The 144,179-nt window shown below is 39.8% G+C and overlaps 1 protein-coding gene across 4 annotated transcripts; it reads right to left on the reverse strand.

Moving 5' to 3' along the window:
* Positions 1-14,790: 14,790 nt before the first annotated feature.
* MKI67 (marker of proliferation Ki-67) lies at positions 14,791-113,543 on the reverse strand. Of its 4 annotated transcripts, XM_053692507.1 has the most exons (24): positions 113,420-113,543; positions 109,296-109,406; positions 108,965-109,046; positions 107,123-107,238; positions 106,886-106,946; positions 93,959-93,989; positions 93,394-93,879; positions 82,964-83,202; positions 80,125-82,843; positions 79,061-79,366; positions 78,078-78,215; positions 75,377-76,176; positions 73,873-73,936; positions 72,212-72,448; positions 57,702-57,926; positions 52,993-53,238; positions 51,736-51,960; positions 51,345-51,473; positions 50,808-51,065; positions 49,039-50,205; positions 30,113-30,406; positions 29,564-29,809; positions 16,432-18,006; positions 14,791-15,976 (listed from the first exon to the last, which is right to left on the reverse strand). In XM_053692507.1, exons 2-24 carry the CDS (start codon positions 109,385-109,387, stop codon positions 15,858-15,860), a joined length of 9,855 nt encoding a protein of 3,284 aa, XP_053548482.1. In that variant the 5' UTR covers positions 109,388-109,406; positions 113,420-113,543; the 3' UTR covers positions 14,791-15,857. The 4 variants fall into 4 exon arrangements, with proteins under 4 accessions (XP_053548482.1, XP_053548484.1, XP_053548483.1 ...); XM_053692509.1 differs by lacking the exon at positions 57,702-57,926; XM_053692508.1 differs by lacking the exon at positions 51,345-51,473.
* Positions 113,544-144,179: the final 30,636 nt, after the last annotated feature.

Here is a 144,179-nt window from a genome sequence, read left to right on the forward strand (position 1 = left end):
GTTCCCTCTTTCTTGGGAACCACAAACAGATTTGAGTAAAACCCCTGTCCGTGTTCCGACCGCGGAACCGGATGGATCACTCCCATTAGTAAAAGATCTTGTACACAGCGTAGAAACGCCTCTTTCTTTATTTGGTTTGTTGACAACCTTGACAGATGAAATCTCCCTTTTGGGGGAGAGGATTTGAAGTCCAGAAGATATCCCTGAGATATGATCTCTAATGCCCAGGGATCCTGGACATCTCTTGCCCAAGCCTGGGCGAAGAGAGAAAGTCTGCCCCCCACTAGATCCGTTCCCGATTAGTACATAAATTTCTATTGGGCTCCACTTTGGCTTTAGCACATATAGCACAGAGATATTCCTCTGAGTCAGACATGTTTAACACACTAGCAATTAAACTAGCAAACTTGGAAATACTTTTCAACTCAATTTACAAATATGAAAAACGTACTGTGCCTTTAAGAAGCACAGAAAAAAAGTTATGACAGTTGAGTAACAATAAACCGGAGAAACTATAAAATCAAATTCTTTCCGGTAAAAACACAATTTTAGCAAAGGATTGCCCCCATTAGCAATGGATAACTAACCCTTAAATAGCAGAAAAAATGTACAGAATATAAACGTTTTTTATCACAGTCAAAGCACAATCTCACAGGTCTGCTGTGAGCGATTACCTCCCTCAAAATAATTTTTGAAGACCCTTGAGCTCTGTAGAGACGATCCGGATCATGCAGGGAAGAAAACAGACTTGTGACTGAATTTCTGATGCGTAGCAAAAGCGCAAAAATAGGCCCCTCCCCCTCACACACAACAGTGAGGGAGATCAGTAAACTGTCTTAAATTAAATAAAACGACCGCCAAGTGGAAAAAAACAGTGCCCAAAACAATTTTTCACCCAGTACCTCAGATAATTAAACGATTTAACATGCCAGCAAAACGTTTAACATCAAATAAATGAAATGTCATTAAAAAGCCTGCTGCTAGTCGTTCTCACTGCAAGTTAGGCTAAAGTTTTATGCATACAGTATTATCCCAGTGAAGTGCCATTCCCCAGAATACTGAAGTGTAAATATACATACATGACAGCCTGATACCAGTTGCTACTACTGCATTTAAGGCTGAACTTACATTATATAGGTATTGGCAGTATTTTCTCAGTCAATTCCATTCCTCAGAAAATAATATGCTGCTACATACCTCTTTGCAGGTGAACCTGCCCGCTGTCCCCTGATCTGAAGTTTACCTCACTCCTCAGATGGCCGAGAACAGCAAAATGATCTTAACTACGCCGGCTAAAATCATACAAAAACTCAGGTAGATTCTTCTTCAAATTCTACCTGAGAAGGAACAACACACTCCGGTGCTGTTTTAAAATAACAAACTTTTGATTGAAGATATAAAACTAAGTATAATCATCACAGTCCTCTCACACATCCTATCTATTAGTTGGGTGCAAGAGAATGACTGGGTGTGACGTAGAGGGGAGGAGCTATATAGCAGCTCTGCTGGGTGATCCTCTTGCACTTCCTGTTGGGGAGGAGTTAATATCCCAGAAGTAATGATGACCCGTGGACTGACCACACTTAACAGGAGAAATGTATTTCTTTTTTGACACGATGAGTCCACGGATCATCTCAATTACTAATGGGATGTTCACCTCCTAGTCAGCAGGAGGAGGCAAAGAGCACCACAGCAGAGCTGTTAAATAGCACCTCCCTTCCCTCCCACTCCAGTCATTCGACCGAAGTTAGGAAGAGAAAGGAAAATCCAAGGTGCAGAGGTGTCTGAAGTTTAAAACAACCAATAACCTGTCTAAAAGAGCAGGGCGGGCCGTGGACTCATGTCAAAAAAGAAATACATTTATCAGGTAAGCATAAATTTTCTTTTCTTTTTTAAGACACGAGTCCACAGATCATCTCAATTACTAATGGGATTCAATACCCAAGCTAGAGTACACAGATGATACGGGAGGGACAAGACAGGGTTCCTAAATGGAAGGCACCACTACTCAAAGAACCTTTCTCCCAAAAACAGCCTCAACCGAGGCAAAAGTGTCAAATTTGTAAAACTTTGAAAAAGTGTGAAGAGAGGACCAAGTTGCAGCCTTCCAAATCTGTTCCACAGAAGCTTCATTTTTGAATGCCCATGAGGAAGCAACAGCCCTTGTGGAATGAGCCATAACCCTTTTAGGAGGCTGCTGTCCAGCAGTCTCATATGCAAAACGTATGATGCTCTTCAGCCAAAAAGAAAGAGAAGTAGCCGTAGCTTTCTCTCCCTTACGTTTTCCCGAGAAAACCACACATAAAGAAGAAGACTGACAAAAGTCCTCAGTCGCCTGCAGATAAAACTTTAAGGCACGGAAAACGTCTAAATTGTGCAAAAGTCTTTCCTGCTTAGAAGAAGGATTAGGACACAAAGAAGGCACAACAATCTCCTGATTAATGTTCCGATCAGAAACAACCTTAGGAAGAAATCCTAATTTTGTACGCAAAACTACCTTATCTGCATGAAAAATAAGATAAGGAGACTCATACTGTAATGCTGAGAGTTCTGACACTCTGCGAGCAGAAGCAATAGACACCAGAAATAAAACCTTCCAAGATAGCAACGTAATATCTAAGGAATGCATAGGTTTAAAAAGGAGCCCCTTGAAGAACATTGAGAACTAAAGTAAGACTCCATGGAGGAGTAACTGGTCTGAACAAAGGCCTGATTCTAACCAAGGCCTGACAAAAAGGCTGAACATCTGGGACATCTGCCAGACGTTTGTGTAACAGGATAGACAAAGCTGAGATTTGACCCTTTAAGGAACTCGTTGAAAAACCCTTCTCCAACCCTTCCTGGAGAAAAGACAAAATTCTAGGAATCCTAACTACTCCATGAGTAGCCCTTGGAATCACACCAATAAAGATATTTACACCAAATCGTATGGTAAATTCTTCTAGTTACAGGTTTACGAGCCTGAATCATGGTCTCTATGACCGAATCAGAAAAACCTTGTTTGGATAAAATCAAGCGTTCAATCTCCAAGCAGTCAGCTTCAGAGAAACTAGATTTGGGTGAAGGAAGGGCCCCTGAATCAGAAGGACCTTTCGTAACGGAAGTCTCCAAGGAGGTAGAGACGTCATCTCCACCAGATCTGCATACCAAATCTTGCAAGGCCAGGCCGGTGCTATAATAATCACTAAGGCCTTTTCCCGTTTAATTCAAACAATTACTTGAGGAAGAAGAGCAAATGGAGGAAACAGGTATGCTAGATTGAAGGTCCAAGGGGCCAATAGGGCTTCTATCAGCTCCACCTGGGGATCCCTGGATCTCGAACCGTATGTCGGAAGCTTGGCATTCTGACTGGATGCCATGAGATCTAACTCCGGCTGACCCCACTTGAGGAATAGACTGGAGAACACTTCCGGATGAAGTTACCACTCCCACGGATGTGGAAGTTGTCCACCCCTGGGATGTGGATCGTCGACAGGCAGCAAGAATGGGCCTCCACCCCCACTGAATTATTTTGGTTACTTCTGTCATCGCTAAGGAACTCCTCGTTCCTCCCTGATGATTGATGTAAGCCACTGAAGATACGTTGCCCGACTGGAACCTGATAAACTGAGCCGAAGCTAACTGGGGCCGGGCTGGGCCAGGCCAGGAGAGCACTGTAGATCGCTCTCAGTTCCAGGATGTTTTTAGGCAAAAGGGACTCCGCCTGAGAGCATATTCCCTGAGCCTTGAGGGAGCCCCAGACTGCTCCCCACCCTAGAAGGCTGGCATATGTTGTCACAATCACCCGAGATGGTCTGTGAATGCAGGTTCCCTGGGAAAGATGATCCAGAGACAACCACCAATGAAGATAATCCCTTGTCTCCTGCTCCAATAGAAGCCAAGGGGACAAGTCTGAATAATCTCTGTTACATTGTCTCAGAATGTTCAACTGCAGAGACCTTAGATGAAAGCGAGCAAACGGGATGATGTCCATTGCCGCCACCATCAGTCAGATTAACTCCATGCACTAAGCCACTGAAGGACGAGGAGAAGACTGAAAGGCTAGACAAGTATCGATAATCTTTGATTTCCTGACTTCTGTCAAAAAAATCTTCATAGACAGTCTATTATGGTTCCAAGGAAGGTCACTCTTGTGTGTGGGACTAAGGAACTCTTCTAAATTCACCTTCCAGCCGTGGGATCTTAGGAAGGACAACACCAAGTTTGTGTGAGATTTTGCTAGCTGAAAGAATGTCGTCCAGATAAGGCGCCACTGCAATGCCTTTTGAACGAAGCACCACCAGCAACGATCCCAGAACCTTTGTGAAGATTCTGGGGGCTCTGGAAAGACTGAAAGGAAGAGCCACAAACTGGTAATGTTTGTCTAGAAAAGCAAACCTTAAGAACTTGTGGTGATCCCTGTGAATGGGAACATGTAGATACACGTCCTTTAAGTCCACTGTTGTCATAAATTGACCCTCTTTGGATCAATGGAAAAATGGAACGAAGTTTCCATCTTGAAGGAAGGTACCCTGAGAAACTTGTTTAGCCTCTTGAGGTCTAGAATAGGTCTGAAAGATCCCTCTTTTTTGGGAACCAGAAACATATTGGAATACAATCCCAGTCCCTGATCTTGAATTGGGACGGGAACAATCACTCCCAGAGCGGAGAGGTCTTCTACACAATGTAAGAACGCCTCTCTCTTTGGTCTGCAGATAATCTTGAAATGAGAAACCTGCCTCTGGGAGGACAAACTTTGAACTCCAGTTTTATCCCTGAGACACTATTTCTAAAGCCCAGGGATCCTGGACGTCCCAAACCCAAGCTTGAATGAAGAAGGAAAGTCTGCCCCCCACCATATCGGGTCCCGGATCGGGGGCATGACCTTCATGCTGACTTGGAATCACTGACCGGCTTCTTGTACTGCTTTCCCTTATTCCAAGACTGGCTGGGTTTCCATGTAGGTTTAGCCTATTCCTGCTTAGAGGAAGAGATTCCTTTGAAATTTCGAAAGGAACCAAAATTGCTCTATCCTCCTTTTTGCTTATTTTTTTTATCTTGAGGGAGATGACCCTTACCTCCCGTGATATCAGAAATAATCTCCTTTAGCTCTGGACCAAACAAGGTCATCCCCTTCTAAGGAATAGCTAGGAGCTTTGACTTAGAAGAAACATCTGCAGACCAAGGCTTTAACCATAAGGCCCTGCGGGCTAGGATAGAGAAACTGGAAATTCTAGCTCCCAATTTAATAAATTGAAGGGAAGCATCCAAAATAAAGGCATTAGCTAGCTTAAGAGCTTTTATCCTGTCTTGGATCTCACCCAAAGAAGTTTCTGTCCTGAGGGCCTCCAACAGTGCGTCAAACCAATATGCCGCCGCACTAGTGACGGTGGCTATGCACACAGCCGGTTTCCACTGCAGACCCTGGTGCACATAAATCTTCTTGAGTAACCCCTCTAACGTCTTATTCATCAGATCCTTAAAGGCACAACTATCCTCTATGCGAATAGTAGTTCTCTTAGCCAAGGTGGAAACCACTCCTACCTTAGGAACAGTTTGCCAAGGCTCTCTAACTGAATCGGCTATTGGAAACATCTTCTTGGAAATAGGCAAAGGAGAGAAAGGAATGCCCGGTCTCTCCCACTCCTTAGCAATGGATTTCAGAGGCTCTCTTGGGGACTGGAAAGACATCTGTGAAGGAAGGAACCTCAAAATATCGGTCTAGTTTACTAGACTTCGGAGGGACAACCACCACCGTGGAGTCACTATCATCTAGGGTAATTAAAACCTCCCTAAGTAAAAGACAAAGGTTGTCTAGTTTAAATCTAAACAATACCACCTCCGAGTCCGTCAAAGGCAAGATATCTTCTGAATCTGAGACTTCTCCTTCAGACGCTAATGCGTTAACCTCCTCTTCAGGTCGTTGAGAAGATACCTCCGAAATAGCCACAACTGCATCAGAGACCTTGCTGACTGCAGGAATGACCTTCCTCTTGGGTTTGCCCTGCAACATTGGAAAAGCAGACAAAGCATCAGAAATAGTAGAAGACATGAGAGAGGCTATGTCCTGTAATGAAATCCCAGAAGGGACTACAGCTGAAGCGCAGGTGGTAATTTTTGGGACGCTTGGGGAGAAAGCTGCGGCATATATTGACCCTCATCAGAAGACTCTTGGACAACATCTGCCTTAGAGGAGATTGGCTCTGAAAAATATTTTCCCTATAACGCACAGTCCTTTCAATACATGTAGGACAGAAAGGGATTGGTGGTTCCACATTGGCATCAAGACACAAAGAGCATGTAACATATTGCACACCCTCTTGGTCCATATTTGTTCACAATTTTTCAAATAATCAAAATAAAAATTCAGACTAATTGGCAAATAAGAATTATTAAAAACCGTTACTGTCCCTTTAAATACAAACTGTTTTCCTTTCTACTGCAAAGCGTCAGATTTCCTTTTTAAGCAAAAAAGATAGTTAATTTTACTCCCCAAAGAACCTCTGCACTCATCAGGCTGCTGAGGTGCTCCTACCGTGCTAACCAGTAACCGGATCTCACAGATGAGCCGTTCTGTCACTCCTCTATGTTTTCAAGCTTCTCAAAACCGGGTATACCGTGTCTGTACTAGCAGATGAAAACTGTGCAGCTCTAAAACAGATCGATAATTCCCCCAGAATAATGTCGCACTGATCATCTCACAACAGCGCTGTGTAAGTGGCGCGCAAAATTCAGGAAGTACCGCCCATCGTGGGCGTAGACAATGCCTTTCAATCTCCTCACCGAGAAAACATAGTGAAACCACCGGAGCCTTCCTTAACTTGTAATTTAAACAGTGTAACTCCAGCACCAGTGCCTGCTATATACAACTGCCAAAAAACTTTTTCCACATGATAGCACAAAATGTCCCAATATAAGTCATCAGTGAGAGGTCCTCTCCCTTACATCGGCCTGAGGATGATGAAATGCTGAGTCAGTAAGTACCTCAGACTGAAGGATATAGGGCAGCACAAACATGGGAGGTGCAGTGAGAATTATGTCCCACTAGTTCACATTGCTTTAAAGCCACCAAAGCTCTACTGTACAGATTGATATGGACTAAGGCTACACCCTAGGAAAAAGCAGCACACAAAGGGACCTAGTTATCAAGCCATCAACCTCAAATACGCTGGAATTCCGCAGCGTATTTGTGGCGAGGCTGATTCGCCTTAGTTATCAAAGGCTAGAGACCAGCAAAAGTAGAATTTTGTGACGTAAACTTCGATCCGCCGGACTCAGTCCGACACAGATCGATTCTTATGTCACTACAGATGTTCCGCACACAAGTGCGGCACAATCTGACTACTTTTGATAATTATCAAAAAACTAGCAGTTACGCTCGGCACTTTTCCGGCCCAGCGTACCTGGTTTTCAAACCGCCACCCTGGAGGCGACGGATCCCATAGGAATCAATGGGAGTCTGACCATAGCGAAAGTACAAGTTCGCTGCTGCCAGATATCCCATTGATTCCAATGGGAGCTGTCTACACCTAACACGTACCCAGAGTCTAAACACCACTAATCTGCCCCCCTACACCGCCGCATCTAAATAAAGTTATTACCCCCTAAACCGCTGCTCCCGGAGCCCACCGCAAGCTACTCTATACATATTAACCCCTAAACCGCCGTTCCCTGACCCCGCCGCAACTATAATAAATGTATTAACCCCTAAACCGCCGCTCCCGGAGCCCACCGCCACCTACATTATACCTAGTAACCCCTATCCTGCGCCCCTATAATAAAGTTATTAACCCCTATCCTGCCGATCCCGCACCTCAATAGTTTAACCCCTAAACCGCTGCTCCCGGACCCTGCCGCAACCTATATTAAATTTATTAACCCCTAATCTGCCCCCCCCTACACCATCGCCACCTATAATACATTTATTAACCCCTATCCTGCCCCCCACTACACCGCCGCCACTGTAATAAATTTATTAACCCCTAAACCTAAGTCTAACACTAACCCTAACTTAAATATTAATTAAATCTAAATAATATTTCTATTATGAACGAAATTAATCCTATTTAAAACTAAATACCTTTAAAATAAACCCTAATATAGCTACAATATAAATAATAATTATATTGTAGCTATCTTAGGATTTATTTTTATTTTACAGGCATCTTTCAATTTATTTTAACTAGGTACAATAGCTATTAAATAGTTATTAACTATTTAATAGCTTACCTAGCTAAAATAAAGAGAAATTTACCTGTAAAATAAAAACTAACCTAAGTTACAATTACACCTAACACTACACTATACTTTAATAAATTATTTCTATTTAAAACTAAGTACTTACCTGTAAAATAAACCCTAAGATAGCTACAATGTAATTAATAATTACATTGTAGCTATTTTAGGAATTATATTTATTTTACAGGTAACTTTGTATTTATTTTAGCTAGTTAGAATAGTTATTAAATAGTTATTAACTATTTAATAACTACCTAGCTAAAAGAAATACAAAATTACCTGTAAAATAAATCCTAACCTAAGTTACAATTAAACCTAACACTACACTATCATTAAATAAATTAACTACAAATAACTACAATAAATTAACTACAAATAACTACAATTAAATACAATTACATAAACTAACTAAAGTACAAAAAAAAAAGCTAAGTTACAAAAAATAAAAAAATAGGTTACAAACATTTAAAAAAATATTACAACAATTTTAAGCTAATTACACCTAATCTAAGCCCCCTAATAAAATAACAAACCCCCCCAAAATAAAAAAAATGCCCTACCCTATTCTAAATTAAAAAAGTTCAAAGCTCTTTTACCTTACCAGCCCTTAAAAGGGCCTTTTGTGGGGCATGCCCCAAAGAATTCAGCTCTTTTGCCTGTAAAAGAAAAATACAACCCCCCCCAACATTAAAACCCACCACCCACATACCCCTAATCTAACCCAAACCCCCCTTAAAATAACCTAACACTAATCCCCTGAAGATCATCCTACCTTGAGTCGTCTTCACTCAGCCGAGCAGCGATGGAACCGAAGAGGAGATCCGGAGCGGCAGAAGTTATCCTCCAAGGGGCGCAGAAGAAATCTTCCATCCGATGAAGTGATCCTCCAGTCGGTGCTGAAGAAGTCTTCCATCTGGGCGATGTCATCTTCCAAGAGGCGCTGAAGAAGTCTTCTATCCGGGCGATGTCATCTTCCAAGCGGGGTCTTCAATCTTCATCCCACCGACGCGGAACATCCTTCTTTACCGACGAATAAAGGCTCCTTTAAGGTACGTCATCCAAGATGGCGTCCCTTCAATTCCAATTGGCTGATAGGATTCTATCAGCCAATCGGAATTAAGGTAGGAAAAATCTGATTGGCTGATTGAATCGATACTGTGCCATTAAAGTTTAAACAGAAAATGGACCAATCTAGAGGCAGAGATAAGAGACACACCTTATTCGGATATTTTTATGGAATAAACATATATTGAAAGATCTCTCAGACAAACTGTTCCGATCAGCCAATAGAATGCGAGCTCAATCTGATTGGCTGATTGGATCAGCCAATAGGATTGAACTTGAATCTGATTGGCTGATTCAATCAGACAAACCAGGATTGCAGGTCACACAACACACTATTGAAATATGGTCTTTCTTGACCAAAAGACAGAATCTTTTATCTAGCCAAACATTAGTATGTCCAATTAGATATCTACTTTCCAAAGAGTTACAACATATAGTAGACAAATGGGCCAATAAGGGCCCCTATAGAGTTGCAGATTGGTTAATTGGTAGTAAACCTAAGACTTTCAATCAGATCCAGACCCAATTAGACTCAGTAAAACTACAATGGTTCCAATATCTCCAAGTCAATTCTGCAATCCATGAATATATTAGAGACCTTCAACCCAACATAACCACGGCCCTGGAGAGTTTACTTAAATCCACACATAGATCAAAGGGGGCCATTTCCAAATTGTACTTGCAGATCCAAGCAATTAACAATTCACCTAAACCTAACCTAATCCTGAACTGGGAGAGAGATTTAAAGGGACAGTCAACCATAGAATTGTTATTGTTTTAAAAGATAGATAATCCCTATATTACTCATTCCCCAGTTTTGCATAACCAACAGTTATATTAATGTACTTTTTACCTTTGTGATTACCTTGTATCAAGGAACCTTCTTCCAGCCCCCTGATCACATGACTGTGACTGTTTATTATATATTGTCTTAAATTTAGCATTGTATTGTGCTAGATCTTAAATAACTTTCTGTGCCTGAACAGTGTTATCTATATAGCCCACGTGTACTTTCTGTCTCTGTGTTGAAAAGATATTTAAAAAGCATGTGATAAGAGGCAGCCCTCAAAGGCTTAGAAATTAGCATATGAGCCTACCTATGTTTAGTTTAAACTAAGAATAACAAGAGAAAAGCAAATTTGATGATAAAAGTAAATTGGAAAGTCAATTAAAATTAAAAGTCCTATCTGAATAATGAAAGTTTACTTTATACTTGACTGTCCCTTTAAATATGTGCAAAGATAAAAAAAAATGGTGGGACACGTTTAATTCAGCCTGTAAAGGACTATTAAGTGCCGACTTGAGGGAGAACACAACCAAGACAATGTTTAGATGGTACTTGACCCCAGTGAAAACTGCCCACATGTCATCTAGTCGTAATAGGTCCTGCTATAGAGGATGTGGGGAATTAGGCTCATATTGTCATAAGTGGTGGGAGTGCGGGACGGTGAGAGACATCTGGACTAAAACATCCGGTCTACTCAGCTCTGTTCTGGATGATCACATTCAGTTGACCCAGATGCAAGCTCTCCTACATATTCCATTACCTCAGTTCAACAAGCAGATAAATAAATACATTTATTAGAATCATTTGTACGGTCACTAGAACCTGTATTGCAAAATACTGGAAAACCTCGGCGCCCCCTTGGGAGGACGTTTATAATAAAATTTCCCTAACATACCAAATGTATGAATCCGCTTCACAGATACTAGACACACAAGCACAATTTGAAAAGGTCTGGTTTTACTGGACACTTAACAGACCATCAACCACAGACTGAGATAGTTTCCTGTAGTTTAGAGGAAAGGCGATTTGACGGCTGACCTGGGGAGAGAGGAAAAGAGGAGACTCCCGGCAATCCATTTCACCTTTTTTGTTTTTTATTTTTTGTTTTTCTATACCTAAGCTGGTGTCAAGAAATCTAGAGAGACCTTAAAGAGTATAGTTTAGGTCCTGTTAAATTTATTTTATTAATGATATAGAATTTTAGGTAATCTTCCGTTATAGTTTTAAGAATATTGATAAACATGTGTTAACACATCTTGGAATCACCTGGAAACGTAGGGAAGGTATGATTCAATATACACTTAGAGACTTATTGTTATGAAGATGCTGGATAAAACTAGAACTCAGGTCGACTAGTGAAATTGAAACTCCTACATAAAGATAGATATTTAACTCATATACTATAACACTTTCTACTTAATCATCCTTCCTTAAATGTTGTTATATGTACAATGGTTGTTCCACAGATGTGAAGTTTTATTACTGTATTGCGGTTACCCATAATAAAGATTTAAACAAAGTTTAAACAGAAAAATATATCTCTTTTTCTTTTGGAAGAAAGCAACATGTATCCTCAACTAAGAATCACTAAACTGATAAGATCAAACACCTCTACGCCTTAGCAGCTCTGCTGAGGAGCCTACCTGCCAACCGGTCCCACTGCAGAAGCCCAGCGGTGAATAATATAAACACTAAAAACTGCTTGCTTTTAATTTTACAACAAAACCACGTGGTTCTAGTGCAACACTGATCCTCCTGTTACCTGGATTGGTAAGAGACGTTCTCACAGCCAAACTAAAGACTGTGCAGCGTAATATCCAGCACGCAAAAACATAGCCCCGCCCATCGTGGGCGTTGCTACACACAACCCGACCGGCTTCCATTTGTATAGTCAAATAAACCGATCGGGAAATAAAAGCTTCACTCCCAGCCCCTGTACTTTAAACTGTCAGCCAAATACCCTCCAAACAGAGAGCCTAAGTCCCATCATAAGGAGCCCCATATGAAATAGTACAAAAAACAACAAATAATCCGAGAGCGCCAACTAGAGGCAAAGGAAGATTCTAACAAATCAATGATTATCAAACATTTATTAAAAATATACTTAATAGCATGGATCCATGTAGCATATATAATAGCATGGATCCATGTAGCATATATACTAAAATGAACTAAAAATACAATAATAAATAGTAATAACAAGCAAATGAAAATTAACAATAAAAAATATATTAAAACTAATAATGCCACCAATTACGGGGATATGCGAGATAAGAGTCACATACAATGATCTCTGGAGGAAATAACGTCCAATAAATAAGTTATATGATTTCCTTGGTGTGTGTATATATATATATATATATATATATTTGTGAAGAAGTCCAGTGAAGAAGTCCAGTGAAGATTCGATGAAAAAAAATTTGGTGGAAAGAATGTGATAAAATCCTTCGAAAAAATTGTGTATGTGTGAAAAAATTGTATATATGTGAAAAATATATAAAAATGTAAAAAAAATAAAACGGGGGATCCCCTAAATTGTAATTAGTGTCAAAAATGAATGTGTGTGTGTGAAGAAAAGGTGCTTTAAAAATAAAAAAAAGATATATAAATTGAAAAATGGGGTATATATATATATATATATATATATATATATATATATATATATATATATAATCCAGGTGAAAGTCTCAGTGATTAAATGTTAATGAATAATCCTCCTTATGAATGTATCCATATGAGTGATGGTAATAAACTCTTTGGGCTACATGACTTTGCTTTTCCTTTCAATATTAACTTTAGTAATCCCTGTAAATTAAAAAAATAACAGTGCAATAACGTTTCAAAGTGTAGCAAATAATGCTCACCAAATTGTCAACATGTTTCGGCCTCTTTAACAGGCCTTTCTCAAGACTATATAAGGGTGAGTGTTGGTGGCTGTATTTGTATTGGTTTATGATACAAATAGAGCCACCAACACTCACCCTTAGTCTTGAGAAAGGCCTGTTAAAGAGGCCGAAACACGTTGACAATTTGGTGAGCATTATTTCATACACTTTGAAACGTTATTGCACTGTTATTTTTTTAATTTACAGGGATTACCAAAGTTAATATTGAAAGGAAAAGCAAAGTCATCTAGCCCAAAGAGTTTATTACCATCACTCATATGGATACATTCATAAGGAGTATTATTCATTAACATTTAATCACTGAGACTTTCACCTGGATTATATATATATATATATATATATATATATATATATATATATATATATATATATATACCCCATTTTTCAATTTATATATAATTTATTTTTATTTTTAAAGCACCTTTTCTTCACACACATTCATTTTTGACACTAATTACAATTTAGGGGATCCCCCGTTTTTATTTTTTTAACATTTTTTATATATTTTTCACATATATACAATTTTTTCAAAGGATTTTATCACATTCTTTCCAAAAAATTTTTCATCGAATCAGTTTATTTATTTTTTCATCCGATTTCTTCACTGGACTTCTTCACTTGATTTTTAATATATATATAATTTTATACCAAGGAAATCATAACTTATTTATTGGACTTTTTTTTCCTCCAGAGATCATTTTATGTGACTCTTATCTCGCATATCCCCGTAATTGGTGACATTATTAGTTTTATTTTTTATTGTTAATAATTTTCATTTGCTTGTTATTACTATTAATTATTGTATTTTTAGTTCAATTTAGTATATATGTTACATGGATCCATGCTATTAAGTATATGTTTAATTTGCCTCTCGTTGGCGCTCTCGGATTATTTGTTTTTTGTGTTCTTATTAGGGTAAGCTAGATACCCCTTATCGAGGAGCCATAAGGAAGTAGGATGAGCGCTGTTAGATATTTTGCACATATACTATATGAAATAGTAGCCAAAGCAAAGTGCCCACTTTCCTCTGAGTGTTAACCTTCCCAGAACAACAAAGTCAGCACTTACCTCAATGCTGTCCGACAGCAGGACAGCCCAACAGGTTTAAGAGGTCCTCTCCCTCCTATGGCCCTGTGGGCAATGATAAGGCCTGAGTTAGACTTACTTAGGCCATCAGGATAAGGGCAGCATAAATGTATGGGAGGCACAGTGAGAAATATGTCTCACCAGTTCCCATTGCTTTAAAGCCACCAAAAGCTCTCCTGTAGAGACTGATATGGACTATGGCTACACCCTAGAACAAAGCAGCACAATCTTGCACTACTTTAAAAATAATAAACTCTTGACTGAAGAATCTATACTAACACCTCACTTTACCTCTTCCTATCACTAATGTAGGCAAAGAGAATGACTGGAGTGGGAGGGAAGGGAGGAGCTATTTAACAGCTCTGCTGTGGTACTCTTTGCATCCTCCTGCTGACCAGGAGGTGTATATCCCACAAGTAAGGATGATGATCTGTGGACTCATTGTGTCTTTAAAAAGAAAGCTCATTTTTAGGAGAGTTGGCTGCAAAACGAGTAACTAAGATCAATTGCAAATCTTATCTACATTTAATGCTTTATTTCAATAGCCTATATTAAGTCTGGTGCATTAAGTCCCTTTAAGGGAAGAGAAGGGCAAGCTTCCACAGTCTCTCTCAACTGCACATGTGCAAACAGTTGCTATATATGAATATTAACTTGTGATTGCTTAGCAAGGATTCTTTTTTCCTGGGGACAGGGAAATCAGTGAAATGAACAAAAAAAAGATACTCATTTGACAAAATAAAGCTGCAGTTTTCATTGCAAAATTCTCAGAAGGTTCAAAATCATGTAGTTTACAATTTGGCATAGTGAATGGACATTAAAGGACCACTAAACACAGACTGACAATTTGGGTTGCTCTCAAAATATAAAAAGTCAAAACTTTGAGACAAGTGTATTTTTATAAACCATTTGGTCCGTTTTCCAGCCTCTAAGTAAAATCTAAACTAAAAATGAAGTGTTCAAATCTGTACAGGCTTTTCTAAACGCTACAAGGCTGTTTGTTACATTCTTATTTGTTACAAATGTCTAATAGGCATGGCAAAATAAAGTTCCAACCATTAAAAAGTATACATTATGTACAATTCCCTTTTTGAAATTTAATAGGGGTATGTTAAAAAAAACTTTAAATATCAGACAAAAAAAAGTTCAAAGCGCCGCATTTTTAAGTACTGAAAATGTTAGAAATTTTTATAGTGATAAAAATGCATGCTTTTAGCACCCATCAAAATAAAAATGGCATACAAATCAAGAAACATTACATCAACAAATCTTTTTAACACAGAAAGCCATATTTTTTTTTTTTAAAAAAAAATAAGTAACTAAGCAAGAATTAATGAATGATAATTTAAAAAAAAAAAGTCCTATTTTACAGGACAGAGGAATGATTTCATTACATGCTCCACAGTACCAGCAAGTCGACTACTGTGACAAGTTTAAAATCATTCCATTACTTTATTATAAACAAAATAAAACTATATATAAGACTGTTAAATGTTAGGGTTTTTATGTTGAACTAAATTTGACAGATCAAAAATAACCATAATGAAAGTTCTCAAAAGTTTCTAACATTTTATAAGTTATCTTTGCTTAAAAATGGTAAGGTCAGGACGGTTTAACAAAATATGATTTCAGAATAAAAATATAAAATGTACAATTTTCATGAAAAAAATTAAGCCGCAGTGCTAAGAAATTAGAAACATCTAAAATTACATTAAAAATCCTTGAAACATTTAAAGAGCTGTGTTGAGTCCAAAGTATAAGAGTCTAATATATTATGCACGCAATGTGAACAAAATTTATTTTCTTGCACGCGTGCTTGCTCTGGTTTTCTTCACAGCTTCAGTTGCTGTCTCTTTTACACTTTTAGCTTCTGATGATTTGGACTTCCCTTTCTCAGATGCATTAGTAGCTGCCTCTGGAGAGAAAAAAGAAAAAAAAAAAAAAAAGATTTAAATAGGTAAGCAAATTGAAAACAAACTTCAGAAAAGTAATTAGACTATAAATATTTAAAGGGACAAAAATTCTCTTTAATGATTGAGATAAAGCATACAATTTAAAAAACAACTTTTCTTATTTACTTCTAATAGCTAATCTGCTTCATTCTCATGTAATCCTTTGTTTAAGGGGCATGAATGCACTACTGGGAGCTAATTGAAAACTATTGACAGGAGGCATATATGTAAAGCCAGCAGCTTATGAGCCTACCTAGGAATACTTTTCATTAAGACTAAAAAAAACAATTTAGACAAAAAGAAATACTTTGTAAAGTTATTTAAAATAGCATGCTCTATCAGTCACTAAAGAAAAGTGTTATGTCCATTTAATAATTTTATGACGCCAACAAATAGAGTAAATTATAGCTACAATTACCAGTCTTGCTTTTCTTTATTGGCGACTTCTCAGCTTTCTCCTCTTGCAGTGTATTGTTCCTAGTATTTCGCCCTTTACGAACAGTTTCAGATTCTAAAGCATCTTCAGCAGCAAATTTTCTTTTTGCACCCCTTCTTGATTTATTAGTTTCATCTGTCTGATCATTTTTTAAGACTGAAATTTGTTTACTGTTCTTGGAAAGTTCAACTGTTAATTTATCAGTTGTTTCAACCAGAATTTGGGATCGACTTGTTCTAGTGTTCTTATTAGACAGAGACTCTTCTGTATGCACAGCAACCTGGCTTTCATTTTTGTTCGTTGCTCTTCTCCATCGTCTTGAATTAGGCAAGTTTACATTTATGGATTCAGTAGGTACATCAACTGAAAGCTTAACACTGGTAGAATTTAGATTCCGTTTTCCAGTATTTCTCTTGCTTGGAGTTTCGTCAACATTTGATTTAACAGTTTCTGTTTCTCTCTCATTACCATCATCATTTCTGACAGTTGTACTGTGGCCTAAATGTTTTTGGGTTTCTGCTCCTTTTTTATTCCCTCTCTTACGATCAGAAACAGTTTGTTTTTCAACAGAAAGTTCTATTATAGAATCATTTTGCACTGAAATTGTATTCTCATTCTTTCCTCGACGAGCTCTTTTGACTACAACAGTGCTCTCTTGAACTGTCAATAGAGGGTGCCATTGTACAGATTTTACCATAGATGACTTTTTAAAAAGATCTAGTTCTTGGTCAACTGGTACAATACTACTTAACGAAAAGTCTGTGGGTTGTAATTTGCTTCTACCTCTGGCAGGTTTTTCTGCATTGATATTCTCTACTTGTAACACACGTTTTTTGCCACGTGTTGAAGATTCCACTTTTTCAGTAACAGTTCTGTTTTCAGCCTGATCAGCTTCTGTAAGCATATTCTTTACCTGATGTAAAGCCCTCCCACGTGTGGACCTTTTAGACACCACTTCTGTAACTTCTAGGTTTTTATCCAGACTAATTTCTGAGGAGAGATTCTGTCCTTGTGTTGTGACTTTACCACGGGTGGACCTTTTCTCTTGTACCGCCACTACAGGAACATCTGCAGTTTCAGCATTTTCAACAGGGTCTTCTGTTCCTTCTTTCTGATTTTTTCTTTTTCCTCTCTGTGGTTTTATCACTGGAATACTAGTCTCTAGAGCAACTATATCTTGAGCTGCTTTCTCAGATGGTTTTTCAGTCTTGCTTTTGTCATTTATAACTTCAGCAGTGGAGACATTTCGGGCAAGACGACCTCTTCTAACTGGTTGTAAAACTTCAGATACAATTTCTTGTGAAACTGGATTCTCTCTTTCAGGAGTAAGAGCTTGTTTTTGGACAGGCTCATTTCCAGTATTTTTACTTTGCCTTCCACGGAGTTTCTTTAATGGTGCTTCCATCACAGTTACTGGTGCTCTCTCTCTCTGCCTCCTAGTAGACCTTGGACCTTTTACAGATACTTCAACAATTGCAGGCACATTTTCATTTTGCTTTACATTTTCCACTGCATCGCTAAAAGGTTCTTCAGCTTCTGAAATGCTTGCATTCAGTCCTATTAAATATATATTTAAATAAATTAAAAAAAGTAAACATTGCAAAAGAAATAAAGGTTCACACACTATGGAACATAAACACATTACATAAATGTGTTTAAAATGTTAAAAAAAAAAAAAAAAAAAAAAAAAACCCAACCAATTTACATTAGTTTAAAACTAAAAGGCCCTTTACTCCGAGTAGTAAGAAACTAGAGTATAAAAGTAACTAGACTTTTTACTATCCCTTTTCATTAATCGTATATATAAATGTATTTATAAATGTATGTTTCTGTGTATTATAGCTACAGCAGTTTAAGTGATGGTAAATCCAAGAGTAACAAACGCTAGGATTTACCATCACTGAAGTCAAGTGGAGTTTGTGATCAAATATAAAAAAAGGGTGCTAAACAATCCTTTCTGTAAAAAAAGGGGGCTTAATTCACCCTTTCTGTGCCGTTGCAGAGTGCTAAACTTAGAGGCTCCGGCCACCCACGGCACATCGATCTTCTACCAATGAGGTGCCGCTTGCACCTCTAAACCAATAGTCGCGCATGCATACAGAAACCTGTCAGTTGATACACAACAATTGGTTCAGAGGTGCAAAAGTCACCTCATTGAAGGAGATCGATGTGCCATGGGCGACCAGAGCCGGTGAGTTTAGCACCCTTGTTTACATGTTTGATCACTTAGACTCCACTTGGATTTTTAGTAATGTAAATCCTAGAGTTTGTTATATGCTTGGATTTACAATCACTTAAAACTTAGCTGGACTTTTACGTAAAAATAGGTTTTCAGATGCTTGTAACCTTGGCTTGAATAACCAAATTTCTTAGAAACTCAGCAATTTTGTAGGTCCCCTAAGTGATTAGAAAGACAATTTGAGGTCAGTTGGTTCAGTATTTTATGGCGTTTTATAATGGGACATTTCAGTCAAAATTTAACTGCACATAGATGAATTACGTCTTTGAATAGAAGGATTAGCAATATACATGTAATGGCAAAAATGCTTCTAGTAAAAGTTATCACTGTTTTAGTGTTATTTTTTTTTGTCTGCACGCACATGTGAAGCATAGCTAGATATTCTCAGTGCACCAGCATTTAAAATGCTGCAGCTGCTAAGAGCACCAGTGTGGTATCATGTGAGCAATTACATTGTCATTACCAGATACTACAAACACCTTAGGCTCTGAGCACGTGCTGTTTGAAATGCTGGAATGTTCCTTTAAAACATAAATCAGGCTTACCTGATAATTTAATTTCCATCGAGGGGAGGAGAGTCCACTGCTTGCTTCATTACTTGTGGGAACTAAGAACCTGGCCACCGGGAGGCGGCAAAGACACCCCAGCCAAAGGCTTAAATACCTCCCCCCACTTCCCTTCGGGGTAGCTTGCAATTGAGTCTGGATGCCATGAGATCTGAGACAAATCTCTGCAAACACCTCTGGGTGAAGAGACCATTCCCCGGATGGAAGGATTGTCTGCTGAGAAAGTCCGCTTTCCAGTTGTCCACACCTGGAATGTGAATCGCTGAGAGTGAGAAGTCATGGGACTCCGCCCACTTCAGAATCCGAGACACCTCCCTCATCGCGAGGAAGCTCCTCGTACCCCCGATGGTTGATGTAAGCCACTGAGGAATCTGATAGTTTCAAACATGTAGACATCTCCCCAGATTAAACAGAACCCCAGAGAGCAGGTCGCCCTCTTCTAGAGAATAAAAAACACCTGTTCCAACAACCTGCACACAGGACAACCAACCTCCAGAGAGGAAAACCTCACCCCCATATGGAGGACCACTACCCCACCGAAGGGGAGAAAACGGAAAACAGAATTTATGCTTACCTGATAAATTACTTTCTCCAACGGTGTGTCCGGTCCACGGCGTCATCCTTACTTGTGGGATATTCTCTTCCCCAACAGGAAATGGCAAAGAGTCCCAGCAAAGCTGGTCACATGATCCCTCCTAGGCTCCGCCCACCCCAGTCATTCGACCGACGGACAGGAGGAAATATATATAGGAGAAACCATATGGTACCGTGGTGACTGTAGTTAGAGAAAAGAATTCATCAGACCTGATTAAAAACCAGGGCGGGCCGTGGACCGGACACACTGTTGGAGAAAGTAATTTATCAGGTAAGCATAAATTCTGTTTTCTCCAACATTGGTGTGTCCGGTCCACGGCGTCATCCTTACTTGTGGGAACCAATACCAAAGCTTTAGGACACGGATGAAGGGAGGGAGCAAATCAGGTCACCTAAACGGAAGGCACCACAGCTTGCAAAACCTCTCTCCCAAAAATAGCCTCCGAAGAAGCAAAAGTATCAAATTTGTAAAATTTGGCAAAAGTGTGCAGTGAAGAACAAGTCGCTGGTCAACAGAAGCCTCGTTCTTGAAGGCCCAAGCCAATCGGATAATGCTTTTAAGCCAAAAGGAAAGAGGTAGAAGTCGCTTTTAGACCTCTCCTTTTACCAGAATAAACAACAAACAAGGAAGATGTTTGTCTGAAATCTTTAGTAGTCTCTAAATAGAACTTTAGAGCACAGACAACGTCCAAATTGTGTAACAAACGTTCCTTCTTTGAAACTGGATTCGGACACAAAGGTACAACTATCTCCTGGTTAATATTTTTGTTAGAAACAACTTTAGGAAGAAAACCAGGCTTAGTACGCAAAACCACCTTATCTGCATGGAACACCAGATAAGGAGGAGAACACTGCAGAGCAGATAACTCTGAAACTCTTCTAGCAGAAGAAATTGCAACCAAAAACAAAACTTTCCAAGATAGTAACTTAATATCTATGGAATGTAAGGGTTCAAACGGAACCCCTTGAAGAACTGAAAGAACTAGATTTAGACTCCAGGGAGGAGTCAAAGGTCTGTAAACAGGCTTGATCCTAACCAGAGCCTGAACAAAAGCTTGAACATCTGGCACAGCTGCCAGTCTTGTGTAGTAAGACCGATAAAGCAGAGATCTGTCCCTTTAGAGAACTTGCAGATAATCCTTTCTCCAAACCTTCTTGAAGAAAGGAGAGAATCTTAGGAATTTTTATCTTATTCCATGGGAATCCTTTGGATTCACACCAACAGATATATTTTTTCCATATTTTATGGTAAATTTTTCTAGTTACAGGTTTTCTGGCCTGAACCAGAGTATCTATCACCGAATCTGAAAACCCACGCTTTGATAGAATCAAGCGTTCAATCTCCAAGCCGTCAGTTGGAGGGAGACCAGATTTGGGTGTTCGAATGGACCTTGAACAAGAAAGTCCTGTCTCAAAGGTAGCTTCCATGGTGGAGCCGATGACATATTCACCAGGTCTGCATACCAAGTCCTGCGTGGCCACGCAGGAGCTATCAAGATCACCGAGGCCCTCTCCTGATTGATCCTGGCTATCAGCCTGGGAATGAGAGGAAACGGTGGGAATACGTAAGCTAGGTTGAAAGTCCAAGGTGCTACTAGTGCATCTACTAGAGTTGCCTTGGGATCCCTGGATCTGGACCCGTAGCAAGGAACCTTGAAGTTCTGACGAGACGCCATCAGATCCATGTCTGGAATGCCCCATAATTGAGTTATTTGGGCAAAGATTTCCGGATGGAGTTCCCACTCCCCCGGATGAAATGTCTGACGACTCAGAAAATCCGCTTCCCAATTTTCCACTCCTGGGATGTGGATCGCAGACAAGTGGCAGGAGTGATCCTCCGCCCATTGAATTATTTTGGTCACTTCTTTCATCGCCAGGGAACTCTTTGTTCCCCCTTGATGATTGATATAAGCAACAGTCGTCATGTTGTCTGATTGGAACCTTATGAATTTGGCCTTTGCTAGTTGAGGCCAAGCTCTGAGAGCATTGAATATCGCTCTCAGTTCCAGAATGTTTATCGGGAGAAGAGACAACTCCCGAGACCATAGACCCTGAGCTTTCAGGGATTCCCAGACCGCACCCCAGCCCACTAAACTGGCGTCGGTCGTGACAATGACCCACTCTGGCCTGCGGAAGCTCATTCCCTGAGACAGATGGTCCAGGGTCAGCCACCAACGGAGTGAATCTCTGGTCTTTTGGTCTACTTGAATCATTGGAGACAAGTCTGTATAATCCCCATTCCACTGTTTGAGCATGCACAGTTGTAATGGTCTTAGATGAATTCGTGCAAAAGGAACTATGTCCGTTGTTGCAACCATCAATCCTATTACTTCCATGCACTGCGCTATGGAAGGACGAGGAACAGAATGAAGCACTTGACAAGAGCTTAGAAGTTTTGATTTTCTGACCTCTGTCAGAAAAATCCTCATTTCTAAGGAATCTATTATTGTTCCCAAGAAGGGAACTCTTGTTGACGGGGACAGAGAACTCTTTTCTTTGTTCACCTTCCATCCGTGAGATGTGAGAAAGGCTAGAAAGATGTCCGTATGAGCCTTTGCCTTTGACAGGGACGACGCTTGTATTAGAATGTCGTCCAAGTAAGGTACTACTGCAATGCCCCTTGGTCTTAGAACCGCTAGAAGGGACCCTTAGCACCTTTGTGAAAATCCTTGGAGCAGTGGCTAATCCGAATGGAAGAGCCACAAACTGGTAATGTTTGTCCAGAAAAGCGAACCTTCGGAACTGATGATGTTCCTTGTGGATAGGGATATGTAGGTACGCATCCTTTAGATCCACGGTAGTCATAAATTGACTTTCCTGGATGGTGGGTAGAATCGTTCGAATGGTTTCCATTTTGAACGATGGTACCCTGAGAAATTATTTTAGGATCTTCAAATCCAAAATTGGTCTGAACGTTCCCTCTTTTTTGGGAACTACGAACAGATTGGAATAAAATCCCATTCCTTGTTCCTTTATTGGAACTGGGTGTATCACTCCCATCTTTAACAGGTCTTCTACACAATGCAAGAATGCCTGTCTCTTTATTTGGTTTGAGGATAAGTGAGACTTGTGGAACCTTCCCCTTGGGGGCAGTTCCTTGAATTCCAGGAGATAACCTTGAGAAACTATTTCTAGCGCCCAAGGATCCTGAACATCCTTTGCCCAAGCCTGAGCAAAGAGAGAAAGTCTGCCCCCCACCAGATCCGGTCCCGGATCGGGGGCTACTCCTTCATGCTGTTTTGTTAGCAGTGGCAGGCTTCTTGGCCTGCTTACCCTTGTTCCAGCCTTGCATTGGTTTCCAGGCTGGTTTGGGTTGTGAGGCATTACCCTCTTGCTTAGAGGATGCAGAATTAGAGGCTGGTCCATTTCTGCGAAAGGGACGAAAATTAGGTTTATTTTTAGCCTTAAAAGACCTATCCTGTGGAAGGGCGTGGCCCTTTCCCCCAGTGATGTCTGAAATAATCTCTTTCAAATCAGGTCCAAATAAAGTTTTACCTTTGAAAGGAATGTTAAGCAATTTTGTCTTGGATGACACATCCGCTGACCAAGACTTTAGCCAAAGCGCTCTGCGCGCCACGATAGCAAACCCTGAATTTTTCGCAGCTAATTTTGCTAATTGCAAAGCGGCATCTAAAATAAAAGAGTTAGCCAATTTAAGTGCGTGAACTCTGTCCATAACCTCCTCATATGCAGTTTCTCTACTGAGCGACTTTTCTAGTTCCTCGAACCAGAACCACGCTGCCGTAGTGACAGGAACAATGCATGAAATTGGTTGTAGAAGGTAGCCTTGCTGTACAAAAATCTTTTTAAGCAAACCTTCCAATTTTTTATCCATAGGATCTTTGAAAGCACAACTATCTTCGATAGGAATAGTAGTGCGTTTGTTTAGAGTAGAAACTGCCCCCTCGACCTTGGGGACTGTCTGCCATAAGTCCTTTCTGGGGTCGACCATAGGAAATAATTTCTTAAATATAGGGGGAGGAACAAAAGGTATGCCGGGCTTTTCCCACTCTTTATTTACTATGTCCGCCACCCGCTTGGGTATAGGAAAAGCGTCGGGGGGCACCGGAACCTCTAGGAACCTGTCCATCTTGCATAATTTCTCTGGAATGACCAAATTGTCACAATCATCCAGAGTAGATAACACCTCCTTAAGCAGTACGCGGAGATGTTCTAATTTAAATTTAAATGTCACAACATCAGGTTCAGCTTGATGAGAAATTTTTCCTGAATCTGAAATTTCTCCCTCAGACAAAACCTCCCTCATGGCCCCTTCAGATTGGTGTGAGGGTATGACAGAACAATTATCATCAGCGTCCTCTTGCTCTTCAGTGTTTAAAACAGAGCAATCGCGCTTTCTCTGATAAGTAGGCATTTTGGATAAAAGATTTGCTATGGAGTTATCCATTACAGCCGTTAATTGTTGCATGGTAATAAGTATTGGCGCACTAGATGTACTAGGGGCCTCCTGCATGGGCAAAACTGGTGTAGACACAGTAGGAGATGATGTACTATTATGTTTACTCCCCTCATTTGAGGAATCATCTTGGGCAATATCATTTGTGGCAGTACTGTCCTTACTTTGGACGCTATGGCACAATTATCACAAACTTAAATGGGGAGACACATTGGCTTTCATACATATAGAACATAGCTTATCTGAAGGTACAGACATGTTAAACAGGCTTAAACTTAACAAAGCACAAAAAACGTTTTAAAATAAAACCGTTACTGTCACTTTAAATTTCAAACAGAAAACTCTTTATTACTGAATATGTGAAAAAGTATGAAGGAATTGTTCAAAATTTCACCACAGTGTCTTAAAGCCTTAAAAGTATTGCACACCAAATTTCAGAGCTTTAACCCTTAAAATAACAGAACCAGAGCCGTTTTTCAATTTAACCCCTATACAGTCCCAGATATAGTCTTTGCTAAGACCCAACCAAGCCCTGAGGGGAATACGATACCAAATGATGCCTTCTAAAAGCTTTTTCAGAGATTCTTAGATCCTCACACATGCATCTGCATGCCCTGCTCTCAAAAAACAACTGCGCATTAATGGCGCGAAAATGAGGCTCAGTCTATGACTAGAAAGGCCCCCTGACTGAAGAAGGTGTCCAATACAGTGCCTGCCATTTTATAAACGTTCCCCAAGATTATAAATGCCAATTAGCCTAAATCTGAATAATATGCACAAATAAAGCAATCGATTTAGCCCATAAGAATGTCTACCAGTTTTTTAGCCCATAATAAGCCCTTTATTCTGTTTGTTTTTGAGTAAGAAAATGGCTTACCGGTCCCCATGAGGGGAAATGACAGCCTTCCAGCATTACACAGTCTTGGCTAGTCATACCTTAAGCAGAAAAAGTCTGCTAACTGTTTCCCCCAACTGAAGTTACTTCATCTCAACAGTCCTATGTGGAAACAGCAACCGATTTTAGTTACTGTCTGCTAAAATCATCTTCCTCTTACAAACAGAAATCTTCATCCTTTTCTGTTTCAGAGTAAATAGTACATACCAGCACTATTTTAAAATAACAAACACTTGATAGAAGAATAAAAATTACATTTAAACACCAAAAAAACTCTTAACCATCTCCGTGGAGAGAATGACTGGGGTGGGCGGAGCCTAGGAGGGATCATGTGACCAGCTTTGCTGGGACTCTTTGCCATTTCCTGTTGGGGAAGAGAATATCCCACAAGTAAGGATGACGCCGTGGACCGGACACACCAATGTTGGAGAAAGAACAGCGCACATGCTCAGACATGAAGCCATAGGCTGAGGAACAAATCCAACTGAAAATGATCCAGACAGATGAAAATCGAGGAACTCCACAAAAAGGGAAGCACACCTTAGTCAAAAGGCAAAAGGAAAACCTGGCAAAACTCCTAACAGCCCAACGGTCATAGCCCAAATTTCCTGGAAAAACTGGATCGCACCCAACCAGCCACAGGATTGCAAGTCTTCCGGACAACCAGAAGATCCACAACAAGAAAAACAAATGCTAGTCTCCATGATCCCCTCAGAAGTACCAGAGAACCGTACCCAAGGAAAAAGAATGCAAAGCATCCCAAACCCTGGTAGAAAACCCCTTAAGCGAAGTTTGTAGAAGGAGACAACATGCCCTATCGTCCGATAGGGAATCGACAAAATTCCTTAAGTAGGAAAAAGGCCATAAGGCCCCCCCTCATAAGGCGACCAAGACCGCAAAAGTAGCAACGGACAAAGTTCCAAAATCTCATCCGAAGAAGCTCAAAAGAAAAAATCCAAAAAGGACAATTCCAAGAGCCGCAGAAGGCAAGCCCGCCAGAATTCACGGCAAGGAGGTCCTAAATCTTCCCAACCTCCAACCCACGCGGGGAAGGAAACACTCCACATCCCAACGTAAAGTCGGAATCAAGGAGTCGCAGCAGAACTCCGAGCCCAGTCGACCAGCTTGAGAGGCCAATAAGGACTGAACCAATCCCCCATGCCTCACGGACACTCAGTCCACTCCGATGCTTAGCTGGAACCTTTAAAAGAAAATGTGAGACAACCAACCGGACCAGCCAGGCAGAACAGGTGCCACATGTCTGAATTAGGCCTAGAGACAGAAGTATCTAAAACCAATCAGGACCAGCTTGAAACCAAGGGTCATCATTGTCAAGGCTGCACAGAATCCCCCCTAGAAAGGGAAAAACAGCAGACACACATAGGACTAAACACGTCCATAACACACTTCCTTAGAGACAAGTGCGAACAAACAATCATGATTATCTATTCCATTCAAACTTCCGGAAGGAAATATAAAACCAACATGAGCTTGAAATCCAAATAAAATAAAGGTAAGGCAACCCGCAGGTCTATCGCCTAAAAAGATAGGACGCACCCACAAGAACAGCCCAACAGGGACCCTGTTCTTCCAAGCTCAAAATAGGAGTACTCGATAACAAGACTATAAGAAGATTACTTCATCCCCTTGTCTAATTCTGCAAGCTATTCGAAGAAGCCGTCTGAGAAGTCTCAGATCCATTAAGGATGGGATCTTCCTACATTGCCAAAGCGTGCCTCAAAAGAACACGTAGGCGCGTCAGTCTATACCGAAAAGCACAGCATACCCCCGCCGGAGCAAAAGACTCCAGCCCCGAAGGCTGACCCGCTTGAAGCCTCAGGGACAGTCATTCCCCCAGAGAGCTGAACAGGCCACCTCAAGCCTGAAGAGCCCTGGATAACAGAACATAAACAGTATCTAAAACCAACTTCTGGAAGTTGCATACGCGCCAGTGCCAAAATTATGGACATGCAACATTGTGCCAAAACCCCTGGCAGGGAAGAAGCTACCTTTCCGGAGAATGATAAACAAAGTCTGGGTTACCTGCATGCGTAGTAAGCGATGGTGGAAGGGAACTCGACACTGAGGATAGAGGCCCCAGAGGCGGATGGCTCAGCGGCCCCTTGATTCCCCAATCCCGAGGAATTGAGTACTCTAGTACGGCATTCAGAACATAACTGATAGGCTAGTATCGTCCAGAGTAATACAAATTCTGAGCAAGGAGTAGAAATTGAAACAGACGTCCGTCTCCACAATATCAGACTCCTTCATAGCTAGGATACTGAAACAAAAATTGGACCAAAAACTTAAGCATCTGACACCCACAATGGCTGTGGCACTCACCACCTAAGAGCCTGAAATCAGCAGATCAGAATTTCTTTGTCACCACACGGTCAGGAATGCGGAAATGGAGTCAAAAACGTGACTATACCCAGTCACAAGGTGAACCGTACAGTCAAGAAAAAGAATGCCCGACCGTAAAGGCCACGTCACTTCCAAAGGTCGTTATGTTCCACATCCACGAGCCTAAGTAACACTACATTCCACATCCACGAGCCTAAGTAACACTACACATAAGCAGGTTGAATCACATAACATGATTAAAAAAAACCCTTTTTAATAACCCCCCTCAGGAGATATTAACCCTTGGTTCCAAGATACAAAAAGGAGCCTCACTGAGACCCTGACAACAGTTACTCCCGCAAGGTGGTAGCCTCTCAGGAAAACATTTATAAATACCATACAATCATGACGAAAGTAAAATGAAACAATCTTACCGGAATCTACAACGTGGAACAGGAACACGGCCCTTCAAGTGTGACAGATAGTAGCATCGCTTCCGCCATGGACTTAGAAGAAAGCAGGCATCGAAACTCGTCAACGTTGATTGCTTGAAGAGCTGTTAAAATGAGTCCGGATGGTTTCGCAGAAAGACTCTCCCTGCATCTCCGGACTCTAACTTTCATCCATGCTTTCACTGAAAGGCTGACAGGACTACTTAAAACTCCAGTCCCATGCCGAAGAGTACTAAACTCAAACTGACACTTCTGCCAAACTCCTGGGACGAAAGGCAAAGAATGACTGGGGGATGAGGGAAGTGGGAGAGGTATTTAATGCTTGGGCTGGGGTGTCTTTGCCTCCTCCTGGTGGCAAAGTTCTGTTTTCCAAAAGTAATGAATGCAGCTGTGGACTCTTTCCATTTATGAAGAATAGGGGTAAAGGAGCTACTTGTAAACAATTATACACTCCAGCAAGTAAAATGGATCATTGGGAACAATTTAAATGAAACATTTTTGGGTGAACTGTAGATTTAATATGATTCTTCGTCTTCTTCACTCTACACGTGAGCTATCTTCTTGGGCTTTTAAGAAAGTAGCATCTATGTAACAAATCTCTAAGGCGGCTACCTGGTCCTCTGCATACTTACTAAATTTTACAAGTTTGAGGTTTTTGCCTCAGCAGAGACTTCCTTTGGGAGAAAAGTGCTTCAAGTGGTGGTGCCTTCAGTTTAGGTCTGCCTACCTTTTTGTTTTTCCCTCCCTGTCCATTCTGTATCCTCTCTACTTGGGTATAGAATTCCCAACAGTAATGAATGGAATCGTGGACTCTCCATGCCAGGAAAGAAAACCAGATAAGCATAAATGGTTGGGTTTTTTTCCCAGCCACTCATGAGCAGGTAAAGGGAATCTTTAAATCTGGGAATTATGAGTAGTAAGTCTGGAAATTTAAACACATAAAGCACCACCTATTTTAGTATTAATGTTCATATAACTTATTACTAACAGAATAGGACTACAGGGAGTGAGTGTTGGTACTATAATGGACAGGGGTATTTGGTTAGAATGCTCGCTATTAATTGCCATGTACAACCATCACCTGCAAAAAAACTATTACCTCTGTGCTGATATTATAGCAGCATTCACACATTTATGATTAACACTTTGTAGGAATGGCTAAAACACAGCTAAGCAGCTGGGAATCTTCTAGTAGGACAAATTTAAATTTTTTAGACCTAGACAAACTTTTCTGGGTAGTATTTAGGGATTTAGGGCCCTGGGTAAATTTCTAGCAGCAAGTTGCTGCCAATATGTAATCCATGAAGGTGCCTTTATAATAAAGCAGATGGCAATATTTGAGACGTGGAACTGAAAACCTTCCAGATTATTTTTTATTTGAGCCATTGCAGTCCTGATCTACACTGCCACTACAGTTCAGTTAAAATCAATTTGTACAGTTCTGTAGTTTAACATATTTATGTTTGTCTCATTTAAAGGGACACTCAAGTCAAAATTAAACCTTCGAATACTGTGTGCAGAAAATATTGTGAGAAGGAAACCACTCAAGAGTTAAAGTGTGTTGAATAGAAGTGATAACCTCCCCCCCCCCCCCTTTTTATAATGTACCTTTTGGCTTTGAAGGAGATTTTTGTCCTTTTTTCATAGTTCTTTTCTTCGCTATTTCTGCTCCAGCAGACTTCTCAGATTTGGTACCAGATGATGAATCTTCAATTTCTGATCCAGCTTGCTCTACTGAACGTTTTGACTGATGTGAAACATCCTTAGGTAATTCCACATTAGCATGTCTTGCTGCACGCCTCTTTGTTGGCATTTCATTAACTAGGCCATCAGGAATAGTCTCTGGTAAATCTTCTGCAAGATAATTAAACACAAATTAAACTTACAAAATATGGTGGGATCTGCCTAATCTGCCACAACACAACAAAGTTTAGAAGCTATTAAAAAAAACAAAAAAACAGAATCTTGTAAAGCATTTAACACAGGAAACTAATAAATACTTTAATTTAATCCTGATTTTTATGAACTATCCATATTTGAAACAGATCTACATACTAATTTTTGTTGTTCTAAAATGTTTTCTTGCACCCCAATATAAATGTATTTTATAGTAACCCATAAATGATGAGATTTTTTTTTAAACAAAGTAAAGAGTACCTTTAGCAGGTAAAACAGGTGGAAGATTCTTCTGGGGTCTTCCTCTTCTTGAAGGAGCTGATTTTTCCGTTTCCTTTTGTACCACAGCTTGGGTTCTTGAGGGAAGTGCTTCTAGGTTTAACTCAAACAGGTCGATCTTGTTCTCTTGACCTGTTCTATTAGATTTAGAATTTTTGGTATTTCTTTGTATCTGGGCAGCTTTTCTACTATTTGTTCTACCAGGTGATGTTTTAACCTCATCCAGCTTTGCTTGGGATAGGTCATCTGACACATACAAATCTTGTTCCAATGAGCCTATTGATTTAAAGAATATAATTTTTAGGAGAAGTACAACTTTAACCCCTTAATGACCACAGCACTTTTCCATTTTCTGTCCGTTTGGGACCAAGGCTATTTTTACATTTCTGCGGTGTTTGTGTTTAGCTGTAATTTTCCCCTTGCTCATTTAATGTACCCACACATATTATATACCGTTTTTCTCGCCATTAAATGGACTTTCAAAATATACCATTATTTTCCTCATATCTTATAATTTACTATAAATTTTTTTATAAAATATGAGGAAAAAATAGAAAAAAACACACTTTTTCTAACTTTGACCCCCAAAATCTGTTATACATCTACAACCACCAAACAAAAACCATGCTAAATAGTTTCTAAATTTTGTCCTGAGTTTAGAAATACCCAATGTTTACATGTTCTTTGCTTTTTTTGCAAGTTATAGGGCCATAAATACAAGTAGCACTTTGCTATTTCCAAACCACTTTTTTTCAAAATTAGCGCTAGTTACATTGGAACACTGATATCTTTCAGGAATCCCTGAATATCCCTTGACATGTATATATTTTTTTTTAGAAGACATCCCAAAGTATTGATCTAGGCCCATTTTGGTATATTTCATGCCACCATTTCACCGCCAAATGCGATCAAATAAAAAAAAATGTTCACTTTTTCACAATTTTTTTCACAAACTTTAGGTTTCTCACTGAAATTATTTACAAAAAACTTATGCAATTATAGCATACATGGTTGTAAATGCTTCTCTGGGATCCCCTTTGTTCATAAATAGCAGACATATATGGCTTTGGTTTTGCTTTTTAATAATTAGAAGGCTGCTAAATGCGACTGCGCACCACACGTGTATTATGCCCAGCAGTGAAGGGGTTAATTAGGGAGCATGTAGGGAGCTTCTAGGGTTAATTTTAGCTTCAGTGTAGTGTAGTAGACAACCCCAAGTATTGATCTAGGCCCATTTTGGTATATTTCATGCCACCATTTCACCGCCAAATGCAATCAAATTAAAAAAAACGCTAAATTTTTCACAATTTTAGGTTTCTCACTGAAATTATTTACAAACAGCATGTGCAATTATGGCACAAATAGTTGTAAATGCTTCTCTGGGATCCCCTTTGTTCAGAAATAGCAGACATATATGACTTTGGGGTTGCTTTTTGGTAATTAGAAGGCCGCAAAGTGCTGCTGCGCATCACACATGTATTATGGCTAGCAGTCAAGGGGTTAATTAGGTAGTTTGTAGGGAGCTTGCGGGGTTAATTTTAGCTTTAGTGTAGAGATCAGCCTCCCACCTGACACATCAGACCCCCTGATATCTCCCAAACAGCTCCCTTCCCTCCCCCACCCCACAATTGTCCCCGCCATCTTAAGTACTGGCAGAAAGTCTGCCAGTACTAAAATAAAAGTTTTTTTTTTTAAAAAAAAAATACATCTTTAGCATATTTACATATGCTACTTTGTAGGATCCCCCCTTAGCCCCCAACCTCCCTGATCCCCCCCAAAAACAGCTCTCTAACCCCCCCCCCTGCCTTATTGGGGGCCATCTTGGGTACTGGCAGCTGTCTGTCAGTACCCAGTTAACAATATTTTTTCCTCTTTTTGTATTTATTTTTTTTACATTTTGCTGTAGTGTAGCTTCCCCACGACCAACCCCTACCCCCACCCCCTCCCAGATCCCTTAGATTAGTTTTTGGGGGCATTTACTCCCCCTCTTCCTCCCACTTACTACATAATTATTTCTGTAGTGTAAGTGGTTCCCACCCGCTCCCTCCCGTGCACGCGCCCGCCCGCCGATCCCCCGTGCACGCGCGCGTGTCTGTGCGCGCCCCTGACTCTCCCCCCCCCGCCCGCCCCCCCTCTGTGAATCTGAAGCCATCGATGGCCGCCCACCCGCCTCCCACTGCAGCTCCCACCCACCAACGATTGCGGCCATCGATGGCCGGTGTAGAGAGGGCCACAGAGTGGCTCTCTCTGCACCGGAGGGGTACAAATTGTTATTGCAGGATGCCTCGATATTGAGGCATCCTGCAATAACCGGAAAGCAGCTGGAAGCGATGAGGATCGCTTCCAGCTGCTTTCCAAACCGAGGACGTACGCCACACGTCCTCAGGCGTTAACTGCCTTTTTTCTGAGGACGTGTGGCGTACGTCCTCGGTCATTAAGGGGTTAACAGCATTTACATTTTTTTTTTAACATTTCCAACAGAGGGTCATACGGATATCTCAACTATAACGTATTTAAACATTTGGGATTGGAAAAGGCTTATATTTCGGAATAGTTTGGATATTGGAATATTTACATCTGTACAATGGTAAAGGTACAGTTTGGAGCAGGGATGGAACCAAGTAAAAAAAATAAATAAAAAAAATAATAATAATTATGCTTACCTGATAATTTTTCTTTTCTTCTGACAGGAAGAGTACACAGCTGCATTCATTACTTTTGGGAATTCAGAACCTGGTCACCAGGAGGAGGCAATTACACCCCAGCCAAAGGCTTAAATACCTCCCCACTTCCCCCAGTCATTCTGCAGAGGGAACAGTAGGAGAAAGATCAGGGTGAAAAAGGTGCCAGAACAAAAAATACGGCCGCCCCTTATGAACAACGCGAGCGGAGGGATGTGGACTCTTCGCGTCAGAAGAAAAGAAAATCAGGTAAGCATAATTTAAGTTTTTCTTAAAGGGGTAGAGGCCACAGCTGCATATATTACTTTTGGGAAAATACCCAAGATAGAGGACACTGAATGCAAAACGGGCGGGTACAAAAGTCGCCCCTTCTGAGGGCACCACAGCCTATAACTCCAGTAGACTAAAACTGTTTCACTAGAAGCCAAAAGGACAAAGGAAAAAGGCAGAGATAACTGCCCAACAGTTAAAACCAGCAAGGCACTTGCTAGAGAGACAACTCAGGTTAATAGACCCAACCGAGCCAAAAGCCTCTGAGGAGACTAAGTCCCGCAGGCACGCAAAGTTAAACTCACCCCCGATCAAAAGAAAGGGGAAAGAAAGGAGACTCCGCTAAATGAGTCCAAAAGGACCCTCACCAAGAAAAGGAACTCCAAAAGAGTGAACCAGGACGAACAGGGCACCTATGAAAAGACCCTGCCGACCCAGCAAGCAAAGTGAGGACTCTTAAAAACAGCATCAGATATCTGAATATGCTCCTCCAAGCCATAGACATCCTGCTACAAATAAGGATATAACGACCACAGGTCGCCACCCTAGCTATGAAACCGCACAGGACCGTCTTCAGAAGAACTCCGAAACAGTGCAGGACAGGACCTTCCCAAAAAGAAAGAAAGAAAGAAAGAGTAAAGAAAGCAACCGAACCCAGTAGAGAAAACTACCTGTCGAGGAGGGATCCACCGCGAAGCCTCTCATTTAAAGAAGTTGCACAATAACTGATACGCGGGTAAGATCAACAGATCAGACAGATCCTAACTCTCGCTCCGGTAACAGACCCAGCACCAAAGTGACTGATAATGTCCGAAAGACTTAGGGATTAAAAGTACCCAGAATCTAGATCTGCAGGAAGGAAAAAAGGGAGGGATTCAGACCACCCAAGAGCTCTGGTTCCATAACCAAGACACAGCCCCCTTCCTGAAGACACAAGGCACTCCCAAAAGGAGACACTACTGGAACTACCAGAAAGGCATGGCACAAGAAATCCATCCCTTCACACTAACATCCCGCATGCAAGGCAAAGGTAACAACCCCACTAAACCAAATAAAAAGGAATAAAATACCCCCAAGCACCAGGCAGATACTAAGGAATGTCAAATTCACCCCCCAAAGGGAGGGAAAGCGAGCCAGAACTTAACAGCTTGCAATCACAAAATCAAGGTGCAAATGACTGCAGTTGATTTCAAACTACAAACCTTCTGCTCGATAGACAGTTAAAGCTAACCACCAGGCTACCACAGCAGGGCTGAAGCGTAAAGCTTTAGACCAGCTCAAAAGGACATTACCGAAAGAAAAAAACCATCCGGCCACTAAGGCTGGCCCAGTAAGAGGTCTAAATCTCCCTGCAAGAGAGAAAAATATGCCCGTAGGAACAGAAGACGTCCCGAAACCGGGAAACTGGGACGTCCCAATCAGTCCTAAGGGATCTGGATACAGACCCCCAAAATTCCAGTCAAAGAAAACAGAATTTATGTTTACCTGATAAATTTCTTTCTCCAACGGTGTGTCCGGTCCACGGCGTCATCCTTACTTGTGGGATATTCTCTTCCCCAACAGGAAATGGCAAAGAGCCCAGCAAAGCTGGTCACATGATCCCTCCTAGGCTCCGCCTACCCCAGTCATTCGACCGACGTTAAGGAGGAATATTAGCATAGGAGAAACCATATGGTACCGTGGTGACTGTAGTTAAAGAAAATAAATTATCAGACCTGATTAAAAAAAAAAAAAAACCAGGGCGGGCCGTGGACCGGACACACCGTTGGAGAAAGAAATTTATCAGTTAAACATAAATTCTGTTTTCTCCAACATAGGTGTGTCCGGTCCACGGCGTCATCCTTACTTGTGGGAACCAATACCAAAGCTTTAGGACACGGATGATGGGAGGGAGCAAATCAGGTCACCTAAATGGAAGGCACCACGGCTTGCAAAACCTTTCTCCCAAAAATAGCCTCAGAAGAAGCAAAAGTATCAAACTTGTAAAATTTGGTAAAAGTGTGCAGTGAAGACCAAGTCGCTGCCCTACATATCTGATCAACAGAAGCCTCGTTCTTGAAGGCCCATGTGGAAGCCACAGCCCTAGTGGAATGAGCTGTGATTCTTTCGGGAGGCTGCCGTCCGGCAGTCTCGTAAGCCAATCTGATGATGCTTTTAATCCAAAAAGAGAGAGAGGTAGAAGTTGCTTTTTGACCTCTCCTTTTACCTGAATAAACAACAAACAAGGAAGATGTTTGTCTAAAATCCTTTGTAGCATCTAAATAGAATTTTAGAGCGCGAACAACATCCAAATTGTGCAACAAACGTTCCTTCTTTGAAACTGGTTTCGGGCACAGAGAAGGTACGATAATCTCCTGGTTAATGTTTTTGTTAGAAACAACTTTTGGAAGAAAACCAGGTTTAGTACGTAAAACCACCTTATCTGCATGGAACACCAGATAAGGAGGAGAGCACTGCAGAGCAGATAATTCTGAAACTCTTCTAGCAGAAGAAATTGCAACTAAAAACAAAACTTTCCAAGATAATAACTTAATATCAACGGAATGTAAGGGTTCAAACGGAACCCCCTGAAGAACTGAAAGAACTAAATTGAGACTCCAAGGAGGAGTCAAAGGTTTGTAAACAGGCTTGATTCTAACCAGAGCCTGAACAAAGGCTTGAACATCTGGCACAGCTGCCAGCTTTTTGTGAAGTAACACCGACAAGGCAGAAATTTGTCCCTTCAGGGAACTTGCCGATAATCCTTTTTCCAATCCTTCTTGAAGGAATGATAGAATCCTAGGAATCTTAACCTTGTCCCAAGGGAATCCTTTAGATTCACACCAACAGATATATTTTTTCCAAATTTTGTGGTAAATCTTTCTAGTTACAGGCTTTCTGGCCTGAACAAGAGTATCGATAACAGAATCTGAGAAACCTCGCTTCGATAAAATCAAGCGTTCAATCTCCAGGCAGTCAGCTGGAGTGAAACCAGATTCGGATGTTCGAACGGACCCTGAACAAGAAGGTCTCGTCTCAAAGGTAGCTTCCAAGGTGGAGCCGATGACATATTCACCAGATCTGCATACCAAGTCCTGCGTGGCCACGCAGGAGCTATCAAGATCACCGACGCCCTCTCCTGATTGATCCTGGCTACCAGCCTGGGAATGAGAGGAAACGGCGGAAACACATAAGCTAGTTTGAAGGTCCAAGGTGCTACTAGTGCATCCACTAGAGCCGCCTTGGGATCCCTGGACCTGGACCCGTAACAGGGAACTTTGAAGTTCTGACGAGAGGCCATTAGATCCATGTCTGGAATGCCCCACAGCTGAGTGACTAGGGCAAAGATTTCCGGATGGAGTTCCCACTCCCCCGGATGCAATGTCTGACGACTCAGAAAATCCGCTTCCCAATTCTCCACTCCCGGGATGTGGATAGCAGACAGGTGGCAGGAGTGAGACTCCGCCCATAGAATAATCTTGGTCACTTCCTCCATCGCTAGGGAACTCCTTGTTCCCCCCTGATGGTTGATGTACGCAACAGTCGTCATGTTGTCTGATTGAAACCGTATGAACTTGGTCCTCGCTAGCTGAGGCCAAGCCTTGAGAGCATTGAATATCGCTCTCAGTTCCAGAATATTTATCGGTAGAAGAGATTCTTCCCGAGACCAAAGACCCTGAGCTTTCAGGGATCCCCAGACCGCGCCCCAGCCCGTCAGACTGGCGTCGGTCGTGACAATGACCCACTCTGGTCTGCAGAATGTCATCCCTTGTGACAGGTTGTCCAGGGACAGCCACCAACGGAGTGAGTCTCTGGTCCTCTGATTTACTTGTATCTTTGGAGACAAGTCTGTATAGTCCCCATTCCACTGACTGAGCATGCACAGTTGTAATGGTCTTAGATGAATGCGCGCAAAAGGAACTATGTCCATTGCCGCTACCATCAACCCGATCACTTCCATGCACTGAGCTACGGAAGGAAGAGGAACGGAATGGAGTATCCGACAAGAGTCCAGAAGCTTTGTTATTCTGGCCTCTGTTAGAAAAATCCTCATTTCTGAGGAGTCTATAATTGTTCCCAAGAAGGGAACCCTTGTTGACGGGGATAGAGAACTCTTTTCCACGTTCACTTTCCAGCCGTGAGATCTGAGAAAGGCCAGGACGATGTCCGTGTGAGCCTTTGCTCGAGGGAGGGACGACGCTTGAATCAGAATGTCGTCCAGGTAGGGTACTACTGCAATGCCCCTTGGTCTTAGCACCGCTAGAAGGGACCCTAGTACCTTTGTGAAAATCCTTGGAGCAGTGGCTAATCCGAAAGGAAGCGCCACGAACTGGTAATGTTTGTCCAGGAATGCAAACCTTAGGAACCGATGATGTTCCTTGTGGATAGGAATATGTAGATACGCATCCTTTAAATCCACCGTGGTCATGAATTGACCTTCCTGGATGGAAGGAAGGATAGTTCGAATGGTTTCCATCTTGAACGATGGGACCTTGAGAAATTTGTTTAAGATCTTGAGATCTAGGATTGGTCTGAACGTTCCCTCTTTTTTGGGAACTATGAACAGATTGGAGTAGAACCCCATCCCTTGTTCTCTTAATGGAACAGGATGAATCACTCCCATTTTTAACAGGTCTTCTACACAATGTAAGAACGCCTGTCTTTTTATGTGGTCTGAAGACAACTGAGACCTGTGGAACCTCCCCCTTGGGGGAAGTCCCTTGAATTCCAGAAGATAACCCTGGGAGACTATTTCTAGCGCCCAAGGATCCAGAACATCTCTTGCCCAAGCCTGAGCGAAGAGAGAGAGTCTGCCCCCCACCAGATCCGGTCCCGGATCGGGGGCCAATATTTCATGCTGTCTTGGTAGCAGTGGCAGGTTTCTTGGCCTGCTTTCCCTTGTTCCAGCCTTGCATTGGTCTCCAAGCTGGCTTGGCCTGAGAAGTATTACCCTCTTGCTTAGAGGACGTAGCACCTTGGGCTGGTCCGTTTTTACGAAAGGGACGAAAATTAGGTCTATTTTTAGCCTTGAAAGGCCGATCCTGAGGAAGGGCGTGGCCCTTACCCCCAGTGATATCAGAGATAATCTCTTTCAAGTCAGGACCAAACAGCGTTTTCCCCTTGAAAGGAATGTTTAGTAGCTTGTTCTTGGAAGACGCGTCAGCCGACCAAGATTTCAACCAAAGCGCTCTGCGCGCCACAATAGCAAACCCAGAATTCTTAGCCGCTAACTTAGCCAATTGCAAAGAGGCGTCTAGAGTGAAAGAATTAGCCAATTTGAGAGCATTGACTCTGTCCATAATCTCCTCATAAGGAGGAGAGTCACTATCGAGCACCTTAATCAGTTCATCAAACCAGAAATATGCGGCTGTAGTGACAGGGACAATGCATGAAATGGGTTGTAGAAGGTAACCCTGCTGAACAAACATCTTTTTAAGCAAACCTTCTAATTTTTTATCCATAGGATCTTTGAAAGCACAACTATCCTCTATGGGAATAGTGGTGCGTTTGTTTAAAGTAGAAACCGCTCCCTCGACCTTGGGGACTGACTGCCATAAGTCCTTTCTGGGGTCGACCATAGGAAACAATTTTTTAAATATGGGGGGAGGGACGAAAGGAATACCGGGCCTTTCCCATTCTTTATTAACAATGTCCGCCACCCGCTTGGGTATAGGAAAAGCTTCTGGGAGCCCCGGCACCTCTAGGAACTTGTCCATTTTACATAGTTTCTCTGGGATGACCAAATTTTCACAATCATCCAGAGTGGATAATACCTCCTTAAGCAAAATGCGGAGATGTTCCAATTTAAATTTAAATGTAATCACATCAGATTCAGCCTGCTGAGAAATGTTCCCTAAATCAGTAATTTCTCCCTCAGACAAAACCTCCCTGGCCCCCTCAGATTGGGTTAGGGGCCCTTCAGAGATATTAATATCAGCGTCGTCATGCTCTTCAGTAACTAAAACAGAGCATCCACGCTTACGCTGACAAGGGTTCATTTTGGCTAAAATGTTTTTGACAGAATTATCCATTACAGCCGTTAATTGTTGCATAGTAAGGAGTATTGGCGCGCTAGATGTACTAGGGGCCTCCTGAGTGGGCAAGACTCGTGTAGACGAAGGAGGGAATGATGCAGTACCATGCTTACTCCCCTCACTTGAGGAATCATCTTGGGCATCATTGTCATTATCACATAAATCACATTTATTTAAATGAATAGGAATTCTGGCTTCCCCACATTCAGAACACAGTCTATCTGGTAGTTCAGACATGTTAAACAGGCATAAACTTGATAAGAAAGTACAAAAAACGTTTTAAAATAAAACCGTTACTGTCACTTTAAATTTTAAACTGAACACACTTTATTACTGCAATTGCGAAAAAACATGAAGGAATTGTTCAAAATTCACCAAATTTTCACCACAGTGTCTTAAAGCCTTGAAAATATTGCACACCAATTTAGGAAGCTTTAACCCTTAAAATAACGGAACCGGAGCCGTTTTAAGCTTTAACCCCTTTACAGTCCCTGGTATCTGCTTTGCTGAGACCCAACCAAACCCAAAGGGGAATACGATACCAAATGACGCCCTCAGAAGTCTTTTATAAGTATCAGAGCTCCTCTCACATGCGACTGCATGCCATGCCTCTCAAAAACAAGTGCGCAACACCGGCGCGAAAATGAGACTCTGCCTATGCTTTGGGAAAGCCCCTAAAGAATAAGGTGTCTAAAACAGTGCCTGCCGATATTATTATATCAAAATACCCAGAATAAATGATTCCTCAAGGCTAAATAAGTGTTAATATCAATCGATTTAGCCCAAAAAAAGTCTACAGTCTAAATAAGCCCTTGTGAAGCCCTTATTTACAATCGTAATAAACATGGCTTACCGGATCCCATAGGGAAAATGACAGCTTCCAGCATTACATCGTCTTGTTAGAATGTGTCATACCTCAAGCAGCAAGGGACTGCAAACTGTTCCCCCAACTGAAGTTAATTGCTCTCAACAGTCCTGTGTGGAACAGCCATGGATTTTAGTTACGGTTGCTAAAATCATTTTCCTCATACAAACAGAATTCTTCATCTCTTTTCTGTTTCTGAGTAAATAGTACGTACCAGCACTATTTGAAAATAACAAACTCTTGATTGAATAATGAAAAACTACAGTTAAACACTAAAAAACTCTAAGCCATCTCCGTGGAGATGTTGCCTGTACAACGGCAAAGAGAATGACTGGGGTAGGCGGAGCCTAGGAGGGATCATGTGACCAGCTTTGCTGGGCTCTTTGCCATTTCCTGTTGGGGAAGAGAATATCCCACAAGTAAGGATGACGCCGTGGACCGGACACACCTATGTTGGAGAAAGGAAAAACTAAGCCGGGCAGTCGAAAACTCGGAGCCGGCTTAAAAAAGTAACCCCTGAGGAACCACTAGGTTAGGTTACCCCATCCGGAGTGGACTCTGATTGCATCGCCTGTGGTGCAGTCATATCAAAGACACCTTGGACAATGAACTTTCACTAAGTTTACCATACACAGAGCTTATCACACACAGCGGGATATAACTCCAAACATAAAGGTGATAGGCATCGGTGAAGCCATGCAGCCACGCTAGAAGGCTTTACGGCCCTAGGGACAATACCCACTAAGTCAAAAGACTAAGTAACGATGAGAAAACTGAAAGAATGCTAGCTGTTCCCAGAATCACAAGACTGATGAGATAACAGGAGCTTTACCTGGGTTCAAGCCCACTACCCTCCTGCTTCAGGTGCGGTGGAGCTAACCACTACACCACATATCCCTTAGAAAATGAGTAGAGTAGCTAACAGAAGTCTCCAAGATCCTCAGGATCCACTTCTTTGACACCCCTAAACTCGAGGACTGAAGGAGCCTGTATGCCAGCACCTGGCAGGAGAAACCCACAAAAATGCCTAAACAGGGGCGACAGGAAAAAGGGGAGACTATCTTTAAATCTCCCAAAAATATGGGAGAAGACAAGATCCCGGAAGTAGATTAAATAAAAAGCTTTAACTTCCAGAAACAGATGACCTGTAGCCAACCACAAGAAATGGGGACAAAAAGGCCCATCAACCTCAACCCGAAGGAAGAGAGACCGTCATCCAGGAAAACAGATTCCAAGAGGAGAACCTCAAAACAGCAGACAAAGAAAATCGCCCAGATTGATCCCTAGTAGGATCCGCTCTGGACCCCTGCCCACAAGGAACAGGACAGTAAGGCCTGAGTACAATCCCCTGATGCCCCACCCCAAAGGCAGAACGAGAACCAGCCTGAGGTTTGTGAACTAAGGCTTCCCTACCATGTTTTAGCCCTGCATGGACAGAGCTTTAAAAAAAAAAATGTATGGAAGGTTCACTTCACGAAAACTCTTAGCAAAAGCAAAGCAAGAAAAGACCAAGAAAAATACTCATCCGAGAGCGCAATTTTCCACCCAGTCAGGTCAGCTGGTTACACCGTCATCACATGGATGATATAGACCGTAAGGAAAAGAGACAGCGCTCTATCAGGACCCGCCTGCTACGTAGGGCTCTCAAAACTGATCTAGGACACAGAAAATTGGAGACCCCAAGAGGAATCGATAAAAGGATCTAGAAACATAATGTACCAACACCTTAACATGTGACTTCCGCGGAAGTGCCCAAGCGACCACAAAATCGCTAGTATCCAATTCCAGAGAAGAAATATTTCCCAACGGAAAAAGACATGAGCTTCGAAAAAAAATAAAAAATAAAATACATCCTAACAGAGAGCCCATTCTTTTAAAGCTCAGAACTGGAATAAGATACTCAAACAGAAAGAAAGTTGGAGACGACCAGATTGTTAACTTTATCCCCACACGTCTAACCAAGCTTGCCGCCTGGAACCTAAGACAGAGAAACCCTCAACCTATTAGTAATGGGATTCTCCAGCACTGCCAAAACATGCCGTAGCAGGACACGAAGGCGCGCCAGTCTAAAACGAAAAGCAAGACTGACCTCCGCCGGGGCAACTGACGACACTGACCCAGACGGTTGGACATAGGATCCTTAGGGGCGGATGGCTCGGCGGACTCTAAGTTCCCTGTATCGGTAGAGGGAGGACCCTAAAGCGGCATTCAGAACATAACTGATGGGCATGGATTACCCGGGCCATTTCATACTCTTCACAAGAAGTTGAATCTGAATCAGAGACATCCGTCTCCAAAAAATCATAATCCTCCATAACTTGGTATACATAAGTTATGGATAGAAAAATAAAAACCGGCACCTGACACCCAATAGCAGGGGCACTAACCACCTCCTGAGACCCAGACAGCTAGCGAAACACTCTCTCCGTCGCCACATGGTCAGGAATACAGAAATGGAGCACAGAAGCAAGGTGCACCGTGCAGGCCACAGAAAAGCACGCCAAGGCCTACAAGGGCTGCACAGCCTGAAAAGAAAAGGCAGTTATTTTCTGAACTAACCACGAGCCCAAGTAACACTACACATTAGCAGACAATCACATAACATGATTAAAGTCCCCCCTGTTCAATAACCCCCCTGAGGAGATATTTATCTTTATAAGGAATCAAGTAACGAGTCCCACTGAGACCCAGACTTCTTAGTTTACATTACTTATTCACATCATCGAAGTAAAATAAAACAATCTTACCAGAATCAACGGTGTGGAACAGGAACACGGCCCTTCAAGTGTGATATATAGTAGCCTCGCTTCTGACAAGGACTTAAAAGAAAGCAGGCAGCAAAACTTTTCAAAGCTGATTGCCAAGGAGCTGTTAACATGAGTCGGGATGGTTTCGCAGAAAGACTCTCCCTGCATCTCCTGACTCTAGTCTTCATCCATGCTCTCACAGAGGCTGACAGGATTACTTAAACTCCAGTCCAATTTCGAAGAGTACTATCCTCCATAAGAGACTATATAAAAATCTTCCGACACTTCTCGGCCAACCTCCTGTGACGAAAGGCAAAGAATGACTGGGGGATGAGGGAAGTGGGGGAGGTATTTAAAGTGAAGGTCAATTCTTGCTATTAACAATACACCATGTTAAACTTTAAGTTAAAAATATTGCACTCGCTGATTTTATATGTATAAAAAACGAATCCATTTCAAATAAAATCTATTTATAATATACCTCTGTTATCGAGATTAGCTCCGCCCCTACCACACTTCCTTATTGTGCTGTTATGACGTTGCTTTGTTTCTTACAAGCGCTCGTGCACCCGTGTTTTTTTTCAACTGCGCATGCGTATCGTCAACTCAATAGCGCATGCGTTTCATCCACGTAACTTTGTATGCAATGTATAAACCCAATTCTATCATTCATTGCTACAGAAGTCTGTCAGTCAGTCACTCGCAAGATCGCTCTGCACCCTCTAATAGAGCGAGAGAGCGTTGCTGTTAATTCAATGTTTCAACAATTGCGAGAGCGGACAACGCATGCTCGAAACATGAACGAGCATTCCGATTATGACGCGCTGTTTTTTAAACGCATGCGCAGACGGTTTGAATGACGAAACAGAAAAGGGGCTGGACGCCACGGGGGTAAACAATAGATAGGATAGAAAAACTGTCAATCAATAACGGCAGTATGGCGGGCAGATTATACAGGCGAAACGGAGCCGATTCAACAAGTAAAAAATATAACTTTTCATTGTATCTAGATATAATTTGATGAATGAACATCATACTGAATTTAGCAAACATATTGAAAAATGCTAACCAAAACGCCAGACTTGACCTTCACTTTAAGCCTTTGGCTGGGGTGTCTTTGCCTTTTCCTGGTGGCCAGGTTCCAAATTCCCAAAAGTAATGAATGCAGCTGTGGACTCTTCCCGTTTAAGAAAACATTTTATATAATGTAGGCGATATTTACATGTCATACAGCTTATACATGCATTCTAAAAGTAGTTCTATATTGGCAAGAGTACAGTGCTGTAATCGGAAAGGTAAAATTTATTTTATGTATAGATTGGTTTGATTTTTGTGTTCTAAAATCCAAATAAAGACACAGGCAGAGAATATTGTGACTTACAGGCAAGGAACTGTATTTTTTTTTTTTAATTATTAATTAAAAGGGTCATGATACCCAAATGTTTTAACACTTGAAAGTGATGCAGCATAGCTGTAAAAAGCCGACTAGAAAATATCACCTGAACATCTATGTTAAAAAATTTATAAAAAAAAAAAAAATGATATTTTACCTCAAAATGCCCTAAATATTCACACTCCATTATGAAGGACTTTAAGCAGCAAATCAGTATGCCTGTCCAGGGACCTGCCTCATGCACACATGTTATTTCCTTATTCAGTTTATGGAAGTTTACTATGAAATCTGATGAGGTCACAGTAAAAAACAATTTATGCTTACCTGATAAATTTGACACGGTGAGTCCACAGATCATCAATTACTGTTGGGAATATCACTCCTGGCCAGGAGAAGGCAAAGAGCACCACAGCAGAGCTGTTAAGTATCACCTCCCTTCCCACGCGCCCCAGTCATGCGACCGAATAAAAAGGAGAGAAAGGAACTAACACAAGGTGCCTGAGGTTTATACCAATAACACTGAGAAAAAAAAAAGGGAGGGCCGTGGTAAGCATCATTTTTTCTTCTTCTTTCTAATGATATGGTGAGTGCACGAATCAATTACTGTTGGGAATACCCAAGCTAGAGGACACATTATACAGGAGGGACAAGACAGGTTATCTAAACAGAAGGCACTACTGCTTGAAAAACCTCTCTCCCAAAAGAAGCCTCAGCCGAGGCAATAGCAAATTAACAAAAGTCAGAAAAAACGTTTCCACAGATGTCTCATTTTTGAAGGCCCGAAAAATACACCGCCCCAGCAGAGATGCTTAAATAACCTCAGGAGACTGCTGTCCAGCAGGCTTATAAGCCCTACGAATAACACTTTGCAACCAGAGAAGAAAGTGGAAGGAATTTTCCAGTAATTATTTTTAGAAAAACAAAAACAATGTAGAAGACTGACAAAAGTCCTAATATTGTAGATAAAATTATTCAGCCCACACAACATCTAGGATTTGTAACAGCCGATCTACATGAACATAATAGGACAGAGAAAGGGAACCCAATCTCCTTTTTGTCCAAAAGGACCCTAGAAGAAAACCAAACCTGGTACAGAGAACGACCTTATCCAAGAGAAAATACAAGATAAGGAGAACTACACTGCGAATCCAGAACTCTTAGCAGAAGAAAGCAGAAACAAACAAAAACTTTAAGCATAATCCTGTGTAGAAAAAAAACCTTAACGATAAGGATTCAAGGAGGAGCAACCGACTTAACTCAGGCCTGATACTGACCAGGACCTGATAAGGATTGCACATCCAGCCCATTCCCCAGATGCTAGGGTAAGAAGACTACATAGCCACAGCTGGATTCGAACTCGACTTTCAGCTTATAAAGCAGCAAAGTTCACCATCCACCTAATGGAATTAGCTGGAATCTGACCTTGAGGCTACTAAGATAACTCCTTAAAATGTGCTTCAGAGATTACTTCGCACAAAAGAATGAATGTATAGGTACTTTCAAGTACGGCCAATCACCCGCAAGGGTCTCAAAGTGCCACTCATTTTATCGACCTCAGGATGAAAGTGGAGTAGACCTCGTCGGGGATGAACCTGCAACCCCTTGGGTTGCTACAGAGCTCAGCAACAGAGCCTTAGCAAGCTGAACTGTCCGGCTATATTAAGATACAAACATTCAATCTCCAAGTCGTCAGCCTCAGAACAAAAATACGTAATTAAGAACTTAATCGGAGCACCGCCAGTAGGGATCCCAGAACCTTTGAGAAAATTCTGGGAGCTGTGGCAAGACCGAAAGGAAGAGCCACGAATTGGAAGTGTTTGTTTAGAAAAGCAAACCTTAGAAACTTGTGATGATCCCTGTGAATGGGAACATGCAGGTATGCGTCCTTTAAATCCACTGTTATAAATTGACCCTTTAGGACCAAAAGGGAGAATGGAACGAATAGTTTCCCATCTTAAAGGAGCTTTTATCCTAACCTGAATTTCATCAAGGGGAGTGTCTGTCCTGATAGCAGCAGACAACGCATCAAACAAATATGCCGCCGCGCTAGTGACCGTAGCAATGCACACTGCATGTTGCCATTGTAACCCCTGGTGTACATACATCTTTTTGAGTAACCCCTCTAATTTTTTATCCATAGGATCCTTAAAGGCACAACTATCCTCTATGGGTATAGTAATTCTCTTGGCCAGAGTAGAAACTGCCCCTTACACCTTGGGTACTGTTTGCCAAGACTCCTTGATAGAGTCCGCTATGGGAAACATCTTTTTAAATATGGAGAAAAAGGGATACCCAGTCTCTCCCATTCCTTAGCATTGATCTCAGTAGCTTGATCTGATACAGGAAAAACCTCCACCATGGAAGGTACATCAAAATATTTGTTTAGCTTACTGGATTTCTTAGGATTAACTACGACCGTGGTGTCGCAGTCGTCCAAAGTAGCTAAAACCTCCTTGAACAGACGGAGGTGTTCTAGCTTAAACCTGAAAGATACAACTTCAGTATCCGCAAAAAGAATTACTGTCAAAATCTGAAATTTCACCTTCAGATACTACTAAGGTATCCTCCTCAGACTTCTGAGAGGGGGCATTCGAAATAGCAACAACTGCATCAGAAACCTTGCTTACTGAAAGTGCAGGGCATTGCATGTGAGGGCGGTAAAATTTGGGACACTTGAGAAAGCTGCGGCATATATTGAACATTGTCATATGATTCCTGAGAGTTCCCTCACCAACAGACTCAGAACTCAGCAGCAGCTGCAGAAAGTCGGTCTACGATCCTAAACACGCATATTAAATTAGAGAATGCGTAATGGAAGGTGAAGTTGTACAGCTTATTTTTCTAATTATTAGGAAGTGAAGGAGAAAAGGCACGCAATGCAATTGCCTCCTCCTCTAGTACTGCCCATCATGGGCGTCGCCAATAAAGTCATCTCCCGGTCGGCATATTGTTATGAAACCGCCGGGAGATGTGAAATCACCACAAAGTATTTTCCTTGCCCCAGTGCCTGCGTCTAGGCTGTCCATAGTGTGTGTACATAGAATTTATGCCTTTTAAAGATAAAGTGCCCAATTCCAATGAGGCTTCCTTATATGTCCCATCCTATGAAATAAAGTACCCAACTTTTTCTGAGTTCTCTATTAACCCCAGAAATTAAAGTCAGCACTTGCCTCATTCTGCCCGACAGCAAGGCAGCTCCCAGGTTTGAGAGGTCCTCTCCCTCACATGGACCTGTGAAACAAGAGAAAGGACCGAGTAATATCCCTAAGGTTTTCAGAGTTAGGGCAGCATCAGTATATGGGAGGCACAGTGAGAATTATGTCCCACAAGTTCCCATTGCGCTAAAGCAACCACTGCTCTACTGAAGAGACTGATATGGACTACGGCTACGCCATAGAAGAAAGCAGCACAATCTTGCACCAACTAAAAAATAAATTCTTGCTTGAAAATTCTTCTTTTCCAACACCTAACTTTACCACTTCCTTGCTCTAACGCAGAGAAAGAGAATGACTGGGGTTGGAGGGAAGGGAGGTGATATTTAACAACTTTGCTGTGGTGATCTTTGCCGCCTCTTGCTGGGCAGGAGTGATATTCCCAATAGTAATTACATGATCCGTGGACTCATTGAGTCATTAAAAAGAAAACAAAGTATACAAAATTAAGAACAGTATTAAAGTGAATGTAAACTTTTATGCTAAAGTGTCCGGTTTTTAAAAATTCGATTAAAAACAGGGGCACTTTAATGCATCAAAATTTACATTTCACACATTGTGAAAAAACTTTTTTTTTTTAAACTTGACAGCAGCTACAGCTTCCAACGGTCGTCGCAAGCCATTTCTGACGTCAGAAATGATGGATGGGTTATCCTCTAATCACGGTTCTCTCCCCCCCCCCCCCCCCGGGGGAATCAGTGTCTTATTAAACGCCGTGATTGGAGGAAGCCGGATTCCTCATTTTAGACCTAGGATTAGAAGATGCTTTGCGACGGGTGGAGGAAGCTGGATCGGCTGTCAAGTTTAAAAAGGTAAGTATTTTTTCACAACAGGAGTGAAATGAAAATTTTGATGAATTAAAGTGCCCCTGTTTGTAATCAATTTTTTTTTTAAAACCGGGCACTTTAGCATCAAAATTTACATTCACTCTTAACACAATAGCACAAAAATGCAATGTGTTTCTCGGTGTCTACCGCGCCGTTTCCTCAGCATAAAGTGCTAGGCAGCAAGTGGAGTCCTATTTAAACAATAAGGAACCGATTGGTTCAAAGTTCTTAGCTTTTGCACACAATCTAATTTCATGCTTGCAAGCACTAGGTCACCCAAGGACCTCTCAATGTAAAAGGCCAAACAAAATAAAAGTTATTGTGGGAGAAGATCAGAGTGTAAGTGGAGAATTTCCATTAAGAAAGCACTTTAAACTATGAATTTCCCTCTAGCATCTAAAACAAATCACATTCTCTTTCATTTTTCTAAATTTGAAATATGATACCCAGCTCTCGTCACTGACAAATTTAAATATCAATTTGACTTTCTGTTGGCAATGAAGCTATACATTATTTAAACAAATTTAAACAAACTATGCAACATTTATATGAGTGGCATGACCTCTAAGCGGAGTGGATGTAAACATTGTTCCTTACAATAAAATTTTGCACATTCGGTGCTTATAGAGAAAGTATTTTACATTCTGTGTCTTATCCTTGTAGAGGGCTTCACAAATTACATTGGCATATGTTTACCAGTTTACTCCTCAAGGTTTTATTCCCTGAAAAATAAGGGGGCTGACAGTTAAATATTTTTACTGGCTACAAAGTTCATTAAATGTCAACCTTGATCTCAGATGAACCCAACATTTTGCAATATCTATTAACTGAAGACTGGCAATAGGTGAAACATTTTGGTAGGTGTACTATTGCCTGAAATACAATAAAGAAAAACTCACCTTTTAATGCAGATGCAGTTACATTAGACACAATCTTCTTGGAGGGTCTGCCTCTTCTTGTAGGAGTGGATTCATCAGTGTCTGGAATTACAGAGAGCGTCAAATTCTGTAATTCTGCATTTTGTACTGTTGTGCCACTTTCCTTTAACTTTTGTGGTGACTTTGATGTACTTTTAGATTGAGAAGTGGAACGAGATCTTGAGGTTTTTATAGTCTCTTGCTGAACAGACTTGGCTACGTTTTGGTTCTCAGTGGCTACAATCTTCTTGGATGGTCTGCCTCTTCTTGTAGGAGTGGATTCATCAGTGTCTGGAATTACAGAGAGCGTCAAATTCTGTAATTCTGCATTTTGTACTGTTGTGCCACTTTCCTTTAACTTTTGTGGTGACTTTGATGTACTTTTAGATTGAGAAGTGGAACGAGATCTTGAGGTTTTTATAGTCTCTTGCTGAACAGACTTGGCTACGTTTTGGTTCTCAGTGGCTACAATCTTCTTGGATGGTCTGCCTCTTCTTGTAGGAGTGGATTCATCAGTGTCTGGAATTACAGAGAGCGTCAAATTCTGTAATTCTGCATTTTGTACTGTTGTGCCACTTTCCTTTAACTTTTGTGGTGACTTTGATGTACTTTTAGATTGAGAAGTGGAACGAGATCTTGAGGTTTTTATCGTTTCTTGCTGAACAGACTTGGCTACGTTTTGGTTCTCAGTGGCTACAATCTTCTTGGATGGTCTGCCTCTTCTTGTAGGAATGGATTCATCAGTGTCTGGAATTACAGAGAGCGTCAAATTCTGTAATTCTGCATTTTGTACTGTTGTGCCACTTTCCTTTAACTTTTGTGGTGACTTTGATGTACTTTTAGATTGAGAAGTGGAACGAGATCTTGAGGTTTTTATCGTCTCTTGCTGAACAGACTTGGCTAAGTTTTGGTTCTCAGTGGCTACAATCTTCTTGGATGGTCTGCCTCTTCTTGTAGGAGTGGATTTATCAGTGTCTGGAATTACAGAGAGCGTCAAATTCTGTAATTCTGCATTTTGTACTGTTGTGCCACTTTCCTTTAACTTTTGTGGTGACTTTGATGTACTTTTAGATTGAGAAGTGGAACGAGATCTTGAGGTTATCATCGTCTCTTGCTGAACAGACTTGGCTACGTTTTGGTTCTCAGTGGCTAAAATATTAAAGAAACAACCTTAGAAGAGCAGAATCAGTAATATGAATATTTCACAGAAATAAGTAACATTTTAGTTTTGATGGTTGTAAAGTTGCCCAGCTTTTGTAATCGTCTCCTACAAGAGAGATGTAAAACAAAGAAAAATCAGTGTAAATAACACTATTTGCCTAAAAGGGAGGATAGCAGAAAAACCAGAAGAGGCATAAGAATTACATGTCTTTCAACAACTCCCCTGTCCTCTCTTGCAGGAAACAATCCATTGACAATAACTTCAGATTCTTTACAAGAGCACCTCTTTGCCTACCTCCATGAAACGAGGCAAAGAGCTACTGAACGGGTAAGGGAAGTGGGAGATGTTAAATTCTCTGTATGGGGAGTCTTTGCCTCCACCTGGTGGCCAGGAGAAGTATTTCCAATAGGTTATGAATAAATGGACACGCTGTCATTACAAAGAAATTCGTTATTTTGGTGAACAAAGGAAAATGTGCTTAAAAAAAAAAAACTGCTGAAAACACTTGTCACTTTAGCAAAGTCAAAGCATGCAATATTTAGTATTTTTTAATCCGGTTTTCCAACAAATACAATAAGGAAAAACTCACCTTTTAAAGCAGACTCCATTACATTAGACAAAATGTTCTTGGACGGTCTGCCTCTTCTTATTGGAGTGGGTCCATCAGTGCCTGGGATTATAGAGATCAGCAAATTCTGTAATTCTGCATTTTGTACTGTTGTGCCACTTTCCTCCAAGTTTTGCTTTTGTGGTGACTTTGATGTACTTTTAGATTGAGAAGTGGAACGAGATCTTGAGGTTTTCTTCTCTTGCTGAACAGACTTAGCTACGTTTTGGTTCTCAGTGGCTAAAATATTAAAGAAACAACCTTAGAAGAGCAGAATCAGTAACATGAATATTTCAGTGTGTGAGAAGTAAAATGTTTTCTCTGATAATGACCCTTTCAGGATTTTCTTTTTTATAATATCTTGCTATTATACCCTCCCTCGTCACGATCTTGTGCAATCCCCATAGAAAGACCCTGTACGTCGCTCGTCTCCAAAGAGTTCAATTATTTTTGGTTCACAGACAAATGACTAGGTGTTGGACATTATTTTGTCAACCTCTGACAATCAATGCATCTTACCATCAATAGATGGGCCAGACACACCAGCAGGGCTCTTAGGTCTTCCTCTGTGTTTCTTTGCAGTAATTTCACTACTGGTGATTGTGGTTTCTGATAACTGTTCAGAAAACATTACTGCTTTTTCAAGAACTATAGTAAAAAAAAAAAAAAAAAAAAAAAAAAAATAATATATATATATATATATATATATATATATATATATATATATATATATATATATATATACACACACATATATACACACACATATACATATATACATACATACATACATACACACACATATATACATATACACCACTTTAAATTAAATTTTCCTCAAATAAAGAAAAAAGAAAAAAAAAGAAAAAACACTTCAGTGACACAAAAGACCACATATAAAAGCTCTCACCTTGCACCTCAGCTGTAGCTTTCTCAGATTGATTTTTTGTAGGTCGACCGCTCCTCTTAAGTGGAGTGGATTTAACTTTTTCAACATTGCCTTCCATAGTTTTTGGTACTTCTACTGGTGGGTCAATGTGGCCACTTTGTGCGTTTTTTATGGGTGTTGCGTTAGTGGATGTATTTATTTTCTTAGGAGAAACTGGAGAGCTGGTTGTTTTCATGATCTCGCCAGCTTGAGTAACAAAAGAAAAAAAACTAATAGTTTAGAACCTTACATAAAAACGAGTACAAAATCAAAATTATACGCATCAATGCACAGATGGTCCTTTGATTTTTCTGCCTCCCCATGTCTGAGTGCGTTTGACATCTGAGAATACAGAGGTCTACAGAGCCTACAGGTTGTTCACCAAAAATGGGACAGCATCTAAACTTATATTCTTGCATTTCAAATAAAGATACCAAGAGAAAGAAAATTTGATAATAGGAGTTAATTATAAAGTTGCTTAAAAGTTCATGCTCCAACTGAATCACAAAAGAAAAAACGTGGGTTCAGTGTCCCTTTAAGCTTTCTATTTACACTTTCACACACTTACCTCAATTGACCCTTTAATGGCACTTTAAGGGTCATAGGTTTTACATTTATGGCAAGCACATTTACAACAGTGCAAATGAGAACATTTACAGCATACTATGTAAAAATAAACAATTTTTATAATGAAGGGGAAATTAAAGAAAGTTTTGATATTCATTTTGGGTACTTTCTGCAGAAGTACGATCCACATGGGTTGCACTCTCTCAACATGTGCCTTCTAGATTGAGTAGATATTTCCTTACATTTACTTTAAGAGGGATACATTTCTAAAGCCTTTTCAAAGAATATATGTATTAAGAAGAAAGTTATGTAGCCTTAAGAAGTAACCTCTTAACGACTGAAGTACCCTGTACGTTGCTAGCGGCAAGACCACGCTATAACACCCTCACTCCTGCAAGACAGCGCAATAAAAAAGGCAACCCCCATAGAAAGACCAGTGACACTAATAAACCGGGTTAACGTGATGAATGTCTGTTTACATTCTTATTGCTCTATTCGACAAAGGCTTATGTATGAGCCGAAATGCTATGACCGATTTTAATATTTGTAATAAAGGCTTGATATTTTAAAACCTTTGAGTGCCTGTTTGATAGATCCTTATGAGGGAATAACTTCAACCAAAAAAAAAAAAGACATACAAGAAGTTTAAGAAAAAAAATAATGTAATCTCACCTTTCAAAATATTTGCATAGTCAGATAGACTTCCTTTAGAAGGTCTGCCTCGTTTCCTGGTTGGCGTTCTATCATTTCCACTATTTACAGAAGTTAGTACTAGACTTTGTTCTTGACTGCCTTCATGGTTTTCTTTTTGTGAAAGATTAGTTGGTGTAGTCTTAGATCTACGTGAAGGCTGGGCTATAATATCTTGCATTGCTTTATCTTCATGCCCCTCTTTATGTACATTCATCTCCTTAGGTGCTACAAATTAATTAAAAAGGTTATAAAGGTTCAGTAAATATAAAATACCTATATATGTGAATTAAACAACTCCAGTTCAGTCTGTGGCAAGGGACATGCCATCACACCTATGACCGTATTTTTGGTAAACAAAGGAATCTACTTTAAGCTTTTTTTTTTACAACTCCTGAAACGCTTACTTATGTTCCCTTAAACACAAAGACATAGAACAATGCATGCATTTCTTTATAATCAGGTTTTCCAGCTAGTCTAAAGGCTGCAAATAGGCCCCTGTAGAGGACATGTCAAGCTTGACATTTTTTCTTCAAGCCATGAAACTTTAAATCATGTTCGGATTGCAGACAAAATTACTAGTGTTGGAAATTACTGATAACTGTTCAGAAAAAAAAAAAGTTAATGCCTTTTCCAGAACTATATTAAAGTTAATGTCAAGTTAAGACGACATTCTGTATGGCATTGTAGAAATTTAGCTAGTTTTAGCGAGATTGCGGCAGAAAGAGGCCCAGGGTCGTAAAGGGTACCAAGGGTTGTGCTTAACATCCAGCGTCATACAGGGTACGGCGCTGGTCGTTAAGGGGTTAAAATGAATGTCAAGTTAACACGACATCAAGTGGGGCAGTGCAGAAATAGACAGGCAGAGTTACTGATGCAGAGAGTGGCCCTCTGCAATGGCAGCTGTGGTGACGATCGTTGGTGGGTGGCTGGAAAGTTATGGAAGGAGGCGGGTGGCCCATTGCTGGAGGGTGGTGGACCACTACGGCAAAAACACTGACAACTGCCAGTACCTAAGATGGCAGCAAATAGGTAGTGGGGATAGATATATATATCCTTTTATTTTAGTAACTGCAGACTTTCTGCCAGTACTTAAGATGGGGGTGACCATTGTGCAGTGGGGGAGGGACTCCATTTCTGATTAAATATATAGTGAAGGCAAAAAATGCTCTGGTCTTTTGGGGAAGTTTTTGGTTAAAATGCCCAGGGGTTAAAAATATAAACATTTTTTTTAAACAAAACCTCAACATGAATTACATTTTCTCCAAAAAAAAAACAAAACAGAATTTATGCTTACCTGATAAATTACTTTCTCCAATGGTGTGTCCGGTCCACGGCGTCATCCTTACTTGTGGGAATATCTCTTCCAACAGGAAATGGCAAAGAGTCCCAGCAAAGCTGGCCATATAGTCCCTCCTAGGCTCCGCCCACCCCAGTCATTCGACCGACGGACAGGAGGAAAAAACAGGAGAAACTATAGGGTGCCGTGGTGACTAGTTAGAGAAAATAATTCATCAAACCTGATTAAAAAACCAGGGCGGGCCGTGGACCGGACACACCGTTGGAGAAAGTAATTTATCAGCTAAGCATAAATTCTGTTTTCTCCAACATTGGTGTGTCCGGTCCACAGCGTCATCCTTACTTGTGGGAACCAATACCAAAGCTTTAGGACACGGATGAAGGGAGGGAGCAAATCAGGTTACCTAAACGGAAGGCACCACGGCTTGCAAAACCTCTCTCCCAAAAATAGCCTCCGAAGAAGCAAAAGTATCAAATTTGTAAAATTTGGCAAAAGTGTGCAGTGAAGACCAAGTCGCTGCCTTACAAAAGCCTCGTTCTTGAAGGCCCATGTGGAAGCCACAGCCCTAGTAGAGTGAGCTGTGATTCTTTCAGGGGGCTGCAGTCCGGCAGTCTCGTAAGCCAATCGGATGATGCTTTTAAGCCAAAAGGAAAGAGGTAGAAGTCGCTTTTTGACCTCTCCTCAACAGAATAGACGACAAACAGAGAAGATGTTTGTCTGAAATCCTTTGTAGCTTCTAAATAGAATTTTAGAGCACGGACTACGTCCAAATTGTGCAACAACGCTCCTTCTTGGAAACTGGATTCGGACACAAAGGTACAACTATCTCCTGGTTAATATTTTTTGTTAGAAACAACCTTTGGAAGAAAACCAGGCTTAGTACGCAAAACCACCTTATCTGCATGGAACACCAGATAGGGTGGAGAACACTGCAAAGCAGATAACTCAGAAACTCTTCTAGCAGAAGAAATAGCAACCAAAATCAAAACTTTCCAAGATAACATCTTGATATCTATGGAATGTAGAGGTTCAAACGGAACCCCTTGAAGAACTGAAATAACTAGATTTAAACTCCAGGGAGGAGTCAAAGGTCTGTAAACAGGCTTGATCCTAACCAGAGCCTGAACAAATGCTTGAACATCTGGCACAGCTGCCAGTCGTTTGTGTAATAAGACAGATAAAGCAGAAATCTGTCCCTTTAGAGAACTTACTGATAATCCTTTATCCAAACCTTGTAGAAAGGAAAGGATCTTAGGATTTTTTTATCTTATTCCATAAGAATCCCTTGGATTCACACCAGCAGATATATCTTTTCCATATTTTATGGTAAATTTTTCTAGTTACCGGTTTTCTGGCTTGAACCAGAGTATCTATCACAGAATCTGAAAACCCACACTTTGATAGAATCAAGCATTCAATTTCCAAGCCGTCAGCTGGAGGGAGACCAGATTTGGATGTTCGAATGGACCCTGTACAAGAAGATCCTGTCTCAGAGGTAGCTTCCATGGTGGAACCGATGACATTCACCAGGTCTGCATACCAAGTCCTGCGTGGCCACGCAGGGGCTATCAAAATCACCGGAGCCCTCTCCTGCTTGATCCTGGCTACCAGCCTGGGAATGAGAGGAAACGGTGGAAACACATAGGCTAGGTTGAAGGTCCAAGGCGCTACTAATGCATCCACTAGCGTCGCCTTGGGATCCCTGGATCTGGACCCGTAGCAAGGAACCTTGAAGTTCTGACGAGACGCCATCAGATCCATGTCTGGAATGCCCCATAATTGAGTCAACTGGGCAAAGATCTCCGGGTGGAGTTCCCACTCCCCCGGATGGAAAGTCTGACGACTCAGGTAATCCGCTTCCCAGTTTTCCACACCTGGGATGTGGATCGCAGATGGGTGGCAGGAGTGATCCTCCGCCCATTGTATTATTTTGGTCACTTCTTTCAATCGCCAGGGAACTCCTTGTTCCCCCTGATGATTGATATAAGCAACAGTCATGTTGTCTGATTGGAATCTTATGAATCTGGCCTTTGCTAGCTGAGGCCAAGCCCTGAGAGCATTGAATATCGCTCTCAGTTCCAGAATGTTTATCGGGAGAAGAGACTCTTCCAGAGACCATAGCCCCTGAGCTTTCAGGGATTCCCAGACCGCGCCCCAGCCCACTAGACTGGCGTCGGTCGTGACGATGACCCACTCTAGTCTGCGGAAGCTCATTCCCTGGGATAGGTGGTCCAGGGTTAGCCACCAACGGAGTGAATCTCTGGTCTTCTGATCTACTTGAATCACTGGAGACAAGTCTGTATAGTCCCCATTCCACTGTTTCAGCATGCACAGTTGTAATGGTCTTAGGATGAATCCGCGCAAAAGGAACTATGTCCATTGCTGCAACCATCAACCCTACTACTAATTTTCACCACAGTGTCTTAAAGCATTCAAGGTATTGCACACCAATTTTCAAAGCTTTAACCCTTAAATTAAAGAAACCGGAGCCGGTTAAAGTTTTAACCCCTCTACAGTCCCAGCTACAGCCTTTGCTGCGACTTTACCAAACCCAGAGGGGAATACGATACCAAATGAAGCCTTCTAGGAAGTTTTCCAACTACTTTGGGATCCGCACACATGCATCTGCATGTCTGCTCTCAAAAAGTAACTGCGCAGTAATGGCGCGAAAATGAGGTTCAGCCTTAAACTGGGAAGGCCCTTCCTCTGGAAAGGTGTCTAACAGTGCCTGACGTTAAAAAACGTTCCCCAAGCTTATAAGTGAATTACAAGCATAAACATGTATAAAATGCCCAAATAAAGCAATCGATTTTGCCCATAAAAGTGTCTACCAGTTTTATAGCCCATATTAAGCCCTTTATTCTGTTTGAGACTAAGAAAATGGCTTACCGGTCCCCATGAGGGGAAATGACAGCCTTCCAGCATTACAGTCTTGTTAGAAATATGTCTAGTCATACCTTAAGCAGAAAAAGTCTGCTAACTGTTACCCCCAACTGAAGTTACTTCATCTCAACAGTCCTATGTGGAAACAGCACCCGATTTTAGTTACTATCTGCTAAAATCATCTTCCTCTCACAGATTCTTCATCTTTTTCTGTTTCAGAGTAAATAGTACATACCAGCACTATTTTAAAATAACAAACTCTTGATAGTAGAATAAAAAACTACAACTAAAACACCATACTCTTAACCATCTCCGTGGAGATGTTGCCTGTGCAACGGCAGAGAGAATGACTGGGGTGGGCGGAGCCTAGGAGGGACTATATGGCCAGCTTTTGCTGGGACTCTTTGCCATTTCCTGTTGGGGAAGAGATATTCCCACAAGTAAGGATGACGCTGTGGACCGGACACACCAATGTTGGAGAAATTGGCACATGAAAGCTCCTTCTCACCTTGCACCTCAGATGCATCTTTCTCAGATTGATATTTTGTAGGTCGACCTCTCCTTTTAAGTGGAGTGGATTTAACCATTTCACCATTGCCTTCCATAGATTTTGGGACTTCTACTGGGAGGTCAATTTGGCCACTTTGTGTGTCTTTTATGGGTGCTATATTAGTTGATATATTTGTTTTCTTAGGAGAAACCGGAGATCTGGTGATTTTCATGATCTCGCCAGCTTGTGTAACAAAAAAAAAAAAAAAAAAAGTTTTCAGAACCTTACATAAAAATTTGTACAAAATATGCATAAATGCACAAATAGTCCTTTGTTATTATGCCTCCTTATTGGAGTGCATCTGGGAATACAGAGGTCTACAGAGCAAGCACTACACAGTAAAGTAAAATTTTCATCCAAGCTTAATTTCGGTTTTGAATTTGCTATAATTTTCAATTTACAAGAAAGATCTTTTTAAAGTAATGAAATGGGGAGAAAAATAAAATAAAATTAAAGGGACAGTCTACAATAGAATTTTTATAGTTTTAAAAGATACATAATCCTTTATTACCCATTCCCCAGTTTTGCATAACCAGTTATATTAATATACGTTTTACCTCTGATTACCTTGTATCTAAGAACCTTCTGACAGCCCCCTGATCACATGACTGACTTAACTATTGACTTTCATTTAGCATTGTGTTATGCTAAATCTTAACTAACTTTCTGTGCCTGAACAGTGTTTTCTATATGGCCCACATGATCTATCAAGTCTTGTTGTGAAAAGCATTTTAAAAAGCATGTGATTAGAGGCAGCTCTCAAGGGCTTAGAAATTAGCATATGAGCCTACCTAGGTTTAGATTAAACTAGGAATACCAAGAGAAAAAAGTAAATTTGTTTACAAGTAAATTTGAAAGTTGATTAAAATTTAATGTCCTATCTGAATAATGAAAGTTTAAATTTCGACTAGACTGTCCTTTAAATTTAAAATTCAAAATGTATGCAAAATCCCAGTTCATGGAAACTGACATTTTGAAACAAAATTACTGGGGAAAAAACTATGTACATATATTATATTCTAAGTATACGCACGATAGAATGTTTTACAGTTATGTCAAGCGCATTTAAAGCAGTGCAAAGGAGTACATTTAAAGCAGACTTTAAAAATCAACAATTTTCTAATGAAGGGGAAAGTACATTAAATTTATGAAAGACATTTAAAAGGGTTTTATGAACTTTCTGCAGAAGTACTACTATACACATGGGTTGTGTGCTTTCAACATGTGCCTCTTGTAGACTGAGTAGATATTTCTTCATATTAACTTATATTTACTGCAGACTGACTTCTGAGGGCTACATTTCTTAAGGCTTTTTTTAAAGAATATGTTTTTCCCCCAAGATATGGAGAGTCCAAAACGTCATCAATTACTAGAGGGAATATCACTCTGTCCAGCAGGAGGAGGCAAAGAGCACCACAGCCAAAGCTGTTAAGTGTCACTCCCCTACCCACAATCCTAAGTCATTCTCTTTGCCTCTGTTAATGGAGGAGGTAAAGTTTGGTGTCCGAAGAAAATTTAAAAATGTTCACTACAAGCAAGATTTGGGTATAGCTGTAGTCCACGTCAATCTCTTCAGTAGAATAGTGGTGGCTTTAGAGCAGTTAGGAAAACGCAGCAAGGCCCACCTTACAAGTTCCTAACATGTGCTGCCCTAGTACAGAAAGCCAGAGTAGGTTTACCGTTTTCTTTTTTAAGACACGATGAGTCCACGGATCATATTACTAATGATATTCACCTCCTGGTCAGCAGGAGGCAGCAAAGAGCACCACAGCAAAGCTGTTAAATAGCTCCTCCCTTCCCTCCTACTCAAGTCTTTCTCTTTGCGGTTTCCACCTTAGACAAGAGAACTACTATTCCCATAGAGGATAATTGGGCTTTCAAGGACCCTATGAATAAGAAGTTAGAGGGTCTACTTAAAAAGATTTATGTTCACCAGGGTCTGCTACCGCCACTAGCGCAGTGGCCTATTGGCTTGATGCACTGTCTGAGTCTCTCAAGACTGATACTTCCTTGGAAGAGATCCAGGACAGGATAAAGACTCTGAAGCTTGCCAATGCCTTTATTACGGATGCTTCCCTTCAAATTATTTAACTGGGAGCTAAGATTTCAGGTTTCTCTATTCTAGCCCGCAGAGCTTTATGGTTGAAACCTTGGTCTGCGGATGTGTCTTCCAAGTCTAAGCTTCTGGCTATTCCTTACAAGGGGAAGACCTTGTTTGGACCTAGCCTAACGGAAATTCTGATATCACGGGAGGTAAGGGTCATCTTCCTCAAGATAATAGAAACAAACAGAAAAGACAAAGTAATTTTCGTTCCTTTCGAAACTTGAAAGGAAATTCTTCCTCTAAGCAAGAACAATCTAAACCTGCATGGAGAACTAACCAGTCTTGGACTAAGGGAAAGCAGTCCAAGAAGCCTGCTATTGAATCCAAGACCGCATGAAGGGCATGCCCCGATCCGGGACCGGATCTTTTAGGGAGCAGACTATTTCTTCGCTTGGGTTTGGGTTCAGGATCCCTGGGCAATACAAATTGTGTCCCAGGGATATAAACTAGAGTTCAAAAGTTTTCCTCCCAGAGGCAGGTTTCTTCTTTCAAGATAATTTGCAAACCAGACAAAAAGAGGCCCTCTTACATTGCGTAAAAGACCTCTCCACCCTGGGAGTGATTGTTCATGTTCCAGTACTGGAACAGGGTCAGGGTTTTTATTCCAATTTGTGGTTCCCAAAAAGGAGGGAACCTTCAGACCAATTTTAGACCTCTAGAGTCTAAACAAATTTCTAAGGGTTCTGTCCTTCAAGATGGAAACTATTCGTTCCATTCTTTCCTTAATCCAGGAGGGTCAATTCATGACAACTGTGGATTTAAAGGACACGTACCTACATGTTCCTATTCACAGGGATCATCACAAGTTCCTAAGGTTTGCCTTCAAGGACAAATACTTCCAGTTTGTGGCTCTTTTTCGGGCTGGCCACTGCTCCCAGAATTTTAACAAAGGTTCTGGGGTCACTGTTGGCAGGGCTTCAGTCACAAGGCATTGGGGTAGCGCGTTATCTGGACAACATCCTAGTCCAGGCGCCATCCTTTCAACAAGCAAGATCTCACACCGACATGGTGATATATTTTCGGAGAACTCACTGGTGGAAGTTAAATTTGGAAGAGTTCCATACACAAGGGTAACCTTCTTGGGAACCATAATAGACTCCCTGTCTATGAAAATTTTTCTGACAGAAATTTTATCAATACTTGCCTAGCCCTTCAGTCTACTCCTCGGCCGTCAGTGTATGGAGGTAATCGGGCTGACGGTGGCAGCAATGGACATCATCCCGTTTGCTCGGTTCCATCTCAAACCTCTACAGTTAAGCATGCTCAGACAACGGAACGGAGACTATGCAGACTTGTCTCCTCTAATAATTCTGGACCAGGAGACGAGAGACTCTTCAATGGTGGTTGTCTCTGGATCATCTCTCCCATGGAATCTACTTTCGCAGACCATCTTGGGTGATTGTGACGCCAGCTTTTTGGGGTGGCGAGCAGTCTAGGGCTCCCTAAATGCTCAGGCAATTTGGACTCCGAGTCTATTCTTCCGATAAACATTCTGGAACTGAGAGCGATCTACAATGCTCTCCTGGCCTGGCTTCAGTTAGCCACGGTCCAGTTTATCAGGTTCCAGTCGGACAACATAACTTCAGTGGCTTACATCAGGGAGGAACGAGGAGTTCCTTAGCGATGACAGAGGTAACTAAAATAATCCAGTGGGCAGAGGTCCACTCTTGTTACCTGTCGGCAATCCACATCCCAGGGGTGGACAACTGGCTGGCTGATTTTTTGAGCAGGCAGACCTTTCATCTGGGGGAGTGAGAACTCCATCCGGAAGGGTTTTCCAACCTGATTCTCAAGTGGCGTCAGCCGGAATGGATTTCACGGTATCTCGACAGAATGTCAAGCTTCCAAGATACGGGTCGATGTCCAGGGACCACCAGGCGGTACTGATAGAAGCTCTGGCGGTTCCATGGAACTTCATTTTATCATACCTATTTCCTCTGTTTGCTCTTCCTCGGGTAATTGGTCGAATCAAGCAGGAGAGGGCCTCTGATTCTCATAGCACCGGCCTGGCCTTGCAGGATTTGGTATGCAGATCTGGTGGAGATAACATTTCTGCCGCCTTGGAGACTTCCGTTGATGGAATCTTCCAATTCAAGGGCCCTTCCTTCACCCAAATCTAGTTTCTCTGAAGCTGACTGCTTGGAGATTGAACGCTTAATTTTATCCAAGTGGGGGTTTTCTGACTCGGTCGTAGAGACCAAGGGCTACTCATGGAGTAGCGTTAGGATTCCTAGAATTTTGGCTTTTCTCCAAGAAGGTTTGGAGAAGGGTTTATTGACAAGTCCACTAAAGGGTAAAATCTTGGCCTTATCCATTTTGTTACACAAACGTCTGACAGATGTCCCAGATGTACAATCATTTTGTAAGGCCTTGGTCAGGATCAGGCCCTGTGTTCAAACCAGTTGCTCCTCCATGGAGACTTAATTTATTTCTCAAAGTTCTTCAAGGGGCTCCGTTCGAACCAATGCATTACTTAGATTTTTAAGTTATCTTGGAAAGATTTATTTCTTGTTACTATTTCTTCTGCTCGAAGAGTATCAGCTCTCAGCATTGCAGTATGAGTCTCCTTACCTTATTTTCCATTCAGAAAAAGTGGTTTTACATACAAAATTAGGATTTCTTCCTAAGGTTGTTTCTGATCTGAACATTAATCAGGAGATTGTTCCTTCTTTGTGTCCAAATCCTCCTCAGAAGGAACGACTTCTGCACAATTTGGATATGGTCCGTACTTTAAAGTTTTACCTGCAGGCAACTAAGGACTTTCGCCAGTCCTCTGATTTTCTCAGGAAACGTAAGGGACAAAAAGCTACAGCTACTTTCTTTTTGGCTGAAGAGTATCATACGTTTTGCATGAGACTGCTAGACAGCAGCTTCCCAAGAAGGTTACGGCTCATTCCACGAGGGCTGTTGCTTCCTCATGGGCATTCAAAAATGAAGCTTCTGTGGAACAGATTTGCAAGGCTGCAACTTGGTCCTCTGCACACTTTTTCAAAATTTTACAAATTTGACACTTGCCTCGGCTGAGGTCGCTTTTGGGAGAAAGGTTCTTCAAGCAGTGGTGCCTTCCGTTTAGGTGCCCTGTCTTGTCCCTCTCATATCATCTGTGTACTCTAGCTTGGGTATTGGGTCCCATTAATAATTAAGATGATCTGTGGACTCATCGTGTCTTAAAAAAAGAAAAGAATATTTATGCTTACGTGATAACTATTTCATTTTTAACACGATGAGTCCACGGCCCGCCCTGTTCTTGTAAGACAGGTTGTTTGTTTTTATAAACTTCAGACATCTCTGCACCTTGGCTTTTCCTTTCTATCCTTAACTTCGGTCGAATGACTGGAGTGGGAGGGAAGGGAGTAGCTATTTAACAGCTTTGCTGTGGTGCTCTTTGCTGCCTCCTGCTGACCAGGAGGTGAATATCCCATTAGTAATTAAGATGATCCGTGGACTCGTGTCAAAAAAGAAATGAATTTATCAGGTAAGCATAAATTTTCTTTTTTACACAGGCGGAGTGAGTTGGCGTCCTTTCACACTTTGTGAGCGGTCGTACTGCAGGACGGCTAGAAATGCAGGTAAGTGCCATTTGTCTTCTATGGCTGGGAGGCTGGCACTGAAAGGGTTAAGAATCAACTCTTCACAGAATTGGGACGAGAATCCTGGGTACAGGGCTAATTTTAGGCAGGGTGCAGGCACCTGTTGTATGTGAGAAAGAGGTGAATCTCATGAGTAAGGGATTAATTTATTGCAGCGGTTCTAGTTACGTTTCACACTAGTGTCGGTGTGTAAGTTTTTTGGGGGCCCTTTATTTGCTTTGATCGCTTATAGCTGCGATATGTAACGGCTACAGCAGAAGTTGAACAGTTTAGTTACTTTTAGCCCAGCCTGAAGGGCGCGCTTTACATGTGTGGCGCAGCTTCAATTGCCGATCACGTGACCTTCCGACGCCGCTCTTAGATTATCTGAGAGGTTTCTCAACGCTATCTAATGCAGTCGGGTCTCCCTACGCTACATCAAGGGGCAAGTAGGCACCTCAGTCAGACGTGTAAAGGTGTCCTGATAATTTTATTAAACTTGTTTTGAGTCAAGTTTTATTGCACTGGGGATATAAGTAGTGAGGCGCAGTATTTTTATTTTTGATCTCTTATTGCCCTGTCTTTTAAAGGGACAGTTCACCCAAAAATGGTCTCCCCTTTAAATTATTCCCAATGATACTTTTTACCTGCTAGAGCATTAAATTGGTTACAAGTAACTCCTTTACTCCTATTTCAGCATTTTAAATAGCTGATTTAGCCTGTGGTGTAGCCATCTATACTGAAAGTTTTGATACTTTAGTATATGCTATTGACAAGCCTAAGTAAACACAGCCAGCAGAAGAAGTTACTCAGTGGGATGCAGGATAGTTAAATGATAAAATGATCATTGTCTATTGTTCTCTCTATGTATCGAGCTTTGTTGTTCCAGCCAAATAAAAAAAAAGGAAGCAAGTCTGTGTACACAGTTATAACATATTGAGATCTGAGATCTGATATCACCTTTAAGTTCAACCCATTGTCATGGGCTGTGGTTTCAAAGCACAAACATTTATTTATAAATTATTTTACCAGGAAGGATACATTGAGATCTCTAGTTTTCAAGTATGTCCTGGGTCCACAAAATCAGCTACTTCATCTACACATGAAAAAGAAAATGTATGCTTACCTGATAAATTTATTTCTTTTTTGACACGATGAGTCCACGGATCTTAATTACTATTGGGAATACCACTTCTGCCCTGCAGGAGGCGGCAAAGAGCACCACAGCAAAGCTGTTAAATAGCTCTTCCCTTCCCTCCTACTCCAGTCATTCGACCGAAGTTAAAGGGACATTAACCCAAAACTCTTCTCTCATGATTCAGATAGAGAATACAAATTTTAAACATTCACTTCTATTATCTAATTTGCTTAATTCTTTAGATATTGTTTGTTGAGTAAATAGATGCCTCGTGTGATTGGCTCACCAATGTATGTGCAGCGACCAATCAGCAGCTACTGAGACTATCTAGATATGCTTTTCAGCAAAGATCATCACGAGAATGAAGCAAATTAGATCATAGAAGTAAATTAGGAAGTTGTTTATAATTGCATGCTCTAACTGAATCATGAAATTAAACCCAAACATTTTCTGTCCCTTTAAGAGAAAGGAAGAAACAAGGTGCAGTGTCTGAAGTTTATAACATACAAATTACCATTAAAAAAAGAAAAATGTATGAGGTAAGCATAAATTTTCTTTTTAAATGACCCGATGAGTCCACGGATCATCTTAATTACTATTGGGAATCAATACCCAAGCTAGAGTACACAGATGATACGGGAGGTACAAGACAGGGAACCTAAACGGAAAGTACCACTGCTTGAAGAACCTTTCGCCCAAAAGCGGCCTCAGTCGAGGTAAAGGTCTTTTCTCACTATCAAAATTTTAGAAATTTGATTAAGTTGCAGCCTTGCAAATCTGTTCCACAGAAGCTTTATTTTTGATGCCCATGAGGAAGCAACAGCCCTGCTGGAATGAGCCGTAACACTCTCTGTAGGCTGCTGTCCAGCAGTCTTATATGCAAAACGTATGATACTCTTCAGCCAAAAAGAAAGTAGCTGTAACTTTCCATCACTTGCGTTTTCCTGAGAAAACCACAAACAAAGAAGAAGACTGACGAAAGTCCTTAGTCGCCTGCAGGTAAAACTTTAATACACGGACCACGTCCAAATTGTGCAGAAGTCTTTCCTTTTAATTAATGTTCTGATCAGAAACAACCTTAGAAAGAAATCCTAATTTAGTACCTAAAACTACCTTATCTGAATAAAAAAATAAGATAAGGAGACTCATACTGCAATTCTGAGAGCTCTGACACTCAGCAGAAGAAATAGCAACCAGAAATAAAACTTTCCAAGATAATCACTTAATATCTAAGGAATGCATAGGCTCAAACAGAGCCCCTTGAGGAACTTTGAGAACCAAATTAAGACTCCATGGAGGAGTAACTAGTTTGAACACAGGCCTGATCCTGACCAAGGCCTGACAGAACGATTGTACATCTGGAACATCCGCCAGATGTTTGTAACAAAATAGATCAGGCCGGGATTTGCCCCTTTAGTGAACTCGTCGATAAACCTCTCTCCAAACCCTCTTGGAGAAAAGACAAAATTCTAGGAATCCTAACTACTCCATGAGTAGCCCTTGGATTCACATCAATAGGGATTTACGCCAAATCTTATGATAAATCCTAGTTAGAGGCTTACAAGCCTGAATCATGGTCTCTACGACCGAGTCAGAAAACCCCCGCTTGGATAAAAATTAAACGTTCCTTCACCCAAATCTAGTTTCTCTGAAGCAGACCGCTTGGAGATTGAAGGGCCCCTGAATCAGAAGGTCCTTACTCAACGGAAGTCTCCAAGGTGGTAGAGACGTCATCTCCACCAGATCTGCATACCAAATCCTGCGAGGCCAGACCGGTGCTATGAGAATAACCGAGGCCCTTTCCTGTTTGATTTGAGCAATCACTCGAGTAAGAAGAGCAAACGGAGGAAACGAGTATGCTAGATTGAAGGTCCAAGGGGCCTGCCAGAGCATCAGTTCCGCCTGGGGGTCCCTGTATCTCAACCCGTATCTTGGGTGCTTGGCATTCTGCCGCGATGCCATGAGATCTAATTCTGGCTGACCCCACTTGAGAATCCGGCTGGAGAACACTCCCGGGTTACCACTCCCCCGGATGAAATGTCTGCCTGCTCAGAAAGTCCGCCTCCCAGTTGTCCACCCATGGGATGGACAGCAAGAATAGGCCTCCACCCACTGAATTATTTTGGATACCTCTCATCGCCAAGGAACTCCTCGTTCCTCCCTGATGATTGATGTAGGCCACTGACATTGTGTTGGCCAACTGGAACCTGATAAACTGTACCATGGCTAACTGGGGCCAGGCTAGAAGAGCATTGTAGATTGCTCAGTTCCAGAATGCTTATGGGTAAAACAGACTGAGTCCATATTCCCTGGGCCTTTAGAGAGCCCCAGACTGTTCCCCACCCTAGAAGGCTGGCATCTGTTGTCACAATCACCCAAGATGGTCTGTGAAAGCATGTTCCCTGGGAGAGATGATCCAGAGACAACCAACATTGTAGATAGTCCGTTGTCTCCTGCTCCAGAAGAAGTAGAGGGGACAAGTCCGAATAATCTCCGTTCCATTGTCTCAGCATGTTCAACTGCAGAGCTCTGAGATGGAAGCGAGCAAAAGGGATGATGTCCATTGTCGCCACCATCAGCCCGATTAACCCCATGCACTGAGCCACTGATGTATCGATAATCTTTAATTTCCTGACTTCTGACTATTACGGTTCCTAAGAAAGTTACCCTTGTGTTTAGAACTAAGGAACTCTTTTCTGAATTTACCTTCCATCCATGGGATTTTAGGAAGGACACCAAGTCCATATGGGATCTTGCTATCTGAAAGAATGGTGCCTGAACTAGAATGTCGTTCAGATAAGGCGTCACTGCAATGCCTTTTGATCGAAGCACCCTAATAGAGATCCCAGAAGCTTTGTGAAGATTCTGGGAGCTGTGGCAAGACCGAAAGGAAGAGCCACAAACTGGAAGTATTTGTCCAGAAAGGCAAACCTTAAGAACTTGTGATGATCCCTGTGAATGGGAACATGTAGATACGCGTCCTTTAAATCCACTGATAAATTGACCCACCTGGATCAATGGAACTAATTGTTTCCATCTTGAAGGACAAAACTGAGAAACTTGTTTAGACTTTTGAGGTCTAAAATTGGTCGGAAGGTTCCCTGCTTTTTGGGAACCACAGATTAGAATAAAACCCCTGACCCTGTTCTAGTAGTGGAACGGGAACAATTATTCCCAGAGCGGAGAGGTCTCCTTCACAATGTAAGAACCCCTCTCTTTTTGTCTGGTCTGCAGATAATCTTGAAAGAAGAAACCTGCCTCTGGGAGGCAAACTTTAGAACTCCAATTTTTATCCCAGAGACACTTTCTATTGCCCAGGGATCCTGGACATCCTGAACAGAGGCTTGAACGAAGGAAAGTCTGCCCCCTACCAGATCTTGTCCCGGATCGGGGGAATGCCCTTCATGCTGTCTTGGAATCACTAACTGGCTTCTTGGACTGTTTTCCTTTGTTCAAAGACTGGCTGAGTCTCCATGTAGGCTTAGACTGTTCCTGCTTAGAGGCGGAAGAGGAAGAGTTGTCTGAAGTTTCGAAAGGAACGAAAATTGCTCTGTCCTTTTTGTTTATTTCTCTTATCTTGAGGGAGAAGATGACCTTTACCTCCCGTGATATCAGAAATCATCTCCTTCAGATCAGGACCAAACAAGATCTTCCCCTTGTAAGGAATAGCTAGAAGTTTTGACTAGGATGACATCCTTAGACCAAGGTTTTAACCATAAGGCTCTGCGGGCTAGAATAGATACACTCAAAATCTTAGCTCCCAATTAGCTAATTTGAAGGGAAGCGTCCGAAATAAAAGCATTAGCTAGTTTCAGAGCTTTTATCCTATCTTTGATCTCATCCAAAGAAATCTGTCCTGAGCGCCTCAAATAGTGCATCAAACCAATATGCCGCCACACTAGTTATGGTGGCAATGCACACAGCCGGTTGCCATTGCAGACCCTGGTGTACATAAATCTTCTTGAGTAACCCCTCTAACTTCTTATCCATAGGATCTTTGAAAGCACAACTATCCTCTATGGGAATAGTAGATCTCATAGCTAAGGTGGAAACGGCTCCTACCTTAGGAACAGTTTGCCAAGCCTCTAACAGAACCGGCTATTGAAAACATCTTAAATATAGGAGAGGGAGAAAAAGGAATGCCCAGTCTCTCCCAGTCCTTAGCAATGATTTCAGTGGCTCTCTTAGAAACTGGAAATACATCCGTGTAGGAAGGAACCTCAAAATATCTGTCCAGTTTACTAGCCTTCTGAGGGACAACCCACCACTGTGGAGTCGCTATCATCCAAGGTAACTAAAACCTCCCTGAGTAACAGACGAAGGTGATCAAGTTTAAATCTGAAAGATACCAACCTCCGAGTCCGTCAGAGGTAATACTCTCTGAATCTGAGATTTCTCCTTCAGAAACTACTGCGGTAACCTCCTCTTCAGGTTGTTGGGAGTATACCAAGGTAGCGTTTGCTGATTGGATGGCTACATTTAGATACCAATCAGCAAACACAACCCAGGCGCTGCACCAAAAATGGGCTGGCTTCTAAGCTTACATTCCAGATTTGTAAAATAAAGATACCAAGAGAAAGAATAGGAGTAAATTAGAAAATTGCTTAAAAATTCCATGCTCTAAATCATGATTAATTTTGACTATACTATCCCTTTAAAGATTCATGGCCTACGGTGCCTAAAGTAGAAGACTACTATTCCTATTGGATAGTTTTGTTTGTTTTAAGGATCCAATGGAAAAAAGCTGAAGGCTTTTTTGAAGTTGTATGTTCAAAGGTCTCCAATGGCAACCAGCAGTTTGTATTGCCACTGTCTAGTGTGGCATCTTATTGTAACAATGATTTATCTGATTCTCTTCAAGTAGAGACTCCTTTGGAGGAGATCCAAGATAGGATTAAGGCCCTCAAACTGGCCAACTCTTATTTCTGATGCTTCCGGAGACCTTCCTGGGTGATTGTGACCACAGACACCAGCCTGCTGGGTTGGGGAGTTACCTGCGACTTAAAGGCGCAGGGACTATGGACTTGAGAGTAGTCGGCTCTTCCCATAAACAGAGTTGAGAGCAATTAACAATGCTCTGATGGCTTGGCCTCAGCCCAGTTTATCAGGTTCCAGTCAGACAATCTCAGTGGCTTACATCAACCACCATTAGCTATGAAGGAGGAGGCTCGGATTGTTCAGTGATCAAAAGCTCAGAATTGCTGTCTGCCATCCACATTGCAGGTTTGGACAACAGGGAAGCGGATTTCCTGAGCAGACATTTCATCCAGGGGAATGGGAAATCCACCCGGAGGTGTTCTCCAGGTTAACCGTCAGATGGGGGATGCCAGAATTGGATCTGATGGCGTCTCGGCAGAACGCCAAGCTTCCAATGTATGGGTCAAGCTATCCTCAGGCCGTCCTGATAAATACTCTGGCGGTTCATGGGGATTTCAGTCTGGCATATCCGTTTCCTCTACTTTCATGAGTCATTGCTCATATCAAACAGGAGAGAGCATCAGAAATTCTAATAGCTACTGCGTGGCCTCGCAGGATCTGGTATGCAGAGCTAGTGAAGATGTCTTCTCTTCCACCTTGGAGGCTACCTCTGAGGAAGGTCCATTCTTTCATCCGAAACTCGCTTCTCTGAAGCTGACTGCTTGGAGATTGAACACTTAGTTCTGGCTAAGCATGGGTTTTTGGAGTCTGTTATTGAGACCATGCTACAGGCTCGCAAGCCTATTACTCGTTAAATTTACAATAAGGTATGGCATAAATACCTTTATTGGTGTGAATCCAAGGGCTACTTCTGGAGTAGGTTCAGTATTCCTAGGATTTTGTCTTTTTCCAGGAAAGTCTGGAGAAGGGATTGTCAGTTCTCTGAAAGGTCAGATTTCTGCTTTATTTTGTTACGCAAGTGTCTGGCGGATGTGCCAGATGTCCAATCTTTTTGTCAGGCCCAGGTCAGAATCAGGCCTGTGTTTAAACCTGTTCCCCCTTGGAGGCTAAACCTTGTTCTTAAAGTTTTGCAGCAGGCTCTGTTTGAGCCTATGCATTCCATGGATATTAAGTTATCTTGGAAGGTTTTGTTTCTTATTGCCATCTCTTCTACTCTGAGAGTTCCGGAACTCTTGGCTTTGCAGTGTTATTCGCCTTACCTTCTCTTTCATGCGGATTAGGCAGTTCTTCGCACTAAATTGGGGTTTCTCCCTAAAGTGGTTTCGGATAAAAATATTAATCAAGAAATTGTTGTTCCTTCTCTATGTCCTAATCCTTCTCATAAGGAACGTTTGTTGCAAAAACTGGATGTTGTGCGTGCTGTAAAATTCTACTTACATGAGACTAAGGATTTTCGTCAGTCTTCTGCCCTGTTTGTTTCGCTGGAAAGCATCAAGGTCAGACAGCTACTGCTATTTTCTCTCTGGTTGAGTAGTATGATCAGTTTTGCTTATTAGACTGCTGGTCAGCAGCCTCCTGAGAGAACAGCTCATTCCACTAGGGCTGTTTCATCTTCTTGGGCTTTCAAAAATGAAACTTCTGTGGAACAAATTTGCAAGGCTGCAAATTTGACTACTCTGCATACTTTTTCTACATTTTACAAATTTGATACTTTTGCCTCAGCTGAGGCTTCTTTTGGGAGAAATGTTCTTTAAGCAGTGGTGCCTTCTGTTTAGGTCTGCCTGTCCTGTTCTCCCCCCTAGCTTAGGTATTGGTTCCCACTAGTAATTGAGGACGCTGTGGACTCTCCATATCTTAGGAAAGAACAAAATTTATGCTTACTTGATAAAATAAATTCTGGATATGAAGAGTCCATGACCACACCCTTAAATTTAAGACAGTTATTTTTTACTAAACCTCAGGCACCTTTGCGTTATTCCTTTTTCCTTCGGTCGAATGACTGGGGATTGTGGGTAGGGGAGTGACACTTAGCTTTGGCTGTGGTGCTCTTTGCCGCCTCCTGCTGGCCAGGAGTGATATTCCCACTAGTAATTGATGACGTTGTGGACTCTCCATATCCGGAAAGAAATTTATCAGGTAAGCATAAATTTTGTTTTAAGAACAATGTTATAAAACCCTTAGTAAGCACTTTCAGAGTATGCAAAACAATCAGATTATTGGAATCCTTTCAAAAAATAAAAATGAACCATTAATTAGGCTGGTAAATGATAATTATACAATTGTTATAATTTGAAAGGATTCCAATAATCTGATTGTTTTGCATACTCTGAAAATGCTTACTAAGGGTTTCATAACATTGTTCTTAAAACATTTTCTTTGAAAAGGCTTTAGAAATGTATCCCTCAAGTCAGTCTGTAGTAAATGTAAGTTACTTAAATGTAGTGAGTATTGGTTGGTTTTCGTGGACTCGCCACAAGGAAATAAATTTATTTTATTCCCACGAGCCATTACTCCTGGGAACATTCAAGTTGTTGAGCCCATAAGTAATTTGGGATGGAAAAAAAAAATAAAAATATATATATATGTTTTTGAAGGCAGTAACCTAATTTCCAGATACTACTGCCTGGAGGCCTTTTATCGATCTGCTTTTCTTCATCGTCTGCTTGAACCGAGAGGGTAGGAGGGATATTTAATGCTCTGTTTGGGGTTCTTTGCCTACTCCTGGTGGCCAGTTGAAGTATTTCCCAAAGGTTATGATAGAAAGAAAATGTAATCTCACCTTTCAAAATATTCACAGAGTCAGATAGACTTCCTTTAGAAGGTCTGCCTCGTTTCCTGGTTGGTGTTACTCTATCATTTCCACTAATGTTTACAGACGTTCCTACTAGACTTTGTTCTCGACTGTTTTCATGGTTTTCTTTTTGTGAAAGATTAGTTGTAGTCTTAGATCTACGTGAAGGCTGGGCTGTATTATCTTGCATTGCTTCAACTTCATGTACATTCATCTCCTTTGAAGCTATAAGTTGATTAAAAATGATATAATTAAAGGAGCACTAAACACTAATATGGCAATATAAAAAATTTATATATGTGAACAAAAGTGCTTAAAGGGACAGTGAATTTCACATTTTTTATGGTTTTAAAAGATAATCCCTTTATTACCAATTAACCACTTTTTACCCATTCCCAGTTTTGCACAGCCAACATAGTTATATTAAAGTGATGGTAAATTTTCCTCCAGAACTTCACATTCTGAAAGCTCTTCTTTTAACTAGCTGAGAATTAAAAGTACATTTGACTTTGGAACCAATAAGGATATTGATATGCTAGTTAGGAGAAGCGCTTTCAGAATATGTGAAGTTCTGGAGGCAAATTTACCTTCACTTTAATACACTTTTTACCTCTAATTACCTTGCCTAAGCCTCTTGCCACCCCCCTTATCACATTGCAATTTATCTATTGACTTGCATTTTAGCCAATTAGTGCTGTGTTGAGCAAAACTTCAGGAGTGAACTCAATGTTCTCTAAAACGCCTAAATGAACTAGCAGTCTCAGGTTGTGCCGTGATTGGTGGATGACCTATCCATAATTTCTGACATCAGAAATAACTTGACCTATCCATAATTTCTGACATCAGGGGCAAAGTTAAGTATCGGTGTGATTCAATGCTGTGATTGGAGAAAGCCATATTCCTCATTTTAGACCCAGGAAGAGGAAGCTGCTGTCAAGATTAAAAGGTAAGTATTTTCACAACACGAGTGAAATGTAAATTTTTATGAATTAAAGGGACAGTATACACTCATTTTCATATAACTGCATGTAATACACTACTATAAAGAATAAGATGCACAGATACTGATAAAAATCCAGTATAAAACCGTTTAAAAACTTACTTAGAAGCTGTCAGTTTGGTGCTGTTGAAAAGGTAGCTGGAAAGCCCATTGCAAGTGGCAAACAAGACACTCCCCCCCCCCCTCCCCTTCTTTTGCATATGAAAAGACCCTTTACACAAACAGGAGCAAGCTGGAGAAAGTAGCTGACAGTATTCACATAAAACTTTGGGGCTTGGTTAGGAGTCTGAAAATCAGAGCAATGTTATTTAAAAATAAGCAAAACTATACATTTAAAAAAAAAAAACAACTTTATGGGCTATATAAATAGATCTACAAAACATTTATGCAAAGAAAAAATGTGTATAATGTCCCTTTAAAGTGCCCCTGTTTTTAATCTAATTTTTAAAATCCAGGCACTTAATCAAAATGTATTCACTAACAATTTCTTCATTAACATACTCCATACAATTCACAGCATTCAAGGAGAAGCAGAATGCCTTCCACAGTGTCAATTACTTTCACATGCTAAATTTTTGAACCAATAAAAAAGTTCCATGCGACAATTTGTGACCCTATAAAACCGCATTTATCATTGACCAAAACTTACTTTCAGACTTTCTTGATTTACTTGCAGATTTTCTTTGTTCTTGAGTATGACTTACAGAAGATACCTTTAATAGAAAAGATTCTATTTACCAAACTGCACTTGCAAAAAGTAATTGAAATTGAAGGGGCATTAAAACAAAATACATTTTTAGCTCTACAAGCTGTGGTTCTGCCACCATCAATTTTGCACACAGATACTTAAAGGGATATTCTAGCCAAAATTGAAAACCACATGGGTGCATTTCGGTATTGAACAGAAGCAATTTTGTAATATACATGTATAAGCAAAAAATGCTAATAAAAGTTATAGATGTTTCAAAAGTGTATTTGAATATGCACCATGCACAAGAATTTTAAACAAAGCACTTGCTCAGAGAGCCTAAGGTGCTTGCATCATCTGGTAATGACTCATTTTGTTAATTGCTGACATAATACAAGCCCCAATGATGATCTGAGCAGCTGTAATATGTGGGTGCAGTGACAATATCTAGCTATGCTTCACATGCACGTGCAGAGAAAAATGTTAACACTAAAACAGTGATAACTTACTAGAAGCATGTTTACCAATACATGTATATTGCAAATATCTTTCTATTCAAAGATGTAATTAATCTATGTACATTTAAATTTTGACTTGATTGTCCCTTTAATGTAGTGTTTCAATGCAGATATATCCTATGCATATGTTAAACTTTAATGTCCCTTTAAAATAGACAATTTAAAGACTTTATTGTATGATTTAGAGAGTATTCAATTTTAAACAACTTACCAATTTATTTTTATCATATTTGCTACATTCTTTTAGCAGAACACATTAGGTGAGCCAATAAGAATAGACCACTATGCAGCTACCAATAAGCAGCTAGCTCCCAGCAGTACATTGCTGCTCCTGAGCCTACATAGGTATACTTTTCGACAAAGGCTATTAATAAAAAGCAAATAGAAGTAAAATAGAAAGTTTTTTAAAACTATTTTCTGATTCATGAAATCATTTTTTTGGGTTCCACGTCCCTTTAACTAGGCTCTAAAGAGACTTTTGTATAAACAGATAATGCAAATAAATTTCACGAAACAAGACTATTCTTGCAATTTAAAAAGGAAGATTAATGCAAACACTTTAAAAAGGGACATGAAACTCACAATTTATTTCCTGATTCAGACAGATCACCTTCCAATTTACTTCTATTATCAAATTTGCGTATTCTTTCTTGGATATAACTAGGTAGTGTGCAAATGAAAAATGCTATCTAGTGCTCTTGCATATGTATAACTTTCTTGCAAAACTGCTAACATATAGCGCTGCACAAACGTGCATGTATCTAAGCTTACCTAGGTATGCTTTTCAAAGAAAACCGAGAATTAAAAAAAAAATTAAATCAGAAAATTGATTAAAACTGTATGCTCTGAATCATGACACATTTTGGGATTTATCTTTTCTTTTAAGGAGATCACAGTAAACTCTTAAGCAAAGCAATTATGTTAAATGTAGAGAGATTTCAACTTACAAGTGACTCTTTAACCATAGATTTCTTGGGTGGAGTTTTAATCAGTTGCTTTATTCCAAATATTTCCTCAATTGGATGTGTATTTTCTGTTGGCGTGCTCATAAGCTGGCTTATACCCATATGATCATCAACTGGTTGCCCTTTTTCTCTAGGTGTCCTCATAAGGCGCTTGATACCAACCAGATCTCCTACTGGTTGTTCTCTTTGCTTTGGAGTCCTCATAATACGCTTAATACCAGTCATGTCTTCCACTGGTTCCCCCTTCTGCTTAGGTGTTCTCATAATGCGCTTAATGCCAGTCATATCTTCAACAGGGTCTCCCTTCTGCTTCGGAGTCTTCATAATGTGCTTGACCCCAGTCATATCTTCTACTGGTTTACCCTTCTGCTTCGGAGTCTTCATAATGCGCTTGATACCAACTAGATCTGTTCCATTAGAGAACCTACGCGTATACATTACAGGAAGAGACTCAATTTGTTTTGGTGTCCTTAACATTTTTTTTAATGCCACAGGATCAGTAACTGGTTTTCCTTTTTGTTTTGGTGTTCTCATCATTCTTTTGATTCCTGTAAGGTCTGTGGTTTTTCGCTTTTCCTTAGTTTTCGACTTATCAACCTTTTCTCTATTTCCTGAGCCCTCTCTTGCCTTTTCTTTACTCTTTGACACCAGTACATTCTCATTTTCTCCATGTGATCCTGGTGATTTGTGTGTCTGCAGAAGACGAGACACTGCATCCTGATTGTATTGTTTTGTCTTCGCTGTAACAGGACTGTTATTTAATGGTGAAATCACCATTTCCCCTACAAACAATTGAAAGTCAGTTTCAGTTTTCACTGTTAAGTGTTTACAGAAAGGCACAAAGTTTTTACTTTAGACAATTTTGATAATCTGTTTAGTCTAAAATATGTACCCCATCCCTGACTTTTTTTTATCTTGTCCTAATTAACTATAAAAGTGATGATACTTTAACCCTGATCATTTTGATTAGTTAGTAATTTTCTTCCTTTGACTAGAAATCTAGACCACCATTTATGCTAGGCTTTAACATTGTTACCATGTGAAAAAAATCCCCATCCATTTGTCATTCTAGATCAGTGCTTCTAAGTTACAGTCCTGATGACCCCATCAGACAAGATTCAAGATACCTGTACTTGAGCACAGATTAAAATCAGCTGATCAGTAAACATGGTTACTAACCTGCCCTCACCCACCAGCTGATTATTTCACCTGTGCTCTAGCTAAAAAAAAAAAAAAAAAAAAGTCTAGCCTGTTGGCGCTCATGAGGACTGGAAGTAGCACTGGTCTAGATCACTTAAAACTGCGATCTGAAGGCCACACCCGTCTCTCCACAAGTTTTTGTATGGCCCTCAGCACCACTTAAAGGGATATGAAACCCTTTATTTTTTCACGATTCAGACAGAGCATGCAGTTTTAAGCAACCTAATTTACTCCTATTCATTTTTCTTTGTTCTGATATCTTATTTAAAAAGGCAGGAATGTGAGCTTAGGAGACGGCCCATTTTTGATTCAGAAGACTAGGTAGCGCTTGCTGATTAGTGGCTACATTTAGGCAATCAAACGCTACCCAGGAGCTGAACTAAAAATGGGCCGGCTCATAAGCATACATTACGGCTTTTAAAATAAAGATACCAAAAGAATGCAGAATCGGAGTAAATTAGAAAGTTGCTTAAAGGGACAGTCAAGTCCCAAACAAACTCATGATTTAAATAGGACATGTAATTTTAAACTTACTTTTATCACCAATTTTGCTTTGTTCTCTTGGTATTCTTAGTTAAAATCTAAACCTAGGAGGTTCTTATGTTAATGTCTTAGACCTTGAAGGCCGCCTCAGCATTTAAGTTTTTCCCCACTAGAGGGTATTCATGTGTTTCATATAGATAACTGAGCTCATGCACGTGAATTTACAGAGGAGTGATTAATGATTGGCTAAGAAGCAAGTCCTTAAAAAGAACTGATATGGGGCAGTCTGCAGAGGCTTAGATACAGGGTAATTCTAGGTAAAACTTGTATTATAACTGTTGGTTATGCAAAACTGGGGAATGAGTAATTAAGGGATTATCTATCTTAAAACGAGAAAAATTCTGGTATTGACTGTCCCTTTAAAATTGCATGCTCTGAATCATGAAAAGAAAGAAAATTGGGTTTCATATATTTTTAATAGAAAGATCTGTAATTTTATACTGAGGGGAAAAATAAAATAAGAGTAGTTAGGGATGGGCATTCCATGTCAAGTAAGCATTTAAAAGTAATGTTTATTGCAACATTTACTCAGTGTCTGGACACCATGGTGTGCACACAGGGTTGTCACCTGCACCATGTTTTCCTGGACAGCTATTCGAAACATGTAGAGTGTGAAGGGAGAAATATAAACAGTGCAGCAACACAATATGTTACCTCCTGCAGAATGTATACCTCCAACAAGGGAAATGTGCCAAATACCTTTGCATGGTGTGCCAATATACGTGCTTGAATCTTGTTAAAGATACTATAAAACTCTAGGTTTATTAGATTTAAATGGATTTCTCTTTAAGATTCATTCTTTAACAACTTACAAAAATACAGATCTTGTGGTTAAAGAAAGTGTCAATGAAATTTAAAAAGCACAAAATTATGCAGAGTGAAGTTCAGCTTGACTTAATGCGGAGCTTATGTTTGGTTATTTTCTCTTAAATTTACTAACCTGATTCTTCTGGTGTTTTCATGACAGACAAATCTGGGGTGCCCAAACCGTGTCCATTCAAACGATTACTTTTCCTTTGTTTGCCACTTAATGGTGTACTGATGCCACTTAATGGTGTACTGAAGAGCTCAGTCATTCCTTGCATGAAAACAATGATTATTACAAGCATGAACAGCAATGGTTAGTATATCAAAAAAGTCATTAAAACGTTTTGTTTTGAAGTTAAAACTTAGAGAATGGTACAAACGGTATATTAGAGCAGTGTTTTTCAACCAGTGTGCCATGGCACACTAGTGTGCCGTGAGAGATCCTCAGGTGTGCCACGGCAGACTGACAACAGTGTGACATTTTTTAAACTTTGCTTGTTTTTTACGCCCAGTGCAGAGGTAGTTTGTAGGAGGCATGGCATAACAGCACAATACATACAGTTTGTGTGTATGTGTATATATATATATATATATATATATATATATATATATATATATATATATATATATATATATATATATATATATATATATATATATGCTGTATTAGGCTACAATGTGTGTTTTTTTTAAATTTTGGGATGGTGGTGTGCCACAGGATTTTTTAATGTAAAAAAGTGTGCCACGGCAAAAAAAAAGGTTAAAAATCACTGTATTAGAGGGACAGTTAAGTCAAAATTACTCCAAAACACGGCATGTTAATTTTAAACAACTTAATTTATTTTTACCTAGGTAGGCTCAGTAGCAACAATCCACTACTGAGAGCCAGCTGCTGATTGGCGGCTGAACATAAGCCACTTGTAAATGGCTCACCCAATGCGTCCACAACTTGGGCCCTTGTAGTGCATTAGGATGCCAAAAGAATGAAAAATTTAATAAACTGGAAGTTGTCTAAAATTGTATACTCTGAATCATGGAGGGGGTGGGGTGTGGGGGGGGGGGGGGGGAATCTTTAAAGGTTTGTATAATATGGTTTTCAAAAGAACCTTTGTTTACCTGTAAAGCTTTCATCTTGATTGATGCTAACTTTCACTGCATGATTTCTCACAACTTTAGGGATATGTCCTGAAACATTCACTTTTGTTGTATGAGCCCTTCCAATAACAATTGTTGCAGGAGAATCAGCATGGCCTGTACTTGTCACACCCTTTACTTTCCGTACTGGAGTTTGTACAACCTTTGCCTTTTTAGTCTTCTTGACAACTTTGGCGTTGCGACCTTGTCTCTTCTCACTTTTCTTCTCTGATTTCTTTTGGGCTTTTGCTGCTCCAAATTTTACAATATCTGCCCATGACTTTGCAACTTAAAAAAAAAATCAAGGAATTACCTTTGTTTTTACTAGGACAAAATATACATAATGGGCAATGCAGCTGTGCTATAAAATTCTATTTTCCAAACTCCATCCCAGAAAAAGTAGCTTATTCAGACTAGCAACACAAGAAATGCCAATTAATAGTGTGTATCCACAACAGCCACCTTGAAAGCTGGACATAAATACATAATTATTTATCAAAATGCACACCAAAGTTATGCATTTTTGCAGCAATATGCATGAAACATACTCTTGTACAATAAAAAGACCCAACTTTGAAAATGCATTGAACATTTTGGTCACCAGTATTAAGAAACAGAACAAAAAAATTGCACAGAAGGGTGACAAAATTGGTATGGGAAATGGACGATTTGTATTACGAAAGTGGGTTGCAGTTATTTACACTGGAGAAAAAGCATGTACGAGAGGGTACTACATTATACAAATATATACAGGGTTCAATTAAGCAATTATCAGCTAACCTAATCATCAACAGGAATGTACAAAGAACAAGATGTCATACATTAAGTATTGAGGAAAAGTTAATTACCAGTAGCAACGTAAGGGAGTTTATACACTACCAATAAGGATATTGAATTATCTGCCCAATGAGAGGTTTTAACAGATTCAGTAGATGCTTTCAAAAATAAGACTTTATATTACAGCTTTAAATACTGAGCTAACCAAAGAATAGTTTTTCTTATACCAAAATGTGATGTATTTATCTAAAAATATTCAATTTACTTACCTAATAAGTTAGCTTCAGTGGCACCACTTTTACGTCTAGAGCGAATCATTTCAAGCTGATCAATTTTCCTGCTTCTAAGTGGTGTTTTCAACGACAGCGATTTGCGGGACCGTTTTGGGGTCTGTATCACAGGTGGAGTACTAACATGAGAAATTGAAAAACGTCCTTTGGTATATGGGGTTGTGGCAGAAGATTTGTTAGCTGGAGTGACAGCAGACTTCTTGGCCAAGGATCTTCTACCTGGTGTCAAAGCAGGAGCTTGCTTAGCTGGTGAGATGTTACCGGGAGTCTTCCTGCCCGGTGTAGTAGATGCAGACTTATCCGGTGTGACAATTTTAGCTAGAGTAATGGGAGATTTTTTGCTCAGTGTTAGGGTTTCAGCAGTAGACTGTTTGCCTGGTGTTACAAGTTTACCTGAAGACCTCTTGTTTGTTTTTTCAATAGGGGATTTTTTGCTGGGTGTCACAAGTTTGCCTGGAGACCTCTTTTCAGGTGTCACAAGTTTAGCTGGGGACCTCTTGCCAGGTGTAGCAGGAGATCTTTTGCCAGGTGTCACAAGTTTAGCTGGGGACCTGTTGCCAGGTGTAGCAGGAGATCTTTTGCCAGGTGTCACAAGTTTAGCTGGGGACCTGCTGCCAGGTGTAGCAGGAGATTTTTTGCCAGGTGTCACAAGTTTAGCTGGGGACCTGCTGCCAGGTGTAGCAGGAGATTTTTTGCCAGGTGTCACAAGTTTAGCTGGGGACCTGCTGCCAGGTGTAGCAGGAGATTTTTTGCCAGGTGTCACAAGTTTAGCTGGGGACCTCTTGCCAGGTGTAGCAGGAGTTTTTTTGCCAGGTGTCACAAATTTGCCTGGAGACCTCTTTTCAGGTGTCACAAGTTTAGCTGGGGACCTCTTGTCAGGTGTAGCAGGAGTTTTTTTGCCAGGTGTCACAAGTTTAGCTGGGGAACTCTTGCCAGGTGTAGAAGACTGAAATTTCTTGCCAGATGCCACAAGTTTACGTGGAGACCTCTTGTCAGGTGTCACAAGTCTAGCTGGAGACCTTTTGCCAGGTGTCACAGGTGGAGATTTTGTGCCGGATGCCACAAGCTTAGCAGGCGACCGCTTGCCAGGTGTCACTGATTGTGATTTTGTGCCGGATGCCACAAGCTTACGTGGAGACCTCTTGTCAGGTGTTACAAGTCTAGCTGGAGACCTTTTGCCAGGTGTAACATGCTTAGCAGGCGACCTCTTGCCAGGTGTCACAAGCTTAGCAGGCGACCTCTTGCCAGGTGTCATAGGTGGAGATTTTGTGCTGGATGCTACAAGTTTACCTGGAGACCTCTTGTCAGGTGTCACAAGTCTAGCTGAAGCCCTCTTGCCAGGTCTAACCGCAGGGGAATTTTTCTCAGGGGTCAGAGGCTTAGCAGGCGACCTCTTGCCAGGTGTCACAGATGAAGATTTTGTGCCAGATGCCACAAGTTTACCTGGAGACCTCTTGCTAGGTGTAGCAGCAGGCAACCTCTTGCCAGGTGTCACAGGCTTAGCAGGTGACCTCTTGTGAGGTGTCACAGATGGAGATTTCATGCCGGATGCCACAAGTTTACCTGGAGACCTCTTGTCAGGTGTCACAAGTCTAGCTGGAGACCTCTTGCTAGGTCTAACAGCAGGGGATTTTTTCTCAGGGGTCAGAGGCTTAGCAGGCGACCTCTTGCCAGGTGTCACAGATGGAGATTTTGTGCCAGATGCCACAGATGGAGATTTTGTGCCAGATGCCACAAGTTTACCTGGAGACCTCTTGACAGGTGTAACAAGTTTAGCTGGAGACGACTTGCCAGGTCTAAAAGCAGGGGATTTTTTCTCAGGTGTCACAGGCTTAGCTGGAGATCTCTTTCCAGGTGTAGCAGCCGGAGATTTCTTGCTAGATGCCACAAGTTTAGCTGGAGACCTCTTGCTAGGTGTAACAGCAGATTTGTCCCTAGGTGTGTCAGGCTTAGCTGGAGACCTCTTGCCGGAAGTCACAGGCTTAGCTGGAGACCTTGTGGGTGAAGCAATCTTAGCTGGAGAAGTAGTTGCAGAAGACCTTCTGCCTGGGGTAGCAATAGCATTCTCTTTTTGTGTGACAGCAGGTTTCACTGGTGTAACTATGTTGGCTGGGGACCTACCAGGTGTTGCTAATGAATATATTTCTGCTACATCATCCTTAGCAGGGGATCTTTTGCCTGGAGTAGCAACAGCACCAGTTGACTTCCTACCAGGCGTTGCATGCTTAGCTGGAGATCTTTTAACTGGGGTAGCAGCAGGTGGCTTTTTGTTTGGTGTGACTTTTACAGAAGGAGATATTTTGACTGGTGTGACAGTATTGGCTGAAGAGCTGGCAGGTGTTTCACTCTTAGCTGGAGATCTCTTTCCTGTAGTAGCAGGAGACCTCCTGCCTGGTGTCAAAGTGATCTTTGCTGGAGAGCTCTTGCCTGAAGGAGACATTTTAGCTGGGGACACTAGCTCAGAAGAATTCTTGGCTGAAGTTACAGCCGTCTTAACTGGTGATTGTTTGACAGGTGTCTTAGGAGACTTCTTGCTTGAGGTAGAAACAGGCATTTTGTTTGGTGTCAAAAAAGCAGTGGATGGAGTAGTTTTAGGAGACCCTTTTGCTGGTGACCTCTTAGCTGGAGATCGCTTACTTGGTGTTGCAACATCCTTTCTCAAATTGCTTCCAGACAGATCAGTTTGTTCATTTGTTTCCTATTATAAAAAAGGACATTACATGTTTAAACTGCCATAGAAATGTATTACGATTTACAATACAAAATTATTCACTAGAGGGAATCCTCTAAATAGCATCAATATTGAAAGTAGTATTACCTTTATAACAGATTGCTTTAGACCAAAACTTTTACGTTTAACTGCAAGAGGAGAACCAATAAAAGATAAGCTTAAGCGAGCAGGTGTTGCGCCTTTCTTTAGAGGGGAATTGGGAGGAAGCCTCTTATCAAATAGTTCAGGGCTAAGATGACCACCAAAGGAGACTCGCTTTCTTTTAAGAGGAGGCTCTGGAACGGCCTCAAGTTCCCCACTTTTACGTTTTTTGGGTGATCTTTTTTCTAAAAGACAAAACAAAAAGTAATAAAAGCATTGAATGCATAGTTAATATACTTTACATCTTTTCCTGTAATTTAAATGGACAGTGTACTGTAAAATGGTTTCCACCTTAAAGTGAATGTAAACTTTCATGAACTAGTGCCCGGTTTTTAAAAATACTATTAAAAACTGGGGCACTTTCATTCATGAAAGTTTACATTGCAGCATATTTTTACAAATACTTTACTTTCTCTTCAGCAAAGTCGGTTTGGCGGTCCCCCGCCCGCAGCTCCTCTATACTTAAAGGGACAGTCTACCACAGAATTTTTATTGTTTAAAAAGATAATCTTTGTTACCCATTCCCCAGTTATGCATAACCAAGTTATATTAAAACATTTTACGGGGGGGCGGAGCCAGCTTTCACTGAGACAAGACGCACATTTCCAGAGCTCCTGAAATCTCACAATTTTAAGGGATTAATTGCAAACTTTATTCATTTTTTGTTACCCCACTATGAAGATTCATGGAGACTCTTTAAGCAGCATTGTAGGCATCTTTGCAGCATCGAATACTTTTGAAGACCCTGTTTCTAACTATCTCTGACACAGCAATATGCGATCATTCTCAACCAGATAATGGGCTTCTGGAGCTCCACCACGAAGCGCTTCTAAACACAATTGCGGAGGCTTTCAAGCCCCACAATACCTATGTCACCACCCCAGAAATTTTGGCCGAACACAAGAGGCGCTCAGACATTGCAGCTGAGCCGCAACAGCCGCCATCTTGCATGACAAAAGCAAAACACTGCTCAACGCGCTATGGCTCAGAAGGTACAGAAGCACTGAGAGAAGGCAGCGCGGCACTATCTATGAGCTCTCCTACTCCAGAGCCCCGCATTTGTAAAAGTCCTACCTCACAGAAGGTCCCAGTCTGGGCAGCCTCACTTCTAGAAGCTAAGATGCGAGCGCGGGGGTATCTACAAAAAGGCGCCTTGGCTACTACAGTTGCAGGCGAAGGGCGGCAGAGATCACAAACAGCGCTACTTTCTCCTTCCGTGAAGGCACCTGCTCTGTTTTTTACAATGTCTCAGGCCAGCAGTCTGTTTCACCCTGAGATCACAGTGTCAATTCTCGATTGAGACATGGCCATACAGAGGAGGTCTCACGCTGATCTTGATACCTCCACACACTGCGCATCATACTATAAAGCTGAAGTCCGCGCTGAGCTCAGGAGAGGTGACTCTAAAAACAATTCTGGCCACCGGTGTGGGGTAAACCTACTGTACATTGCTCTGCCGTTGTTGCGGCCGTAGCTGCATTTATGTGTTTATTCTGTATGTTTGTGGTGGACTCTTTATTGGTCAAAATTAAGCCTTTATGCTGCAATATATATGTGGATCTTTGTGATGGTCATTAACCTGATGTATGCCTGACTAACTTATATTGATGTATGTCATCTGCCAGCTATAGCAGTTGGAGCCTATTTTTTATGTTAAGGCACATCAAGATAAAAGTCTCTCCAAATATTACATATGCTTATATGCCTGAAGTTATATTTTACCCGGCCATGGGACATAGGGCCCGTGTCCACGTGGCAGGGTGGTTCAGTTTATGACGGCACTGAACTTTACTAGTGGATGTAGCTGACAATCCTGCATATACATATTGAGTTTGGTGACCTTTTAGACTCTCTACCACAAATCTGACATTGGATGAAACTTAGAGTAAGACACTATATGGATTGTCATGGTGTACAGTCTTACACGGTATTCCCTTATAGTTTTCAATGTTTATCTTTCAAACTACATCCTTAACAATATGTATACAAAGTGCACAATTTGAGATTCTATGTCTGGTTTCCTAACATTATCCAGTAATAGGCTCTGTAATTTTCCTTGTGATCATTTAGGGATTACTATTGTTCTCATCTCACATTTATCATTTTAGAGCCTGACACTTTGAATTGAAATGCATTCCGTTATTAATCCAACTGATAAATTATGGGGACATCTGTTTAATGTTGACGAATTAAATCCCAGGTATTTATACTGCATATTGTTTGCCGCATCACACTCGACCTGTTCTGAGCTTGGGAGCCTATTAGGATCATCATAATTATGCATCATGTTTTTGATAAAAGGATAGGATATATTTGTTTTTGTGGAGATGAGACTTCTGACCCTTTATGTATTCGCATCCTGACATAATATGATAAGTTATGTGAGATGATATTGGTATTCCATCTGCAACTATTTAGCCGCAGTACTATACATATCTAACTACTATGAGATCCCCTAGAGTCGAGTATTATACTCTTTTACATTTCTATTTCCTTATACCACATAGCAACATACCTTGAGGGAGTTGTGGGCCTCATCGCCAGCGGCTGAGGCGGTGTGGACCTGCACCCCTTTTTAATCATGAACAGTGTGCGGTATAATCTTGCCCCCTCTCCCTATTGTGGGAGCAGAGGAAGTAAAACCACAAGGTAATAGTTTTCAGGTTATTATGACATCTCCACCCTTCATAATTGTAGCTAATGATGGTATATCTTAAATGCACCAGAGGGCTCAAAAGACCTGATAAGAAGTCTAGATGACCCTAGTATCTTCCAGTAAATTCCTCATAATGACCCATTTCAATTTTTGGTGCAATACATGTTACTTATTGCACTCAAACTACCACCTCCCCCCCCCCCCACGGATAATATACTTTCTAGACTAGAAAGGTTACCTACGCGGTTTGTCTGGTCTATACCGCAACCCCTATAGCAATTCTTAAAATCTACCATTGTGCTGATTATATCGCCCTCCCCTATCCAGCTTAGCATGCCCGATCAGCACTATCGTTCAATCAAGTTTAAAGATCTTTAAGTCAAATACCCTAGTTTCAGTGGTTCTTATACGTTTGTACATGCATTTATAGCTTTTGGATAATTTGAACCATGGTTTATTGTTTAATTTTTTCTTTCAATACTTTGGGTTAAAATTGAGCATTCTTTAACTCTTTATATGTTATCTACCTGTAAACAGCGCATTTCACAGAAAAATGCAATTTCTGTTAAAATGAGGTTTTGAATCCAAGGAATACCTTGACATTCACCATGTTCCATACTATTTGCGCTTAAAAATGAGGACTAACACTAAAATGTAAAAGGTTTAATTTTATATAATTACTCGCATATTTGTGGCTGTAACATGTTTGAGCATTAAGTTTACTGTTAGTGTCTTTGTCAATTGAATGTCAGTGTATACCTGAATTTTGTATTTTATAGACCCTCAAAAATATTTAAAAAAAACAAAACAAAACAAAAAAAAACGTATTTTACCTCTGTGATTACCTTGTATCTAAGCCTCTGCAAACTCCCCCTTATCTTAGTGCTTTTAACAGACATGCAGTTTTTCCAATCAGTGCAGACTCTTAACCCTTTGAGTGCTAATGACGGCTCTGAGCTGTCAGTTTCTCACTCTGGTGCTAATGACGGCTCAGAGCCGTCATAAGCACTCTCCAACCTTAAGGGAGATCTGGGGGCTCCTAACTGCTACTACCCCGTCGATCGTGCCTGTAGAGTGACAAGCATCGCCGGGGCTTCCCGCGATGCGTGTAACTTTATTTATACTTAATGTTAAGTATAGGAGGAGGGGGCATGCTGCTTAGAAGCCTGTATCTCATGCATCTAAGCAGCTACAGACCCCCAAGACCCACTGTTGGAAAGGTAATAGCTTAACCTTTCCAACAGTTTAAGTCTTGGGGTCTGTAAATTACAAATAAAAACCCCCCAGAAAATATTAGCACCCAGGTGGGAAAGTGCTTAGCACTCAGTTAAATAACTCCACGGGAGTGAGCACAATGTCATCTATATGACACATGAACTAGTACTGTCTAACTGAAAAAAACTTTCAAAATGCTTTGGCTAAGAGGTGGTTTTCAACGGTTTAGAAATCAGTTTGAGCCTACCTAGGTTTAGCTTTTGAAAAATACCAAAGGAACAAAGGAAATTTAATGAAAAGTCAATTGGAAAGTGGTTTACAATGTCATGCCCTATCTGAATCAAAGTTTAATTTTGACTAGACTGTCCCTTTAAGTCATCAATGACTAAACTGGCTTCCTCCAATCATGGCTTCCCCCCACAGAGCGCCCATCTCGTGAGGTCACGCCGTGATTGGAGGAACCCGGTTTCGTTCTTGAAGTGAAGGAAAGCATGAAAATCAGGCGGTGGCTTGCCGATCCGGATTTGCTGAAGAGAAAGGTATTTGTAAAAAATACGCTGCAATGTAAACTTTCATGAATGATAGTGCCCCTGTTTTTAATAGTATTTTTAAAAAACGGGCACTAACTAATTCATGAAAGTTTACATTCACTTTAAAGTGACAGCAGCTTATAAAATGTATGATAAATTGCTCTTATATACAAGACAGCTGGAGGGGTTGACAATTCATAAAAAAAAAAAAGCTTCCTTACCTGACACCTATTTGTATATAAAAGCCCAATACTTTACAATTTAAAAACTTAATTTATGCTTACCTGATCAATGTATTTCTCTTTGACACAGTGAGTCCACGGATCATCATCAATTACTGTTGGGAATATCACTCCTGGCCAGCAGGAGGCAGCAAAGAGCACCACAGCAAAGCTGTTAAATATCACTCCCCTACCCACAAATCCCCCAGTCATTCGACCAAAGAGAAAGGAGAAAAAGGAAGCAACACAAGGTGCAGAGGTTTATATAAAAAGAAACTGTCTGAATACAGGGCGGGCCGTGGACTCACCGTGTCAAGAAATAAATCAGGTAAGCATAAATTTTGTTTTCATTCTAATGACACGGTAAGTCCATGGATCATCATCAATTACTGGTAGGAACCAATACCCAAGCCAGAGGACACAGATAAAGGAGGGACAAAACAGGAAGCTAAACAGAAGGCACCACTGCTTGAACATTTCTCCCAAAAGAAGCCTCAGTAAAAGGATTGAATTTATAGAATTTGGAAAAAGTGTGCAAAGATGACCAAGCTGCAGTCTAGCAAATCTGTTCCACAGAAGCTTCATATTTGAAGGCCCAGGAAGAATAAACAGCCCTTGTGGAATGAACTGTGATTTTCTCAGGAGATTGCTGTCCAGCAGTCTCATATGCTAAGCGAATAACGCTCTTCAGCCAAAAGTTGAGTGAAGTAGCCGTAGCTTTTTGACCCTTGCGTTTCCCAGAAAAGCAAACAATTCAAAATACTGACAAAAGTCCTTAGTTGCCTGCAAATAAAATGTTAGTGAACGCACAGCATTCAGATTATGCAACAAGCATTCTTTGTAAGAAGGATTAGGACACAATGAAGGTACAATTTCCCGATTAATATTCTTTGGGCAGGAAACCACTTAGTACGCAGAACCACCTTAGAGTGAAAGATAAGGGGAACCACACTAAAGCAGAGAGTTCAGAAACTCCCAGAGCAGAGGGGGAAAAAAAAAAAAAAAAAAAACTTTCCAAGATAACATCTTATATCTAAAGAATTCATAGGCTCAAACGGAGCCTGTTGTAAATCCTTAAGAACAATGTTAAGACTCCATGGAGGAGTAACAGGTTTAAACACAAGCCAAATTCTAACCAAGGCCTGACAAAACTATTGCACGTTTGGCACATCCGCCAAGCGCTTATGTAACAAATAGACAATGCCGAAATCTGACCCTTTAGAGTACTTGCAGACAAACCCTTATCCAGACCATCCTGGAGAAAGGACAAAATCCTAAGAATCCTTACTCTACTCCAAGAGTATCCTTTGGATTCACACCAATACAAGTATTTATGCCAGATCTTAAGATAAATCCTGCGAGTCACAGGCTTACGAGCCTGAATCAAGGTCTCAATGACAGACTCTGAAAATCCATGCTTGGATAAAACTAAGCGTTCAATCTCCAAGCAGTCAGCTTCAGAGAAACAAGATTTGGATAAAGGAAGGGACCCTGAAGTAGAAGGTCCTTTCTCAGAGGAAGTCTCCAAGGTGGAAAGGACGACATTTCCACTAGGTCTGCATACCAAATCCTGTAAGGCCACGCCGGGGCTATGAGAATTACAGATGCCCTCTCTACTGCTTGATTCGAGCAATGACTCTTGGAAGGAGAGCGAACAGAGGAAACTGGTATGCTAGACTGAAATTCCAAGGGAACACCAGAGCATCCATCAGAAAGGCCTGTGGATCCCTTGACCTCGGGCGCTTGACATTCTGCCGAGATGCCATGAGATCCAGCTCCGGCCGCCCCCATTAAAGGGTCAAGCTGGAAAACACCTCCGGGTGTAGTTTCCACTGCCTGGGTGAAAAGTCTGTCTGCTCAGAAAATCCGCTTCCCAATTTGTTCACTCTGGTATGTGGATCGAAGATAAACGGCAGTCATGGTTCTCTGCCCATTGAATAATTCGAGCCACCTCTGTCATGGCCAAGGAACTCAGAGTTCCTTCCTGGTGGTTGATGTAAGCCACCAATGTAATGTTGTCAGACTGGAACCTGATAAACCGGACTAAAGCTAACCGAGGCCAGGCCAGTAGAGCATTGAAGATCGCTCTCAGCGCTAGCATGATTATGGGGAGATCTGACTCCTCCCAGGAAGGTCTGCAGAAGCAAGTTCCCTGGGAGAGGTGTTCTTGAGACAACCAGCACAGAAGAGAGTCTGTCGCGTGATCCAGATCTATTCGATGAAACAGATACGCATAGTCCCTGTTCCATTGCCTTAGCATGCATAACTGCAGAGCTCTGAGATGGAACTGAGCAAATGGGATGATGTCCATGGAAGCTACCATCAGACCAATTACCTCCATACATTGAGCCACTGACGGCCGAAGAGGATGAAGGGCAAGACAAGAGTTGAAGATCTTGGATTTTCTAACCTCCGTCAGAAATATCTTCATCGATAGGGAATCTATTATGGTCCCTAAGAACACTACCCTTGTAGCTGGAACCAGAACTTTTTTCCCAGATTTACCTTCCACCTGTGGGAGCAAAGAAAAGACAAGATCTCTGTATGAGAGTTTGCTTGTTGAAGACAGTGCCTGAACCAGAATGTCATCCAGATAGGGCGCCACTGCAATGCCCGGAGACCGGATCACTCCCAATAGAGCCCCCAGAACCTTTAAGAAAATTCTGGGAGCTGTGGCAAGGCCAAACGGAAGAGCTCGAAACTGAAGGTGATTGTCCAAGAAGGCGAATCTCAGAAAATTGTGATGAGCCTTGTGAATGGGAACATGAAGATACGCAACCTTTAGGTCTATGGTTGTCATGAACTGACCCTCTTGGACCAAGGGAAGAATGGAACGTATAATTTACATCTTGAAGGACGTTACTCTGAAGAACTTTACATTTCAGGTCTAGAATTGACCTGAAAGTTCCGTCTTTTTTGGGAACCACAAACAGATTGGAGTAGAGTCCCAGACAATGTTCCTGCATTGGAACTGGAACTATCACTTATTTACTTTTTTTTATCTGGTCTACAGATAATCTTGAGTGGAGGAACCTGCCCCTGGGAGGAAAAGTCTTGAATTCTAAATTGTAACCCTGGGATACAATGTCCACTGCCCAGGAACCCAGGACATCCTGTATCCAAGCTTGAGCAAATTGAGAAAGTCCTACTGGATCCGATCGGGGCAGACCCTTCATGCCGACTTGGAATCAACTGCAGGTTTCTTAGATTGTTCCAAGACTGATTGGGCTTCCAAGGGGCTTCTAGAGAAACAGTACTGCTCCTTTAAATCATTTTTGTTACAAAAACTAACAGAGCAGACCCAACTTAATGACTTGTAAGAAAAGCATCTGTGATAAAGGCTAACTTAAGAGCCTCTAGAGGGGTATCCATCTTAATGGAATCAGACAACGCATCAAACCAGTAGGCTGCCGCACTGGTGACAGTGGCAATACACACTGCAGGCTGCCATTGGAGACCCTGGTGAACATACATCTTTAGCAAGGCCTCCAACTTCTTATCCATTGGATGCTTAAAAGAACAGCTATCCTCTATAGCAGAGCTTTCCAAACTGTTGTGACACAATGTGTCCCTGCTTCAGCACACTTTTTTTTAAATTGTTTTGTTTCCAACTTTCCGCCTGACTGCTACGTATATCACATAGTTGACACGTGATTGATACCTAGTGCGTCACAGATCATCATAACCTATTGACGCAGCTCAATGGGAACAAACTATTCTCATTGGCGGCACATTGGCTCCTGACTGAACGTGTAGTCAGTGAGTGGACAGCAGGGTGTTTGCAGCACAGGCAGTAGTCAGACTCAGCGCTGAAGTCGGCATCTTAAAAGGGACACTGAACACAATTTTTTCTTTTGTGATTCAGATAGTGCATGAAATTTTAAGCAACTTTCTAATTTATTCCTATTAAATTTTCTTCATTCTCTTGGTATCTTTATTTGAAATGCAAGAATGTAAGTTTAGATGTCGGCACATTTTTGGTGAACAACCTGGGTTGTTCTTGCAGATTTGGTGGATAAATGCATCCAATAAAAAAGTGCTGTCCAGAGTACTGAACCAAAAAATAGCTTAGCTGTTTTTTTCAAATAAAGATGGCAAGCGAATGAAGAAAAATAGGAGTAAATTAGAAAGTTGCTTAAAATTGCATGCTCTCTGAATCAATAAAGAAAACATTTGTATTCAGTGTCCTTTTAAACGCTGAGCTGCAGTGTTTTTTGCGGCTAGCTCCTAGTAGTGCATCGCATATATGGATAGGAAGTGGAAGCTTAAAAATGCTTGATGAAATGAGAGTATATCTAATATTCCACCAAATATTCAGAAACTGTTAATCCCATCAACCACATATATCCCAATAAAATATTAAGCAGCTATTGGTGTTAAACTTTTTTTTATTCCTGCACATACATACCGTTACTTGTAAGTACATTTCGTTATATAAAATGTATGTATATGTCCGTATCTCTTAAAACAAGTTGGTTTAACCTCCTGTTTGCTACAACTGATTTACTGTGTCGCAAAATGATGTAGGTCTAAAAAGTGTCACCATCATGAAGTTTGGAAAGCACTGCCTTAAAAGATCATAAACGCCAATTTTTTTTCATGATTCTAATAGAGCATGCAATGTTAAACTGATTTACTTCTATCAAATTTGCTTTATTCTCTTAGTATCCATTTGTTAAAGGAGCAAAGCACTACTGGGAGCTAGTAAACATCAGATGAGCCAACGACAAGACGCACATGTGTAACTACCAAACCGCAGTTTACAGTGGCGCATTGCTGCTCCTGAGTCTACCTAGGTATGCTTTTCAAGAAAGGATACCATTGATAGTCTGCAAATCTATGTACATAGTCAGCCCCTTACTAAGTTTCAATAAGCTTGATTGATAAAAATTGTTTGGAGGTGGCTAGCTCTGCACAAGGATTTGTGTGAGGGAGGGGCAAGTAAAAATAAAAGTGAAAAAAAAGTGAAAGTGAGTTATTGTTTTAGTGAAACTATTTAAATTGTCAAGTATATTTTAGTCAAATAAAAGCATTTAAATGGTTATTGAGGTAATGATTAGGGACGTGCATTTGCTGCAACAAAAGCTGAATATGGCCACAGGCAGCAGCATTCAGTTCTCTTCAGAGACTGATTTCTTCTTCTGAAAGTGCAACACACAGATCTGTATTTGTTCATTATTGTTGTACTTTCACCCAAAGAAATCCAGCTCTGAAAAGATACAAATGCTGCTGCATGAAACCAAATTCAGCATTTGTTGCAACTACAAATGCACATCCCTAGTAATTATTTTTTTCCTTCCAATAAAGCACAGCTGAAAAGTTGATCAAATATGAAATTAACCTATTCAACTTGAGTACACCTCCAAATTATATCATAATTTTTCAATTGGTATACAACCAAAATCAGTAATTTTCTGAAATAACTATTAGAATTTGAAAAAATGTTATTTTTTAAAAAAAAAAAACATATGTAGAAAACTACCCACTAGTAATTTAAATTGCCCTTTATATTCAAATTGACTAATACTTCCCATTTTAAATAACACCTAAACTTTTCTTGAAAAAACAAACATTTAAATGGTGCTCATACGTGCAACATAAAATTTGTTGGTTTAAGTGGATGAACGTAAAATGTGATTACATATTCTAATAATTACATGCATACATATATCACAACATTTCTGCATATGTAAGAAGATGTATAGATATATAAAAATTTGCAAGACTTCTATAAACCAAGTTTATGGTACTTACCATCATTCACAGCTTTCTTCTTTATTTCCAAGCTTTTAGGAGTGCCACCCGATAGTCTTGAAGACACTCTCTTAGACTTTACTGAGATACTAGTATCTGAAATTGACTCGTTCAATTTATTACGTCCATTTACAGTTAATTCTTGGTAATTAACAGGTGTTGTATCAACATTCTCAATACGATCGCGATTTATACTTCGTCTACGTGTAGGGGATTTCTCAGACTGATTTGCTTCAGTCTTTTCCAGGCTTTGTGGTGATCTACTGGATGGAATAACTGGTGTTTTATCTTCTTGTTTTGAGTTAGCTGTATTTTTAAACATCTGATAAAGTTCACTAAATGGAGACTGGTCTTTTTCATCCTTGGGAGATCTTCTATAAGGAGAAATTTGTAAAGAACTGCGTTTCTGTGTCTTCTTTGTGACATTTCCTTCTGATCTACGTTTGCTTTTATTTGCTTTAGAATCTACCAAAGTCTTATTTTCATCTGAATAAAGAGAAAAAAGTTATTTTCTAAAATAATGCAAATGTCAAATTTAATGCTTTAGCAGAAATAAAATACATACTTTTATTTGACGCTTTTTCGTTCACAGTAACCTGTTGAGGGAAAAAGAAAAATCTTGATACTTTTGAAATTGTTGGAGGAAAAGGGTTTGATACTGTATACTTTGACAATTGTACTACACCAAAATCAAGGCTGTTTTTGTGAAGCAGCTTCTGTAATGTGCATTTGATACTATGGTAAGCTTTAAGATAAAACATTAATGTATTTATATATTAAAGGGATAGAAAACAATTTATTTAAGAACTTACCTAATAAATTCATTTTTCATAGTGGCAAGAGTCCATGAGCTAGTGACGTATGGGATATACATTACTACCAGGAGGGGCAAAGTTTCCCATTACTTAAAGCCCCCGTCCCATGTCAAAGAGTACTACCCTCCATAAGAGACAAAACAAGCTGACACTTCTCTGCCAACCTCCTGGGACAAAAGGCAAAGAATGACTGGGAGATGAGGGAAGTGGGATGAGTATTTAAGCCTTTGGCTGGGGTGTCTGCCTCCTCCTGGTGGCCAGGTTCTTGCCCAAAAGTAATGAATGCAGCTGTGGACTTATTTCCATTTAGGAAGAAAATGCCTATAAATACACCTCCCACCACACTCATACCTTAGTTTAATGTTTAGTCAAGTAGTGAGGTGTAAAAAAAAAAAAAAAAAACAGGGTGGGTCTCGGACTCTTGCCACTATGAAATTAATCAGGTACGTTCTTACATAAATTATGTTTGCTTTCATGTAAGTGTCAAGAGTCCATGAGCTAGTGACATATGGGATATAATACCCAAGATGTGGAAATCCAGGGTCACTAGAAGGGGAGGGATAAAATAAAAACAGCAATTTCCACTGAAAAATAAAATCCAAATAATAAAAAAAGGGACATAAAACAAGTTGATAGACAAAATATAATATGTACATTAATTACTTAACCTGCAAATGTATACTGCAATGCCTCACCATTAACCCTTTCTTTTACGTTTCTGAAATGTACAGCTCTAACTCCCCCCAAATTTCTTTTATGGCTGTAGCTATATCCATTGTTTTGGTAAAATGCACAAATGAATAGAGATTATCTAATGGAGCATGCCTAGAAGCTGTGAACTCAGGTGAAATATAATGCCTGTGTCTAAACACGGATAAGAGGGGTGGAGCACATTGTCCAGACAGCATGGCTATTTTAAGTAGCTTTGCTTATTTTTGAAAATTTTAAAATACTTACTAAAATTTGTAAACAATTTTTTAATGCAAGCTAATTTTACTTAATTTGCCCTTTTAGGATATGCACAGATCTCAACCTGTTTTAGGGCACTTTGTTTTCTTTACATTTTTTTCAAATAAACTCAAATCATAGGCAGAAAAAAAAATCAAACTAAAACAGCTGCCTGAAGAACTTTTCTGCCAAAGACTGCTTCAGAAGAACCAATTAGTTTAAAAAAAATTAGTAAAAATTAGTAAATGTATGCAAAGACCAAGTTGCTGCTTTGCAAATCTGATCAACTGAAGCTTCATTCTTGAAAACCCAAGAAGTGGCAACTGATCTAGTAGAATGAGCTGTAATTTTCTGAGGCGGAGACTGCCCCGTCTCCAAAAAAAGGCTTTGTGAATCAAAAGTTTTAACCAAGATGCCAAAGAAATGGGAGAGGCTTTCTGACCTTTCCTGGAACCAGAGAAATTAACAAAATAAACCAGGAGTCTTTCTGAAATCCTTAGTCTCAGTATTTCAAAGCTCTTACCACCTCAAGAATGTAGAGAGATCTCAAGATAATTCTTAAGATTAGGACACAAGGAAGGAACAACAATTTCCCTATTGATGTTAGAATTCACAACTTTAGGCAAAAATTTAAACGAAGTCCGCAAAACAGCTTTATCTTGATGGAAAATCAGATAAGGAGACTCACAAGAGACAACAACTCAAACTCTTCTAGCAGAAGAGATAGCCAAAAGAAAACGCTTTCCAAGAAAGTAGTTTAAAATACAAAGAATGCACTCAAAAGGAAGAGCCTGCAAAATCTTTAAAACCAAACTCCAAGGAGGAGAAATTGACTTTGGTTTGATACAAACCAAAGCCTGAACAAAACAGCGAATCAGGAAGTTTAGCAATCTTTCTGTGAAATAAGACAGAAGGAGCAGATATTTGTCCCTTCAAAGTATTGGCAGGCAAACCCTTATCCAAACCATCCTAAAGAAACTGCAAAATCCTAGGAATTCTAAATAAATGCCAAGAAAAGTTATGAGAGGAGCACTATGAAATATAGATTTTTCAAACCCGATAGTAAATCTTCCTTGAAAAACACTTACGAGCCTGTAACAGTGCTAATCACTCAGAGAAACCTCTATGAATAAGGGTTCAATTTTCACACCTTTAAGACTTGAGATACTGATGGAAAAAACGGCCATTGAGACAGGTCTGGCCTTAAAAGGAAGTGGCCAAGGTTGGCAACTGGACAAGATCTGCATACTAAAACCTGTGAGGCTGGTGCTATCTTAAACACATGAGATTGTTCCATTATGATCTTGGAGATCACCCATGGAAGAACTAGAGGCAGAAAAATGTAAGCAGGTTGGTAAAACCAAGGAACTGCTAAAGCATCCACAATCTCTGCCTGAGGATCATTGGACCTGGAAAGGTATCTTAGAAGTTCTTGTTCAAACAGAAGACTCCACATCTGCACAATCTTAAGAAACATCTGGATGGAGAGACCACCCCTCCGAATGCAAAGACTGACGACTAAGATAATCTGCTTCTCAATTGTCTACACCTGGGACATGAACCACAGAAATTAGACAAGAGTTTCACTCCACCCAAGAAAGTATCTGACATACCTCTCATCCCTAAAGAGCTGCGAGTCTCTCCCTGATGATTGACATATGCCACTGGTGTGATATTGTCTGTCTGAAAAATAATGAAAAGTTCTCTCTTTAATAGAGGCCTAGAGATGCAACAACTAATCGTCATAATCGATAATCTATTATGAAAATAGTTGTCAACGAATCTCATAATCCATTAGTTGTTTGCAATTAGTTGGTCTGTGCACAACACCAGCGGCTTTACTCCAATGAACTCATGCATATGGTATTGTGTTTTATGGTTATGTCCTTAGCCTAACGGATGTCTACAGACGTCTACTTTTCACTTTTACAGGACAGTATACGTTTACAACTACCCCTGGCTTATGTGCAACCCAGATAGTCATCATTTGGATTGTTTATCTGAAGATAGCATAGAGTTCTAAAATATTGATTGGTAACTTCACCTCTTGAGGTTTCCAAACCCCTTGTTCCGTCAGAGACCCCCAGACAGCTCCCCAACCTGTAAGACTTGCATCCGTTGAGATCAGTCCAGCAAGGATGAACAAAAGAGGCCCCTCGAACAATACGGTGATGGTCCAACCACTAAGACAGAGTGGAGTGTTGGGATTTAAGTATCAGTTGTGATATCAGAGTATAATCCCTGCACCATTGATTCAGCATGCAAAGCTCTCATGAAAACGAGCAAAGGGGATCGCGTCCGATGCTGCAGTCATAAGACCTAAAATTTCCATGCACAGCCACTAAAAGAATGATCAAGACTGAAGGTTTAGACAAGCTGAAACCAATTTAATTTGCCTCTTGTCTGATAAAGACAGTCATGGACACTGAATCTATCTGGAAACCTAAAAAGGTGAGCCTCGTCAGAGGAATCAAGAAACTTTTGTAAATTGATCCTTTATATCTTTGAAGAAACCACACTAGTTGTGTGAGATTCTGCTAAATGAAAAGACTGAGTTAGTACCAAGATATCGTCCAAGTAAGGAACCACAGTAGCCTGCTCTTTGATTACATATAGGGCACAAGAACCTTCAAAAAGATTCTTGGAGCTGTCGCTAGGCCAAATGGAAGAGCAACAAATTGGTAATGCTTGTCTAGAAAAGTGAATCTCAGAAACCGATCGTGGTCTGGATGAACTGGAATGTCAAGATAAGCATCTTGTAAGTCTATTGTGGACATGAAATGCCCTTGCTGAACAAAAGGCAGAATAGTCCTATCTTGAAAGTTGGGACTCATACATAACGATTTAAAAACTTGAGATCCAGAACTGGCCTGAAAGTTTTTAGGACAATGAATAGATTTGAAAAGAAACCAAAACCCTGTTCCTGGAGAGGAACCGGTACAATTATCCCTGCAATTCAGAAAAGCCTGAGCCATAACAGGATTTATTGAAACATGAGAAATAAAGAATCTTCCCACGGGAGGTCTTATTCTGAAACCTATTCGATACCCTTGAGACACAAAATTCTGAATCCACTGATTCTGAGTCGAATCTGTCCAAATGTCCTGAAATAATTTCTAGCTGCCCACAACCAGCTGAACTGGATTGAGGGCCATACCCTTCATGAAGTCTTGGGGGCTGGACTTGGTTTTTTATAAGGCTTGGTTTTATTCCAATTTAAAGATGGTCTCCAATTGGAACCAGATGCCTTGAGTGGTGTTCTGTTCTTTATTTTGACAAAAGGAACAAAAAAAAACAACTTAAAAAAAACTTAAACTTAAATTTACCCTTAGACTTTTTATCTTGGGGTAGAAAAACTGAAAAAAAAAAAAAAGCTCCCCCACCCAGTGATAGTGAAAATAGAACCCAATTGACAACCAAATAAATTCTTACCCTGGAAAGATAGATAGTAATCTAGATTTATACACCATGTAAGCATTCCAAGATTTAAGCAATAACGCTCTTCTAGCTAAAGAAAGATTTAAAATTGATCTTTATAAACATCACAAATAAATGATTAGCATGTTGAAGCAGAAGAACAATACTAGACAAAATCAGGATCTCCTACCCAAGTTAAACTGTCCAAACAAAAAGTTGAAGAAGCAGCCACATCAGCCATAGAAATAGCAGGTCTAAGAATATAGCCAGAATGTAAATAAGCTTTTCTGAGATAAGATTCAATCTTCCTTTTTAAAGGATCCTTAAAAGTAGTACTATCTTCCATAGGGATAGTAGTACGCCTGGCAAAAGTTGAAACAGCCCCATCAACTTTAGGGAAAAATTACCCACAGGTAAAGGATACAACCCGTTAAACCTAGAAGAGTGATTAAAAGAACCAGACTTAGACCATTCCTTAGTAATCATGTATGAAATAGCATCTGGTATAGGAAAAACCTCAGGAGCAACCTTTGGGCGTTTAAAGACTGAATTTAAACGGTTACTGGCTTTGTTATCAAGAGGACTAGACTATTCAATACCCAAAGTAACCAAAACTTCCTTCAACAAAGAACGAATATAATCAATCATAAACAGATAGGAAGATTGGTAAATTTCAAATTCTGATTCAGGATCCTCTAAACCAGAGAGATCCTCATCAGCAGAGGATACTTCAGTATGTTGTCGGTCAATACAAATTTCATCAGAATTATGAGAAGTTTTAAAAGACCTTTTACATTTATTTGAAGGCGGAATAGCAGACAGCCTTTTCTATAGCTGCAGCAATATCAGGTACATTAGACGTTGAAGGAACAACAGACTATGTATTTGTACTAAAAGAAACATAAGCATTCAATAGCTTGCCATGACAAATGCCACATAATTGAGCTGAAGAAATAAACAGCTTTGGAAGAACTGTGTCCAGGCAGCATGGTTTTTACAGCAACAGAGGCAGGATCAGACTGAGACATCTTTTAAAATGTAAAAAAAAAAATATAAAGCATTTAAACAAAATATTCAAATTCCTCATACAGTTTCAGGAATGGGAACAAATGCTTATGCTAAAGTAATATGCAAAAAAAGTAAGCATCATAGGTCTCTAAGATATAAAGAGTACAAGAAGCATTAAAGGAAGAGGGGTAATATACAAAAAAAAAAAATTGGCGTCAAGTAGGAGACAAGACACAAGGAAGTGAAAAAAAATTTTGGTGCGAAAGTTAACACCAGGGAATGACGCAACTTGCGTCATAACAAGCGCAACTTTGCGTAAGAAGCAACGTCAAAGACGCAGGAAATGAGACTTGTGTCACTTTTGGGCAAATTCGCGGCAAAAAAAATCCACACCAAGAATGAGGCAATAAAAAACATTTTGCGTCCTCGCAAGCCTATTTTGCCCGCAAAATTTTTTGGAAAATAAAGTCAAATTGAAAAAACTGGAAACCCAGGTAAGAACAAAATTAAAATAAGCATCCCAAACATAATTTCCATACTGAAACTAACAGTCTGCAAAAAAAAGGAAAATATACATAGAGCTGACTCATGGCAAATGTAAGTAAACACATATTTAAAACTTTACAATAGAATATAAAACACCAAACATAAATGAGTCTTAAAAAAATGATACATACATATCAGAAGACACCACCCCACATGCAGACAGTCAAACCAGTACCAGAGGTAATGGTATAGGAGTATAACGATCTGAAAAGGGAGGCAGGGGCTGAATCCCTGCGACTGATTACAGAGAGCCTTTGAAATGATTTCCCATGGGTGAAACCATACAGTCAACAGGCAATACTCTCTTCACATACCTCTAATTGGGCTTCAAAATGCTTAGAAGCGCCTATCAGAAGAAATCAAGCACATCTCACTTCACCACCTCCATAGAAGGCAAAGTTTGTAAAACCAAGGTAATTAGTGTGGTGGGAGGTGTATTTATAGTCATTTTGAGGTTTGGGAAACTTTGCCCCATCCTGGTAGGAATGTATATTCCATATGTCACTACCTCATGGACTCTTGCCACTTACATGAAAGAAAACAATTTATGTAAGAACTTACCTGATAAATTCATTTCTTTCATATTAGCAATAGTCCATGAGCTAGTGACGTATGGGATATACATTCCTACCAGGAGGGGCAAAGTTTCCCAAACCTCAAAATGCCTATAAATACACCCCTCACCACACCCACAATTCAGTTTAACGAACCAAGAAGTGGGGTGATAAGTAAGGAGCGTAAGCATAAAAAAAATAAGGAATTGGAATAATTGTGCTTTATACAAAGAAATCATAACCACCACAAAAAGGGTGGGCCTCATGGACTCTTCCTAATATGAAAGAAATGAATTTATCAGGTAAGTTCTTACATAAATTATGTTTTCTTTCATGTAATTAGCAAGAGTCCATGAGCTAGTGACGTATGGGATAGCAGATACCCAAGATGTGGAACTTCCACGCAAGAGTCACTAGAGAGGGAGGGATAAAATAAAGACAGCCAATTCCGCTGAAAAATTAAACCACAACCCAAATCAAAAACATTTGAAATAATAAGCAGAAGAATCAAACTGTAACAGCTGCCTGAAGTACTTTTCTACCAAAAACTGCTTCAGAAGAAGAGAAATCAAAATGGTAGAATTTAGTAAAAGTATGCAAAGAAGACCAAGTTGCTGCTTTGCAAATTTGATCAACCGAAGCTTCATTCCTAAAAGCCCAGGAAGTAGAAACTGACCTAGTAGAATGAGCCGTAATCCTTTGAGGCAGGGACTTACCCGACTCTACATAAGCATGATGAATCAAAGATGCCAATGAAATGGCAGAAGCCTTCTGACCTTTCCTGGAAACAGAAAAGATAACAAAGACTAGAAGTCTTTCTGAAACCTTTAGTAGCTTCAACATATTTTAAAGCTCTCACTACATCCAAAGAATGTAAAGATCTCTCCAGAGAATTCTTAGGATTAGGACACAATGAACAACAATTTCTCTACTAATGTTGTTAGAATTCACAACCTTAGGTAAAAATTTAAATGAAGTCCGCAACACCGCCTTATCCTGATGAAAAATCAGAAAAGGAGATTCACAAGAAAGAGCAGATAACTCAGAAACTCTTCTAGCAGAAGAGATGGCCAAAAGGAACAAAACTTTCCAAGAAAGTAATTTAATATCCAGAGAATGCATAGGTTCAAACGGAGGAGCCTGTAAAGCCCTCAGAACCAAATTAAGACTCCAAGGAGGAGAGATTGACTTAATGACAGGTTTGATATGAACCAAAGCCTGTACAAAACAATGAATATCAGGAAGATTAGCAATCTTTCAGTGAAAAAGAACAGAAAGAGCAGAGATTTGTCCTTTCAAAGAGCTTGCAGACAAACCCTTATCCAAACCATCCTGAAGAAACTAACATTCTAGGAATTCTAAAAGAATGCCAAGAGAATTTATGAGAAGAACACCAAGAAATGTAAGTCTTCCAGACTCTGTAATAAATCTTCCTGGACACAGATTTACGAGCCTGTAACATAGTATTAATCACCGAGTCAGAGAAACCTCTATGACTAAGAATCAAGCGTTCAATCTCCATACCTTCAAATTTAATGATTTGAGATCCTGATGGAAAAATGGGCTTTGAGATAGGTCTGGTCTTAACGGAAGTGTCCAAGGTTGGCAACTGGCCATCCGAACAAGATCAGCATACCAAAACCTGTGAGGCCATGCTGGAGCCACCAGCAGTACAAACGCTCCATTAGATTTTTGGAAATCACTCTTGGAAGAACTAGAGGCGGAAAGATATAAGCAGGATGATAAATTCCAAGGAAGCGGCAACGCTCCCACTGCTTCCCCGAGGATCCCTGGATCTGGACAGATACCTGGGAAATTTCTTGTTTAGATGAGAGGCCATCAGATCTATTACTGGAATCCCCAGATTTGAACAATCTGAAGAAATACCTCTGGGTGAAGAGACCATTCGCCCGGATCTAACATCTGGCGACTGAGATAATCAGCTTCCCAATTGTCTACACCTGGGATGTGAACCGCAGAAATTAGACAGGAGCTGGATTCCGCCCATACAAGTATCCGAGATACTTCTTTCATAGCCTGAGTCCCCCCTTGATGATTGACATACGCCACGGTTGTGACATTGTCTGTCTGAAAACAAATAAATGATTCTCTCTTTAGAAGAGGCCAGAACTGAAGCTCTGAAAATTGCACGGAGTTCCAAAATGTTGATTGGTAATCTCGCCTCCTGAGATTCCCAAACCCCCTGCGCTGTCAGAAATCCCCATACAGCTCCAAAACCTGAAAGACTCATCTGTTGAGATCACAGTCCAGGTTGGACGAACAAAAGAGGCCCCTTGAATTAAACGATGGTGATTCAACCACCAAGTCAGAGAAGATCGAACATTGGGATTTAAGGATATTAATTGTGATATCTTTGTATAATCCCTGCACCACTGGTTCAGCATACAAAGCTGGAGAGGACTCATGTGAAAACGAGCAAAAGGGATCGCGTCCGATGCAGTAGTCATGAGACCTAGAATTTCCATGCACAAAGCTACCGAAGGTAACAATTGAGACTTGAGGTTTCGACAAGCTGAAACCAATTTCAGACGTCTCTTTTCTGTTAGAGACAAAGTCATGGACACTGAATCTATTTGGAAACTCAAAAAGGTTACCTTTGTCTGAGGAATCAAGGAACTCTTTGGTAAATTGATCCTCCAACCATGTCTTTGAAGAAACAACACAAGTTGATTTGTATGAGATTCTGCAGAATGTAAAGACTGAGCAAATACCAAGATATCGTCCAAATAAGGAAATACCGCAATACCCTGTTCTCTGATTACAGAGAGAAGGGCACAGAGAACCTTCAAAAAGATCCTTGGAGCTGTTGCTAGGCCAAACGGAAGAGCAACAAACTGGTAATGCTTGTCTAGAAAAGAGAATCTCAGGAACTGAGTGATCTGGATGAATTGGAATATGAAGATATGCATCCTTTAAGTCTATTGCAGACATATAATGCCCTTGCTTAACAAAAGGCAGAAAAGTCCTTATAGTCACCATTTTGACTGTTGGTATCCTTACATAAGGATTCAATATTTTTAGATCCAGAACTGGTCTGAAGGAATTCTTCTTTGGTACAATGAATAGATTTGAGTAAAACCCCAGACCCCGTTCCAGAACCGGCACAATTACCCCAACCGACTCCAAGTGTGAAACACATTTCAGAAACGCCTGAGCATTCACTGGGTTTACTGGAATGCGTGAGAGAATCTTCTCACAGGCGGCCTTACCTTGAAACCTATTCTGTACCCTCGTGAAACAATGTTCTGAATCCAAAGACTGAATCGAATTGATCGAAAAATCGTAACCTGCCTCCCTACCAGCTGTGCTGGAATGAGGGCCGCACCTTCATGCGGATTTAGGAGCTGGTTTTGACTTTCTAAAAGGCTTGGATTTATTCCAGACTGGGGAAGGTTTCCAAACGGAGACCGTTCCTTTAGGGGAAGGGTCAGGCTTCTGCTCCTTATTCTGACGAAAGGAACGTAAACGATTAGCAGCCCTATATTTACCTTTAGATTTTTTGTCCTGAGGCAAAAAGGCTCCTTTCCCCCCAGTAACAGTTGAAATTATTGAATCCAACTGTGAACCAAATAATTTATTACCTTGGAAAGAAAGAGAAAGCAATGTTGACTTAGAAGTCATATCAGCATTCCAAGATTTAAGCCATAAAGCTCTTCTAGCTAAAATAGCTAAAGACATATACCTGACATCAATTCTAATGATATCAAAAATGGCATCACAAACAAAGTTATTAGCATGTTGAAGAAGTTTAACAATGCTATAAGCATTATGATCTGACACTTGTTGTGCTAAAGCCTCCAACCAGAAAGTGGAAGCTGCAGCAACATCAGCCAAAGAAATAGCAGGTCTAAGAAGATTACCTGAACATAAATAAGCTCTCCTTAGAAAGGATTCAAGCTTCCCATCTAAAGGATCCTTAAAGGAAGTACAATCTGCCGTAGGAATAGTAGTACATTTAGCAAGAGTAGAGATAGCCTTATCAACTTTGGGGATTTTGTCCCAAAACTCTAACCTATCAGATGGCACAGGGTACAATTTCTTAAACCTTGGAGAAGGAGTAAATGAAGTACCCAGACTATTCCATTCCCTAGAAATTACTTCTGAAATAGCATCAGGAACTGGAAAAACTTCTGGAATAACTACATGAGGTTTAAAAACTGAATTTAAACCCTTAGCAGATTTAGTATCAAGAGGACTAGACTCCTCCATATCTAATGCAATCAACACTTCTTTAAGTAAAGAACGAATAAACGCCATCTTAAATAAATATGAAGATTTATCAGTGTCAATATCTGAGGCAGAATCTTCTGAACCAGATAGATCCTCATCAGAAACAGATAAGTCAGAATGATGGCGGTCACTTAAAAAATCATCTGAAATATGAGAAGTTTTAAAAGACCTTTTACGTTTACTGGAAGGAGGAATAACAGACAGAGCCTTCCTAATAGAATTAGAAACAAATTCTTTTACATTAACAGGGACATCCTGAATATTAGATGTTGAAGGAAAAACAACAGGTAAAGGATTATTACTAATGGAGACATTGTCTGCTTTTGAAAGTTTATCATGACAACTAACACAAACTACAGCCGGAGGAACAGTTACCAAAAGTTTACAACAAATGCACTTAGCTTTGGTAGAACCGACATCAGGCAGCGTCTTTCCAGAAGTAGATTCTGATCCAGGGTCAGGTTGTGACATCTTGCAATATGTAATAGAAAAAACATAAAGCAAAATTATCAAATTCCTTAAATGACAGTTTCAGGAATGGGAAAAAATGCAAAATAAACAAGCCTCTAGCAACCAGAAGCAATAAAAAAGTGAGACTTAAATAATGTGAAAAAATTTGGAACAAGTATGACGCCCACATTTTTTGGCGCCAAGTACGACGCCCACATTTTTGGCAGCAAGTATGACACCACCTCCTTTGGCGCCGAAAACGCCCACTTTTTTGGCACAAAAAAAGTCTAACACATGCTCCAAAAAATGACGCAACCACAAACAAACTTCCGGTGTCAACTACGGCGTCGGAAACGACAATTTTGCGCCAAAAAAGTTTGCTCCAAGAATGATGCAATAAATTGAAGCATTTTTTGCCCCCGCGAGCCTAACAGCCCACAGGGAAAAAAGTCAATTGAAAATTTTTAAGGTAAGAAAATATATTTATTCATATGCATTATCCCAAAATAATGAAACTGACAGTCTGAAATAAGGAATACTGATTATCCTGAATCATGGCAAATATAAGTTTAAACACATATATTTAGAACTTTACATATAAAGTGCCCAACCATAGCTTTGAGTGTCCTAAATAGAAATAAGATTTACTTACCCCAAGACACTCATTTACATATAGTAGATAACCAGTACTGAAACGAGAATCAGTAGAGGTAATGGTATATAAGAGTATATCGTCGATCTGAAAAGGGAGGTAGGAGAAGAAATCTCTACGACCGATAACAGAACCTATGAAACAGATCCCCTAGAGGAAGACCATTGTATCCAAATAGGCAATACTCTCTTCACATCCCTCTGACATTCACTGCACTCTGAGAGGAAAACCGGGCTTCAGCCTGCTGCGAAGCGCATATCAACGTAGAATATAGCACAAACTTACTTCACCACCTCCATGGGAGGCAAAGTTTGTAAAACTGAATTGTGGGTGTGGTGTGGGGTGTATTTATAGGCATTTTGAGGTTTGGGAAACTTTGCCCCTCCTGGTAGGAATGTATATCCCATACGTCACTAGCTCATGGACTCTTGCTAATTACATGAAAGAAATAGTATTTGGATAGAATATACAATTTTAAACAACTTTCCAATTTACTTATATTATGAAATTAGCTTAATTTACTTGTTATCCTTTGCTGAAGGAACAACAGTGCACCACTGACAGCTAGCTGAATACATCTAATTAGCCAATCACAAGAAACAAATGTGTGCAGGCACCAATCAGTAGCCAGGTTCCATTAGTGTGGGATATGTGCATATTTGGTTTCAACAAGGGATACCAAGAGAAAGAAGCACATTTGAAAATAGAAGTGTATTAAAATTACATGCAAGTATAATTTTGACTTCCCTATCCCTTTAAGATACGTTAAAGAGTTAGCTCAAATTAACATGTCACAATGGAAAGTTTTCTGCATTTTAAATGACAAACATTGATTATGAAGCAAAGCCTACCTGATTTTCAACACCTTTACCGGAAGAACGTCTGCGAGCTGTACTAAGAACTTCTTCAAACCTGCGAAAGGAGCTTTAGAATTACTTATACAATGAACATGAATATCTAAACGTCAGAATATTAAATTACTCATATGCTACTTTACCAATTAGTATTTTCCAAAGAAGATTAAAGCAAGAGCAGTCACAAAATAAGTATATGTAAGCAAGAAGGGAGAAAAAAGGAGTTAAGCTTACCTAAAAGAACGGTCAATAATTGTTAGTACATCTCCATGTTTTAAACGCACAGGCTGTTGCACCGCATGCCCATTTAATTGGACGGGATTCACTGTACTTAAATTGGTTACAATCACCTAAAAAAAAAAAAAAAAAAAGATAAAGAAATTACAATACGCTTGAAATGCTTCCTTTGTTTCCAAGGACAGAAAATAATTTAGAACTGCATCATTCATGCACAATTTTAATCAGTAGTGACAATTGAAGTTATTATTCTCAGAAAACTAATGGAAAATAACCTTTTATTCTTAAGGGAATAGTGATTGAAGCGACTGAATTTTCTTAGATAACTACAATTATGAATACCAGGCAAAAATGACAAATTTGGTGGATAATGTGTTAATTAACATATTAAAGTAAACTTTTTCAGACATATGAACACTTTACATTTCCTGGTCTGAAAGAGGACTTTCAATTAAAAACAAATGCCAATTTTGGCTTCTTAACTTATTCATCTCAAACCTAAACTATGTTGACAAATGAGAAGCTATTCTTTCTGAATCACAAAAGTGCATGGTTAATTAGGAGCTTGTATATCAGGAAAATAAAAATATTTAAATTTTAATCCAGGGCATGTAGCAAAAAAGTTACCATAATAAAATGCAGTTCAGTTTTATACCACCAATACAAGCATTGTCTGTATTGGCAGAAGGCCAAGTGTTCTAACTACAAATGAGTTAAAAACAAAGTACGTTCCTAGACTAGCAATGCACAACTAGTCCACTGTATATATGTGCAGCTCAAGTAGACTGTTCAATCCCCATTAGCGGGGCTTAAAGGGACAGGAAACTAACTTTTAAACATTTCTAATTATTTATGCCTTTGAATGTGCCCTGTGCATATCCCTTGATGTCAAGGCTGCCTTGAATTAGTTGGTCTTTTCAATCCAACCTTAAGACCTGACTGAGCTCCCTTCTACCCAGCACATCAAAGTGGCTAACCTGATTGAAAGGCTGGCATCCATGGGGTTCCTGGTCCCTCAATGATCTTATTTCAAAATACACAACTGCATGAAGAAGCTGGAAGCACTCACTAGTGTACGGTCTATGCAGTTGGAGGTACAGACTACTTAAGTTAATATTTACAGTCAGTTTAAACAGTCCTTAGCAAGTAGTATTGCAATAATAAAATGCTCTAATAAATGAAAGTATTTATTGTTAAAGGGACATTTTTTCAAAAATGTTTTGTAGATGATCCATTTATATAGCCCACCTGGGAGTGCATTTGGGGAAAAAAAAAAAAAAAAAAAAAAAAAATTTATAGTTTTGCTTATTTTTAAATAAGGTGCGGATTTTCAGACTCCTGACCAAACCCCTAAGGAACATTAAACCTATTTTTTTTCTTAGTATAAAATGTATTGTTTTGCAGTTATCTGGTAAAGCCAATTAAGAACAGATAGCAGGGTTAAAGGGACATTGTACAGTAATTTTTTTCTTTGCATAAATGTTTTGTAGATTAAATGCAGTTAAATGAAAATTGGTGTATACTGTCCTTTTAAGCCTTGAAATGTCAGCATAGCACATTTCAATTTCTGAGAATTAGAAATCGTTTAATTGTCAAAGTCAAATTACATGAAGGGGAAAAAAATATATATATTGGAAAGTTGTTTCATTAGACATATCCCATTTCATATACAAATATCAAGGTATTTGCAGTCCCTTTAAAGTTTTTATAAAAATATCAAGTCTATGAACTTGTAGAATTCAAATTTAGTAAAACACTTACACTTCAAAGAACTGAAAAATTCCAAAAGCAGCATTATCAACTTTTAAGTAGCCAAAGGAGAGGGGGAAAAAAAGTTACCTCTTTATTTGGTTTAACTTCAACTTTGCAATGTTCTTTGGACACATGAGGCAGTTGAATGCGTATATCACATTCGGCTTTTCTAATGAGGAAAGAATTTTCAAAAATAAGCAGTGTAATCTAATTAGACTAGCATATTTATAGCTCAACTTTTGATTCTTCTACAAATAATCAATTTAAAAGGCCATACTAAAAAATATCTTATCTCAAATATGGATGGCTCCCTAGTACAAATTGTCAGACCCATAAAACACACTACAGACATGAGCATAATTCGGGATTTCTAAATTACATTGGTGTCTAAAATTTTATTCTCCCATTATAAACTCACCTTCCAAACAAACAAGTAGTAGCAGTCAGTGGAAAATGGGTTCCATCTGTGCCATTTCTTTTAATTACTACAATTTCCCCAAAGAGAGGCATCTTCAAAGCAGACTCTTACCTGCAAGAAAATACATATAGTTCAAATGTTTTTAAAAATAATTGGTAACAGGCATGCAAAGACTGATTACAGGCACTCTTAAGTTCTGTATTGGTATGTACACTTGTGCTTTTGGCACTGAGCTCTCGGACTTAATATCAAACTATTGGTTTGAATATTTTAGTATGTATATCTGTATATTAAAGGGGCAGTAAAGTCAGACCATGCAATTTTACACAGCTTTACAATTTACTTCTATTATCAGTTAAGATTTATTCTCTTGTTTGTTGAAAAGCAGGCTAAGGAACTGCCATGCACTATGAGCGAGCTGAACAAAACTGGTAAACCAATAACGAGGCATAGATCTGCAACCACCAATTACATTGTTGAAGAGAATACCTATGGCAAGCACAAAAACAAAGAAAATAAAGCACATTTGATAACAGAAGCACAATGGAAACTTGTTTATAAAATTGCATGATATATCTGAATCCTAAGTTTAATTTGGACTTTTGCTTCACCTTTAAACTGTAGCAGTTTATTGTAGGAGTTAGTATTGCTGATAACTAAGGAGCATGCACATGTCCTATGTCATCTATTGCAGCTTGCAACAATGTTATACAATGTTGGAAACTGCTGCCATTGTGCACTTTAGACATGTACACACTCCTGAGATCTTATGCGCCTACCTAGGTTTACTCTAACACAGAGCTCGATTATCCCAGGCGCCAGTGCACCATGGGCACACAGAAAATTAACCCTAACCCCCAAAAACAGCTCCAGGCTTGGCAATTAAACCTGAGATGACAGACTCTCCACTCTTCGTGCTCAACCACAAATCTGTTTCCAACGTACCCCCCCCACAAAAAAAGCTTCATTTCTTTCAACTCTGTGGCTGTCGGGTTATTGTGAGACATGCTGCAACCCTTGATGGCAGACACAGGGTTAACTGTACTCTGTTCTGTTTTAGCCACACTGTATAGCAGAGCAAGAGGTCACGTGGGCTGCTCCACGCTTGCTATTTTATGTGTGAGCTGCAGGTCATAAAAACGGGTTTTCAACCGTAATTTTGATACTGAATAAGGTAGAGCTTCTCAAAGTCGTAAACAGATTTTTTTTGTTGGGGGGCACATGACTTCCCTTACTGGCTTAATTCTATACCTGCTTCATTTTTTTCAACAATATAAATCTAGAAGAAGTCTTGTACCACATAAGAACTTATTTCAATCATTGATATGGCCAATGTGAGATCTGAACGAAGTTTAAAGAGATGCAATTTTTTTTTTCCTTTCAGGATTCAGAAAGAGCATGCAGTTTTCAACTAATTCCCAATTTACTTCTGTAAGCTAATTTGCATTAACCTCTTGATATGCTTCTTTGAAAAGCATATCTAAATAAGCTAAGTAGCTACAGATGTGGCTAACCCATGTGTATTGCTATTTTTTGTTCAACAAAAGGATACCTAAAGGATGAAGCAAGTAAGATTTAAATTAGAATGTTTAAAATTGTATTCTCTATCTGAAACATGAAAAACATTTTGGGTTTCATGTCACTAACAACAAAGTACTAACAGGTCCTTTGGCTGACAGATCAGCAATACGTTGAGGGATTGTGCTGTAGCCCCCTGACAAGAAAAGATCCCAAGGTTTTCTGTCTGGGCTGCGCTCTACCTTGACCAATGAGGCCTTTCAAATCATGCCACAGATTTAAAGGCCCAGTAAATACAGTAGATTTGCACAAACAAATGTATGATAAAAAAAATAGTGCAATGGTCTGAACTTCAAGTTGTTAGATTTTATTTGACAAATTTCAAAGTTATGTCTTTCCTCCACTCCTGTATCATGTGACAGCCAGCCAATCACAAATGCATATATGTATAGTCTGAATTATAGCATATGCTCATGAGCTGGTGGCTCAAAAAGTGTAAATATTAACAGAAAGCACATTGTTAGAAGTAAATTTGAAAGTTGTTTAAAATTGCAAGCTCCATATGAATCATGAAAGTTTAAATTTGACTTTAGTTCCTTTAAACTTACTGTAAAACGGACATCTTCTACCAACTGATGTTTCTATTACAAGAGTAAACTATCAAAACTAAAAATCAAAAGTATAAATACTGATCACTCCAATATATAGCTGATAAACGACAAACAGAACATGAAACTATAAGCTACAGAAATGTAATAACTATCTTAAAGGGAACGTCTTACTTGTTAAACATCTATTAATATTTTTGTTTACCCATTTGCTTAACAGAGATTGGTATATTTATACACTTTTTACCTCTGATTACCTTGTTTCTAAGTCTCTGCAGACTGTCCCCATATCTCAGTTCTTTTGACAGACATTAGCCTATCAGAGCTGACTCAAATAACTATGGGAGTGAGCAAAATGTTATATATTACACAAGTGAATTAGCAGAGTCTAACTGAAAAAACTGTCAAAATTAGATAAGAGATGGCCTTCAACGGCTTAGAAACAAGTTTGCACCTACCGGGAGTTAGCTTTCACCTAAAAATACCAAGTGAACAAAGCACATTATAAAAGTAAATTGGAAAGGGGTTTTAAAAATTGCATGCCCTGTCTAAATCACAAAAAGTCTAATTTTGACTTGACAGTACCTTTAAATAGAAAAATTACACCTATAATTCACTAAAAAAAAAAAGTCTAATTTCACATATAATCACTGTAAAAGATGTTGCAATGAACACAGCTTCCAGATGCTAAAACAGGCTCCAGGAAGGCATTGGCACAGCAAACTTATTTATTTTGCATTAGATAAGAATTGTCAAGCGCATCAATGTCTGACTAGACCCTAAAGCCAGCATTTCACAAATCCAGTCAGTACCCTTAACAAGCCAGATTTTCAATATATTGTTACTCGAGAACAATGAAATCAAACCCATCAATATCTGGCCTGTGAAGGGTTCATAGGACTGGAGTGTCACAGTTGAGTGAAAATACCATTGGCCCAACATATGCACACACTGTATCCATATATCCCACAACAAGGCTTGAAGTAACATCTGACAACATGGTTACTTGTTTTCACTTGCCTACCTGCAACAAATCTAACATTGAAACAGAATCAAAACAAAATCTCTTTAAAAGGGTATATACGGTAATACAAGATAAATGCACTAATGTGTTACAGTATATCATTGATCCATTGCTTGCATATAACCGTTTTAACCCCTGCAAATGGATTAAACAGAACAGTTATTAAAGTCAACTGAATAGCAGCAACACACTACCGGGACCTAGCTAAAAACATCTGGTAAACCAGTGACGAGAAACGTGTAGCTAAGCAGCTATCAATAACTAGCTAGCGCCCAGTGGTAGAGAAAATGCATAGTCTTTCAAAAAAGAAGGACAGCACTTCTATATTTGATAAGTTATTTTAACAGTTTTTAAAAATTACATGTTCTGAGCCTGCCCTTTCAAATCCCTTTAAATATATACCCATATGCAAACAATCGACACATCATGCTTATAATTAAAGCAGAAGTCAAATCTTTTAGAATGCCTTAGTTCGGGGTCCTCCGTACCCAGTCATTATGACCGAGTAACAGACATTTCATCTATTCCAATATAATTCCAACAAAAATATTGGACTCTATTGCTTTCCCTCAAGGTTGAAACAGCTTCCTATGTAAACATTTCTTAAAGAATCAGAAAATTCTTCATCTTATCGGCCTACAAGCATAAGCTATTAAACTACTTGAAGTATATCACCGAATGTCACTCAGCCAACGTGGCGCTGTACGGGTTAAAGGAGGTTGTGTCCAGCGTGGGGAAGAAAATAAAAACAGATGAGTGGCGCTCGCTGTCAATCCACATTCAAAAAACTGAAGATCCACAAGCAGAAAAAAGGGACGCGTTCTGCGGTCGGATTATAGAAAGCAGTATAACGTGTGAATAAAGAAGCAAATATGGGAAATTGGCGGGCTTCTTCTCTTGCATCATACGCTTATACTGTTCCACGGAGGTGGACTTCGCCACAGTGTAAATATCATCGAGGATCAGTTACTTACCGGTGCGGAGAATTCCGTGTGGAAATAGTTATTCCATTAAGGCTAAATAATCCACAAAACCACTAGACCCGACGCGCAATAGTAATTACCACGGCCGAAACCGTCCGTTACTCTCGATTCAGCGCCCCCGCGTAAAAACAAATGCGCACGCGCGTCCACAGTGTTGAAGCAGCAAGTAATTTTTTTTTTTTTTCAAGATATCCTTCCGCTGTACAACTCACCTTAAGTTAGCACAGCAGCGCATAAATGCAAATACAAATAAGCCAGATAGTTCCGTTTCAAAGTGTCACGATGACTGCAAAATAAAACCTGAACACACCGTTTGCCACCGCTGGTCTCACAACATATGTGTTATGGACTACTTCAGGTGGCGCATTGACACACTAAGATTTATTAATTTTCAAAAGAGTTCGAAATTACGCGCGATGTTCGACGATTGGTACACTCGTGTCACGTGAGAAGAGAAGCGGCCAATAGGAAGAAATGAATGTAGTGTTTGGGAAGGGGGAACGCGCGCAGTTTTAACCCAAAACAAAGAAAAATGGAGGCTGTTTATGGTGTACGTAGCCAAAGAACGTATTTAGGATATTTTGTATTTAATGTACGATTCATTCGTTTTATAATATAAAGTAACGTGTTTTATTCTTTAGAGATTAGGTAAATGTGACTTAACCTTTCACGTTTATTTTTTTTTTTTAAGTAAACACAATATTTATGTCTGTTTTTGTGCTCGCAAACCTCACATCTCTGTAAACGAAGGGATTGCGAAAAGCCGTGATAAAATGCCACCTTGTCACAATCGGTAGTCCAACATCTTCGAATAGCCAGAACTTTTGCTGTAAATATTTCAAGCGCAGCTTGATAAATATATTGAGAGAGAACGTCTCGGTGTTTTTTTTCCAGACAGCTGATTGCAGTCTGGGACGGGTGAGCGCCAAGTTATACTCATTGAATATAAGCATTCAGTTTGTTACAGTTACTGCAGCATGCAACAATGTCAGCGACGCAAATGATTTGTAAATACACGCACATTTAACTTTAGTGTCATTGGATTCTGCTCTATCTGGGGGTCACTTGGATAATAGTCACTGACACAAAGCCTAGGTTTTATAGGGAAGATGTTTATATGATGTAAATATTTGCATTATTACCTATGAGATTGGATAGGGGCAGTGCAATTCAGGGGGCTTCTGAGGGGTCCTATCCCCAAGTTAGATTTTGTTATGCTTAGTCAGGGGTATGGTTGGGTAGTAGTCATTAAGTGACACAACGCTTATTTTTCTTTGTTTTTATTTAACATGGAAATCCCCATACGCTTTTAAATAATGAATAACGAAAAAGTGTCTAACTTCAGGTGGGTACGTTCTGTGTGTTTGTAGCTTACTTTTCTTTCCAGGGACAGTTTTTGGTCTGGCACTTTTCACCTCATTCTAAGGATTGACAGCTCTGCCAAAACAGGGACAATCGACTAACTTGGATGATACACAAGGATGATTTAAAGTGTGACTCTGTCATAGTCTCACCCACTTAAAGGGACATTAAACACTAAATACATGCTAGATAGAATGATGCATTCAAAGAAAAGATTAGTCCATGAGTAACATGTAGATGTATTTTTTAAAGTCTCATTAGTTGTTTAAAAAGTGACAAAATCAGTGTAAAGGTTTAGTGTCTATAAAACACTGGGAGCTGCCATGTTGTAACTTGTGTTACCTTCTCTGCTGTGGCCAATTAGAGACAGTTATAAATAGGTCACTAGAGTGTGCAGCCAATGGTTGTGCTGGATTTAACAGTGTTCTGCACTTCCATTTCTAATAGGAACTGAAAAGCTCACAATTTCAGAATGGAATTACAGACAAAGAGGACAAAATAAATAATGAAAGTATATTGCAGAGTTGTTTTATTATATACAATTTATCATTTAATATTACCATCTCAAAGTGTTTAATGTCCCTTTAAAGGGATAGTCTATTTAAAAAATAAACTTTCATGATTCAAATAGAGCATACAATGTTAAGCAACTCTCTAATTTACTCCTATTATCAATTTTTCTTTGTTCTCAAATAGAGCATACAATATTAAGCAACTTTCTAATTTACTCCTATTATCAATTTTTCTTTTATCTTGGTATCTTTATTTTAAAAAGCTGGAAAGTAAGTTTAGGAGCCAGCCCATTTTTTGTTTAGCACCTGGGTAGCGCTTGCTGATTGGATGGCTACATTTAGACACCAATCAGCAAGCGCTACCCAGGTGCTGAACTAAAAATGGGCCGGCTTTTAATGAGCAGTAACACTTCCTACAATACACTAAATGTAAGACTGTCAGCGGTCCCACTCTGTTAACACCTGTTATGAATATTATCTTTTATTACACATGGTGCTTACATTTGTGTGTGTCTTGCTCTGGGGTTATTTAGCTCCCCTCAGCAGAAATAGGACTATTGCACCTTAAAGGGATAGTATAGTGAAAATTAAACTTTCATGATTCAGATAGAGCATGCAATTTTAGCTTAAACAACTAACATATTAAAGTTAATAAACATTAATTAAAACATACTGACCTATATTTTCTCCAAAACGAAGTTTCATAACGTTCTAAAAGTTATATCTTTTATTCGCCGATGATGTCACGTTATCCTGCCCACTATTTTCAGCACTGCATGTTCAAAATACTTAAACCAATAACTTTGTGTTTAAAGCGCCATTTTGAAACCTAGGTATTGTAAACGGATTGGTACAGAGCAAAGGATACCCACGGAGTGGGTTTGGAAAACAATTACATTTGCAGACAAGATTTCTGATATACGGTAGAGATATGTTAATGAAATGCTATTGATAAAAAGCGTATTTGGGGTAGTTAGTTAGTAACAGGCATAGAAAATATTTACTTACAGTGGCCCTTTAAGTATAGGAGCAGGGGGCATGCTGCTTAGAAGCCTGTATCTCAGGCATCTAAGCAGCTACAGACCCCCAAGACCCACCATTGGAAAGGTAATCGCCTAACCTTTTCAACAGTGTAAGTCTGAAAAAAATAAAAAGTTTTTAAAAAAAAAAGTTCAAAAAATAAAAAAAAACATTAAAAAAATCTTAGCACCCAGGTGGGAAAGTGCATAGCAAAGGGTTAAAGTGAAGGTAAATTTTACTCTATCATAAGACATAAATGTGTCTATTTTTACTATAAGAAGCTGATCGCTAACTTTATTTTTCAATTTATAATCAATATGATTATTATATTTATATTATTATACTCCTACCGTTTCCATGTATGCTCCTCCCCACCTATATTTCCGGACTTTCAATGCTGTGACGTATAGAGCGGTCCCACCCGCTCTATACGTATCTCCCAAGCGCGTGCACGACCTTCATTTATACTGCGCATGCGTGAATCGGCGATTCTGACAACTTTTGCGCATGCGATAGTCTAAACTTTCCTGCACCAATGCGCATGCGTAAGCAGACACTCATACAAGTCCTAATGACATGGAATACGCTTGCGCAAAACGGGAGCGCGTATCGAGTTTAAGATTGACACTCTAAATGTAACGCATGCGCAGTTTAAAAGGGAGACGGGTGACGTGGATTGACGGGCACCTAACGGCCAGAATTGCAATTGGATGTTAGGAGAACGTGATCTGGAGGTAAAAAAAAAAATAGAAAACGGGTTGAATCGGATCAGCTAAAAATCGTTATTTATTACAGTGATAACTTTTTACATCAACATTTGTGTAAAAGATGATGAATGAAACTCCTACTAATTTTGGTCAATTAATCTAATTCAGGATAAAGAAAAAGGTAACTTAACCTTCACTTTAAATATTGTATTCTCTATCTGAATAAAGAGGAAAAAAATGTTTCATGTCCCTTTAAATGTAGTAAATGTTTTCTATGTAATCTAACCTCATCTGAAACAAGATACAACTTTTAACTGAACAGGGAGTTTTAATAATTGACCCTATATACAGGTCTGGATCGTTGTTTGTTGGACCTTATAATACATCAATAAATGCTGATTATATCTTCTAATCATAATTTTGTAATATTTATGCAGTGGTCTTTTTTGATTCTGGACTGTCTTGCATCATTTTGCCACTGGATTATGCACCTTGACATAATTGTCACAGTCAAGTGGTTTATGGGAATTAAAATGTAAAATAAATTGAGTACCTCACTTTAGCCAAAAAGTTTTCTTTTAGCAGACTTGTGAATATACAAATGTTGATGGAAAGTAATAAAAAGAATGGGTGTGCCTTGACTTGAACAGGTATGCTAAATAGTCATCCACACAATTGCAAGTGGCTATTTACAGAGTGCAAATCCTAACAATAAACATTCCCAAGGTGTGGCTGGGTAGACAAACATACAAAAAAGAGAGAGGTATGCAAATATTAGTTCCAAAAACTGTAAACTATAAATATTGTGTTTTATTCACAAAGATTTAGTAACAACTAGGTTTAAAGGGAGAGTTAAATTGAATATAAAGTTGAGCGTACTTGCTCACATCATAGAATAGAATTTAAAATATTAGGCAGACTTTCATCAAATGTGTATTATTTCAATATTCTCAGATTTTTACCTTTTAATGCTATAACGATTATATTATATTAGACATCCGTTACTCTGCCCTCCATATTGCTCAATTAATTGACAGTTGACGAATCTTCAATCGTTGTTCAGCCCCTTTGCACAAACGTCACGCCCGGGGGGGAACAATGATTAATGGATTGCAGATTCGTCATCTGTCAATCAATTGAGCAATATGACGGGTGGAGGGGCGGCGCTTATCATTATTGCATTAAAAGGTAAGAATCTGAGAATATTAATAAATAGTACACATTTGATGAATGAAAGTCTCACTAATTTTTTTAATTCTATTCTATGACGTGAGCGAGTACGCTCAACTTTACATTCACTTTAAAGGTTCATAATAAACTACACACATTTCAATAAATTAAGATAATTTAAGATATTTTAATACATTGGCATATATTAGATTTTTTTAGAATGGTTATTTATTATATTAAAAATCTTACATTAACTTGGTAAAATAGGCCCAGGAGGAGGTGTTTCTAAACACCCCAGAAATGGGCGTTTTTTTCCTACTTTTCCCATATCCAATCATCATAGACTTGCTGATCAGAAACAGGAGTGCACACGCAATAGCCCTTTCAATGTAACAGGATGTCTAATATAATTTGTTTAAATACATAAACAAGTTAGAAAGTCAGTTGTTTACTGATGACATATACATGTAAGCCTGCAACAGTATAAAACATAATAAATATCTTATGTATTTATTATAAATATTTAAAGGGACACTGAACCCAAATTTTTTCTTTCGTGATTCAGACAGAGCATGCATTTTTAAGCAACTTTCTTATTTACTCCTATTATCAATTTTTATTTGTTCTCTTGCTATCTTTGTTTGAAAAGGGGGGGGGGTTTGTTCAGAACTCTGGACAGCACTTTTTTATTGGTGGATTAATTTATCCACCAATCAGCAAGAACAACCCAGGTTGTTCACCAAAAATGGGCCGGCATCTAAACTTACATTCTTGCATTTCAAATAAAGATACCAAGAGAATGAAGATAATTTGATAATAGGAGTAACTTAGAAAGTTGCTTAAAATGTCATGCTCAATCTGAATCACAAAAGAAAAAAATTGGGTACAGTGTCCATTTAACAACTATACCTTTAAAATAAATGCTTGGAACCTGTAAGGAAGTCAGCCACGGAGAACGGAAAGTCTGATTGAACAATTAAAGGGACACTAAACCCAATTTTTTCCCCATGATTCAGATAGAGCATGCAATTTTAAGCAACTTTCTAATTTACTCATTATCATTTTTTCTCTGTTCTCTTGCTATCTTTATTATTCCACTCCCCCTGTATCATGTGACAGCCATCAGCCAATCACAAATGCATACACGTATCATGTGACAGCCATCAGCCAATCACAAATACATACACACTTATTCTGTGAATTCTTGCACATGCTTAGTAGGAGCTGGTGACTTAAAAAGTTTAAATATAAAAAGACTGCACATTTTGTTAATGGAAGTAAATTGAAAAGTTGTTTAAAATTGCATGCTCTATCTGAATCATGAAAGTTTAATTTTTACTTGAGTGTTCCTTTATAAGTTCATGCTCTATCTGAATCATGAAAGAAAAAAACATAATTTATGGAAGAACTTACCTGATAAATTCATTTCTTTCATATTAGCAAGAGTCCATGAGCTAGTGACGTATGGGATATACATTCCTACCAGGAGGGGCAAAGTTTCCCAAACCTCAAAATGCCTATAAATACACCCCTCACCACACCCACAAATCAGTTTAACGAATAGCCAAGAAGTGGGGTGATAAGAAAAAAGTGCGAAGCATAAATATAAGGAATTGGAATAATTGTGCTTTAACAGAAAAAAAAAAAAATCATAACCACCACAAAAAAGGGTGGGCCTCATGGACTCTTGCTAATATGAAAGAAATGAATTTATCAGGTAAGTTCTTACATAAATTATGTTTTCTTTCATGTAATTAGCAAGAGTCCATGAGCTAGTGACGTATGGGATAATGACTACCCAAGATGTGGATCTTCCACGCAAGAGTCACTAGAGAGGGAGGGATAAAATAAAGACAGCCAATTCCGCTGAAAATAATCCACACCCAAACAAAGTTTAAAACTTATAATGAAAAAACTGAAAATATAAGCAGAAGAATCAAACTGAAACAGCTGCCTGAAGTACTTTTCTACCAAAAACTGCTTCAGAAGAAAAAAACACATCAAAATGGTAGAATTTAGTAAAAGTATGCAAAGAAGACCAAGTTGCTGCTTTGCAAATCTGAACAACCGAAGCTTCATTCCTAAACGCCCAGGAAGTAGAAACTGACCTAGTAGAATGAGCTGATAATCATTTGAGGCGGAGTTTTACCCGACTCGACATAAGCATGATGAATTAAAGATTTCAACCAAGATGCCAAAGAAATGGCAGAAGCCTTCTGACCTTTCCTAGAACCGGAAAAGAAAACAAATAGACTAGAAGTCTTTTGAAAATTCTTAGTAGCTTCAACATAATATTTCAAAGCTCTAACTACATCCAAAGAAAGCAATGATTTCTCCTTAGAATTCTTAGGATTAGGACATAATGAAGGAACCACAATTTCTCTACTAATGTTGTTAGAATTCACAACCTTAGGTAAAAATTTAAAAGAAGTTCGCAACACCGCCTTATCCTGATGAAAAATCAGAAAAGGAGACTCACAAGAAAGAGCAGATAATTGAGAAACTCTTCTGGCAGAAGAGATGGCCAAAAGGAACAAAACTTTTCAAGAAAGTAATTTAATGACCAAAGAATGCATAGGTTCAAACGGAGGAGCTTGAAGAGCCCCCAGAACCAAATTCAAACTCCAAGGAGGATAAATTGACTTAATGACAGGTTTTATACGAACCAAAGCTTGTACAAAACAATGAATATCATGAAGATTAACAATCTTTCTGTGAAAAAGAACAGAAAGAGCAGAGATTTGTCTTTTCAAGGAACTTGCAGACAAACCTTTATCCAAACCATCCTGAAGAAACTGTAAAATTCTCGGAATTCTAAAAGAATGCCAGGAAAAATGATGAGAAAGACACCAAGAAATATAAGTCTTCCAGACTCTATAATATATCTCCCTAGATACGGATTTACGAGCCTGTAACATAGTAATAATCACAGAGTCAGAGAAACCTCTTTGACTAAGAATCAAGCGTTCAATCTCCATACCTTTAAATTTAAGGATTTGAGATCCTGATGGAAAAAAGGACCTTGTGACAGAAGGTCTGGTCTTAACGGAAGAGTCCACGGTTGGCAAGAGGCCATCCGGACAGGATCCGCATACCAAAAACCTGTGAGGCCGTGCTGGAGCCACCAGCAGAACAAATGAGCATTCCTTCAGAATCTTGGAGATTACTCTTGGAAGAAGAACTAGAGGCGGAAAGATATAGGCAGGATGATACTTCCAAGGAAGTGACAACGCATCCATTGCTTCCGCTTGAGGATCCCTGGATCTGGACAGATACCTAGGAAGTTTCTTGTTTAGATGAGAAGCCATCAGATCTATTTCTGGAAGACCCCATATTTGAACAATCTGAAGAAATACCTCTGGGAGAAGAGACCATTCGCCCGGATGAAACGTGTGGCGAGATAATCCGCTTCCCAATTGTCTATACAGTACCTGGGATATGAACCACAGAAACTAGACAGGAGCTGGATTCCGCCCATACCAGAATTCGAGATACTTCTTTCATAGCCAGAGGACTGTGAGTCCCTCCTTGATGATTTATGTATGCCACAGTTGTGACATTGTCTGTCTGAAGACAAATGAACGATTCTCTCTTTAGAAGAGGCCAAGACTGAAGAGCTCTGAAAATTGCACGGAGTTCCAAATATTGATCGGTAATCTCACCTCCTGAGATTCCCAAACCCCTTGTGCTGTCAGAGACCCCCACGCAGCTCCCCAACCTGTAGGACTTGCATCTGTTGAAATTACAGTCCAGGTCGGAAGAACAAAAGAAGCCCCCTGAACTAAACGATGGTGATCTGTCCACCACGTCAGAGAGTGTCATACAACCGGTTTTAAAGATATTAATTGAGATATCTTTGTGTAATCCCTGCACCACTGGTTCAGCATACAGAGCTGAAGAGGCCGCATGTGAAAACGAGCAAAGGGGATCGCGTCCGATGCCGCAGTCATAAGACCTAGAATTTCCATGCATAAGGCTACCGAAGGGAAAGATTGTGACTGAAGGTTTCGACAAGCTGATATCAACTTTAGACGTCTCATGTCTATCAAAGATAGAGTTATGGATACTGAATCTATCTGAAAACCTAAAAAGGTTACCTAAGTCTGAGGAATCAATGAACTTTTTGGTAAATTGATCCTCCAACCATGATGTTGAAGAAACAACACAAGTCGATTCGAATGAGATTCTGCTAAATGTGAAGACTGAGCAAGTACCAAGATATCGTCCAAATAAGGAATACCACAATACCCTGTTCTCTGATTACAGACAGAAGGGCACCGAGAACCTTCGTAAAAAATCCTTGGAGCTGTAGCTAGGCCAAACGGCAGAGCCACAAACTGGTAATGCTTGTCTAGGAAAGAGAATCTCAGAAACTGATAGTGATCTGGATGAATCGGAATATGCAGATATGCATCCTGTAAATCTATAGTAGACATATAATGCCCTTGTTGAACAAAAGGCAGGATAGTCCTTACAGTTACCATTTTGAATGTTGGTATCCTTACATAACGATTCAAAATTTTTAGATCCAGAACTGGTCTGAAGGAATTTTCCTTCTTTGGTACAATGAAGAGATTTGAATAAAACCCCAGTCCCTGTTCCAGAACTGGAACTGGCAAAATTACTCCAGTCAACTCTAGATCTGAAACACATTTCAGAAATGCTTGAGACTTTTTACGTTTACTAGAAGGAGGAATAACAGACTTAGCCTTCTTAATGGATTAGAAACAAAATCTCTTATGTTATCAGGAACACTCTGAGTATTAGATGTTGACAGAACAGCAACAGGTAATGTAACAGTACTAAAGGAAATATTATCTGCATTTAACAGTTTGTCATGACAAAACAGTACAAACAACAGCTGGAGGAACAGATACCATAAGTTTACAGTAGATACACTTAGCTTTGGTAGCTCCAGCCCCAGGCAGCGATTTTCCAGAAGTATCTTCTGACTCAGTTTCAACGTGGGACATCTTGCAATATGTAATAGAAAAAACAACATATAAAGCAAAATTGATCAAATTCCTTAAATGACAGTTTCAGGAATGGGAAAAAAATGCCAGTGAACAAGCTTCTAGCAACCAGAAGCAATAAAAAATGAGACTTTAATAATGTGGAGACAATAGTGACGCCCATATTTTTTTAGCGCCAAAAATGACGCCCACATTATTTGGCGCCTAAATGCTTTTGGCTCCAAAAATGACGCCACATCCGGAACGCCGACACTTTTGGCGCAAAAGAACGTCAAAAGTGACGCAACTTCCGGCGACACGTATGACGCCGGAAACAGAATTTTTTTTTATTGTTTTTTGTTTTTGCGCCAAAAAAGTCCGCGCCAAGAATGACGCAATAAAATTAAGCATTTTCAGCCCCCGCGAGCCTAACAGCCCACAGGGAAAAAGTCAAATTTTTAAGGTAAGAAAAAAAAAATTGATTTATTCATATGCATTATCCCAAATATGAAACTGACTGTCTGAAATAAGGAATGTTGAACATCCTGAGTCAAGGCAAATAAATGTTTGAATACATATATTTAGAACTTTATAAAAAAGTGCCCAACCATAGCTTAGAGTGTCACAGAAAATAAGATTTACTTACCCCAGGACACTCATCTACATGTTGTAGAAAGCCAAACCAGTGCTGAAACGAAAATCAGCAGAGGTAATGGTATATAAATAAGAGTATATCGTCGATCTGAAAAGGGAGGTAAGAGATGAATCTCTACGACCGATAACAGAGAACCTATGAAATAGACCCCGTAGAAGGAGATCATTGAATTCCAATAGGCAATACTCTCCTCACATCCCTCTGACATTCACTGCACGCTGAGAGGAAAACCGGGCTCCAACCTGCTGCGGAGCGCATATCAACGTAGAATCTAGCACAAACTTACTTCACCACCTCCATAGGAGGCAAAGTTTGTAAAACTGATTTGTGGGTGTGGTGAGGGGTGTATTTATAGGCATTTTGAGGTTTGGGAAACTTTGCCCCTCCTGGTAGGAATGTATATCCCATACGTCACTAGCTCATGGACTCTTGCTAATTACATGAAAGAAAAATGGGTTCAGTGTCCCTTTAAGTATAGCAGCGAATGGAGTATAAAGTGAATAAATGAAATCCAAAAGCCAAGCTCCAAAACTAAAAAGCTAATAAAATCTATCACTTTGTGAAGCTCCTTTTATGCAGAGCTCTCAGGACCCTTTAAATGTTACTATAGCAACTATTGCAAATCGGCCCCGCAGAAGCTGTGGGGAGCGAGATGAAGGCCGATAAGCGCAGGCTCTGACTTACTTGTCGGTCAACCGACTCAGAGCATTATTGGAAGCTGAATCGACTATTTAAATGGGCAGTGGAAACAGTCTAAAATTGTAAGACTAATACCCTGTATCTTTAAAAAAGTACATTAAATGTAATAGGTACAGTATATATTGATGAAATTCCATGCATCTAGTAAACATTTTATTAACCTTTCATTGAAAACGACTATAATGGCCCTTTAAGTCAAAAATGAATATTTAATGATTCAGATAAAACTTATTTTTTAAGGCAATTTACTTCTACTATTATATTTGCTTTTGTTCTCTTGGTACTTTTCTGCAGTCAATAGGTAGAATCCTAGCAGGTCAAGGGTGGGCATGTGAGAGTGCTTGCAGCAATAAATAATTGTTGTACGCACTGCTTCCTTAGAATGGTAAAGAAACATGCATGTTCCTAAACTGCTGTGAGCCCACTTAGTATTACTTTTAAGCAAAGGATACCAAAAGAAAAAAGCTAATTTGATGACAGACGTAAATTGGAAAGTTGTTTCAAATTGCTTGCTCTATCTAAACCAAGAAAGTTTAATTCATAACTCTACTGTCTCTTTACTTCAAGGGACACACACACACACACACATTGGTACAGAGCCTAGAGTGTCACACAGTTACAGGTGGGAGTGAAAATACCTTTTGCCCATCAATTCCGCTTATGTTTCCTATAAGGTATAAGCTTAAAAGGACTATATATTTCATACACCTCCCTCAAATTATGAGTGCAGACATTTTGGAACATAGGTTTCACTGCAGGTATATGAAGGAGAGTTGCTGCACATGTGCAAACACGTGAGGACTGGAATGCAGTTCATGTTAGATTTCAACATGGTGGCACCTATGAGTAAAGGCAGGTGGGGAATAAACTCAACACTGTTTTAAATGTATTTAGTGTTTGATGACCCTTTAGATAGTAGGCTAGTCTTATGTTTATCCCAGATATTTCTTTGTAAGCTTTATTTTTTAGACCATTTTAGTAGCCCTCCTTTGAACAAATTTTAGTTTATTTGTATCCAGGAGATATGGGGCCCAATTTAGCAGTTCTGATGAACTGCTTGTGCAATGCTGGGCCCTGCAGATTCTGTAAATCAACCCGATCGTATGCGATCGGGCGGATTGCTGTCCGCTGCCTCAGAGGCGGCATACGAGTTAAGGAGCAGCAGTGTTAAGACCGCTGCTTCTTAACTCCCGTTTCCGGTGAGCCTAAACAGATGTATTTGGCCCAATTCAGGCCACAATAAATCGGCCCCATGGCCTCCAGAACAGCACACAATACTCAAGATGAAGCCTAACTAGTGATCCATAAAGTGACATAAGTAGCTGCACTACAGAAATATTAACAAGTAAATATTAAAAATAAATAAATTTCCTAACCTGCCATTACAGTTGGTGGTGACCAGTGTGTGGGGGGTGGGGAGCTGTTTGGGAGGAATCAGCAATTTCTTAGAAAAAAATTAACATAAGTAATTTCTTATAAATGTTATACTCTGCAGATGGTGTAGCAAGTCATTGGAAATACCTTAAGGAAACAACTATTTTACAGTATACTGTTACTTTACACTTTTTCATTTTTTTAATTATATATACAGGCAGTCCTCGGGTTACAGACATCCGACTTAAGTACAACTCGTACTTACATACAGAGAAAATAGAGCTTTATCGACAATCCTTCTTTCCAGGATAATCCAAAATACTGAAAATCCAATTGTCACAAGGACAGAAAGTGATGTGAAATTTTCTGAACAGGGGCACAGATAGCAAAACAAACTTTATCCTATGCTATCCAAAACAAAACAAAAATGTTTGGCTAGAGTTTCACCTAAAAAAAGTGCCTGTTCCAACTTACATACAAATTCAACTTAAAGGGACATTCCAGCCACATTTTTTCTTTTATGATTTCGAAAGAGAATGCAATTTTAAACATCTTTCTAATTTACTTATATTATCTAATTTGTTTTATTCTCTTGATATTCTTTGATGAAAAGCATATCTAGATATGCTCACTAGCTGCTGATTGGTTGCTGCACATAGAAGCATCATGTGATTGGCTCACCATGTGCATTGCTTTTTCTTCAAATAAGGATATTTAAAAAATGAAGCAAAATAAATTATGGAAGTAAATTATAATGTTGTTTAAATTTCTATTCTCTATCTGAATCATGAAAGAAAGATTTTGGGTTTAGTGGCCCTTTAAGAACAAACCTAAAGTCCCTATCTTGTACGTAACCCGGGGACTGCCTGTATATATATATATATATATTTACCATGCAGCAAAGTGTGTTTTTATTAATTAATATGATTCTACATAGTTTGTATCATTGTACTGTTTTTTTTTTTTTTTTACAAATAACAACCCCATTTATGTTTGTTCTATTTTCATATAAATCTTTCTATATATATGAAAATATTGGAAACCACTATAAGCGTGTCATGTGGAGAGAGAGAACTTGTTTCCTCTTCTGGTACTAGGAAGATATTACAGTCTCTGGAGATTGATCAAAACATATGCAACATCCCAGCTGCTCTTTAACTTGGCTGCACTTTTGAATTTGGGAGGGAGGAGCTTATTGCTGCTGACAGTGAAATAAGGCAAGCAATTGTGACTGCAGCTGCAGGGTGACTGGGTAGTGAAAAATAGAAGAGTGAAAAGCCTCTGCCTGACCAAAAGAAAAATAAACTTTAATTGCTTACCACCTCAGGACAAAGGCTTTCTATTGCTGAGATGATGGAAGAGGGCCAGGTATACCTTCCAGGGCCACAATTCACTTACATTTGAAACTCCTATTGTTTCTCCACTGACAAAAATATACCTTTTGTATTAAAAAACTAACAAATACTGATGCAATGTTAGTTATTTTCACTATTGATCTAAAATAAAATGTTTGAGATGTGAGGGATGGAAATATTTAATCACTTTCTAAAATAAACACATGCAGATCAAAGTATCTTAAATACAATGTTGTAATTAAAATTATATTGATGACATCTATTAATGAAGGTAATGCTTAGGAATAAGTAAACATTACCTTTTTCATTTTCGAAGGCAAATGGCATACTGCCACCCTATATCCCATCTACCAGATGCAAGGTTGCACTGCATATGCTAAAATTTGCTTTGGTACCCCCAAAGGGAGCAGAAGTAATTATTTATTACACATGTATCATGTTTTCATTAGTATTAAATAAAAAACAAAATGTAAGTATTCTTCCTTTAGTTGAAACCTACCTTATTACTTAAAACATCCATTCTTCTTGACATACAACATTGGCAAAATGTTTGAGGGGCTTCATATAAAAAAGAAAACATTTTGTTTTAACTTTTTCATTGTTTCATTACATTTTTACAAATGAATAACATTTTCATTATTCTTTATCATATCATTCTGGGTTTTGTTCGTTTTTTCTGTATATTGTGGGCTAGGTGCACCTAGAGAGACTTTTCAGATTACTTCTGTTATCAAATTTACTTTATCTTGATAGCCTATATAATTTTTTTTTATTAAAAAAAGCATATCTAAATAGGCTCTGGTGCAGCAATGCACTACTGGAAACTGACTGGTTATTGATGGGTACACATTCCTTTTGCCATTGGGTCGCCAGATTTGGTTAGCTAGGTCACAGTAGTGCATTGCTGCTCTGGAGCTTACTTTAACTATGTATTTAACCCCTGGATATCCACTTATATGAAAACCTATTTGAATTATGACTTAAACATGTTTACAAGAGAACTACAATATTTAGGGTAAAAAGACTCATATTCCCATGAAGGAATATTACAGTTAGAGTTTTGGCAGACAGCAATCCGCCCGATCAAATACGATTGGACTAGTTGACATCCCCTGCTAGCGGCCGTTTGGCTGTGAATATGCAGGGGTGGTATTGCACCAGCAGTTCACAAGAACTGCTGGTGCAATGATATATGCTGTCAGCATTTATCGATGTCCGTCCACACATTAATAAATGGACCCCAATGTCTCTTTTACCACTAAATATAGATTTATTTGTAAAGCAACCTGGATTTCATAGTGCTGGGTACATGAGTAGGGGTAACAAGACGACACTAAATCATGGTAAAAAAAAAGATAAAAACATACATAAAACAATAAACCAAACCAACGCAAGTGGAGGAGGGTCCTACCTCTAAGGGGTCAATTCATTAAAGGCTTTGCCTGCCTACGACTGTCGGTTCTCACAAGAGAACCTGCAGTCTGTATTTATCAAGCTTCCCTAACCTCTTCTCCACCGCTTCTCCCCAGTTTCGTCCGACCGGGGAGATTGACAGCTCCTGCCTGTGTGTGATTGGCTGTGCACAGGCAGGGGGCGGCGTTGCACAAGAGCGCAAAATATCGCTCTTGTGCAATGCTGAATTCCGGCTGCGGAATTTAGCCCGCCAGAGGCGAGCTGCAGGTGACAGGGGCGCATATGTACGCCCCTGTCCGCCATTGCTTGATAAATCGAGCCCTAAGAGCTTACAATCCACAGATACTGTATATTAAAGAACAACAATTATACATTTTATCTATAAGCCTGAAGACATGTACAGGCTTGAAATATTGTAATTTGTGAGCTGACCCATGTAAACTAATAAAGGTAATTTTTTTAGAAGATTCGTCCAGGCTGGCTTTAATTCTTTTCTTTATTCATAAGCCTGAACCAGCTACCCTGTATCTTTGTGATCTTGTCCTATACACTCCTAGTGCAAATCAGCCATGGTTTGGGGATTAGACTGTGCCTAGATTCTTGTGGACCTACATAACTGATAAGTTGCCCAGTCCCATGTGGTACAAAAAGCCCATTCCCATCATCACATTTGTAGTATAGACTAGAGGAAAAGGGATATGACAAATGCTGGCAGCTTTAGAGCTTATACTGTGGTCTCTGTACTACTCCTTTGCAAGACTAAAGTTTATTATGCTCATTGCAGGAGGCACAGCTTGTACTTAGACTATGTTTCTTCTGTTAAGTGTGATCAGTCCACGGGTCATCATTACTTGTGGGATATTAACTGCTCCCCTACAGGAAGTGCAAGAGGATTCACCCAGCAGAGTTGCTATATAGCTCCTCCCCTCTACGTCACCTCCAGTCATTCTCTTGCACCCAACGACTAGATAGGATGTGTGAGAGGACTATGGTGATATATTTAGTTTTTATATCTTCAATCAAAAGTTTGTTATTTTATAATAGCACCGGAGTGTGTTATTCCTTCTCTGGTAGAATTTGAAGAAGAATCTACCTGAGTTTTTCTATGATTTTAGCCGGAGTAGTTAAGATCATATTGCTGTTTCTCGGCCATCTGAGGAGTGAGGTAAACTTCAGATCAGGGGACAGCAGGCAGATTAATCTGCAAAGAGGTATGTAGCAGTTTATTATTTTCTGACATGGAATTGATGAGAAAATCCTGCCATACCGTTATAATGTAAACTCAGCCTTGAATGCAGTAGATGTAGCTGATATCAGGCTGTCATGTATGTATATTTTACACTTCAGTTTTCTGGGAAATGGTACTTCTCTGGCTTTTAAACTGTATACATAGACTTAACCTATTTTGCAGGGACTTGCAATAGGTTTTAAATGACAATTAATTATTGAGGTAAAATGTTTTTTTGCTGGCATGTAAAAACGTTTTTTTCTCTGAGGTACTGGGTGAAAAAATGTTTTGGGCACTTTTTTTCCACTTGGCAATAGTTTTGATTTAAATTAGAGCAGTTCACTGATCCCTCTCACTGTTATGTGTGTGGGGGAGGGGCCATTTTGGTGCTTTCACTATGCATCAGAAAAACTCAGTCAGAGGTTCATTTTCTTCCTGCATGATCCGGTTCATCTCTACAGAGTTCAGGGATCTCAAGAGTCTTTTTTGAGGGAAGTAATCATACAGCAGAGCTGTGCTGATTGTATTGACTGTGATATAAAAAACGTTTATTTGTGTATTTTTTTTTTCTGCTGCCTGGGTTAGTTATCATTTGCTGAGGGGAACAATCCTTTGCTAAAACTGTATATTCTGACAAAGATTGATGCTATAACTTAATTATTTTATCTGTTATAATATTTTTCTGTGCTTCTTAAAGGCACAGTTCGTTTTCATATTATTTGTAAATTACTTTGAAAAGTATTTCCAAGTTGCTGTTTATTTGCTAGTGTGTTAAACATGTCTGATTCAGAGGAAGATATCTGTGCTATATGTGTTAATGCCAAAGTGGAGCCCAATAGAAATTTATGTACTAAATGTATTGATGCTACTTTAAAAAATAGTCAATCTGTACAAATTGAACATATTTCACCAAACAACGAGGGGAGAGTTATGCCGACTAACTCGCCTCACGTGTCAGTACCTGCATCTCCCGCTCATGAGGTGCGTGATATTGTAGCGCCGAGTGCATCTGGGCGGCCATTACAAATCACATTACAAGATATGGCTACTGTTATGACTGAAGTTTTGGCTAAACTACCAGAACTAAGAGGTAAACGTGATCACTCTGGGATGAGAACAGAGTGCGCTGATAATGCAAGGGCCATGTCTGATACTGCGTCACAGTTTGCAGAACATGAAGACGGAGAGCTTCATTCTGTGGGTGACGGTTCTGATCCAAATAAACTGGACTCAGACATTTCAAATTTTAAATTTAAGCTTGAGAACCTCCGTGTGTTACTAGGGGAGGTATTAGCGGCTCTGAATGATTGTAACACAGTTGCAATCCCAGAAAAAATGTGTAGGTTGGATAAATATTTTGCGGTACCGACGAGTACTGACGTTTTTCCTATACCTAAGAGACTTACTGACATTGTTACTAAGGAGTGGGATAGACCCGGTGTGCCTTTCTCACCCCCTCCTATATTCAGAAAAATGTTTCCAATAGACGCCGCCACACGGGACTTATGGCAAATGGTCCCTAAGGTGGAGGGAGCAGTTTCTACTTTAGCTAAGCGTACCACTATCCCAGTGGAGGATAGCTGTGCTTTTTCAGATCCAATGGATAAAAAATTAGAGGGTTACCTTAAGAAAATGTTTGTTCAACAAGGGTTTATATTGCAACCTCTTGCATGTATTGCGCCTGTCACGGCTGCAGCAGCATTTTGGTTTGAGTCTCTGGAAGAGACACTTCAATCATCCACACTAGATGACATCACACACAAACTTAAATTCCTTAAGTTAGCTAATTCATTTATTTCAGATGCCGTAGTACATTTAACTAAACTTGCGGCTAAAAATTCAGGATTCGCCATTCAGGCACGCAGAGCTTTGTGGCTAAAATCCTGGTCAGCGATGTTACGTCTAAATCTAAATTGCTTAATATTCCTTTCAAAGGGCAGACCTTATTCGGGCCCGGCTTGAAAGAGATTATTGATGACATTACAGGAGGTAAAGGTCATGCCCTGCCTCAGGACAAGGCCAAAGCCAAGGCTAGACAGTCCAATTTTCGTTCCTTTTGTAATTTCAAAGCAGGAGCAGCATCAACTTCCTCTGCACCAAAACAGGAAGGAGCTGTTGCTCGCTACAGACAAGGCTGGAAACCTAACCAGTCCTGGAACAGGGGCAAACAGGCCAGAAAACCTGCTGCTGCCCCTAAGACAGCATGAATTGAGGGCCCCCGATCCGGGACCGGATCTAGTGGGGGGCAGACTTTCCCTCTTCGCCCAGGCTTGGGCAAGAGATGTTCAGGATCCCTGGGCGTTAGAGATCATATCTCAGGGATACCTTCTGGACTTCAAATCCTCTCCCCCAAGAGGGAGATTTCATCTGTCAAGGTTGTCAACAAACCTAACAAAGAAGGAAGCGTTTCTACGCTGCGTACAAGATCTTTTATTAATGGGAGTGATCCATCCAGTTCCGCGGTTGGAACAAGGACAAGGGTTTTACTCAAATCTGTTTGTAGTTCCCAAAAAAGAGGGAACCTTCAGGCCAATCTTGGATTTAAAGATCCTAAACAAATTCCTAAGAGTTCCATCGTTCAAGATGGAAACTATTCGAACAATTTTGCCCATGATCCAAGAGGGTCAGTACTTGACCACAGTGGATTTAAAGGATGCTTACCTTCACATACCGATTCACAGAAGTCATTACCGGTATCTAAGGTTTGCCTTTTTAGACAGGCATTACCAGTTTGTAGCTCTTCCATTCGGACTGGCTACGGCTCCAAGAATCTTCACAAAGGTTCTGGGCACTCTTCTGGCGGTACTAAGACCGCAAGGAATTTCAGTAGCTCCGTACTTAGACGACATACTGATACAAGCTTCAAGCTTTCAAACTGCCAAATCTCATACAGAGATAGTACTGGCATTTCTAAGGTCGCATGGATGGAAAGTGAACGAAGAGAAAAGTTCTCTCTTTCCACTCACAAGAGTTCCCTTCCTGGGGACTCTGATAGATTCTGTAGAAATGAAGATTTACCTGACAGAGGACAGGTTAACAAAACTTCAAAGTGCATGCCGTGTCCTTCATTCCATTCAAGAGACCAGAAATTCTCTTCTATGGTGGCTTTATCGGCCACATCTGTCCAGGGGAATGCCATTCAGCAGGCCAGACTGGTCAATTGTAACAACAGACGCCAGCCTACTAGGTTGGGGCGCTGTCTGGAATTCTCTGAAGGCTCAGGGACTATGGAATCAGGAGGAGAGTCTTCTTCCAATAAACATTCTGGAATTGAGAGCAGTCCTCAATGCTCTTCTGGCTTGGCCCCAGTTAGCAACTCGGGGGTTCATCAGGTTCCAGTCGGACAACATCACGACTGTAGCTTATATCAACCATCAGGGAGGGACAAGAAGCTCCCTAGCAATGATGGAAGTATCGAAGATAATTCGCTGGGCAGAGTCTCACTCTTGCCACCTGTCTGCAATCCACATCCCGGGAGTGGAGAACTGGGAGGCGGATTTCTTAAGTCGTCAGACTTTTCATCCGGGGGAGTGGGAACTTCATCCAGAGGTCTTTGCCCAAATACTTCGACGTTGGGGCAAACCAGAGATAGATCTCATGGCGTCTCGACAGAACGCCAAGCTTCCGCGCTACGGGTCCAGATCCAGGGATCCGGGAGCGGTCCTGATAGATGCCTTGACAGCACCATGGACCTTCAGGATGGCTCATGTGTTTCCACCTTTCCCGATGCTTCCTCGATTGATTGCCAGAATCAAACAGGAGAAAGCATCAGTGATTCTAATAGCGCCTGCATGGCCACGCAGGACTTGGTATACAGATCTGGTGGACATGTCATTCTGTCCACCTTGGTCGTTACCTCTGAAACAGGACCTTCTGATTCAGGGTCCTTTCAAACATCAAAATCTAACTTCTCTGAAGCTGACTGCTTGGAAATTGAACGCTTGATCTTATCAAAGCGTGGTTTTTCTGAGTCAGTTATTGATACCTTAATACAGGCTAGGAAGCCTGTTACCAGAAAGATTTACCATAAAATATGGCGTAAATACCTATATTGGTGCGAATCCAAAGGTTACTCTTGGAGTAAGGTTAGGATTCCTAGGATATTGTCTTTTCTACAAGAAGGTTTAGAAAAGGGGTTATCCGCTAGTTCCTTAAAGGGACAGATCTCAGCTCTGTCCATTCTGTTACACAAGCGTCTGTCAGAAGTTCCAGACGTTCAGGCTTTTTGTCAGGCTTTGGCCAGGATTAAACCTGTGTTTAAAGCTGTGGCTCCACCATGGAGTTTAAACCTTGTTCTTAACGTTTTACAGGGTGTTCCGTTTGAACCCCTTCATTCCATTGATATAAAGTTGTTATCTTGGAAAGTTCTATTTTTAATGGCTATTTCCTCGGCTCGAAGAGTCTCTGAGTTATCAGCCTTACATTGTGATTCTCCTTATTTGATTTTTCACTCGGATAAGGTAGTTCTGCGTACTAAGCCTGGGTTCTTACCTAAGGTAGTCACTAACAGGAATATCAATCAGGAGATTGTTGTTCCATCCTTGTGCCCAAATCCTTCTTCGAGGAAGGAACGTCTTTTGCACAATCTGGATGTAGTTCGTGCCCTTAAATTTTATTTACAGGCAACTAAAGATTTTCGACAAACGTCTTCCCTGTTTGTCGTTTACTCTGGTCAGAGGAGAGGTCAAAAAGCTTCTGCTACCTCTCTCTCTTTTTGGCTTCGTAGCATAATTCGTTTAGCTTATGAGACTGCTGGACAGCAGCCTCCTGAAAGAATTACAGCTCATTCCACTAGAGCTGTGGCTTCCACTTGGGCCTTTAAGAATGAGGCCTCTGTTGAACAGATTTGCAAGGCTGCAACTTGGTCTTCGCTTCATACTTTTTCCAAATTTTACAAATTTGACACTTTTGCTTCCTCGGAGGCTATTTTTGGGAGAAAGGTGGTTCCTTCTGTATAAAGAGCCTGCCTATCCCTCCCGTCATCCGTGTACTTTTGCTTTGGTATTGGTATCCCACAAGTAATGATGACCCGTGGACTGATCACACTTAACAGAAGAAAACATAATTTATGCTTACCTGATAAATTCCTTTCTTCTGTAGTGTGATCAGTCCACGGCCCGCCCTGTTTTTTAAGGCAGGTAAATATTTTTTAAATTATACTCCAGTCACCACTACACCCTTGGCTTCTCCTTTCTCGTTGGTCCTTGGTCGAATGACTGGAGGTGACGTAGAGGGGAGGAGCTATATAGCAACTCTGCTGGGTGAATCCTCTTGCACTTCCTGTAGGGGAGCAGTTAATATCCCACAAGTAATGATGACCCGTGGACTGATCACACTACAGAAGAAAGGAATTTATCAGGTAAGCATAAATTATGTTTTTATGAACATTCACTTCTGCAATGGACAGATTAAACTCTGCTTTTGTATTGGGGCTAAAATGGAAACCATATTATATGTATTAAGGGCCAGATTACAAGTGGAGCGCTCATTTTTTATGCGCCCGCAAACGGGCAAATTTCCCATTTGCGGACATGCAATAAATAATCAGCCATTACAAGTGGCTGGTTATTGCTACAATGAGCTTGCAGTAGCAATTAGTGCTTATAAAATTAACCAGAGATCAGATCTCTGATTAATTTTATAAATGTGTCCTTATATGCCCCCAAAATACAGTGGTGTGTATTTTAATGAAAAATAAAAATTGTAGCATTTTTATTTTTTAATAAAATAACTGCACCAGGCAGTTTTTGAGTGCTAAAGTTGGTGGGTGTGGGGTGTTAGAAAAAAAAAATCACTGAAAAGTGTCTTTACATTGCGGTCTTTGGGAACTGTATCTTCCCTGTAAATATATATATATATATATATGTATATGCTTATATACATTACATATATATTTATGTGAATATACACATGTTAACACAGAAATATATATTTATATTACCATATACATATATATTTATATTACCATATACATATATATTTACAATTTGCTGCCATCGCTGCGCAAGGTTCTTATGCCATGTCTCAAGGTATGAGAACGAGGCTCCCATTTGAGCCTATGGAACTCTTTAAAGGTCACATTATAACCAATACACAGAAAGGCAGCTGCAGTGAGACAATTATCCTGAAGTTAGTGCTGTGGATAATTATGGTAATTCCCTCCAGTTCCACTAGGATTATAGTATAAATCTTTATTTTATTCCTCCCCAATATCATCTTAGAAAGTTTTATTGTGGAAAAAATATAACTTATTTAAAGGGAATTGCACTTTTCCCCCCATCATTTCATATAAGAAATAGCATCCTTATGGTTACAGAAAATGGATACTCCCTTACCAACCTTTTCTTGTTAAAGGGACAGTCTACATCAGAATTTTTATTTTTTTAAAAAGATAGATAATCCCTTTATTACTCATTCCCCAGTTTTGCATAACCAACACTGTTATATTAATATACATTTTACCTCTGTGATTATTTTGTATGTTAGCCTCTGCAGACTGCCCCATTATTTCAGTTCTTTTGACAGACTTGCATTTTAGCCAATCGGTGCTGACTGCTCGGTAACTTCACGGGCGTGAGCACAATGTTATCTATATGACACACATAAACTAACGCCCTCTAGTTTGGAAAAACTGTCCAAATGCATTCAAAGGCTAAGAATACCAAGAGAACAAAGCAAAATTGCTGATAAAAGTAAATAGGAAAGTTGTTTAAAATTGCATATTAGCGCTGCAGAATCTGTTGGCGCTCTACAAATAACCGATAATAATAATACCCTATCTGAATCATGAAAGTTTATTTTTGACTAGACTGTCCCTTTAAGTTTCTTGTTGTTTCGCTATAAATAAAGTTGCTGGAACTGTTCCTATCAGCCAGCGAGCATTAATACTGCTGTATCAATGCATACAATTAATTCATGTTATGCATATAGGTGTAGTTAGTATGATTCAGCAGTAGAATTTGTTGATGTTTTTTTTAATCTGGATAAATTATAATTATAGCTGTCCAACTGTGCACAGGTTCTAATGGGTGCCTCCCCAGACCTTTGTAAAAACAAAATCATTTTTATTACAGAGCCTGCTTGTAGGAATTACTGTAGTCAATGGTTTAATACAAGAAGTTGAAAATTGAATTTCAATTTTTAATTAAAGCATTTTTGTAATATACTACTAGTAAAAGCTATCACTTTTTCAATGGTATTGATGCATATGTTGTACATGCCCCTTGCATCTGCATTGATACACTCTAAGAACCGGTGGCATGTGGGGCATATATTGTGTTAGAAATTAACCAGTTTGCATCATACAAGTCCCCACTGGCTATCAGGGACAGTTTGAATGCTGCTGAACAACAGGGTATACACAGCATATGTACATATGCCTCTGAAACAGTGATTTTTAGAATCATTTTTCATAATGTAAGTGTAATGCAAAACATGCTTCAATACAAAGTTTTAGTTTTGTCTGTTATGTCCTTTTACTTTTATTAACGTCTGGGATAAAAGTTAATAAAATGGAATCACAACTTATACCCTGCTATTGTGATATTTTCTCTTTTAAGCATTGGTGTTGTCGCTGTCTTCTAATTCACTTCTAATAAATTCTACAGACTAGTAGTAGATCTGCCACACCTACAGATAAATGAAATGTATCATTCATTTTTAATTATATGATACAAGAGGCAGTAATTCTTGTTTGTTCAGAATATATTGGGAGGAGACAAACTGCAACCATATCTAATTTTTTTGTTTGGCTCTATTATGTACTTCTGAACACTTACAATTCCACAACCATATTTACTTACACACTTTTAAAAATCTCTTTTATATGATTAAATATACAGAATATTTTTTTATAAATTAAACTTCTTTCATATTGTTACTTGTTATTATTGCTTTCCAGCATTGATTAATGTGTTAAAGGGACATAAACGTACACAAAAGTATAAGAGCATTTTATTATTGCACTATTGCTTGCATGTAATATAATATGTTTAAGCAATGCAAAGGGTTAAATGCTCCAAAACAGAAATGCTCTACTGGGAGCTAACTGAGCATCTGGTGAGCCAATGACAAGAGGAAAATGTGCATAGCCACCAATCACCAGCTAGTTCCCAGTAGTGCACTGCCGCTGATAAGCCTACCTTTACTATTCAACAAATGAAACCAAGAGAAAAAAGTAAATTTGACAGTAGAAGTAAATAGAAACGTCTTGTAAAATTGCATATTCTTTCTGAACTGTAATGCTTAATTTTGCCTTTTATGTCCCTTTAAGTACTTGACAGCCAGTATGGGAGACAACACATTGCTCTGAAGTGCTGTCTGGTAGCAAATGGTTGAACTGTTTTATGTTATATCCTTTTAGAACAGTTATGATATATGCCTTTAAAACAGATTCATGTTAAATGTTTGCTTCTCTTGCAGGTTCTGCATTGCTCATTTAGTTTTTATTAAAGGGACAGTCTAGACTTAATATGTATTGTTTATTAATTATTGTTACATACTAGAAAAGCATCTTGCAACGGTTCCACATCAATAAGTGCCGCCCACAGCTTTCTTCTTGTCCAGTTAGCTGTTTTCTTGTATGACAGTTTAGCAGTGCACATTTAATATTTTTCAGTTAGCTATTTCAAATTGCATATGCACAAATCACTTCTCAGTCATGATTGGAGAAACTTAAAGAGACACTGAACCCACATTTTTTCTTTCATGATTCAGATAGAGCATGAAATGTTGAGCAACTTTCTAATTTACTCCTATAATCAATTTTTCCTCATTCTCTTGGTATCTTTATTTGAAATGCAAGAATATAAGTTTAGATGCCGGCCCATTTTTGGTGAACAACCTTGGTTGTTCTTGCTGATTGATGGATAAATTCATCCACCAATAAAAAAGTGCTGTCCAGAGGTCTGAATTAAAAAAGCTTAGATTACTTATTTTTCAAATAAAGATAGCAAGAGAACGAAGAAAAAATGATAATAGGAGTAAATTTGAAAGTTGCTTAAAGTTTCATGCTGTATCTGAATAACAAAAGAAAAAAATTGGGGTTCAGTGCCCCTTTAACATACCAAAATATACTCAGGTGTACTTCATACAAGCTTATAAATGTGGTACCAGTTGCAGGATGCTTCTCTGCAATGTAACAGTAGGTAATTAAAATTATGTATTGGGTCTATACTGTCCATATAATTTTTTTCAGAAAATTTTGTGTATGGTGAGCTTATACTCAACCTTTCCTTGGTAATAGAATCCTTACCTTTTCCTGCTGGTTGATCAAAATGTTATGAACATTTGTATAACTGGACAGTCTACTCCAAAATGTTTATTATTTAAAAAGATAGATAACGCCTTTACTACACATTCCCCAGTTTTGCACAACCAACATTGTTATATTAACCCCTTAACGACCACGATAGACCCTGTACGTTGCTGGTTGTTAAGGAATTGTCTGGGTATTATAGCACGTTGCCTGTTTGTTTCTAAGCCCCTGCAGGCCACATTTAGGGCTAGATTTATTAAAGCTGAGGCGGACAGGGGCACGTATACGCGCCCCTGTATGCCTCAGCTCGCCTGTGGCGGGGCGAAATTACCCACAGGTATTCGCCATTGCACATGAGCGCAATTTTGCGCTTGCGTGCAATCCCGACCCCTGTCCGCGCACAGCCAATCATGCACGGGCAGGAGCTGTCAATCTCCTCAGTCTGACTAGACCGAGGAGATTGAATTTCGCCACCTTAGAGGTGGCGAAGAGGTTAGGGAAGCGGCGGTCTGGTGACCGCTGCTTGATAAATTACGGTGGGCAAGTTCTTGTGAGAACTTGCAGCCGTAGGGCTTTAATAAATCTAGCCCTTAGTGAATTTTATTCGCTTATCACAGCAAGACAGTGCTAGTTAATGTGTGTCATATGGAAAACACTGTGCTCACTCCTGTGGAGTTACAAATGAGTCAGCACTGATTGGCTAAAAATTATGTAAATAGCAGTGAGATAAGGGGGCAGTTTGCTGAGACTTAGATACAAGGTAATCACAGAGGTAAAACGTATATTAATATAACTGTGTTGGTTGTGCAAAGCTGGGGAATTGGTAATAAAGGGATCATCTATCTTTTTAAACAATACAATTTCTGGATTAGAAATATATATCTTAGTATATATGCTTAGTATATATCACAGATATCTAATGTTTTTATTTGCAAAGTAATTTTTTCACTCAGAGATCCAGTGACTACATTTTAGACAAACTTCAACTTTAGCAATATCTGTGGCATTACTACATGTAAAAGTTATATATCCACCCAAAACATATCTCCCAATGTTTAATCTTTTGAATTTGGGTCCATAGGGTTGAGGAGGGGGGCAGTTCAAAGGAGTCTCTGGGTGCTGAAGATCAGAGCTACTCTGTGTCTTGATGGGGAAGTACTGAACAGACCAGAATACTGGCATTACTAGGGATGATTTTGGCATTCCTAGATAGGGGTTGGGAAGTCACAGGGTACTATTAGTGAAACTGAGATGTTTAGGGCTTCATTATCAAAAACTCACTGACTTGGAGAGGAATCATGCATAAACGTCTTTTTTTATGTTTAAATATTTTTTATTAAAGTTTGCAAATATTTATGAAGTACATTTACATCAAAATTTGCCAATTACGTTTTCAAACAAATTGAAAATAAAACACATTGTCATAACAAATAAAGTTTCGAACTTGTATAACTCAAATATTCAAAAATTAGATCTCAGTTCTCCGCAATCATGATGTAAAACATAACATATATGGTGTCCTAGACCTCCCTCTAAGAGACATAAAAGAGAAAGGGGGAGAACTTATCCCCTTGAGCAATGTAAGACAAGGAAGGTAAGTTATACCATAAATTTATATGAAAAAAAAGGGGGGGAATATAACATGGGTAAAGGTGACAACATATCCAGCAACAGCTGGATAAGCTTATCATGGTGATGCTTTTGAATCTAAGTGTGTAATGCATGTTGATCAAGGTATGGTACTCCTATTGGGTAGATCCCGATCTGAAGCATCCCCATTTATCCAATAGAACCAGATCTGATGAAATGTGTCCTTGTTGTCTAGGATCCCAGATGCCAATTCGTACATATTGTATGTGTATTGTATCTTATTAATTATTTCAGACCAAGTAGGGACCCCTGTCCTCCAATATTTAGCAATACATGTTCTGGTGACCATACATAGAATATTGAAAAAGGTATTTAAGTGTTTGTTATATAAGGTGTTGTGATCGTGTAAGAGAGCTTGTTGTATAGTGAAATTGATCTCCTCACCTATCAGGCGACCCAAAAAAGAAGCCAATCTCATCCAGATCGCATTGACCCCAGCGCAGTCCCACCACATATGGCGATATGTGCCTACCTCCCCGCACCCTCGATAGCATAGTTTGCTGCCTTGTGTGGACATATGTGCGGTCATAACCGGTGTCAGGTACCATCGGAAAAGTGTTTTCATAACGTTTTCTTTTAAGTCTGCACTCAAAAGGCCTCTATCAGCGGTCTGAAATAGGTGTTCCCAGTCCACTAAGTCTTTAGTCATATTCAAGTCCCTTTCCCAGGCTGTCATAACCGAGGATTTGGTGTTAAGTGGACCAGATTGAATAGTCAACTATAGTCTGGAAATAGTGTGTTTGGAGCGATGGGGGCTATTACAAAGTAGTTCCAAAATAGTAGGGGCTCCCTTCTGAGTCTCTCTGAGAAATGATCTGACTGAGGAGCTGAGTTGGAGGTAAAGATACCAATGTATTTGTATTGGTGCTACTTTCTCTTGCAATTGATTGAAGGAGAGCAACTTCCCATTATTTAATATGTCTGCAACTCGGTACAGTCCCTTATTCTCCCACTTCTTAAACTGTGGTCTTAGCTCATCAGGAAAGATAAATTGAATTGGGGTGGAAAGAGAGAATCTTGGCATTAGATCGTTGCCCAATATCACTTTCGACCATGTATGTAAGGTAAGCTCTGAAGTGTATGGTGTTGGGTGGGATAAAGTGGATTGTTGAATTTTCCTGTCCCAGAAAATTGAATCTGGTTCACCCCAGCCTCCCATCTCTGCCTCCAATCTGGGCCACAATGCATCTGTTGACTTCTGTAAAAGCATTTTATCCTGTGCTATTCTAGCGGCCTTATAGTAATCTAACAATGCCGGTCCTCCAACCCCTCCTAGTGTTTTGTGTTTATTTATTATAAATTTCGATACTCTAGCAGATTTGCTCCCTCTAATGAAGGAGAGAAGCTCAGTTTGCAACTTCTCTATATCAGGCCTGTTGATCTTTATAGGGAGTGATCGAAATAGATATAAAATTCTAGGTAAAATAGTCATTTTGACAGCTGCAAGTCTCCCTAGCCAGGAAAAGTTGTAACTTTTCCATTTCCTAAGGTCTCGTCTGATCTGTTTAAAAAGGGGGATGTAGTTGAATTTATATAATAAATGAGTCTGTGGTGGCAGGAAAATTCCTAGATATTTGAGTGTATGTTTCATCCATTTGAAATCAAAATTGGATTCTAATCATTTTTGAGAGTGTAAGGGAATAGCGATAGGTAGGGCCTCACATATATCTGTGTTTATCTTATATCCTGATATAATTGAAAATGTGTCTAAGATCCCATAGAGGTTGGGGAGTGAGATAAGTGGCTTGGTGATGGTTAATAGGATGTCGTCTGCAAAGAGCGAAAACTTATACTCCGAATTTGCTACAGAGACCCCCGAGATATCTGGGTGAGATCTGATTCTGGCTGCTAGTGGTTCTATACAAAGGGCGAATAATAGTGGTGAAAGAGGGCAACTCTGTCTCGTGCCGTTTAGGATTGGAAAACCTTCCAGATGTGGTAATGCTGGGGCTTCTAAGCCCAGGACTTTACAAATTTCAGGAATATCTTCTCGCTCTTTGAGGGTTATTATTTTAGAGTCTTTGGTGATGATGAGCGCAAAGGGGAAGCCCCACTTATATGGTATCTGATGTTTCCGGAGCAAAAGCGTAAGGGGCCGTAAGGTACCCCTGCGTTGTAGAGTTCGCAAGCTTAGGTCCTGAAAGAACTGAATCACATTCCCCTGAAATTTGAAGGTAGGATGTCTCCTAGAGGCTTGTAGTATTTTCTCTTTGTCAGGGAAGAAAGTTGATCTGATTACTACATCCCTGGGGGGAAGGCCGTTCTTAGGTTTAGCCTTTAAAGCTCTGTGAGCCCTTTCCACCTGGAAAATATAGTCAGCTGGTGTTTCAGTGATCTGGCTGAAGTGTTGAGATAGATATGCTGGTAGATCTCTAGAAGTGACTACTTCCGGAATTCCCTTCAGTCTGATGTTGTTACGTCTACTTCTATTTTCGAGGTCCTCCAATTTATCTTGACATTCCGCTATTAGTTGTTGTTGTGAGGAAATTGCTTGTGTCATTTCATCCACGTTTCCCACAATAGAGTCCTGTTGGTCTTCTAGGGTCTCAATTCTCCCCCCCATGTTCACCAAGTCGAATTTTATCTCTGACAAACTGTTAGTGACTGATGTGTGGATAGAGTCAATCTTCTCCCACAACTTCTCAAAGTTATCAGCGATATCCTGCTTAGAGACTAGTGTGCGTAAATCTGCCCTTGTGAGAGGGACACTGTCGTCTCGAGGTTGTGTGGGTTCCCCCTCTGATTCCTCTTCTATCTCTGAATCTTTGGGAATTTTATCAGATTGGGTTGTTTTAAAAAAAGAGGACATATTGGTAGTCTTCAGCGACTTATCGCCCTTCACTGATCTCCTGGCAGCCATGTTTCTGCTTCTAAGATGTGGTTCTGATTGCCGTGGCAGTACAGACGAGTGCGCAGGAGCGCCAAGTCCTAAACAATTAATGAAAGTGGGCGTATGTTTATGTCAGCGTTGGGCAGAATATTTGTTTTAATGACTAGATCATTTTTTCATATACTTGAGGTTTGGTATAAAGGCAGCGACCAAAAACAGAACGTCATTTAACGGCATATGAATTACCTGAGAGCATATCATTGGAGTCAGTGAGCTGGCTGGTTACCCCCTCTATTTTATCTATGTGTTTACATTATTTTCACGATGAGAGTGTTCCTGCAGTTCACTGCAGTCCTGAATAATTCTGCTGCAGGTGTAATGCTTCTATTGACTTAAAGAGATGTATAAATAAAATGGTGTATTTTCCCGCCACTTACCCCTCTGCATGGACTCTTAATATATCTGGATGCCTCTTTTGCTTCTGAATTTCTTATACTTCTGTACACTATCCCAGCATGGATGTCTGTGTCTTTTCTTACACCACTTTTATTCAGAGAGACTACTAGGA

Source organism: Bombina bombina, chromosome 9 (assembly GCF_027579735.1).
Source record: "Bombina bombina isolate aBomBom1 chromosome 9, aBomBom1.pri, whole genome shotgun sequence".
Lineage (NCBI taxonomy): Eukaryota > Metazoa > Chordata > Amphibia > Anura > Bombinatoridae > Bombina > Bombina bombina.

What these genes read in the sequence shown, in the direction of transcription:
- MKI67 (XM_053692507.1), bottom strand. Translation starts at nt 109,387, where the DNA reads ATGCCTCTCTTTGGGGAAATTGTAGTAATTAAAAGAAATGGCACAGAT. An exon ending in GAAGAAAGCTGTGAATGATG is followed by an intron (nt 83,203 to 93,393) that starts GTAAGTACCATA and finishes TTTGTCTTTTAG; the next exon opens with AAAAAAGATCACCCAAAAAA. An exon ending in TAAATCAAGAAAGTCTGAAA is followed by an intron (nt 72,449 to 73,872) that starts GTAAGTTTTGGT and finishes ATCAACTTATAG; the next exon opens with CTTCAAAGGAGATGAATGTA.